Raw genomic sequence first — 144,179 nt, 5'->3', positions numbered from 1 at the left:
GCATTCATTTTAACTGCAGAGTCAGGCACAAATTGGAACTTCTGCTTCAAATTACTTCTCTTCTTTGATTCAGGAGGGCACCATGGTTTGTACAAAGCTCTCTGGAGGCCGCAGCCTCTTCCAGAGATTCTTTGGCAGTTGGGAGCACATGTTATAGGCATTTTACACTCTGTTTTTCTCATCTTTGGGGGTGGGTGATAGCCGTATTTTACCTATTTTTTGACAGCCAACAGCTGAACATCTCTATGGTTTGCACATGTCCCCTAGTCATTCTGGACATCCCCATGGAAATCCAAACATCTAGAAATCCCCTGAGGACCCTGGGAGGCCAACCTTGAGCAGCTCTTTGGAACTGAGTGCCCTGATGACAAGGCCAGTGAGAGGTCCTTCTCGGGGCTTTTCATCACTTTGCTATTCTAGTTCTTCACTGTTCTTGTAAATTCTCTGAGCCAGTAAATAGTCTTCAAACAAAGGATGCTTTTCTGCCTGAGTGAGCTGGGATCATTGCCGATGCTTGCACCCAAAGACCTTAAGACATTCACTGGCTCATGGCAATTCTGTTGCTGTTCGTTTTGTTTGAAAATTATTACACAGACAATAAGTAAGTACCCTTTGAGTACAAGTTGTTAGGAGCTTTGCCACCTGACTGGATACATGCTCTGTCTGTGTGTGGAATGGTTGTGAGATTTGCAGCTTCCTCCTGAGATTTCTTTGTAGTCCATCTGCTGGCTCTCCTGCATGTGTCTCAACTTGTGGTCAGCCTGTTGACCTGTTGAGGAGGATCAGTTCTATGCATGTACAGCTAAGCAGTTATCTCAGTGGTTCAAAAACAATACTCCCTAGGTGGGGAGTCATTTTCCGGAACTGTATTTCCTTGAATTCTTATGTTGTCATCTGCCAGGATGCTGAGGCTTTAGTCACCTGACTCTACTGCCCATAGGACCAACTAGGGGCAGAGAGAAAGTGAGAGACAGGGAGGCTTGATTGATTGCTTCATCCTCTTGGATCCCTATCTCTCTGGACTGAAAAGGAAGGTTCATCTCTATGGCCCCACGGCCTCCATCATCACTGCCATGGTGTTTCAGGTGTGAGAAAACAGAGAGGGGAGGAAGGACACAGCATCCTCTCTGAGTTTGGCGGTTCTATTTTCTGTTTCTGGACCAAGCATAGCAGGATTTTGTTTGTTTGTTTGTATTGTTTTTCTTTTAGCTCTCTCTGGTCACCCAGTGCTTACTCCCCAGTTGTTCAAATCTTAAGTTCAGCCTGGGGAGGGAAAGCAAAGACAGGGAAAGCAAAAACAAAAAGCCAGTAAGCACTGCAGTTTGGTGATTCCTAGAATTTTGCTCATCTTCTGTTCACCCACTATCCTTTACCTTCTAGTCATCCGCAACCCACAACATTCTCTCTAAGGTCTGAGGTGGGAAACTCTGAACCTTTGCAAAGATGTGATATTGCACCCTTGTGCCAGAGAGAAACAGAAAGATCCTTAAATATTAGATAATGTTTTTTTTTACTCACTCTTTTACTTTGTTTAATGATTCTGGCACCACATGGATTCACATTTTATTGAAGTATTTGTAAACTGGCTGGCTCAAAGACAATTGTGCCCAGAACTATTCCTTCTACTCCTCTTTTTGAACTTCATCTAAAGCTGTAGTTTGTGGCTTCTATCTTAATGCTACTTATGTCAAAGAAGAAAGAGGTTTTTCATTTTTTTTTTTTTTTAGTTTTAAAAGTTAAGATAAAATTACATCACTTACTCCCCTTTCCCTCCAATTCCTCCCTTGCTACCTCTCAAAATCATGGCCCCTTTTCCCTTGTTATTGGTATATACACAAATGTCTAAGTAAATAAATACTGCCAGCACATTCCATTTAGTATTAATTGTATGCATATGATTTCAGGGCTAACCACTGATATTGGATAACCAATGAGGGAAGTCATCCCTGAGGAAGTCTGTTTCTCCTGCTCTCAGCAGTCCTGGGCACACTGTAGTTCTTTGTCTACCAATGGTAATATATTACTTATGATTTATTGAAGCTTGCCTAAGGATTCAGAAAGCAAAGTCAGCCACAAGCCATAGAAGCCAGGCATATACCTTTAATCCCAGGACTCAGGATTAAGAGGTAGATGGATCTCTGTTAGTTCAAGGCCAAACTGAGTACACAAAATTGATTTAGTGCTAAGAGCAACAGCTCACACAAAGATGATCTCCGCACTTGGCATCACATGCCTTTAATCACAGCACTGGAGACGGATAAAAGATAGGAGCAGGGTCTTCAGTAGTCAGTGTCATACATTGAGTCTCTAGCCACCTTGAGGAGAACATAGCAGTCTGAATGAATCTGAAGAGCAGTGAAGTTGGGAGCAGTTTGAGGATCGCTCCTTTGGTCTGAGCTGAGATAGAGGTAAGAATTAATGGCTGGTTGCTTTGCTTTTCTGACCTTCAAGCAAGTTTTAATAAATTATAAATAACATATCATCACAGGGCCTTATGAGATTCCCCCCTCCTGGGTTAGCCTGTGTACTAGTGGTGAGATTCTTCAGGTCTTAGAACAAAGAGATTTGAAGAGGCCCAAGACTGTCATTTGCAGATAAAAGTTGAGCTGAGAGAAGTTCATGGACAGGAAGTGCCAATCAACAGATATGTTTTTTGTTTCTTCCAAGTGCTCAGAAATGAGAAAAGAATCAGTCAGTGGCAAGCTCCTGAACGTTTGTTGTGTTTGGGACTTGAGTCAGTGAAAAGGGAACTGGAGCTAGGTTCCAGAGGGCCAGTTGTTCTAGATCATGGCCAGCAGATTATAGCTCATGAGTCAATCTACCTACTATCTGAAACTAAATATATGTAGCAGTAATGTAATAAATATGTAGTTAAATAACATCTTAGTGAAACAGAGGCACACTCCTTTCTTTACCTATTGCATATGGCTGTTTTCCTGCTATAGCAGCATAGTTTACTAGCCAAAACTGACTCAAGAAATGTAAAATGACTTCTATGAGTCTTTATAGAAAACTTCTCTGCAGAAAATTCAAAACAATCATCAACAACAAAGACCACCCTGGAATTAATAACCAATACAGCTAATGTCAAAGGATGAAAGAGTGACAAACGAAAGACTGCCGTATTTCTATATTACAACAATAAACAAGTGGAATTAGAAATTAAAACAAAATACCATTTGTATTGGTACCCTGTGATATAAAATACTTAAGTGCAAATTTTGAAAAACACCCAAGATCTGTATGGGAAAACTGTAATTCTCTGTAATCAGAGAATTAAATAAACAAAGAGATAATCCACAAAGAGAATCTCATGGCTAGGAAGAAAACATCATACTCCAAATTTGACTTACTGAGTCAGTACAGTCTCGGTCAAAACCCAAGTCGTTTGTGGATATCAATCACTGGTTATAAAGTTTATGTGGAGAAGGAGAAGATGTAGGAGCAGCCAGTAGAGTCCTGAAGCAGAAGGACAATGCAGTATTGGAGTAGAGTTGACATTACCCAACCACCAGACACATGACAACAACAGTAATCAAGACTATGGAGCAATATATACAGTAGATACAGTTCAGAAACAGGCCCATGAAACAAAGACAATAGGTTATTTGTTTGTTTTTATGCAGGAGCAAGGCAATAAAATAACTGAATATCCAAATGTGAAAAACTTAACCTAGACATAGACACTGTACTCCACAAAACAACTACAAATAGACCACAAACCTCAATGTAAAATGCAAAATGATAAAACTCCTAAGAGGCACCGTGATAGAACAGCTAGTGATCTTCTGTTTGCTGATGAAACTCTTTCCTTGATGAAACATCAAAGTTGAGGTTCAGGAAAGAAAGAAAAAACCAGTGAGCCAAACTTCATGGACTTTCAAAACATTCTGCTCTGGGAAAAACACTGTAGAGAAGATGAATGACAGACTGGGAGAAAATGCTTGCAGAAGATAGACTGGAGAAAAGACTAATTCAAAACATAGGAAGAGTTCTCTTACTTCTCGTTTAGAGAACATAGTTTTGATTCCCAGCACCCATATGTGGATCCACACCTTGTAACTCCAGGTCCAGGGGATCGACACTCTCTTCTGGCTTCTGCAGGCACCAGGTGTCCATGTAGTACATATGCAAACCTGTAGTGATGGGAGATGTCATTCTGTAAATATTTCTCATACTGGTTAATGAATAAAGCACTGTTGGCCAATAGGAAAGCAAGATAGGCGGGACTAGGAGACAAGGAGGATTCGAGGAAGTAGTAAGGAGGAGTCAACATGGAGAGTCTGGAAAGAACAGAACCACCATTCCTCCGCTCTCGGTAAGACCACATGGAAATACATAGAAATGGGTTAATACTTATGACAGAGCTAGCCGATAAGAAACTAGTACCTGGCCAACAGCATTATATCAAATACAGAGTCTCTGTGCATTATTTGGGGCTGGCGCAGCGGCGGGACTAGACTGGCGCCGGGAGGAAAACCTTACTCCTTACATGTACGCAAACACTCATATACCTAAAATAAAACTAATTCTTAAAAAAAAAAAAAACTCTTGAAAATCAACAATAAAATAAGTTATTTGTTATTAAAGAAATGGAATTATAAATAGCACTGAGAATCACTACACACATATGAGGATGGCAAGAATCCAGAACACTGATGATACCAGAGGCTGTGGGGACCCGCACAATTGAAATCTTATTCATTGATAATGGAAATATAGGATAGAATAACTGCATTGAAAGATAGTTTGGTGGCTTTTTCAAAATTAAATATAAAAATACTCTTAGCCTATAAAAGGGAAGTCTAAAGGAGGTGTGTTAGGGTTTCTATTGCTGTGAAGAGACACTGCGACCGTGGTAATTCTCATAAAGGAACACATTTAATTCAGGTGGCCTACAGTTTCAGAGGTTTAGTCCACTAACATCATAGAGGGACATGATGGCATGAAGACAGACAATGCTGGCTACATCTTGATCCAAAGGTAACAGGAAATTAATTGAGACACTGGGTGTTGTAGTGAGTCTCTCTCCCATCAGCCAGCTCCCAAATCATGACATGGAGACGTCTTTTAATTATGAAAGCTCAGCTGATACGTTTGACTTATTTCTAACTAGTTCTTATAGCTTAAATTAACCCCATTTATATTAATTTATGTTCTTTTATGTGGCTTGGTTACCTTTACTCTGTAGTGCCCATGCTGCTTCCTCCACACTTCTTTTTCCCAGCGTCCTCTGTGCCTGGAAACCCTGCCTAACTATTGACCATTCAGCTTTTTGTTAAACCAATCACAGTGGGATATCTTTACCCAGTGTAATCAAGTATCTCACAACATTTCCCTCTTTTGTCTAAATAAAAAGGAAAAGGTTTTAACTCTGATAAGAGTTAATTCTGATAAGAACAATTATCAGGTAAGAATTACATTTACAATGTACAGTCTATTTGTATTTGGCAAATTCAAAGAAAATACTCCATTATTTATCCTATCTTGGTGAGTTCAAAGTTTTGTACCTAATTTACCTTCTATCATAACTAAGGGAAAGTATAACTATCTAGTCTTCAATTCCACCAAAGACCTCAGAAGGATATAATATTACCTCAGTAAATAGGCAGCACAGTGCAAGCCACTTTCAAAACTAAGAAATAACAGAGACATCTGATTGCCTGGACAGTCTCCCCCAAGGTTCTTCTGCAATGTTAGGGCATCCATCTTTGGCCTTCAGGCCTAGAATAGCTGACAGGAACTTTGAAACACTGTCCTACCTTATTTTGTCAAAGTTCGGTAGTCACTTTCCTGTGTGTCCTTCAGAATATCTGGCAGAATTTTCTATGAAGTAGGAATGTTGAAGGACTGTTCTATCTTATCTTGGCAAAGTTTAACAGTCTTTTTCCTTTGTGTTCTGCTTTTTCACTTTGGACAACAACCTCTCAACAGTCAAGACAAGAACAGTTTCTTGTCCAAATGGCTAGTTTTTTGCCACATTGCAAACAAACCCCATATAGAATTTCTTCACTGCCCATTACCCTTTCTGAAGTAAATTTGTGCTACCAGGAGCAAACATGTCTCACTGTCATAAAAAGCCTCAGGTTATTAAACATCTCAAATGCCCCATTTTGTAGGTCTTTCAAGTGTTTGAAGATTATCTACCTATCTAAATATATCTGTTTAACCTTAAAAACATATCTAACAAGACTGCAAGTTTGATTATTGTAGATGACTACTAACATGAATTTTTTTATTATCCTAAATAACTTTCAAGGTCTAAAACTTTATATTACATTTTAAAATGAACTACATAGGTGCAATACTTAGAAGCATATGTACAGTATGTTCTAACAAAAATAACCTTAAATTTGTAACAATATACAAAAATCCATACCAAATGTAAAATATTTAGAACTACTAGTTGCTTTTTTAGTTTAAAATAGATTCAATAATCTACCCTTTTATACTATCATTTCTATAACCTCCCTTTTTCTTTTCAGAACAAGATCCCTGAATCTAATCTCCTTTGTTTGGCTTTTTTCCCCTGGCCTTTACCAATAACAACTTGTACCCAATTCCCCCTAAATGATGACAAATATACATAACCAAACAAATGACTAAAAACCACCTACCCCACCTCTTAGAAATGTGGATGTTGTGTTCTCTAGACTGTTGCCTTTGTCTGGAGTCTTTGATGTCTTTGGGAGACCTTGAGAAGATTAGGATAATGTTCAAGTCCTGGCTAGAATAGTCTGTGAGGCTGGACCATCTCAACCAGCAACCTTGAAGCTGTTCTAGATGCAGAACTCTGAGGAAACTGAAGCAGAGGCACTCTGAGAGCCTGTATCACCTAGGTCATCTGTTTTCATTGATGCTTGGTCCCTTGCTCTGAAAAACACAGACTTTCAAAGGTAATATACATGTCTGCATTAACACAAGTATGGCTTGCACACAAGCCAGCCAAAGATGATTTTTCATTTTAAGTTTGAGTAAAATATACATCACCTGTCTTGCAGTTTTGATTTTTGTTTTGTTGTGAATCCACAACCTTTTGTTTCCCCTGGAAACGAAAGCATAACCTTGTTCTCAAAGCAATACATTTTTTTTATTCCATTTTAAAGTTAAGTTTCTAGGCTGGCTTATTTCTGAAGTCCCTTTCACAATCCTATATCTGCCAGCATCTGTCACCTGCTTATCAACAATTAAAAAATTCAAAGACAACACAGTAACATACAGGATACAGACTCCATGAGTATTGTCCATATATATGTGATTTATTCCTTTTATTATTTTACTTTTTAAAAAGACTATTATTATTAAGCTTTTTAAAAATAATTGTCCATATCCTTTTTTCCCCATAAACCTACACACATTGTTAAACACACTGTAACCTGTTTAGAGGTTTGTTTTTTTTTTTTTTTTTTTTTTTTTTTTTTTTTTTTGTTTTTTCATCTGAACATGCTTTACTGTGTATCTATAATCTTTCCTATTAGCATGAGCAAAATCTTAAACTGCCACACACACAGCTTATGGCCAGGAGAGACTTCAGGACTCAGAAGCCATGCTTGTCTTGTTTTGTGTGTTTGAAAACTTTTAAAAAGCTTTCTCAGGTCTAATGTGGAAATACATGCCCCCACATTGGATGCCATGTATAGTGAATCTTTCTCTGTCCTGCCAGCCAGCTCCCAAATCATGACATGGAGACATATTATTATGAAAGCTCAGCTGAAAGCTTAGTCTTGTTTTTAACTAGTTCTTATAGCTTGAATTAACCTGTATCTTTTAATCTACATTCTTTTACATGGCTTGGTTTCCTTTACTCTGTACTGCCCATGTTGTTTCCTCTGAGTCCTAGTGTCTTACCCTTTTTCTTCCCAGCACCCTCTGTGCCTGGAAATCCTGCCTAGCTATTGGCCATTCCACTTTTTATTAAACCAATCACAGTGCATATATTTACACAGTGTCATCAACTATCTCGAAACAGGGTGTGGCTTGAATATATATGAGACCTCAAAGCCTGCCTCTACAGTGACACACATCCTCCAACAAGGCCATAACTACTCCAACCCTAATATTGCAAAGCCACACCATATTGCAACTCCCTATGAGCTTTTGGGGACAATTGTGTGGTGATATTTTGTTTGTGATCTAACAAATAAAGCTTGCCTGAAGATCAGAGTATGGAACTAGCCACATTAATTAGCCATAGAGGTGGCACACACCTTTAATCTCAGCTTCCGGGAAGCAGAGACAGGGGTATCTCTATGAGTTCAAGGCTACCCTGGGCTACACAAGATTGATCAAGTCTAAAGAAAAAGCACACTCAAATAGTTGTGGCTCACACCTTTACTCCAAGTACTTGAGAGTCACATGCCCCTAACCTCAGCACTAAGAAGATGGAGATAGGAAGGGATATGGCTGGGCGGAGAGAGGGATATAAGGCAGGGAAGCCAGGCTGAGAATTCATAGAGATGGATGCAATCTGAGGCTTCAGTCTGAGGATGCAGTCTGAGGATTCGTAGGGACAGGATCACCCCTTTGGTCTGAGGTAAGAACTATAGTGGCTGGCCCTTCTGCTTCTCTGATCCTTCAACTGTAACCACATGATAGCTGACTCTGAATTTTTATTATTAAGACCAATTAGAATTTGTGCTTCACAATTACATTCAAACTACCACAGGAGGCTATAAGGGTCCAAACAAACATCTAAATATCACTGTTTGTGTTAGCTGCATTCCTTCTTGTACAAATATGGAAGAATCTCAAGTAGATGAAGTGGATGAGTTAACTGTGGTGCATCCATACAATGGAATATTAACCAGAGATTGAAATAGATATCTGGGATCATGAAAAGATATAAAAGAGGTTTGCAGGTGTACTACTGAAAGTCAGCTGGAGGAGTCCACACTCTGTATGATCCTGACTACATGACATTCTGGGAAAATAGGGAACTATAAAAAGGCAGTAAATAGATCAAATGCCCAAGAGAAGGGAGAGGAAGGAAGGGAGGGAGGGACAAAGAGAGAGGGGAGAGGACATTTTTAAAGTTTAAATGAGTATTTTAAGTTGGCAGCAAACTTGGGAAAAGGAGATGCTGTATACATTCCTTAATCTCACACATGCATATATACTTCAAGTGGAAGAGAAAATCCCCTGAATGGCAGGCACTGTTGTGGTTAGTATGTGTTGTTTCATACTTATCCAAACACATGGAAGGCACAGCCCCAGGAACAAGCCTCCAGGTAGACTCAGTTTTGGGTGATGATCAGTGAGAGTTCATACACACATGTGTATTTGAGTATGGGTTTCTCATGTAAGTCTGTGTGTCAGTTGAGTTCACAGCTCAGCTAAAGAGCATAGAAGGCTGGGGAAATCATTTTTCATTCCTGTTTTAGATATTCCTCATTTTTTTCATCTTTGGGGATGTCAATTTTGTGAAAAGAAGGTTTTAGATAGCTTGTCAGGTTCTTCCTGACGTGCTCTGACTCTACCACTAATGTCACAGTCCAACTCATCTATGCCCTGACAGCAACCAACTTGCTAACTGCAACCATTAGCTATGGAAAATTGCAAACACATATAAATGTTAACAGAAGAGCTGAACAAACCCTTGGGGATTTCACACCTAAATTTAACACATATGAACTCAAGGCTAGTCTTGTTTCATCTGTACTATCCCAATTCCCAAGTGCTATTACCTATTGCCACCTGACTCAGATCTCATCATCATGCCACCACAAATACTGTATGTATCTCCCCAAGAGATGATGGCTCGTGTGTGTGTGTGTGTGTGTGTGTGTGTGTGTGTGTGTTTTGTTGTTGTTGTTGTTATGGCTCCTGTGTATGTGTGTGTGTTGTTGTTGCTGCTGCTGCTTCATGCGCGCCTACATGTTCATGTTCATATGTGTGCACCTCTGTACATGTTTATGTGGAGGCTAAAGGAGGTGGATGTCTTACTCAATTGCTACACACCTTATGAGTTTCATTGTCTCATTGAACTAGAGCCCAGTATTCTACAGACAGTCATTCTCTGCACTTTGACTGTTGTAAGTCTCTATAATAACCACTGTCCATTGCACAAAAGAAGCTTCTCTCATGAGGACTGAGAGTTCTACTAATCATCCATGCATTTAAAAGGCAATTTGAACTATAGCAGTTTAGCAAAATAGTAGTAGCAGATTCACTCCTATGGCCTATGAGATCCAGTCAAGGATCTCACAATATAAAGCATGAATTTACTCCTGTAGAGTGGGCCTTAAATCCAATCAGAAAGTGGTTGGCTACTCATATAGCATTCATGCCACAATTGAACCTATAGGCATATATATTTTTGGTGTTTATTGTTTATTTGTATAAGTATTTTTGAAGAGAACTCTGCTATTCATTTTTACTGCATATTTTTATTGAACTGTTATTTTCTGTTGCATTTAAGGTTATTTATTATACATTTTGGATTCATATATCAGATATGATTTGGGAATATTTTACCTATTCTGTGGATTATTTCACTTCCATGATGTGTGTTAATATTTTATTTTTTTCCATTTTTAATTTTGTGTGTTAATATTTTAATGTATAGATATTTAAATATTGGGGCTGGAGAGATGGATCAGTGCTTAAGAGCACTGGTTGCTCTTCTGGAGGTCCCAGGTTCAATTCCCAGCACCCACATGGAAGCTCACAACTGTCAATAATCCATCTTAAAGTGATTTAACACCCTCATCCAGACATCAATGCAAGGAAAAAAATCAACATACTTAAAATAAAATTTAAAAAAAAAGAAAAAAAGACTTAAATATTGATGAACTATAATTCATACTTTATTTAAATTATTTTAAAATTTAGTGTGTGTGTGTGCATGCTCACACACATGTGTACTTATGTGAAGATTAGAAGGCAACCTTGTAGAGTTGGTTCTCTCCTTCTACCTTTATGTGGGTTTGGGGATTCAACTCATGTCTGTAGCAAGCACTCTACCAGCTGGGCATCTTTCTAGCTCTGTATTTTCCTTTCAGTTTTTTTTTTTTTTTGCATCATATTTAAAAAGTTATTGCTTAGCCTATGGTCATGAAACCAACATTTTAATGTTGAAATTTTCCCTTGGGGGTCTCACAGATACCTGTTTATGATTTTTGTTTTAAATTTGGTTAAAGAATCTAAATTAGGTCCTCAGATGGTATCTGGTGGTAAGTTTCCTTATGTGAGACTCCTCTTACTGACTCCATAAATACCAATTTTACTGGTTAACGTCCAAGATAGCATCCAGCATGTTTTTCTTCTCCTGGGTTTTCCAGTAGGCAGATCCTTAAGGCTAGATAAGATTCCACTTCCATATTTTGTAAGATTGTTTCCTGGGTCACAGAGCTGTGTACTTCCTGCTATGTCTTATCAGGAGGTCTACACTGGCTGGGTATCTCTTCTGGTGTGATGTCAAGACTGATCCCTGAGTTCAGACGGTGTTAGCTCAACCCATCCATTATATCTGTGTTTAAGTAATGGTTTAGGCAAGTTATTAATTACTATTGCTACATTTTTATTACATTAGAGATTGTAAAATATAGACAGCCACATTGTTTTTACATTAGGGGTTGTAAAATGTAGACAACCAATTTGATCACCATTATTTAACCTTCCCAGTGGATTGTAGGACAAAATCATGGAGGAGATGTTGCCTCTGCATTATGTTTACCCCTCCTACGTGCTCTCATTTTAAGCTCATTACAGTTTTTCTTTCTTTCTCTTTTTTAATTTAAGCTGAAGCTCAGATCAATGGGTTCATCTATGTGGAATTGGCTTCCTGTTGACTCCAATCTGGGCCATTCTCCCCCCCCCCCCAGGAAATAGCACTGTTCTGACATTATTTACACTGAAGGTCTGGGCTTTTACATCTCAATTTTCTTTCCTGCTTCAGATTTCTTGCTTTCCTTCATTTTCATGTTTTCTTTTACTCTCTCCCAATAAACATGTCTTTCATAAAGACTGTTCTAAAGTCAGAATGAAATACAATAAGTTTTTCAATAGCATGTACAAACTTAATCTTGAGAGTGGGCACATGAATGGGAAACCCCACAGGATTTTCTGAACCTTAAAATGAATCCTTGAAGACTTTTTTTAAAAGATGGGATCTCATTATGTAGCTCTCGCTTCGGATGACCTGGAACTCATTATGTTGATCAGGTTGGCTGGAATTCACAGAGATCTGCCAGCCTCTGCCTCCTGAGTGCTGGAATTAAAAATGTGTATCACCAAAACTGGCTCCTGGAGACTTTGAAAGGCCATATTTTTCCTTGAAAAAAGAATTAATTTCAGGTATTTTCTGACCTTGAAAAACACTGTGTCCAGTCTACATCTGTGTGACTGTTCTTGGGTGGGAGGTCCACTGCTTAGATATTCCTTCACAAAAGCCTCTTTTATGCCCTAGCCTCATCGGGCTGAGTGACAGACATTGTTGCTGTAGTTTCTTGTTCAGCCAAGTCCTGCCGCCCTTCAGCCCCAAATAAATACACTGATGCTATATTAATTATAAAATTGTTGGCCAGTGGCTAGGGCTTCTTATTGGCTAGCTCTGTCTTAATTATTAACCCATAACTACTAATCTTTCTACATGGCCTTACCTTATTGGAGAATGTCTGGTGTGTCTTGTCTGCCTGAGTTCTACACAGTATCCTTGAGGCACCTCTCTGCTTACCTTTCCCAGAATTAATTATCTTCATCTCCTAGCCCAGCCTATCTTCCTGCCTCTACTGGCTATTGGCCAAGAGTAGTGGGATATTCACTTTGTCTCCTGTGGCACTGACCACACCCATTGGGGGGGGGATCCAGGGGCAGAAGTGACTGGGGAACTAAGTCAGAGGAGGCATGGGAGAGCTCTCTTGCAAGCCACATGGGGACAGGAGGATTTCCGGAGGAATTCTTGGAAGCAGGAACCTGTTGGTGTTCACCTGTCTATGTTGTGAGTTATTTCTCCCCGAATAAACATCTGTTTGGCCTAATTGTTTATCCTGATCCTTATTAAACCGCAATAGCCAAGCAGTATTTTATTCATCAACCAATAAGAAAAACATATACAGAAGGCCATCCCCCATCAAGACATAAGTTTGTTTGCTTTTTTATGAGAAGTTAGAGTTCATTAAGGAAAGATTTTAACGTGAACTTAAGCAGATGCATTACAAGAGAGACAGGAGATGCTCAGAGGAAGGAGAATACACACTGAAGACACAGCTGCAGGCTTCACAACAGGGTCAGTCACTTTTGTGACATTTAACTTATGTATATCTTAATGGGACAACATATAATCTTCCAACCCATGGCTATGCCATCCATCTTCATGTCATGTATAGACATGATAGAACTGAGACTTCTTTAACCCTCAATAGCTTATTAGTTACTGATCACTGTTAGCTAAAAAGCATGAAGGAGTGTAGTGGTTACTTTTCTGTGGCTGTGACAAAATACCATGACCAAGGTGATGACCAGAGAGATAAGAGTCCATCCTGGCAGGGAGACGCGACAGTGAGCAGCAGGCATGGGAGCTGCAACAGAAAGCCAAGAACTCACACCAAGGGAGCAAAGTTAGCAAACTAGAATGTGGGGTGAGACTATGAGATCTCACAGCCTACCCCGCAACCCCAGTGATGTACCTCCTCCAATTAGGCTGTACCTCCTAAACATCACCACCAACTGGGGACCAAGTATTCAGATATGAGAGCCTCTGGCGGACACTTCTCCTTCAAACCACAAGTAGTTTCAGCAGTGTAAACGGTCGTGTTCTGAAGTGCTAGCATTTGTCAAAGGAGAGCAATCCAGGATCACGTAGGCCTGAGACCCAGACATCTTTTTTATTATGAGACTGTTATCTCTCTTCATCTGAATTCCAACCAAGGTGGGAGCACAAAGAAGAGCATGCCCCACTTTTTATTTTATTCTTTTAATATTTATTTACTTACTTTAAAAAATTATTTTGAGATAAGATTTTCCTGTGTACCCTGGTTGTTCTGGAACTCTCTCTGTAGACCAGGCTGGCCTTGAACTCAGAGATTCAATAGCCTGCCTCTGCTTCCTGAGTGCTGGGATTAAAGTCATGCACCCCCATGCCCACCTCTTTCTAAAAAGTGTACTTAGAAGTTTCATATACTACTTTCTCTTTGTTTTGTCAGAATTAGTCTTATATCCTACTCGGTTGTAAAGGAGAATGAGAAATCGCTTTTGTTCATGCAACCAAAAGGTCGATTTAAAAAAATTATGAGTTTTGTTACTATGGAAGGAGAAAAATGTGGTTATCAGGAGACAAGATAGTAATACAATTAATAATAATATCCGCTACAAATAAACATCAGAGCAGCAAACAAGAAACAATGGGAATTCAGTTCTCAAGTTGAAAACAGGTACTTGGGTTGAGGATGTCCCTCGGGATCGTCCTTGCCTAGCATGTACAAAGCACTGGGCTCAGTTTCCATCGTGACAAAGCCAAGAAAACACAAAGCAGATTTTGTTGGTATATTAACTTATTAAAATTATTTCACATAGGATTGACCATTCATTCTTCCCAGCATTTCATCAAGCTACCATGCCTTGTGCATTCTACCAAAAAGATGCTCTTTCTAGGGCTCTTTTGGTGAAATTCGAAAACCCACACTTGGTGAACACTAAATTATTGTGGCTACTGTGTCTCTATTTCAGTGAGTTCCATTTTTAGGTGGAAAAACGGTTCTGAAATAGTTTCATGTGTATTATATTTTTAAGGGTGGAGTAAATGAGTCCTCATTGAATCCATTTGTTGCTTGGGTTTGATGGCTTTGGTTTTCGAATTGGTCATGTGGGAGAGGAATGGCTTGAAATCATTTATTTACTTTCTGCTTTATATAAAGCACACTATGTTCCCAAGCTCTGATTTTGTAGAAGAAATCCCCACTTCCAAACAGCATATTGTCCAAAGTGGTCACCCCAGCTCTCCCCTCCGGGTAACTGTGGCTGACTCACTGAGCACTGGCAAGACTCCACCTTCCACAAACATTTTGAATTCTGGAGACATTAGGACAAGCTTCCTGTTTGGTCAGCCTGTGGCTAAGAATCAACTGAAAAATGTGGTTTACCTCTCTCTGGCTATGGTATGCATCATGGAACTCACTGTGGGAGAGTCTAGGTGCTCCCTGTGTGGGTGATAGGCAAGAACTCAGGAATCCCTTGGGTCATCCTGAGCCTTCCCAATGGTGTAGAACCAAATGTTATTTCCCAGCATTCCCTTGGTCAGCCTCAAGTCCAGTTCCATCCAAAACACACAGACAAGATGATCATGATGAATTTACATGGTTTTCCTCTAGGATTTAGTTTCTGATAAAAACAAAACAAAACAAAATAGACAAACAAAAAAACAACAAAAAGACTTTCTTTGGAAATTGGAGGAATGACTCAGTGGTGGTTAGAACATGCTTATGTTGGCCTTCCAGAGGACATGAGTTTGGTTTCAGCAACCCTACTGAACAACTCACAACTGTCTATAACATCAGCTTCACAGGATTGATCCCTCTTCTGGCCAGTTTGGGCACCTGCACTCATACGTACACACCACACACACATACACACAATTAAGAATAAAATCTTAAAGCAAAAACAAAAATATGTCTTCCTATATTTGCCTTCATGTATTCCTTCACATAGTCTTACTACTTTCTTTCTTCATCTTTTTTGTTATCATTTTTTATTTGAACCTCCCTCAAACACACACACACACACACACACACCTCAACTGCTTTGAATAGTGGCTTTCATTTTGGCTGTGCTCTGTTCTGGAGTGACTAGATGCTCTGGCAGCCATATGCATATCTTTCAATTTTGATAAGAGCCACATTTGCCACATTCATAAGTTCCTGGATGAAGGTTAAAACCTACGTCTGGGGATCCAAGGTTTGGTTCTTACCCATGCAAAACCTTTCCAGACAAAACTAAATTAAAATTTCTAAGTATGATACTAATTTTCCTTTTTAATGTTTTTTTCCATTTTTATTATACGTGTATGACTGTTTTACTGTCTGTATATCTGTGCACCATGTGCGTGAATTACCTTCGTAGGCCAGAAGAGGACATCCAATCCCCCGACACTAGAGTTAGGAAGGTTGTGAACCATCATGTGGGTGTTAGGAACCAAACCTAGGTCCTCTGGATGAGCAACCAGTGCTATTAATCCTGAGCCATGTCTCCAGCCTAGATACTAATTTTTGAAGTAACTTAATTCTATCTGATTTTCACCCACTTGAGCCTGACCTATTCCTGTTATTTATTTTCTAAAACCATAAAATATAGTAGCATGCAATTAATCATATTTCTTGTTTTTAAAATCTTAATTATTTTTTTAGTTTAAAGTGTACATTATCTATATTCCATTGCTAGGCAAGAATCACAAACTGCCTTCTACAGACCACTTTTTATTATACACTCTGAAATTATACCCATCATACAGTAACTCCCAACTCTCCTGCTCATATCTTGGCAACCATCCTTCAGTCTTTACCAAGCTGATGTCTTAGATTGTCAAGTTTGGAAGCAAATGCCTTTACCTATTGAGCCATCACCTGCTTTTTTTTTTTAATCAATGCATAAATATTTTTCTTTGCTAAGAAACAATTTATCCAAGATTTGAGATTAATTTTGAAAGCCTTAAAAACACAGTAATTTAATGATAGCTCCAAGTTGGAAAACAAAAACAAAACTGTGGCCATTAAAAGTATCCAGATACATCAGAGGGGACTAGAGCATGCAAATAAATAATGCATGAAAGAGTGGGACTAAGTTCTCTTTCCCGTCTTGAAAACATGCTATGTGCTCACCCCCAAACGCTGGTATTCCAGTCCCTGAAGAGGCTGTGGGTGACTGACACTGGCAGAGCTCAGGTGCTCTCTCCAGAGATCTTTCCCCAGGAGCAAGGCAGACATGATTGGGAGCCTGTTCATCATGGCTGGACACTCTGTGGACCTCTCTGGAATGAATCACTAAGTTGGACTTCATGAATGCTACCCTGAGAAAAGTGGGCAAAGCTCTCTTTGAATTAAAACGCAAACCAGATAGATCTGGAATACATCTCATGTCCCTTAGGGGGCTGTGGAGGGCTGTCTGTGGAGGAGGCAGGATCTGCGGTGTGGTGGGCTTGATTCCCACAGCTGGGAGCTGACTTTTCTGGGAAATGAGAGAACTTATTTGTTCAGGCTTCAAACCCATCACTTTTCACAAGCTTGTAGGTTAGGCTCCACGTAGCCTGTTTTCAGGTTCTAGGTTTGATTCGTATGAACAAATATAACTTCCAGCCTCGGAAGCTGGAGGAAGGGTGGCGAAGGACATACAGAGGCCTAGATTTTTGTTATGTTTTGTTTTTTAATCACATCAGGCGTCTTCCATGTTAAACGACTCTTCCAAAACTGAGTTTGATGGGTTAAGTGTAAATGATCTTAAAACATGTGGATTAAATTTTCCAAGAAGCACACACATGGATTTAAACATCAGAAGGAAGGCTGCGGTAATGTTAGTTTTGGGCTTTCCCAGACTCCACATGCTCTTCTGTTCCTAGAGCATGCTGGGATTCCAGAATCAGACTCTTATTTATTTATCCATCAATCTGTCTGTCTGTCTGTCTGTCTGTCTGTCTGTCTGTCTATCCGAAAAGGTGATTCAGGGAATGATTGGCTGAACAGTTCCCTGAGAAATGTGACTTCCCCAGGGGGTGAGTTAGGCAGATCACACTTAAAAACCCCATTTTAGCTGTAATTATTCAGGCTGTGCCTCTGTAACACCAGTTTAGCAGGGGTCTCACTGTTCTCACATTGTAATGAGCACCAACAGTTCTACTCACATCATCACTCCTCACCCAAAGGGCTGCAAGGGTAGAAGGAGCGACCCACCCTCTCTACTTTGCTTATACAAAACATAGAAGGGGGTACTGTACAGGAATGAGCAGAGGTACTACAGTCAGACGTGGGTCCAAATCTCACTACTCTCTCTTACTGATTTTTCTCCTATAGATTTTATTCTTTCTCTCCCCCTCCCCACCCCTTTTTTTAGTGTGAGTGTGCTGTGTGTGTGAATAGGCATGTGTGCTTAGATGCCTGTGGGTACATGCATGTGTTCCTGTGTGGGGAGGTTTGAAGTTGTGGTCTGGAATCTTCCGATGTAGCCCTTCTACCTTTTTCTTTGAGGATGAGTCTCACCAATCACTTATCTCTCTAGCCAGCTTGCTCTAAGGATCCCCAATTGTCTCCACCTTCCAAAGATGGAATTACAGGCAGTTCCCACCTACAGTAGCCTTTGCACACCTTCTGGGGATCCAGACTCTGGGCCCCTTGCTTGAGCATCAAGTGCTGTAATTGCTGAGCCATCTCTGCTGCCCTTATTAAAAACAAACAAACAAACAAACAAACAAACAAACCCTCATTATATCATGAGAAAAATGAGTGTGAAATACGTTGAATACTCCAAAGAGAGCTGGGTACCCAGGAGTTGTTTATGAATTGGAGTTGATAATGGTAAGTAGATTCTCATTTCAATTTCTTTCCTTCCTTCCTTCTTTCTCTCTTTCTTTGTGGGCTACTCCCGGCTTCTGGAAGTTTTCATAATAATAGCAATCTACTCACTCTGTTTTTACTACCCAGAGTGGTGAAATGTAAGGGTACATAAAGATTACCCTGAATAATTTTTAAAAAGCAAGTCCTTGAGCCCATGCCCTACACTTCCAATTTTCTGAGTCTTAGGGTGATGTTGATGGGATCTACAGGTCAAAAATATAAGTGTTCCTGGTGATGCTTATGGGATCTACAGGTCAGATGAGTATTCTTCATGATGCTGATGCAGGCTGAAGTCTGTGCTTCTTTCTAGTTGCTTCTTTTTGTTATCCTTGTGGAGGTCAAGTCGCGGTATGTTCTTTCTGTGTCACTGAATAACATCCCTAGCCCAGAGACCCAAATGCCACAAAGAATGGTCCTTTAGACCTGGCCCTCTGCAAACACAAGAAATTGCCAGTCCTGTGAAACATGGCCACATGGTTGTAGATAATAATGCCTTAAATCCATGGTGTTCTACTGACATACCACCACTTGGTTATATATTGGGATTGTGTTATCCAAAAATATATAAGGAACACCCTTGTATGCTGCTAACTTTGAAAGTGCTGCCTCTGCTGGGAGGGTGCTGGATACAGTCAGAGTTAGGGAATTCCCAAGCCTTCATGATACATCAGCAAATGATCTCAGTTCTACTTCTCTTTGTTAAACACACTGGAATGGGGTCAATTACTTTGACACTTGGAAGTGGTCATCCAGGACTGTGATTATCAAAATGTGATTAGGGTCAACAATAAGGAGGGGACTTGTTACTAGGGCAGATTCTCAGCCCTGCCCCTCCTCTGACCCACTGGATTAGGGAATCTGAGGGTGAAGCAAGGGCAACGGCATCTGTGCTTATGAATGTCACAGGTGACTCTGAGGCATGTTCTAGTGTGATAAGATCTAACTTAGAAGAATGAAATCATGCTTGCCATCAACTATCTAATGAACAACATGTGTGAACACATATGTAAGGTTTAGAACCGAGTTTAAATATATTTTCTATAGTAGACACACAGAGACATGCTAGTCCACACTAAAAGACATTTTGTAAGTTCAGCAGAGGCTCTCTCTGGTTCTAGGATTACTGAGAAGAAAATGGGAAATTGGGTGATGATAAGATTTTACCTTTCACATCACTTTTGTGAACTATCTGGCATATCTTCTTTTAAATATTTGCATATCATGTTTTATTTGGAATTTCAGTTTATTAACAATGTATAACAAATGAGAGGCAACTAAAAAGAAAACAAAGGTAAATATTTTTCTGACGGGAGTGGTACATTCAAAGAAAATAATTCCAAAGAAGAGATAGGTTTATATAAGTATATCATTATTTTACAAATGAAAATGCTACGAATATAAGCAAATGCCTGTGGAAAAATCATAGAGTTCCTTGGCAAGATAAACAAAGGGAGATTGGCAATAGATAGGAAAATGAAGACTGCACTATAGGTAAGTTTAAAACACAAGAGGAAATGTAAATAAAAAAGACTGTGAGAATCCATCTTACACATATCAGAATGGCTAAGATCAAGAACATAAGTGACAGCTCATACTGGTGAGGATGTGGAGCAAGGGGAACACTCTTCCTTAGCCAGTGAGAGTGCACACATGTACCACCACTATGGAAATCAATATTGCAATTCCTTAGAAAATTGAGAACCACTCTACCTCAATGCTCAGATATACCACTTCTTGGCATGTACCTAAAGGATGCTCTATCCTTCCAAAAAGATATTTGCTCAACTATGTTCATAGTGGCTTTATTCATAATAGCTGAGAACCAGAAACAACCTAGACGTCCTTTAACCAAAGAATGGATAAAGAAAATGTGGCACATTCATGCAATGGAGTATTACTCAGCAGTTAAAACAATGCAGGTAAATGGATGGAACTAGAAAAAAAAAATCACCCTGAGTGACACAACCCAGATCCAGAAAAACAAACAAGGCATGCACTCTGTAAGCAAATGTGAGTGCCTGGTTTTGGTACCAAAATGTAAGCACGTGTGAGTGTTATAGCTCTGGAGCTGCAAAGGTGTCCTGACTTATTGGGAAGCCAGGCTACCTAGAGCCACAATAGGACAGCTCTGGAGACAAGAGCCCTAACAGGACAGCTCAGCCCTGGAGAGAAAGGTATCCTGACTTTATCCAGAAGCCAGACTTACTGAGCCTGGGGTGCTGTGGGGGATGGTCTTCCTGCAGGATGTAGCAATTCTGTTACTCTTCCAAAAAGCAGTTACAGCTGACCTCTGCTCTGTTCCTCTAAGTGAAAGTTCTAGCAGAGTTAACAGCTTCATTGGCCCTTCTTCAGCTACAGTCTGCTAAAGGGGAAGCCCCTACAGAAATGTAGCAATCTCCTCCATCTCAGGGAAAATGTTACTCTTCTGCTACAGATTTGCTCAGCCCCATAAGGGAATGTCCCAGCAAGTTCCTTCTATTTATCTCAGCCTTACTCAGTTCTGTTAAGGGACCATCTTAGCAAGTTCTTCTGTTCTACACCAGGGAATGAAGATCTTCACCCAAGAGTCTTTTGAGAAAGAGATTTATTTGGGACGGAGGAGTTCAGGAGAGTGCCTCTGCTAGGGTGGGAAGGGACAACCAACATCTGAACAGGCAGAGGGACTTACATAAAACTTCTTGGGGGCAGTTTTCCCAGGGAAAGGTTTTTCTGCTCAGGGATTGGTTAGTTTAGTGAGTTACTAGCAGAGATGGCTCTGATTTCAGGGCCAAACTGTATTTCTTTCACTGGTCCTTTTTAGCCTTTTGGCTCTAATTTTAGGGCCAGGGCATATTTCTTTCACTGGCTCTGATTCTAGGGACGAAGTGTGTTCCTTTGGCACCAGTTTCAAAGTCAGGGTGTTTTTCTTTGGTTCTGGGTTCAGGAATAAAGTGTTTCCTTCATTGGCTTAGGTTAAATCCAGAGTGTTTCTTTCAGAGCCTCTGGGTTTAGAGTCAAGGTTCTCAGGGATTGGTTGGTTTCCTGCTCAGGGGTGCTCAGGAATTGGTTGCTTTCATGTTTCAGTTGGTCAGGTGTCTGGGCCAAAGTGGGTTTCTTTGCCTGGCCTTTTTATCCTATACCCTCACTTACAAGCAGATAATAGCTATGAAGTAAAGCATGACTATGCTACAATCCACAGGCCCAGAGAAGCTAAGTAACAAGGATGGCTCAAGGGGGCATTCGTGGAGCAGATCTCTCTGGGAAGGGGAAATAGAATAAATAGACTTTCTGGGTGGACTGTAGAGGGTGGAGATGGGAATAGCAGGGACCAAGTGGAGAAGGGAGGGAGGAGTATGGGGAGAGATGGCATGAATTGGAAGGCACTTGTGGGGCCATGTGGAAACAGTGCAGTGGAAACTCCCAGGAATCTATGAGGGTGACCCTAACAAGGACTCCTAGTGATGGAGAATACTGAGCCTCAATCATCCATCTTCTATAACCAGGAAAAGTTTCCAGTGGTGGGACTGGGATACCAACCTAGCCACAAAACCTTTGATTTACAGTCTGGCCTGTCTGCAAGACGTGCTGGGCATGATGGTGCAACACTTGTAGGAATGGCTAACCAATAACTAAGTTGAGGCCAATACCATTGGGGGGGGGGGCTATGCCTGACACTTCCTGGATGACAAGGAACAGGAAGCTGGATGTCAGAGAGATTTAGGGTAGAATCAAATATAACTGCCCCCCTCCAAAGTCAGTGAAATGATTCCTAAGAATGTTCTGCTATATCCGTAGATTGGTGCCTGGTCAGTTCCAGTCATCAGGGGAGAGGCTGCCTCTGGCAGCTGATGGAAGTGGTTGCAGAGACCCACAGTCAACCACAGTCAAACATGAGAGGGAGAGGGAGGGAGGGAGGGAGGGAGGGAGGGAGGGAGGGAGAGAGAGAGAGAGAGAGAGAGAGAGAGAGAGAGAGAGAGAGAACACACCTAGGTTGGAGTCTCCGTCAAGTTCCTCCCCTCAGAGCTCAGGGGCCCCTGTGGAAGAGGGGTAGGAGGAATTGTGAGAACCAGAGTGGTCAATGGCACTGGAATAGCACAGCCCATGGAATCAACTAAGCAGGGCTCATGGGGGCTCACAGAGACTGAATGGGGACGACTGGGGAGCTGCTCTAGGACCCCTGCATCTATGTTACGGTTGTTGACTTGGTGCTTTGAGGGAACTCCTGACTGTGGCAGAGAAGATGTTTTTGACTCTTTTGCCTACGTTTGGAATCATTTTCCTCTTACTGTGATCCCTTGCCCACCTTGATGTGAGGGTTTGTGCTGGTCTTTTTGTATCTTGTTGGATCATGTTTGGTTGATGTTGCTGGGAGGCCTGCTCTTTTCTGGGAGAAGATGACAGAGGGTAGGTGGGGGGGGGGGAGAACAGATGTAGAGGGAAGCTGGACGGAGTGGAGGAGAGGAAGCTGCAGTTGGGATGTATTGTATGAGAGAAGAATAACTAAAAAAATTTAAAAAGGGGAGGATATTATCCTCTCCTCTCAACTAATTAAAAAACTTAGATGAGATGCATGAACTCCACCACAAATCAAACCCATAATTTACCTGTTTGGTTAATTATACCAAACATTTAATAAAGAGAAAGAAAAAACCCAGTCATACAAGAATGCCATAACCGTGAACTTTCTTAGTAAATGATGAATGCACAGCACTTTCCAATTTGTCTTGGGAGTCCAGCAGAGTCTCCATACTGAAGCCTGACAAGGATATTACAGAGAAGGCAATTACAGGCTAAGTCCTCTCATAAAAAGGAAAACAAAACAACAACAACAAAAAAAAAAAAAAAAAAAAAAAAAAAAAAAAAAACCCAAAACCCATGAACAAGATATTAGGAACCGGAAGATTACCAATGTCACTGAAATGCTATCTGGGTTTCAACAAGTTTTTTAGAATGTAAAATTTGCAAATGTTAAGAACAAACAAAAAAATCCACCAGCAAATGGAGAAAAAGGAAAGATTTATCCCTGGGGTAGGGGCACCAATAAATAGTATTAAACCTGGCTGAAAGTGGCTTTCTTCATGCTGATGAATGGAGCTCATGTTTTGAAATGTATCATTTAAAAACGTGTTGGTTGATCACTGGTCCTTTCAGGCCAGCATCTGGAAGAATTTTACAATCTCAAAGCCTAAGAAACTGACTGATTTGGAAAACAAAATTGGTCATCTCTTCTGTGCAGGGACAATGAGAACAAAAATGGACCTTAGCCTGGGATTCAGAAGTGAAAGGCCTGTGCCCAGAGAGACCCACAGGCTGTCTTTAACTCCCATTTTCTGGAGCTCTGTGTCCAAGTAACCAGCCAGTGTTGCCCCCATTTCTCATCTGCGCCTTTTCCCTGTGCTCAGCAGAATAGAACACTTTCGAGAAACAACTGGGCAGGAAGTGAGGGGAGGGCCGAATTTCATCCTGGGAGCGTTGATTCCCATAAGCAGAGAGCTGTGGTGGAAGCCATCAGGAAGCTTTGGCGGCACTTCGGCGTTGTCGTGCATTATGAACTCCATCTGTTAGAGCACCCACGCCAGTGGAGTGGAGTAGGGAAAGATGCCGTTTCATTTCAGCAGTTCCCAGCTAGATGAGAGCCCGCTGCCAATTAGGAGCCAGCTACAGATATCATATGTGGATCAATGCACTGCACTTGGAGAGAGGCCAAGGGCAAAAAGCATGGGGCCAAGCAAGGGCAAAGCACACAATCTGCCTGAAGTTCCCTTCAGTCTAGGATAAAACAGGTGAAACTAAGCTAATGTTAAAGAAAAAAGGAAAAATAAAACAACAACTTTGGTCTCAAGATCAGGAGTTAAGAACAAAAACAGGGTTGAAGAACCAGAGTAAACCTGTGCCAGATGGTCCACACCTTTAATCCCAGCACTTCCTGGCAAGGCATAGGCAGATGGATCTTTGTGAGTTTGAGGCCAGCACAGTCTACATAAAAGTTATGTAGTGAGGCTCTATTTCATTAAAAAAATAATAAATAAATAAAATTAAAAATCTAACAAACAAAAACAAGTAAACCACACACATACACACACCAATAAACAAACACACAAACAAACAAAAAGGAGAATACAGACATAGAAACTGTAAGAGACCATGGAATGCTTAACCCCCAAGGAGTCATCACACCACTCCTCTCAAGGCTCAAGGATCAGAATCAGAGCCAGTGGATGACAATGAATCAATGCTTTCAGGACACAACAGAACTGTTGCATATATGAACAAACAACAGCTGGGACAGTATGCACAAGACCTGTGCAACTTCAAGCCAGTTGGAATCCCAGCATGGACTAGAGAGGTGGTCATGAAGTCTTAACCAACTAGTTGAGGAGCGATTGGTAATCTATAGGAGCCGGGAAGAGGAGACTTAGTTTAAGACCTTGGTAGATCTAAAATGCTCCAGGAGATGGCCACCTGGCCAAGTGTATATAGGCATCACTAGTTGGGTTTGATGAATGGGAAAACAAAACCAAAACAAAAATAAAACAATTAAAAAGGAAACCAAGTCTTGTGGGTATGGAATGAGGTAGATCTGGTAGATGTTTGGAGAAGGGGGGTGGTGAACATGATCAAAATACAATGTGTGAAATTCTCAATGAATTAACAAACAAAAAAGAACTAGAATTAAGATTGGTGTGAATCTAAGATGTAAGAAAGAATAAACTCTAAAACTTGGGTACAAAGAAGCAAAGAACCAAATTCGTTTGCATCTGAGATGAAGAAACAAGAGTATGGAATGAAAGAATCATGGGGAGCTAGGCCTGGTGGGGCCGTCTTGTCATTCCAGCCACTCATGGGTAGAGGCAGGGAGACCACAAGTTCAAAGCCAGCCTAGTTTTTTTTTTTGGTGAAACCCTACCCCAAAATAAACATTTTAAAAGTAAAAAGATGAGCTGGGAAATAGTTCAGTGATAGAACATGTGCCTGCCAAGGGAGAACCTCAGCTCAGTCACTAATGTGGAAAAACCAAAACACCAAAACAAAATCATGGAGAAACGACAGAAAACTGACACAAGAAAGTTCTAAAGCAATCATTGACTTGTTATTTACTTACAAAACATTATTAGGTGCCTATTTATATCAAGCAGAGTGAACATGATAAAAACTGAAGTATGGATACAGATCACAAACTTGGGATCATCTAAAGAGAGGGCCAGCAAGATAGCTCATAAGGGAAATCTACACACTACCAAGCCTGAGAACCCAAGTTCGATCCCCTCCCCTGACAAACCCGTATAGTGGAAAGAGAACATGGACTCTGGCAATTAAAACAATTAAAGAAATAAAGACCATTTGTTTATTTTTAAAAAGGAAATAGTGTCCAAAAGCATCCGTAAAGTGGTTTTGTTTGTTTGTTTGTTTGTTTTGTTTTGTTTTTGTGAGACAGGTTCTCTGTGTAACAACAGCACTGGCTGCCCTGGAACTTGCTCTGTAGACCAGGTTGGCCTCTAACTCACAGAGATCTGCTTGTCTCTGTCTCCTGAAGTGTTGGGGTTAGAGGCATGCACTGCCACTGCCAGGCTTAAGTGGTTTTTATTTATAAATATATTGGTATGCAGACAAAACATATCTAAAAGCACAGATGTAACTCATCCTCTATTTTAAAAACGTCTTTCTTTTTTTTTTTGAGATTATAATTATATCATTTTTCCTTTCTCTTTCCTCCCTCTAAACCTTCCTATATACCCCTCCTTGCTCTCTTTCAAGTTTATGGCCTCTCTTTTCATTAAATTTTACATATAACCTGCTCAGTCCAAATAAAGCTACTTATATGTGCATGACTTCAGGGCTGGCCACTTGGTGTTGGATAACCAATTTGGAGGCTCTTCCTTGGAAAAGAGGATTTCTCCTGCTCTCAGCATTCCTTGGTTGTTTGTAGTTCTTTGTCTAGGGTTGAGGCACTGTGAGATTTTTTTCCCCCCTTCCACATTAGCATGACTATTGTTGCTACCTTTGTTAAGGTCTTATTTAGGTAGCCATGATGTTGAGACTTCATACGCGTGGCTTCTCTGACATCTCTAGGAGATCCATGTGCACAGCAAACTTCCTGTTGCTCTGGATCTACAGTCTCCCCACACTTGTGCAGGAGTGGTGGGGCATTTGCCTCAGGTGGGGCTGGGCACCACATGGTTTTGATCAGTTGTGGCTTTCTGTAGTGGTCTCTGTTTCAAGAAGACATTTCTTTGATGTGGAGTGAGGCCTATACTTATCTGTGTCTATAAAGATAAATGTTTAGAATGTCGTTAGGAATTATAATGGCTTAGTAAAGTGACAGTTGTAGGTTCTCTTCCAAGATCTATGCATGACTCATTAGCCTAAGGTAGTTGCTGTGTTCCAGTACAAGGCATGGTTCCCTCTTGTTGAGTAGGCCTTAAGTCCAACTAGAAAACTACTGGTTAATGCTAAGGGATGTATACTCTACTGCTCCCTTAGGGTTATCATGCCATGCTGGTCATTGATGGGGTCCATAGGTGTCACAACTGGGTAGTACAACTGGTTACTTTCCTCCCTTTGAAGTTTGCATGGCACCCTCTGATACCAGAAATCTAGTCCTCTGGGAAACCAGGAGGATGCTTTCAAGTCAGACCCAACTCATGTCCTGTGTCCAATGTGCATCCAATGTGCATAGTGTCTTCAACCAAGAACAGCAGCAATAATCTGTAACGTTTTTGGCAGAGTCGTGGACAGCCCTGACCAACACAATCTAAAGGGATCGTCTCATGCCCAGTATGGTAGATAGTCTATGGCTCTTTTGGGGAGCATTGTCAGCTCAGTTGGGAAATTTTCATTAAACTCTATATACTTTTAGGTAAATATTGTTTGCTATGACTTTTTCAGATGTCTTTACTGTTATTTTGCCTTCTTCCCTACTTCTATATTCATCTCCTTCCTCCTCCCCAGTTAAAGCCCCTCATACATTTCCCACCTTCAAATCATTTGTACCCTGCTCTTCCCCTCTCTATTGCTCCTTCCTGTCCACCATAGCTCCCTTTGATTCCTGGTTTCTGTAGTTACTGCAGGGTGTGTACTCACATCTAAAGATTTGGAGCTAGGAACCCCAGATGAGAAACAACATGTGGTGTTTGTCTTTCTGGGTCTGGTTTACCTTATTCAGTATGATCTTTTCTAGTTCCACCTATTTACCCCTCCAGACCCCAGCAAAAGATATGCAGGGGCAGGGTACACAAAGAAGTTGCGAGAGAACACTTGTTAGTGATCTATGCAGAAGAGTGTATGACCATTTTCTTCATTTGGTGTTAACTGTTGTTAAGTCATGCTAGCATTAGTTTTTTACTGTTGTTTTTCTGTTGTGGTGGCTTGAGAGCATCTTACTTAGAAATATTCCTAAACTTTCACTATTCGTTAGCTAATCTTTACTATAATGAAACAGTTGAGGAAGGGCACTTTATAAAGACAAGAGGTTCATTTAGTTCAGTTGTGGAGGATGGAAGTCCAGACAATATAATTCAGGCTCAGCTGAAGGTCTTGTCAACTGTGCCATGTCATTGTAAAAAGGTGTATGAAACTGTGTCTATGCATTGTCTCTGTCCTTCTGCCTTAGTCAGGGCTTTTATTGCTCTGATAAAATGCTATGACTAACAGCAATGTGGAGTGCAAAGAGATCATTTCACTTGCATTTGCATATTACACTCCATTGTCAATTGAGGGAAGTCAGGGCAGGACTTGGGTAGGAAACTAGAGGCAAGAACTGAGGTGGAGGGTATGGAGGAATGATGTTTACTACTTTGATGGCCATGATTTTGCTCAGCCTGCTTTCTTGTACCATCCAGAACCAGCAGCCCACTCACAATGGGCTGTGCCCTCACACTAGGTAAGAATGCATGCAGATAAATCCTGTGGAGGCATTTCCTAAATAAGAGTCCCTCTCTCTAAATGACTCCAGATTGCATCAAGTTGATAACAAAGTATCCAGGACACCTTCTTCCTATAAAGCCATTATAATTCAATCTTTGAACTCCACCCTTGTGATCCTATATAATCTCAATCATTCCTCAAAGGATCCCTCTCTAAACATAGTCAGATCAAGCTTCTACTCTCTTAATATTATTAATACATGATTTATGGATTAATTTAGATTCTGGTACCCATGTTTAATAATTTTGTAGCTTTCTTGTGCCAACTAGTTGCTGTTAATTTCACTTGTTTTGGCAGCTACTCCTTGGAGATGCACTTCCTTAGTCCACATCCAGTCCCTGAGATCCTGGGCCTGCTCGGATTGCAGGAGTGTCCTCCTTACTCATTGTCTATGCACAAAGACCTGTGGTGCTGTCTTCCTGCTGGTCTCTGTGGACTGCTTTGTGATGCTGGCCATGAGGCAGCCTTATCTGTAGCAGACCATCTGTCTGTGGTTCTCTGACTACCACTAGTCTGCCTGTCTCAAAGCTCCCCTGCTCTCTATTGCTCTCCAGGCTCCTGGGCTCATCCATCCCATTAGGTCCTGGGAGGAAGGTATTGCTTCTGAGAATGGCGTTGCCAGGGAGACTGCAGCCTAGAAATAGCAGCTACTTTTCTTAGTCTCTTTTCTAGTTCCCGCTTTCAAAATCTTTCCCCCCCCTTTTTTTTTCACAGCTTCAGGCTAAGACACAAAACAGCTGTGCTACTGTTTGAAAACTGCAGCTCCCATGTAAAATGCCCAGATCCCAGCAGAATGCCTTCTCAGCACAGCTCCCATGTCAAATGCCTGGATCACAGCAGAATGCTTTCTCAGCACTTTGTTTTAGAGAAGTAAGCAAAACCTATCTTTTCATTCTGATGTAACTTTGCATGTTTTAATTGCATAAATAATACTTTCTCATTGTTTGAAATTTGGAAAATACAAGCAAAACAGGAAAATAACTGCTGATAATCCCCAAAATGAGCATTGCTAAGAGATAATAGTTCCCTCATCTCTAAATTCTCTACTTCATACATTTTAGCAGCAAAGTTTTGCCTTCAACTAAATTAACACTCAGAAGTCTAATGTGCTTGAGTTGGATTGGAGGTAGGGGGTCAGGGCCCCCTGCTCACCTTGACTGTCATCTTCCCATGGCAGACTCTCAAACCCCTCTGTGAGCCTCATAGCATCCTCCATGATTGACCTGCAAGGCACTGGCTTCCAGACACACTGCCAAAGGCGTACTAGCTTTAAGACATCGTTGCCAGGAAGGTAGAACACACGGTATTTTGGGATTGAAGAGCCTTTTATTTCTCCATGTTCTACCTTGTTTTTTTTTTTTTTAATTATTATTTTTAAAAGCCTTGCAATTTATTTGTGTGTGTGTGGGGGGTGGTACACACAAATGTCAGGACACTCATGTGGCAGGCAGAAGGCAGCTTTCAGGAGTTGATTAGTTGATTCTCTCCTTCAACTATGTGAGGTCCACCGATCAAACTCAGGTTTTTGGGCTGGTGGTGGGGAACTCCTTTACCATTTTACCATCCCTCTGTTTCTATTTATGTATTTATTTATTTTAAGAGAGCACCATTGGCCCTAGTCCAAAACAAGTTGATTAACTTGGGACTCAAAACTTCCTGTGAAATAAAAAATAAATTAATTTAAAAATATTAAAAATAATTCCCAAGAAATATACATTCACATAAACTTTAGTGTAAAGCTCATGAAAGTTATTTTTTCTTGATAAGTTATATTTTTGTGGATCTCAGCAGTTTTCTGTTCAGCACTGTAGATGAAAACTAAAATTTAATAGTGAAATGGATTGAGTGTTAAATATTTAAGAAAAAAATAGAGGAGAAAACTATTTGAGCATATTTTTTTTTTCTCCCATTACTTTGAAGTTTGATGTTTGGCCTTGGTCTCTCTCTGTCTCTGTCTGTCTGTCTGTCTGTCTGTCTGTCTGTCTGTCTGTCTGTCTGTCTCTCTCTCTCTCTCTCTCTCACACACACACACACACAATGCTGATTGGCATTTTGCTTCCTCACACATCCAACTTCAAATAGAAATGTTTTACATTTGACATCTCAACATCACCATTATGAAGGAGTCAAATAACATAGGACACTAAATCTAGCATCAACATGGATGGAGGTGGAGCTGAATTCTTAAAAGATCATGCTTTACTTATCCCAGTATGGCGGGGGATGTCCTTCTGTATGCTTTGAATATATGTTTCTCTTATTGGTTGATGAATAAAGCTGTTCCGGCCAATGGACAGGCAGGAAGTATAGGCGGGGCTACCAGACTAGGAGAATGCTGAGAAGAGGAGAGCGAGTCACCAGGGGACAACGTGTATCTACTGGGAAGGTAGGATGCCTGGGCATTCTCCCGTTAGCCAAGACTACATGGAGATCTACAGATTAAAAGAAACGGGTTAATAATTTAGAGAGGCCACCGGCCAAACCGTTTGTAATTGATATAAGCCTCTATGTGTTTATTCGGGACTAAACGGCACCGGGAGGGACAGAAAAGTCCATATACACTAGTAGGCCATAAACATTGCTGGAGTGTTCACTTTCTTAAGTTTTTATGGTTTTGTATAATTTAAGAACACTATCAGGACCTCCTCCCTCCAATTATCCTCACTAAATACATTCTTTAGAAACGTGCTCACTGCTTGGAGAGGTGGCTCAGATAGCAAAGTGCTTGCTTCAAAGCATGAGGACCCAAGGCTGCATTCCGGCACCCACAACAGTAGCCAGACACAATGCCACACACCTGTCCTCTCAGGACTGTGAGGCAGAGACAGCAGACTCCTGGGGCTCCCTGGCCACTCAGTCTAGCCTAGTGAGTTCCCCATTCAGAGGAAGATGGAGTATTGTAAAACATGGTTGAAAAAGACAGAGGAAGACACTTAACATTGACCTATAACCCCACCTGCACATACACTGCACACAGACACATCACCACCACCAATAATAATAACTTGATCATATTTAGGTAATTCATGTACTTTTCTAATGGGAACGGAGCTGGGTAATTTATTGTTTACAAGTTCCCATCTTGTGTGTTGAGTTTTCTGTGTGTGGGGCCAATTCCGTGTGGGAGGTTCTAAGCTAAGTTCCTGCTCTATGCAGAGACAGTCCAGTCTTATGTTTTGGAATGATAGACAGGCAGCTGATCTTTATTCTCATTTCAACCCTTGGTTGTGGTGAGACGGGGCGGGGCTGTGACTCTGCCTTCTATCTCCTGTCTTATTACCCTGCCTGGGCATTTTTGTCCCCAGTGAATACACTGCATGCTTCATTGATCTCTTTTGTGATAGAATTTATGGCAGAGCTTAAATGATTAAGGTAGGAGCCTCGCCTTGCCTCGTCATGGAGGTTTGTTTTCTTAATGTATGATCATAGCAGTAATAAACAAATATTTCTGAGAAGAGGTAGAATTCCACAGATGTGAGTTTGAAATCAGCTATACAGTGAGTAATAGGCTAACCAAAGCTACACAGCAAGGCCCTGTCACAAACAAATAGACGGACGGACGGACGGACAAAAGAGTTGTAAGAGACAGAAATTAAAGTGTAAAGGGAAGCATTTATTGGGCTTCCTTGGGCAGATCGCTCTGAGTCTTAGAGCTGTGGCGCCCTCTAGTGTCTCTACGGAGCTTCTTCCTCTAGGTTTCTGGCAAGGAGATTATTCGATGGGTGGGCTTCCCCTCCTGCCAGCTGGTTACTTCTGCATTTGTCACAGCAAGCTCTGCATATCTTTGAAATCAGTGGGATTCCAGGATTTCCATTCCCTCTTACATGGCTTTAAATGGAAACAGATCACGGGGCATGAAATCACTAACATCCTTCATTTCCCGTGCTGAATGCCCGCTGTCGAGATACTGATCCTTCCCATGTTTGGGGGTTGAGTCCACACTGAGATGAGGGGCACCGAGCTATGGAAGAGGGCTTGTTCAGGGCATAAGTCACCACAGGTTTTTGTTAGCATACTTCTTGGCTGCTGCTTCTCAGCCGCAAGCTGCAAGAGATCTAAGCATCTCCACAAGCTGTAAGAGATCTAGACAGCCTCTTATCCTCTGGTAGTAACTTGCACATGCCTTGAGACCCGGGAATGCACCCCACTGAACTGCACACAAGCCCATGGAGGGCTAGACTCTCTTTTGTCTTTGCAGTTTAGGTCTCAGCATAACGTTTTACATATAGTATGTGATTAACACACACTCATTGACATATTAATGAATAGGTTCTTGTGAATAGATGACACCCCACTCAACTCTAGTTTCATATGGGAAATTTGTTATTTACCTTGGTTTAACCTTCATGTGGGATGTCCTACTGTATGGTGCGAATATGTATTGTTTTTATTGGTTAATGAATAAAGCTGTTTTTGCCAATAGACAGGCAAAATATAGGTAGGCAGGAATTCCCAACAAAGATACAGACAGAAGGAAGACAGAGTGAGGAGACCATGTAGCCTGCAGGGAGGCAAAATGCCAGGGCATCACTGGTAAGCCACAGCTACATGGTGTTACAAAGATTAGTGGAAATGGGTTAATTTGTAGGAGAGATGGCTAGCCAGTAATAAGCCTAAGCCATTGGCCAAACAACTATAAATACATATTAAGTCTCTGAGTGGTTATCTTTTAAGTGGCTGCAGGGACCTGGTGGGTGGAGAGAAACTGATCCAAGTGGGACTCGTCTATAAGGAGAAAGGCCTCCTCAACATAACATTCTGTAGTGTCAATGTATATTCAGAATGAATCCTTAGATTGATTTTAAAAAATGTTGAATAACAAAGTATTACTGTTTTCACCCTTTCTTGGGGGGAAAAAACTGAATTCTTTAGATAGAACATGCTTAGAGGGAATCATTGCTTTAATTTCTTTTTAAAAATGTATTTGTTTTTATTTTATTGTGCATGAGCTTTTTGCCTGCATACATGTATGTGCACCATGTGTTTCCCTGGCACCCAGGGAAACCAGAAGAGGAAAGTTAGATTCCCTAGAGCTAGAGTTAGAAACAGTTGTGAGCTGCCAGGTAGATGCTGGGAAATGAACCCAGTGAACCCAGGTCTTTTGCAAGAGCAGCAACTGCTGAGTCATCTCCCGAGCCCCTCTGTTCTAATGTCTGATGGTCTTCTAGGAGCAGCAGTGCTATGGAATCTTGCAAAGGTCCTAGCAGTCTGAGCTGCATGTGACATGACTCTGCTGGCTCTGAGGGGATGATATATATATATAACCTTGGGTGCATTTGGCAGGAGTACTGTAAATGAATTTTAGCAGAGACCTTACTGAACCTGAAGCTCTCTGCCAACTCAATGGCATAAAATTCTAAATTATCTAATGCAAAGCCTTACATTTTAGGATAGTCAGGTCTTTTGAGCCATTTGCCTTAATGTTGCTTTTGAAGAGCTATAAAAGTTTAAGTGAAGGGGTTTGAGTCACTGCAACTAAGCTGTACCCCGAGGCTCTCTTGCCCCTAGGAAAAATGGCTCCTGTCTTGTGGTACAAGTACGCCATGAATGTTCCTACACTATGGCACCCTCTTCTTCCTTCTCAGTGCCAGGCTTTGCTTTTTCTGGTCAAAGTGTACCATCTGCCGCTCCCAGCACCCCCATCCCCATGTCTTGCTGCGACACTGACTTGATCTTCTGCTCTTCTCTGACTTTCACCTGATTATGTGAGGCAGAGATGAGTGAGAAAGGAAATACTCACTCTCCGACCTCATATAATGGTGCATGCTTATAAACCTAGCAACTTGGGAGGCTGAGGCAAGGTGATACCTGTGAGAATTTGAGGTTAGCCTAATGATTTCATGCTAACCTGTGTGTTGTGATCCTGTGTGATTGTGGTCCTGCCTCTTTAGAAATGAATGAATGAATGAATGAAGCCATTCTCTCTCTAAATCCTGGCACTGGGCCCTCAAGAACTCCCCACACCTTCTTATGTAGTTCTTTCTTTTCTGCTTCTGGACATCTTGGTCTGTAGCTGTCTTGGAATGCTGGGAAAGAATCTGAACTAGCTAACAAAGTGAAAGGGAGTGTGCGCTCTGAGCTCCCCAAAAGTGAAAGAGTCTGGGTGTTTTTATTTTTCCCACGGAATGAGTTTCTTCACCATCACCCCAGAAAGATGCTTGATGGGTGGCCATTGTTGTTTTCCTGCTAGCTAAGCAATAGGGGTGGTGGTATGGGTCAGATGGCAGCCCTGTCAGGGCTGATTACTACCTGCCCTTTTCTATAGCGCTCATCAAGCTCTCCATGTAAGCACAACCTTAATGGACAGGTTCAAAAGCCAGAATATGTCCGTATTTGTAATGAATATGTATGTAGTTTAAGGCCTGAACTGATACTCATGTATGTATATATAGATATATATGTGATGTATTTAGCTGATACAGATGTTGTGTGTATGTCGCTGAACTGAGATATGCGTATAAAGAAGCTGTAGAAATTACTTCCTATATTTACAGGTGTGTATATGTGTATCTGTGTGCGTGTATTGCAGTTAAATAAGGATCAGGATAAACAAATAGGCCGAATAGATGTTTATTCAGGGAGAAATAACTTACAACCTAGACAGATAAACACCAGCAAGTTCTACCGGATGCTCTCCTGTCCGAGTCCCGCCAGCAAGAGAGTGTTCCCAGGCTCTTCCTCAGACCTCCTTCCACAGGTCACTTCCACCCATGGCTCCACCCCCCCAATGGGCGTGGTCAGTGCCACAGAAGGAGACAAAGTAAATATCTCACTACATGCGTGAATATGTGTCTGTGTCTATGTATGTGTGTCTGTGTCTCCGTGTGTGCTCATACATGTGGGTAGTCTGCAGAAGTGTTGCTCCAAATGCGAAGCACCTGATTACCTCTGCTATATCAGAGAAGCAAGATAGGACTGTGGAACGAAGCCAAGGAAACTCGTTCCCCACCACCTACAAGCCTCTGAATCCACTCAGCTACTTACTCGATCCTCACGGGCCATTAGGAGAATTAAATATATAATGCATAGAACAGTTGTTTTTGTCAGGGTTTCTATTGCTGTGAAGAGACACAATGACCACAGCAACTCTTATAAAGGAAAACATTTAGTTGGGGATAGCTTACAGTTTCAGTCCTGCCAAGTGGCAGGATTTGGTGGCATGCAGGCAGACATGGTGCTGGGAAAGGGGCCGGGAGTTCTATATCATTTTTTTTAAGGATTTGCTTATTTTATGTGTATGGTGCTGTATCTGCATGTACACATGCATATCAGAAGAGAGCCTCAGATCCCACTATAGAAGATTGTGAGCCACCACCATGTGGTTGCCAGGAATTGAACCCAGAACCTGTGGAAGAACTGCCAAAGCTCTTAACTGTTGGCCATCTTTCCAGCTCCTGAGTTCTTGATCTGCAGACAGCAGAAGGAGAATGAGACTGAGTGCCACATTGGGTGTGGGTTGCTTATATAATACTTCAAAGCCCACCTCCACAGTGGCACACCTCCTCCAACAAGGCCACGCCTCCTAATAATGACACTCCCTATGGGCCAAGCATTCACACAGGAGTTTACGGGGGCCATCCCTATTCAAACCACCACATTCCACTCCTGGACCCCCATAGGCTTGTAACCATATCATAATGCAGAAATGCATTCAGTTCAACTTCAAAAGTCCCCATAGTCTACCACAGTCTCAACACTAACAGTTCAAAGTTCAAAGTCTCTTCTGAGACTCATGCAGTCTATTTTAACTGTAACTCCTTGTAAAAATCAAAATAAAAAAACAGATCATACACTTCCAACATATAATGGCACAAGATATACATTACCACTCCAAAATGGAGAAACAGGAGCCTATTAAGGAAATACTGGATCAAAGCAAGGCCGAAAACAAGCTGAAGTCAAAGTGCTCTTCAGATCTCCAACTCCTTTCAGCTTTGTTGATTACAACGCATTTCTTTCTCTTGGGCTGGTTCCATTCCCTCCTAGCAGCTTTCCTCAGCAGGTATCCCAAGGCTCTGGCATCTCCAACATTTTCAAGTCTCCAAGGCAATCCCGGATTCAACTTCACCGGTTTACACACTGGCTTCTCTAAACCTCCATTCAGTAACACCCCTGACAAACACCTGGCCTTGGTGGCTTCCTTAGTTGTGGAGAGAGCTCCCATAATCCTTTTCTTTTATCCTTGACTCTAAAGCCAGAACCACATGGCCAAAGATTGTGAGGTTGGAACATGGCCACCTCCTTCAATTGCATCTTCATCAGCTTTCTGTTTTGGATGGTGCTTGACTGTCCTGGAACTCTATCTGTAGACCAGGCTGGCCTTGAATTCCGAGTTAAGCCTCAGGTCTTCACATTCATGTACACATACATATATTGTGCACCCATCCTCAGGCCTTCCACATGGCCATGTACACACACACACACACACACACACACACACACACACACACACACACACCACTAAAATAAGGCTGGGGATCCTCATTTTTAAATCTGGTTAAAAAGTTATTTAGACATTGAACTGAACTATAGCACCAGTTAACAACTTGAATTCACTAAAATAAAGCAGTGTCTCCTCCTAATTTTATACTGTATTTTTATAATCTCTTGAAGAACAAGACAATGTCTTTAGCGGTCATCTACTTGATATTTACCTTCCATGTCTGAATCTATACACACACATTCTATGTTTGCACTAAAATTCAGTGTTGAATAGTAAATGTGGCATTGTTTAGGAGGATCTTTAGCTTGGGTTGCCCAGCATCTGCCCTCCCTCTTCCCAGTTGCTGCCTTGGTACCTCTTTCTACTCCACCTACACAGAGGATGCTAAGCTGACTTGCAGATTCAGAGATGAGGTTTATACCAGCTAGCACAACATCTTCTGCCACCTTCCCCCCAAATTAGTACAAGAATGAACACAGCACCCAATTTAGACTCGTAAGAAAGAAGCAAGGGGGATGCCTGCCATTCCTTTGCAGCCACTTCCCTTCTCCTCCAAGTGCCATCAGAGTAAATCCTCTCTTGTAAAGGAGGCAAACATCAGAAATGGCTTTGTCAGGGAAGAAAGGACTGAGAGAATTGTGGAAAGGAGAGCCAGGACCTTGATGACATTGTGAAAGATCTATAGACCAACACATTCCTCAAACCTGGGATATTTCTGGACTGTGAATTGGTTCGGGCAAACACATCCCCACTTTAGCATTGGCCTTTTTGGAATGAACCTTTTGCTATGAACACAGTTTAAGACAAACACAGAGGTCAAGCCCAGGCTGAGCAAAGGCAGATGAGGCTGGAGAGATGGCTCAGCAGTAAGAGCACTGGCTGTTCTTTCATTGAGAGTTGGGTCCTACTAACTACATATGACCGCTTACAGCCACCTGTAACTCCAGCTCCAGGGGCTTCATTGTCTTTGGCCTCCACAGCACTGTATGCGCACATGCCCACCCACTCCCCACATAATTTAAAATAATAATAAATCTTAAAAAGACTCAGCTTCTAGGTCTTTTGGCTAAGATCAGGTGTAGAGGGCATTTAGTGGTTACTATGAAAGGCTATCAGTGTCCAAATTGGTTAGTGATGGCTGCCATAATTTACCCATGCTACACAAATTTCTTTTTATTCGTTATTAACTTTCAAAGTTATAATTCAAAGGAATGAGATACATTAATGCACTTTCATGCCTATGTGTCATTATACTTTGTTCTAATTTGTCTCCCTGCCACACCTCTTCTCTGTGCTACCCCAGCCCTTTGTCTGAATCTCTTTCTTTTCCCAAATAGTTCCCCTTCTGATCTAATGTCACATGTATCCCATCACCCTCATCTAATGTCACATGTATCCCATCACCCTCTTTCCCCTCACCTTAATAGGTCTTCCTTTTCTCTTATGATTACCCTTTGAGCTTCATCTTCTTGCCCCCTCCTCCATGGATAATTTTAAATCTAGGTTCTGCTTATGGCAAAAATGCAGTATTTGTGTTTCTGAGTCTGGCTTATTTCACTTAGCATAATGATTTCCAGTTGTATTCATTTCCTGCAGCCCAACCCCGAGAGAGCTCAAAAGCCTTAGCTGAGAGCCCAGTGACAGTGGAGGTGTCTCTTTGGAGGTTCCCACAATTCCTCTTCCTGTAGTCTTGTCTGTGGCAGCCTAGGTAGCTGCTACTGTGTGTTCCAATGTGTCTTCCTCCACCATATGTGAACCTTGATAAAGCATCCGGAGATATCTACAGCAAAGCAATCGGCTTTGGGCTGGGGAAGCTGGGTGTACAAAGTCTTGCAGTGGTGTGGAATTCTCCACATCTGGTTCAATTTTAAAAATGCTGCTATGGTTACTGGGGCACTGGAGACTAAATATAAAGAGGGGGAACAGAATTGCAGTTGATGGTCAGGTTTTCTAAGATTTGAAAACGCCATCTGACACTATTCACACCAGGCAAGGACAAAAAGTCCTGAAATCAAGTCTCATTAGAAGGGAGGATGTATAGACATTGGTTGTGCTGACAATGCATAGCAGCTCAACTGTCCAGTTTTGCAGCTAGCTTGCTGGATATCACATGACCTGCTGGACAGTAACAGGTCAAAGCAGATATAGAATACCCTGCAGTGGGCTGTAGTCCTTGAGACTTTCAACTATACACTAAGGTCACAATGAAACATTATCTGGAGGATCAGTTGTTAAGAAATCGTGTGGCGATCTTGGCACTTCACTAAGCCTGTCATGGACATCCATCAGGTAACATCTACACTCTTTTTGGCATCACAGCTAAGTGCTGTTTGGATCCCACTGTTTCCATTTCTGCAAAATCCAACAGTGCCACCCTCATTGAGAAGGCACATAGCACTCTGCTACATAGAAGATGGTCAATGTTGAGGTCACAAACTTGGGCTTGACTGAGATTGGAGGTTTAATCCATCAGACAGAAACCTCTGGGAATAGCTTACATCTTAGCCTTAATGTATTTCCACATGACCGGCACCCACCCCTCCATCAGAGTGATCAAAATTAAAGGAAAAACTGCACAAAACCTGTGTCATATTTATTTGGACGGTTATTGGCTATCTTACTGGCCATCATATTACTGATGCTATAGTCATCATTGGATTGTTTAATGTATCAGATTGTTTAAATGCACTGACTGTTAATGCACTGACGTAATAATTAAATATACCTTTGTAAAATTGCGTTTGTGTACCTGTTAGATTTTATTTTTCCTTTAGCCTTGATTACTGCATCTGTGGCTGTTTTAAGATGAGTTTAAAGATGTTGGCTATATTATACCACCAGTACAGTTCCTTTCACAATCCCCAAACACTACAAATTATGCATTAAGGAGTATACATTAATAAACTAAATTGCTTTCAAAACTGTTTTATTGAACAACACCGACACACAATAAATGAAACACGCATCAAACATGCAACTTCCTAAATTTTGACGTAGTTATACATGTTAAGATACCAATCATTTGCAGATGCTTCCTCTGCAGCCCTGCCATCCTCATTTCACCTGACAGCCCTGTCTCTCAGTCTCTAGGCAACAGCTGATCCCTTTCTGTCACCATGAGTTACTGTGTATTTCTTCAAATTTTATGTAAATGACTTTTTATGATGCAATGGTTTAAAAACCAACTTCTTTCACTTTTTATTGGTTTGAAATTCACCCATATTAATTTAGGTATCAGTAGATTTCTTTAATTGGTGTACTGGCTGGTTTCATGTGTCAATTTGACATAAATTAGAGTCATTAGAGAGTAAGGGGCCTCAGTTGAGGAAATGCCTCCATGAGATCCAGCTGTAAGGCATTTTCTCAATTAGTGATCAGTGCAGGAGGGCCCAGCTCATTGTGGGTGGTGCCATCCCTGGGCTGGTAGGCCTGGACTCTATAAGAAAGCAGGTTGAGTAAGCCATGGGAAGCAAGCCAGTAAGCAGCACTCCTCCATGGCCTCTGGTCAGCTCCTGCCTGTAGGTTCCTGCTCTGCTTGCATTCCTATCCTGACTTCCTTTGATGCTGAACAACAACATGGAAATGTAAGCTGAATAAACCCTTACCTCTCCAACTTGCTTTTTTGTCAAGGTGTTTTGTTGTAGCAGTAGAAACCCTAAGGCAATTGATAAGTCATACTCTGCCACCATTTGCTCATTCAATTTACATACCAATGGACATTATTGTCATGAAGTCATGTGCAGTTTGGAGCAATCACAAATACTGCTATGACCATCTGTACACAAGTCTTTGGACATGGGCTCTCCTGTCTTCTAGCCATAGAGTTGGGGTTTATAAGACAGATAAGTTTTCAGCATTCCAAGGAGCCATGAGCTGTCTTCTGAAGTGGCTCATAGTCACTGGCTTACATTTCTCCTGGTGGTGTGTGACTTCAGGCCACTGCATTTCTGATTTAAATTTGATATGGACAATCTTTTTGAAAAGCTTAGCAATTTTGAAGGTATATAATGATCTTTCATTATTTTTAATTTGCATTTGTGGAAAATAATTGAATATAGTTTTGTCTGCTTATCTTCTTCAGGGAGATTTAAATCTTTTGCCATTTTGGAGACTGGGTGTTCTTTTTAAAAAAAATCTTTGTGATTTAATGGTTCTTTCTAAAAAATTTAACTTCTTGAGCCGGGTGTTGGTGGTGCACGCCTTTAATCCCAGCACTCGGGAGGCAGAGGCAGTCGGATCTCTGTGAGTTTGAGGCCAGCCTGGTCTACAGAGTAAGTTCCAAGACAGGCTCCCAAGCAATACAGAGAAACCCTGTCTCAAAAAACCAACCAACCAAACAACAACAACAAAAAACCAAATTAACTTCTTTATTGATTCTTTGGGAGTTTCACATCAAGCAACCCAGTTCTGTTTAACTCCTGGTTCCTCCCCTTATCCTTGCAATAACCCCACACAGAAAAGAAAATAAAGCAAGCAAGCAAACAAACAAAAACAAGAACAAAACAAAACAAAAAACTTTTTGCTTCTCCTCCTTCCTTGCCTTCCCAACACCACTTTATTCATTCTGGTGGCATTGGAGACTCAGTGTGTCAATAATGTAGTACACCCTTTTGTCCTGTCAGCTTTACTGACAAATGCTCATTACAATGAGTCACTGGTTTGGTTCAGGGCCTCTGGTTTCTGGTACACCATCACTGGATCCTCACCAGAATTCCTCTGGGATCTCCCACAGCTTCTCTGAGTCATGGAGATCCTGTAGGTATTGTTCCACAGAATCAGTCCCTTCACAAGCTCCAGCAGGTCCTAGATGGGGTAGGTATTAGAGTGTGCTGTGGGCCTGGGTGGAAGCTGAGCTGGTCAATCTGGGCCATTGGGGTCACCTGCCTCAGGCAAAGCTGCAAAGTCAGCTCCCTACTCCCAGGGTCAGTTCTCCCTTGCCTGTGGTGAGGGGTGAGGCCTGCTATCCTGAGTGTTGGGGTGGGCAGCTCTCCCATGAAAGTCAGGGCTAGCTCTCTTGCTGCAGTGTCCAGTGGCAGGCAAGGCCAGATTTCCCAGGGGTCACTGACGACCGGGGGCAGCTTAGCATGGCCCTCTGATTTCATCTCTCATGATTCCTAAGGGCCCCTGAGGTGACAGGGGCCACAGACCTCAACACAGACCTCAGCTGCAGCTGGACCATGGATCCAGACATGGCCCTTGGCAGCAGCTTGGGCCCAGATGACATCCTGTCTCTGGATGAAAATACTGACCACTCAGGCGGGATGGTTCTGGCAGCTATGTGGCCCTAGGACACCACCAAGGCCTCAGTTTGCAACCCCAACCCTGGGCTTCTACAGGACTCAGACTTCAATGTAATTCCCCCTTGTGGCAGAGCCATGGACTCAGACATGGCCCTTGACAGGTCTGGATGTCACCATTGCCATAGTTGGTAGGGCAGACCACTCAGATAAGCACAGGCCCTAGCGGTAATGTGTGTGGCCCTCAGATGCTAACATGGCTCCAGACCTTGAGTGTCTGCATGGCCTTCAGTGGTAACAGGAACCTCAGACATGAGCACAAAACCTAGCTACAGTAGGGCTATGGATCCAGACATGGCCCTCAGCTGCAGATCTGCCCCAATGTCACCATGGCACTGGATAGCAGAGCAGGTCACTCAGATATGATTACATCATGGGCCTTGGACACCAACCTAGACTCAGGTGGTTGACCTGACCCTGGGCATCCTCATGACCCTTGGTGGTAACAGGAGCCACATACCTCAACCTAGACCTGGGCTGCTATAGGGCCAGACATGGTCCTCAGCAGCAGCCTGGGCCCAGGTGATAATGGCCCTGGTGGCAGCACAGGCCACCCAGATCTGTATGGTTTCTGCTATGACATGGCCCCCTAGACTCAAACAAAGCTGAAGGCTACAGCCCAGATCCTGGATCTCTGTGTGGGTCCTACTGGCAATGTGAGCCACAGACTTCAAACACAGACCCCAGCTACAGCTGGTCCACGGACCCAGACATGGCCTGAGACAGCAGCTCAGCAGAGTTGACATCCTAGCTCCAAGTGGTAGCATTGGCCACTCATATCAGGATGGCTCTGGAAACAGACGCCAACAAGGCCACAAGTTATGGCCCAGATCTGTCTTCACATGGCCTTTGACAGCAACATAGGCGATAGATATCAACACAGACCTTGACTGCAGTAGGATCACGAACCCAGACATATTCCTTGCCATTAGCCCGGGTTTCATTGTCACCATGACCCCAGACCACTGGAATCAGCATGCCCCTCAATGGAAACAGGAGCTTGGACATCAACACAGAACCTGGATGCTGTAGGATGAGGAACCCAGAAATGGCCCTTGGCCCAGCCCTGACATCACCATAGCCCCAGGTGGTAAACAGACTTCTAACACCAGCCTATTCCTCACCATCTCTGTTTCTTCCTTTCTGTCTCTTTTCATATTGCATGCACCCGTCTGCTCTCTTCCTCCACCATCCCTCTACCACATATTTGCTTATCATGATGGGGCCCATGGATATCTTCCCACTGGCCAGGGTCTTGAGGACCCTGCAGAACTGCATGGCAGGGGCATGGACGTCTTCCCTTAAAAGTTCTTTATATATTCTCAACACAGGTCTATTTTTTAATTAGATATGAATTGCAATTATTTTCTCCAAGTCTGTGGTTTGCTTTGTATTTTCTTAATTCTTTTTTTTTTTTTTTCTGCGTAGCCTTGGTTGTCCTGGAACTCGTTTTGTAAATCAGGATGGCCTTGAATTCAGAGACCCACCTCCCAAGTGCTGGGATTAAAGGCATGTGTCACCAACACTCAGTTCATTTTCTTAATTTTTTGAAAAGCAAAAATAAATCTTGGTAAAGCACAGTTCATTCATGTTTGCTTCCCTGAACTGTGCTTTTAGTGTTACATCTTGGAAATCTTTGCCTAATTTAAGATCTCAAAAACTCTCTCTATATTTTCTTTTACAAGGTTTTGATTTTTGGCTATATTTAGGTCTCTGGGTCACTTTATGTTCAGATTTGATATATGATCAAAACTACATATTTCTGGGTAGTTTAACTGGAGAGATAAATTTTAAGACAATATTGTGGCAGAGAAAATTTAGTGTCTTAATCATGTATTGTTCTTCCTAAGTACACAGGAAGAGTGCATCTCTGTTTCTTCACAAGCAGGCAAATATGATTGTCTTAATCTACACCACTGGTTCTCAACCTGTGGTTCTGACCCCTTTGGGGTTGAATGTTCTTTTCACAGGGGTTGCATATCAGATATCCTGCATATGATTCATAGCAGTAGTAAAATTAGAGTTATGAAATAGCAATGAAATAGTTTTATGGCTGAGGGGTCACAATATGAGGGACTGTATTAAAGGATCACAGCATTGGGAAGGTTGAGATCCCCCAGTCCATACAATATTCACAGAGATAGTGTGTCATCTTCTAAATTTCACCATGCAACTCTTTGCATGATCATGCACACTCACCATATATCCTTTTTAGGCTGAACTTGGCTACCATGTGTCCAAAATAGCAAAACCACAAAAGGATTTCAGATCCTGAACTAGCACACAAAAGATCATTTTAGTTGTTTACTGCTGCATAATAAACTACCCAAAACCTGAGTGATTCACATAACAATGTTTCATTATCTCTTTGATTATGAGTTGACTGGGCTCAGTAATGGTTCTTGCTTTGGACATTGCACAATTAATAGCATTTGTGGCTTAGGACTATAGTTAGTCATCTGATGGCTCAGCTGGAGATGTCCAAGATGATAGCTATGTCCTAGGATCTTATCTGGGTTCACCAAGAGTATGTAGACACTTGTTCTCTACATGTGGCCCCAGAATATCTCAGCCTGGTAGTTGTGTTTCTAGAGGCGGCATCCCATTTCTGGTAGCCTGATATGTATGTATGTATGTATGTAGCCAACTATTTAAAAACTATCTATACTTTGTAGGTTCAACATCATATCTATCATATTTTATTGATAATAGTGGTCATAGAGCCTGGACTGAAGAGGACAGTATATGTTGCTCTTAATGGGACAGTGGCAAAATTCCATTGCTGAATAGCATATGTCATGAACCTCTTAAGTGATACTGTATTTCATGTCCTGTCATCAGACCTTTTTTTTTTTAAATGTAATGATGTCAAGTGTAAAGCAAGCAATTATGATTGTTACAGGTTTCTGTTCCCTTCACTTAAAAAAAATGTTCATTTCTCTCCATAATACTTATTGTCATACCAGTTATGTTTTCTGGGATTACTATTGCTACCCAGCTAGTTTACATCATGGCTTAACACTTTTTTACATTTTGTTTCCTCTTTAATAGATACTTTGCATTGCCTCCCCTTCTCTTAGTTGTTTGTTATGTTTGAAGATTTGTTTACTGAATATGTTTATGATGATGGTGTACAGTCTTGATATACTACCATAAATTATTTATTTTACAGTGGTGAATGCTATAATTCTTTAACTCTATTTGTTAATTCTGTCCCTAACAGGTTTCTATATTTTAAATTTCACATGACATTATTGTTGCTGTTTTAAACAGTCAACAATTATCTAATTTTTCTCTTCTGAAGGGTACTTTTCACATTTGTGTGTTTCACCTGTCATTCATGTTAATTTTTGCTTCTTAGAAGATGTCTTTTTGTATTCCCCCCTTCTGATGTTCATTTGTTTTGTGGGACAGTGTTCCACTTTGTAGCTCTGACTGGCCTGGTGCTCACTATATAGCCCTACTTACCCTTGAGCTCACAGATATGCTGCCTCGGCCTCTGGAATATGGGGATTAAAGGTGTGTGGAGGCCTTGCTTTTATTTCTTAAGGATATGGGGATTAAAGGAGTGTGGTGGCCTTGCTTTTATTTCTTAAGTATGGGGATTAAAGGTGTGGTGGCCTTGCTTTTATTTCTTAAGGATATGGGGATTAAAGGCGTGTGGTGGCCTTGCTTTATTTCTTAAGGATGTTTCTGCTGAATCTGAATTTGTTGCTACTATTGGTATTTTGTTACTTATGCAGTCATAAATGATCAGCAACACAACACAAAATCTGAGCATGTATTTGAGGTGGTTCTACAGACAGATAAAAACATCAGATCCTCTATTTAGTTCAGATCATCTATTTAGTTCTATATTCATAATAAAATAATACTCTTAATTTCTTATTAACATCAGAGCACTGCTAAAGATATTGGTTCAATAGGTTTATTTATACACATGCTGTTACTTTCTACTGCAGATAATTATAGTTTCTTTTGAGAATTTTTGTTAATAAAAAAGGAGGTGTGTGTGTGTGTGTGTGTGTGTGGTGTTAATGAGTGGAAAGTTGGTTCATTGGTGGCTACTCTTTCAGAGGACCTGATCTGATGTCCTCTGCTATCCTCCAGGGCACCCGCACATGCATGGCACGCATATACACCACAGCTAAAAATTAAAAATAGAAGGTGGGGGAGTGTTCAACAGCTAAGGTTGAATCATGACCTTAAAAAGGTTGACTTTAACACGTGGATAAGACCTAACAGAACGAGATACCTTTTTATTGTGAACACATGCTCATTTTTCATTATGTTTTTTAAAATGTCTATTGTTACAAACATGGATTTACGTTGCATCGAGCTTGGATTGTTTCCAGGCCCGGGTCCCACGTGCTCTTCCACGGTCGCCATGGCTACCTGCCCCGGAACCTTGGCGTGATGACGCTGGTTTCCGGCGGGAGTTTTAGAGTGACGAACGGTATTGGGCCTAGCGACCATGAGAGGGCCGGAGCTCGGGCCCCAGACTAGCATGGAGGGGGACGTACTGGACACTCTGGAGGCCCTGGGGTGAGTGTTCTCGCGGACGGCTTCCCCGGGGAGGCACGCTGGCCCTGCGCGTGGCCGCCGCGGCCGGGCGCGCGCGTCTCCCAGGCGGGCGGGCGGTGTGTGGGGCTGTGCACAGGCCTCTGCGCGCCCGCCGCTCGGGACCTGGTGAGCCGGTGCGACCGAGCGGCTGTGGCGGGAGCAGGCCAGACTGGCGCGGGGCTGGGTCCCGCTGTCCTGCCCATCGCCTTCGCCCAGCAGCAGCCTGCTCTCCCCGGGCTTCAGGGGGCTTTCTGTGTGGATGTTTAGCCTGCGCGGGCCGCACCGCACCGCACCGCAGTCGCCTCCGGACCATTGTTGTTGTTGTCGCACGCCACTCAATCTTTGGCTTTTTCTGGGCTCAGGAGGACTCACTACAGCTTCTTAGATTGGAGACTCTCTTAGTTGAGTGCGAGCCCCAATACTGAACCTTCTCTGGCCCTTAATGCACGTTTGTGTGGTAGGCAGGGAGAAATGACAGTTTTCAGAGCGACATTAACTGTAAATAATTTACTGTTTGTTGCAGTTTATATTCTGGGCGCTAGGTGCTATGAGGGAGGACTCCAGGGGTGGCGGTGATGAGATAGTATTACCCCCTCCCATCCTGGTTTTCTTTACAGTCCTGCTCTTTTTCCATGTTTGTCTCGTGAACTTCGTCCAGCTCCCGGAAAACAAGTGCTGTATCAGCTTTCTTCATTGATGGATTCCTGTCAACATACTAGAGTGGGGTCTGTCACAGGGAACAGTGACTGATTGGGTAAATGAATGAAGAAAAAGTTTAGAGGGCCAAACGGTTGAGGATTGATAAACATCTCTCTTACCTCACATTGGTGCCATCTGCACAGTCGTTGCTCCTTACATGCACTTTATTTTTATGGTAACTGTGTTCTTAAAGAAGCCCAAAACCTTCAGGCCCCGCCCCCTTACTTTTGTTCCTTCAAACTTTTGTTCCTCCAGCAAGTGTTACTTTTTATTGCACTCTGATAATGCATACTTTGCTGTTACGAAGCGCAGTGTAACCTTGCATTTACTTGATCTTGAATACAGTGTTTGTTAAATGAAATAACGGAACCATAGATTGTTTCAGGGCTGTTTGTACTCTGTGAAGTTCTCTTACCTTGCCTGAACTGTTCAGGCTCCAGTTTGGCTCCCAAGCCTGATATTTGAAATTTTTGGATCTTGTGAAATGGGGAGACAATGGGTTTTATCCTTCTTAAGCTTATTATTTCTACAATAGCGTTTTAAGAAAATGAAATTTGCTGTGTTGTTGACATTTGTTTACATTCAATATGTGAAGTAAAACAGCTTTTACACTTTAGAATTGGTTTTCCTGGAATGGTGAAAGACAACATTTTGAAGTTTGAAAACTCCTTCTATGATGTTGAAATGTGGAAAATGTTACTGATTATATATGTTGAAATTGATCACTGTCTTCAAATCTCCATGAATACTATTTTTCCTATTGTCATGAAACCATTTAGTTTATCAGTGAAAATGCTTTAGGTTGTCCTGTAAAGTAAGAAGTTAATGGAATGACTCAAATAGAAAACTTCGAAGGCCAGTGCAGAGATGCAGCAGGCTAGGAGAACCAATATGAAATCAGTTTCCTCTTTCATGAAATGAGCATCCTCACGCAGAGGATTCCATGCTTCTTTAGTTATAGCGGTCCATGATTTTATGAACAGTCCAGCTCTAGTTGTACAATGGAACCTTCCACATAGCTGATGAAAAGGTCTGGTCTGGCATACACTACCAACTCCCCCAGTCTTCATCTTCAGAGGTATAATGTTGCAGATGTTTCAGAGCTTCATAGTCTAGGGTGTGTTTAGTTTAGACATTTATGGAGCATGGTTGTGTCTTGGACACTGTTCCAGGGAGCCAGTGATGAGCAAAACAGAATGGTGCCACAGCTCACAGCTAAGTGCAAAACATATGCCCATTTATACATATAAACATATGTAATAAGTGCTTCATAGGAAAAAGCAGGGTGATAGAATAGCAGGCTTATGGGTTAGTGATAGTTCCCTGAAGAAATGATAGTTCAGCTGAAGTAGGAAGGATGAGTAAAAATTAACTAAATGAGATGAAATGGAGAAGGAAGATGGTTTGTTCTGAATGTTAGAGTAGTATGAAGACCTTGAATCCTGCAGAATCATGCTGTGTTAGAATAAGATGAGGTAATGTGATTGGGAGAAGGAGTGTGAAGGATTGCAGAGTTTGAAGAGGACCAGAACATGCCCTACAGTACATTTACAACTGGCTATGTGGTTCCTTTCCTTCTTTATCTACTAATAGGACCTCCCAGACAATTAGATGTCTAACTTGAAAGTTCCTTTTACCGGCACTTCAGTTGAGGAATTTTATTTAATGGTTTGGGAAATACATGATGCTGCTTAGTGGTAGTGAGTGCATTATAGTGTAGATGAAAATGCATTAGTGATGCATCCTTAGTACTCAAGTTTCTTCAGTCAGATACATCATGGAATCAAAATTGGATAGGGAAATCTGAAGATAGGGGGGAGCCAGGAAATACAGAGACTACAGAGGAACCAACTGGCATGGAGGTATTAGTGAGATCAAAGAATGGTTGTTGGTGAATGATGAAAAAAGCTGGGGAGATAGGGAGGTATGGTTAGGGAGGGACATGCTTGAATTCATAATTTGGAAAGTGTAATAGTTCCAGTGGTGACGAAGTTCAGGGGAAGAGTGACTAATGTGAAGTGGAGAAAGTTGGTAATGAGGAAGTTAGGGAGTTGAAGGCTCAGGGTGTTAGATAGGACTTGCTTGTGGGCTTTGGAGAGACACAAGATAATGGTAAGAGCAGGGGTGGAGAAGAAAATTGAGCAAAACAGTGTTAGATGCACAAGAGGCTCACAGCTGGAAGAAAACCCTAGGAGAAGTTGTCCAGAGCTATGGACAGCAGTAGGTATGAGAGCAAGGAGGACAAAACTCCCAAGGAGCTGGGTGATAAAATAGTGAACACTTCAGGGCTAGGGATAGCCTGAGATGAGGTGGAGACTGTAGGGGAGCTCTTTACAGATTGGACAGCATGGGTGTGGAAAGCAGAGGTGGAATGCTAAATTGGCAGCAGAATCAGTAAGGTGGGTAAATGGCAGGAAAAAAAGGGCTCGTATTGCTTATGCTGGCTGATAGTAAATAAGTAAATAGGGAGCTGGAGAGATGGCTCAGTTTTTAAAAGCACTGGCTGTTCTTCCAGAAGACCCAAGTTTAATTTCCAGCACCCACAATGGGACTCACAACTATTTGTAACAACAGTTCCAGGAAATCTGGTGTCCTCTTTTGGCCACAGGTACCAGGCATTTTTCTAGTGCACAGTCATGCAGGCAAACACCCATACTCATAAAATAATAAATTAAAAAAAAAAGGACAAAAGAAAAAATAGGTCTGGGTGATGTCTGTTTGAGGAGGATCCACAACACTTTAATGGACTAAAGCCATGGTTCTTTTATCTATCTTAAAGCAACTACAGTTGTCAAACTAGCAACTACAGTTCTGGTGAGAGGTGGTGGGTCCTCTAGGTATCTGGAGTAACAGTAGCACTTCCCTAATTAAATAAGAATGTTAGAATGCTAGCCTCAGTCAGCAACAGAATTTCATTGAAATCAAAATGACAGACTATACCTCTTAAGTGCTTGCTTAATTTCTTATTGAGAGTGTTCTGGCAACAGTAAGAAAGTGCCAGGGCTGTGCTCCGACAGAGGGGCTGCTGGTGGATGCTGCCCAAAGACTAGGAAAACAGTTTCTGTACTGCACCCAGCATTGCTGACTTAGACTGGATCTGGACCAAACACTCAGGAGGATGCTCTAGTCAGATACATTATTTTTTATTCAACTTATTATTTTCCCACAGAATATTTTTAGATACTGATGCTCTCTATATAAAAAGAGACATTTCTGAAGATTCAGTAGGGGTTAAGAACATGGGCAGTAGAGATTAGCCAGTTGCCATGATTATGGCCATCCTGAGTGAGTTTCCACTTTGCTTTCCTGTAAAGTGAGCCCAACAGTAGTACTCACTTTGTGGGATATTATGCACACCAGGCACTGGCCTCGCACACACTGAACAATTTATAGATGTTAGTCACTGATATAATCCATTTCTAATCCACATTCATGTTTGCCAGACACACTGTTTTCTGTTTTTACCTTACCCATTGAGCTAAGATGTTGAAGATTATGGGTTTTGTTTTTGTTTTTTCCTTTTCCCTAAAGTCAGTATTTTTGGTGATTTGATCAGTTTTTATTGAAACTTAATAATTGAGATTTCAATGAAAAATGACCTATAACCATCTGCATATATCTTAGATAATGCTTTATTGTAGAAATGAATGCAAATGGAGAAATGAACGTTTACATTTAAGTCTCAGTGACAGGCTTTGTAAGGCCTGGAGGGAGAAGGGATATGTAGAGGGGCAGCCTTTAGCTGGTGCAGTATCCCAGCCGCAGCTCTGCCTTGTTCAGGCTGCACCAGCTGAATTATTGTTTGTTTTATTTAGTTACAGGTGTTGACAGAGGTTCAAGAGTTTATGTAGAGTGTTTGGAGTTCCATCTGGAGTTAAATCTGAAAGCCATCACTTATCTGTTGGCATTAGACAAATATGGATTTCACAGCATTGCTACAGAGATTAAATGATTTATAAATATGCATGTCTAGCTCTGTGCCTGACTTGCTATTTAAGTCTTATTAAGGCTTAATTTCTTTATCTGCAAAACATAGATTTGAAAATATTCTTCATGAAATACAACTCATTTTTAACTCAGCAGGTGGTAAAAATACAAATGTTTGGCAACTTTAGTAAGTTATGGAGGAATGGGTAGTATTGATACTTTGATGGTAAACTAGAGAAAATTTATGATTTATTATCAGTAACTCTTAGATTTATATACCTACTTTACATACCTGTATACTCAAGGTTGCATAACAAGTTCTCTGTAGAAAAGGGTGACAAGTACAAAAAGCATAAGAAGCCCTGCAGTGATATGTCTGCAAGTATGTCTCAAGTAAGCCTGTGTGTGTAAGTGAGGTACCAAACAGCATGTTGCAGCTATTGTTTATCTCAAAGAGAAAAGAGGGTGTTGATTTTTATGTTAAAAATAATTGCAGGATAGCCCCGATAAATAAATGTGGTTGACTATGGGGTGAAAATTCAGTAGAGGAGGTTAAGATTCAGACAGCAAACTAGGAATGTGGTGACACACACCTATAGTTCAACACTCAGGAGTCAGAGGTAGGAAGAGTTGATTATCCTGAACTCGGTAGTGAGTTCAAGGCTAGCCTGACCTACACACAGAGGCTCTGTTTAAAAACAGGCAAAAACATGGTAGGATAGATATGTATGGATGTACCTCATTATGTAAGTTAGACTTTAAAATTATGTATTCTGTATAATTATACAGCAAAATCATAAAAGTGAAATGAAAACAAAAAGCAATTCTGAAAACTAAAAGGCAAATAAAACTGTGTTTATCAAACTATTGACTGGGTGAATGGTATGGGAATGAACTTATATTGTATTTTGAAATAAAGCTACCTCCCTCATAGAGAAATGTCTAACTGAATTGCCAGGAAAATAAGGAACTATTTACAAATCCTGGGGATGAGTCACTGGCCATGTGAATAAGCTATTAACCAGTGAGAGAGGTCAATTTATATCTCAGAGTGAAAGCTGAGTAGCTTCTGCTACATTGAGTTGCTAAAATCTGTGCTTAAGAAAATTTTAGTTGCAGAAAGAAAAATTATTGGGAATTGATATCTAATACAGTTGAGGTGATATGTAAGGCATTTTGAAAATTTAGTGTCTTGGCTAATACAACTTGTGGAAGTATATAAATGATAAAACTAGGAAATAAATAATATAGGTTAAGATTTCATAAGTCTTCTTTAGCTTTACTTCCTAAACTAGGAATTTGCATTATGCTTTTTTCACTGTAGTTTTGCTATTGGGACAACACAAGACTATTAAGACCATTTGGTATGTTATTTATAATATTTTAAATTGCTAGAAAAATGTAAAAAGGCCAAATACTAGTTACAAAGAGTAAGAATAATTAGTAAATTGTACAGCTATTCCACTCTGCCCTGAAAGCAGCTACAATCACAAATCAATGTAGTTAATGTCTATATTCTGATAAAATAATTTATACAAACAGGCAGCAGGGCTTGGCAGAGAAGACTAGAGGCCTTCCCTCTAGAGAAAGTAAGAAATTTAAAATAGAATTTAGAAGTAAACAAGAAAAATTAAGAGTTCTTTTACCCTTCCCTTTCCTCCCTTCTGCTCCTCCATATTCCACAACCTCAAATTGATGGCCTCTTTTTATTTATTATTGTTACACATATCTCTTTCAATTTATACACTAATATATAAATACATCTGGCTGAGTCCATTTTTGTTGTTATATAGTTTCAGGGCTGGCCACTTTGTATTGGATAACCAATCAGGATGTTCATCTCTGGGAGAGGCCAGTTCTCTCAGTAGTCATCTCTATTTCTCTGTCTAGCGTGGGGCCCCATGAGATTGTTTTTTTCTGCCTTCCATGAGCATGACTGCTTTTACAGTCTGTTCAGGTCTTATTTATGCAGCCATTTCTAAGAGAAGCAGTCTCACACCAGAGTTCCTTGTATCCTGGCGTTTATACTGTCTGCCCTCCTTGATGTTCCTGAGCCATAGGTACAGGAACTCGGGTGCAGGTGCATCTATTGGGCCTGGGCTCCCCACAATCATTGCTTTCGGCATTGTGTCCAGTTGTGGTTTTCTGTAATGATCTCAATTTGCTGTAGAGAGAAGCCCCAATTATCTTTGGGAATGAGGGTAAGATTTAGAATGTAGGTAAGGAATTATGCTGGTCTAACAAAGTGATATTTATTTATTCTCTTCTAAGACTGACCTGACAAGCCCCACTAGGTTTTGAGTACCAAGCATGCTTTCCTTTCTGTCAGGCAGGCCTTAAGTTCACTTAGACAGCTAGCTGTTTGTTACCACAGACATGAGTTTGTACCTTATGGATATCTTGTCATGCTGGTCACACTCGTAGTTCACAGGTGCCACAGCAGATTGCTGCCATCCTGGGAGCTGGGAGCTAGATTGCAGGAAGGAAGCTTTGGGTTAGTTTCAGCTCTGTGTCTTCAGTGTGTCTTCAGCAGTAGGGGCTTACTTTCAACCTCTGAGACTTACCAAAGGCAAAAGCAACAGCCCATATTGTTTGGGGAGTCATCTTCCCTGGGGCTATGGATCTGAGCAGAGAGTTCTCAATAGAAGAAATAAAAATGGTGAGGACATACTCCCCAAATGTTTGTCATCCTTAGCAGTTAGGGAAATGCAAGTTAAAACAACTTTGCGACTTCATCTCACCCTTGTTGGAATGGCTAATATCAAAACATCTTTTCTTCATTTTAAAACTGTTGTTTCTTCCTTTCTAGGTATAAGGGTCCATTGTTAGAGGAACAGGCACTCTCCAAGGCAGCAGAGGGTGGACTGTCTTCGCCTGAGTTTTCGGAGCTCTGCGTTTGGTTAGGCTCTCAAATAAAGTCCTTATGCAACCTGGAAGAAAGCATCACTTCTGCCGGTATTGCTGCCCTGCTCTGTCTGCCTTTCCGCTTACTAAGAAAGCAACTTGTAGCTTTATCAATAGTGCGACCACTGTATAAGGAAAAATCATTACTGTGATGATGTTATTAAATTTTATAGTAATCCAAAGTTGATTCTTAAATTTTCCTCAAAACTGTAAGCCATCACTGCCTATCTGGAAAAGGTAGTGTGAATTGACTATTTTAAAAACTTAAGCTTTCTCTATGACTTATTTTGAATTAAGTTTTAAAAAAAATGTGTACTTCTCAATTTAGATATTATTCTCAAGTCTTTATCTTAGGACATGGATTCACATGGCAATATTGTGATTATAAACTTCTCAGTACCATATACTACTCTTTTACTTCATTGTTATCTGGTAACTGGGGTCTTCCTGCGATTGGTAGAATTTCAGTCTGATATCTTTTTCAATTAATTGCTTTCCTTGTCATACATGACAATTTATTTGAAAAAAAAATCTCCATTTAAAGCATGATGCAGCTGCCTCATAACTATATTAAAGATAGCAGTGAAAGTAAATTCCATGATTGCGTTCATTATCTGAACACAGAGAAGCAGTAGACTTGGACAGTTGCTCTGGAACTAATAACTGTTGCTCTTACAATGCTTTTGAATATTCTGGTTGCTGATACTCAAAATGTCTGATTTCATGGAGACTCCATTTGGAGAGACTTAATTGTAGGAATATTTCCAATCCTATGATCATGTCCTTCATGTTCTAAAACCTAGATGTCACTTTCTGTGTGCAGACTTGTGTGCTTGCTTTCACCCAAGCCTTACAGTTACCTATCTGTTATGAGTAGGTTTTTCTCTGCCAGTCTAGTCCCACTGCCAGGCCTGCCCCAAATAACAGAGACATTGTATTAGATATAATTCTGTTGGCCTGTTACTAGTGTTACTTATCGGCTAGCTCTGTCTTAAATATTAACCCATTTCTGTTAATCTAAGTATTTCCATGTGGTCTTATATTACCAGAGAGAGAGTCCGGCATTCTTCTCTCTCAGTCCACCATCTTGAATCTCCTCCCTACTATTTCCTCAAATCCTCCTCGTCTCCTATTTCCACCTATCTTGTTTTCCTATTGGCCAACAGTGCTTTATTCATTAACCAATACGTGAAACATATTTACAGAATGACATCTCCCATCATCTCCTCTTTTCTGTTTAAAATGAAAAGAAGGGTTTTAACCTTAGCATAGCAAAATATATCATACCACAGTTATCAAATAAGAATCACAGTTAACAATATTTAGTTCATTAACAGTAAGATTTAAAGAAAATATTCTGTCATCTATCTTTGTGTTTAAGTCTATGTAATTTATCTTTAATCCTAACTAAGGAAAACTATAACCATAACTATTTGTATTCAACTCCCTCAAAGACCACAGAAGGATAATATATAAACTCTAGAAATGACAGACAACTTGCCTGGTCAGTCACCTGAAGTTCTTCTGTAATGTTCCATCTTCAGCCTATAGGTCATAATGTGTCTGGCAGACTCCTCAGCAAAGCAGGAAACTTTAAACTGTCCACATGTATTGGCAGTTTGTCAGTCAACTTTCTCTGTGTTCTGTAGAAAGTCTGGCAGACTCTTTCATGAAGCAGGAATCCTGTAGCAATATCCATCTTGAATCAGCAGTCACTTTCCTGTGAGTCCTGCATGTCCAGTTTATATAGCATAAAGTCAAACAGTCTATACAAGAGCACTAATGTGTCCAAATGGCTAGTCTTGCCATATTGGAAATAAACTCCATAATGAGTTTCTTCAATGTCTATCTTCCTTTCTGATGCAGGTGGTGATGCCAGGAACAGTTGTCAAGAAAAACCCTAAACCATTTTAAATCCCATATTCTGTAGGTCTTTTAAAGGTTTGAAGAATGCGTATTCATCTTAAATATATCTCTGTATATTTTATTTAGAAACCTAACTAACTTAACTCTAAGTTTTGACTATCATAGGTAACTATCTATAATCTGTACTAAATTATACATTATATTTCTAAATGAGCTATATAAACACAGTACCTAAACAAGAGGAGAAATATACATATCACAAAATTGACCTTAAATTTGTATTGATAAATGAAAATCCGTTCCAAAACAAAGTATTCATATCTATACCATAATCCCCTTTTTACCTTTAAAAAGAGATTGGTTGTGATCATTAACCATTTATAACCAACTCCATTTAAATGAAAACAAACATTTATAAACAATATTTGGGAGTTTGGGTGTTGCTCTTTCCAAACTGCTTCCTGCTGGTAGGTGGCGCTGTCATGGGGATCCTAAGAAGATGCAGAAATCCTGTGTGCAAGGCTGCCTTGTCCCAGCTGTTTTGAATGTTGGATCACCTGGGACTCTGTTTCAGGGGGTCTGACTTGATCAAACCACATTAGTCTGGAAGGAATCTTCAGCTTTTCATTTTCTGTGGAAACAAAAATAGAAATCCTTTTCCCCAGTAACCTGTCCTTAGATTTAAATTTTGGAGTCAAAGCATTTTTAAAATATATAAATTGAATTAATCCAGCAGCATTTCTTTTAACAGTTGTTATTATTTCCTCAGCAGTCAAAAGATACAAAGACAATATAATACCATACAGTATCCAGATTCTCTCTGTGCTTTCCATCTTTACGTGGCTTTTTTATTACTCTATTTCTTCTACTTCTATTTTTTCATTTTTGAGACAGGGTTTCTCTGTGTAACTTTTATCTGTCCTGGAATTAATTCTGTATACTAGGTTTACTTTGAAATCACAGAGATCTGCTTGCCTCTGTCTCCAGAGTGCTGGAGTTAAAGGTGTGTGCACCACACCCAGTTACTCTCTGTCTTTTTATTATTCTTTTTTAAACCATTTTCTCCTGTTTCCTTTTCTCATTCAAGCCTACGTATATTTTAAAACAAACTTTATAAAACCTTCAGCGGTTTTTCTTAATGTGAATTCTGTCTTTACTGTAAATCTTTATCTTTTTCTGGCCATGAGTCTTTTATCTGGTAAACAACAACATTGCTAAAATGAAAGTTACAGCTCTATTAGCCGCGGTCTGTCCAAGAGGGAGGGAGTACCTTTACTGCCAGAACTGAGAGCTGTGCTCACTGCCTTGGTCTACACTGCCATCCAGCAGCATGTTGCCAGCTTGGAGATGTGGTCACTGCCATTGCCAGCTCTCATACACACCAGTATGTTGTTAGCAGAGCTCTTTAAAAGCCTTGTAGTTTTTTTGCTGCTTATGCTGAGTCAGGAAACCTCCCTTAAAGGAGCCATACAAGTCTCTGCTTGTCTCTAGTAAAACAGAGTCCAACTGAGAAAAATGTTGTTACTAAGAAGCCTTGCTTGTCTCTGTTCTTTTGTTTCTAAAACCCTTTCTTAAGCCTTTCTTAAGTTTTAAGTTTGAAGTTCTTATTAGCCACATTGAAGGCGCCATTTTGTTAAGAGTAGGTTTTCCTGCTGTCTGGTCCCATAGCAGTGCCAGCCTCAAATAACACACAGAGATGCTGTGTTATATATAAAGCTGTAGGCCAGTTACTAATTTCTTATCAGCTAGATCTGTCTTAAATATTAACCCATTTCTATTAATCTAAGTACTTCCACGTGGTCTTATCTTACTGGAGAGAGGGGCTGGCGTTCTTCTCTCTGTCCTCCATCTCGAATCTCCTCCCTACTACTTCCTCTCTCCTCCTAGTCTCCTAGTACCACCTATCTTGCTTTCCTATTGGCCAATAGTGCTTTATTCATTAACCAATAAGAAACACATTTACAGAATGCCATCTCCCATCACCTATCTAAAGATGAAAGTGAAAGTGAGAGTCTGGACCTGAGTGTGAAATGGAAATCAACTGTGATAAGTTTTACAGTGGTGGATTATGTGGTAAGTGCTCAATTAATGGACATGACTTCTTTTAAAGGGAGAGATGACCTAGAGAGCTTCCAGCTTGAGATAAGTGGATTTTTAAAAGAGATGGCCTGTCCATACTCGGTACTTGTATCGGGAGAAATTAAAGACCGCCTCACAAAAAAGGATGACTGCTTGAAACTTCTGTGTAAGTTGTCTTCCCTTGAACATTTAAATGCATGTGTCCAACGTATTTTTGTTATTTTCAGATAAGAATTTTACTTTTTTGATTATTGAGACTTTAGATATTTTACATACTGAAAAAGCTTTTGTATTTGACTAAAAGTATTGCATGTCTTTTGTTCTTACATAAACAGCTTAAACTCTACTTGCATACATTAACACTCACAGTATAGTCAGGAAATCCCCGTATTTGTGCTGTTTTAGCAAATTTTCCTTTGCTTGATTCATCCTTGACCATTTATGATGAAATGGCTAACTTTGTCATCTTTGAAGTCTTACTTAATTGTTTTAAATTCTTTGGAAAATTAGGCTGTTGTGCAGATTATTGTTTCTTCTCTGCAGTGATGGGCCCTGGTTGACTGTTTTGAAACATTTATTGTTCACCTTCTCTTAGACCAGGAACTGCCCTAGGGACAAGGAATACATCACAGAAAATCAGATAAAATATAATTTGTGCCTTCAGGGTTCTTGATTGAGGTTTTTTTTTTTTTTTTTTTTTTTTTTTTTTTTTTTTATAGCAAAGAAGTTTGGAGTATATGTCAGTCTGTATTTCTACAGCTGCTCTAAGGATGCCTGCCCCTAGAGTGTTTTTTTTTTTTTTTTTGAACTTTGTGTTGTTTTTAGAATTCAGTGAACAGTGGCTATTTCTCACTCAAGTTTGAATTGTTCTATAGCTGCTTTTCTCATTGGTTCTTTTTAAGTTAGTCTTGATTTTGATATTGTTAATACTTGTTTATATAAATTAGTTCAGCAAGTGTTTTTCAAGAAATTCTTATGCATGTATTAATGTTATATTTCTGATTTTTTTTGTTACAGTATTTTTAAGTACAGAACTTCAAGCTTTACAGATATTGCAGAAGAAGAAACATAAAAATTCTCAGTTAGATAAAAACAGTGAAATTTGCCAGGAAGTTCAAGCTGTGTGTGATGCCCTTGGGGTCCCCAAGTCAAACACTTCTGACATTCCACTCCTATTGAGCCAAGTGGAATCAAAGGTATTATATATATATATATATTATCAAAAATTCATCTAAATGCTAACATGTTAATGCTGTATTCTAATTGTGATATGGATTATCAGTTTCAACAGAAACTTGTCTTACTAGAGGTTTATATTGGTGGTAGAGCCCTGATCTACTATAATGAAGGTCCTGGGTACCTTCCCCAGCACCAAAATAAAATACTCCACCCAAGGTTTTATATGTAAGCTAAATTTTTGATTTATGTTTAATATACATATAATTTAATTTGTAGTTAAAATTCAAGCATCATATCTTGATGAATGAGTTCTAAGGCTTTGCCAGAGTTTTCCATGATGAAAATCACTTTTCAAACTCGAGGATCGCTTTCTTTGCTAGGGTTGTAATGCAATACACTGAAAGAAGTGATTATTTTACAAGGTGAAAGACACTTGCCTCCCCACACCCCATGGAATATTTTGACTCTGCTTTCTTTGGCAGTGAGCAAGCATACTTTCTTGATTGCTTAGTGTGTATTGTGTAGCAAATGAATAAATAAATACACTGATAGGGTAGTTAAAAGCAACTATAATCTTGTACCTCCTGCATTTTACCTTATCATGCCGTCTGGACTGTTTACCTAAAATAGCTGGCTGAGCCATTCAGTTCCTATCAGAAGTAAAAATTTCTGTATTTTATTTTTTCTGCAAATGATGTACCTACAGGATACTTCATTATGATTGAGAAAGACATTTTTTACTTTCTAACTGTTCAGTAATGTAACAGCAAATACATGTCATACTGTTGAGCATATTTACATATTGTGATATCAGGTGTTTTTATTGCTTGCAACCTCCATGGGAGGAAACTGAGGTACTGCTTTGCAATGTATTAGACCTGATGTTTGAGTGCAACAAATCTTTCTCTGTCCTGCCAGCCAGCTCCAAAATGACAACACAGAGTCTTATTCTCAATTATGAAAGCTTGACTATAGCTTAGGCTTGTCTTTAATTAGTTCTTATAACTTAAATTAACCCATTTCTATTAATGTTCTGTCACATACTGCCTATCCTGCTTCCTCCATGTCTCCTGGCGTCTCTCATGCACCTCTATTCTTTGCCTACTTCATCACTGTCTGGAAGTCCTGCCTATACTTTCTGCCTAGCTATTGGTGTTCAGCTCTTTATTAAACCCATCACAGCAATATATCTTATAAATATCTCACATTTTGTCTATAACAAGTTTTTTAAGTCTCAATTGCATTTTAGAAATCTAAGAAATCACAGATGTATGCACATTTAGTGTCCTCTTGAGTGAGAGGTGACAGCTGACCCATACAGGTAGTTAAGGTGTTTGGGAAGTTTACAGAAACATGTAATATGAATAAATAAAAGATCCAGAGACCGATATTGGGGTTCAGACTTCAAGCTGAATATCAGAAAAGCAAAGCAGCTGGCCACTAACTCTCACCTCTAACTCTCACCAATCTGCATATCAAAATCTACCCATATTAAATGTACAAAGTAATGAATTTTAGTCTGTTTTCTATGTTGTGTAGCCATTATTATAATTATCGACTAACTTTAGAACATTCTTAACACCAGAATTCTTGTTCCTGTTTACAGTCATTTCTTATTATCATCCCAGTTTTCAAGGTGATTTTGAATTTTTTAAAATTTGTTTTATATTCATTACTTTGTTATCCCTGCATGCATGGATGTGTGCCACAAGCATGCCTGTTGGATCCTGTGGAATTGGGGTTACGGATAGTTGTGAGCCACCATATGGTTTCCGGTAATGGAGTCCAGGTCCATTTGAAAGAGCAATGAGTGCTCTTAATCATTGAACCATCTCTTCAGCCTGACTTTGAATTCTTAAAGAAACATTACTGCTTCTGAGTATTTGCTGTGGTTGTTGTATAAGACACCAAACCACTCTTTAGTTAGGAGGGCAAGCCCAACTTAGAATATTACTCTACAGTCAATTTTTTCAGGCTAAATTACTGTTATTAGAATGACCTGTGATGGTACTAAAATGTAATTGTCTAATAACTTGTTTTAAAAAATAACAATGATACCCTAAACCAGTGGTCTTATAAAAGTAATGTTTATGTCAGGACTGCAATAAGAAGAATTTATCTCATGTTTTCTTGTGGAGCAGTGAAATCAGAAGAAGTATAAGTTACAGTATTTATTTGAGAAAAATTGATGTACTTGCTAAATGTCATGGTTTCTCTCTTGAGAGTTTACCAAAAAGTAAAGAGGTCCATCTTGAGAGGAAATTCCATCATGATTATACACACACCATTTTCACTTCACCCCTGTACCCTCCTACTCTGGCAAGAATGCTCTGTGGTTTGAATGAACAGAACTGGTACTTCTTGTGCACCAGGGATTTGGGACTGCCATGACCCTCTTTCCTGCTGGGTGAAGATTTGTTTTAGTTGTTTTACTTTAGCACAATGTTCAAAACAGCACATCAAATAGGAATAAGATGGTTTAAAATTATGTATGTATATTTTTTTGTAATCTTTCATGTTTACTTTTAGGTGAAGGATATTCTCTCTAAAGTCCAGAAAAACCATGTGGGAAAACCACTGCTAAAGGTTGACTTAAGTTCAGAACAGGCAGTAAGTGTTCCTTTTACTAATTCTATAACTAAATTAAGGCATTCCTGTACTGGTTCATTTTTAATGTTTGTTACCATTGTGAAGAGGCCTAGCTCACAGCTTTAGACTCGGGTTAAACGCAAAATGCCAGCTCTGGCGAGAGCCACCTTTAGCTCTGTCACTTTCTGGTCAGTAGGAAGGCTGGTGTGTGTGCCTGAAGAAGATACCAGATGAAAAGTCATGAGGCTGGCATCCCACAGTCCTCTTCAGGGTCATCCTACAGTGGACCTGAAACTTCTCCCGGGGCCCCCTTTTGTGCAGACTCAACACCTTTTCCTATTCCCTCTCAACCCCTGTCACCTTGCAGACCTCCAACACAGGAACTTTCAAGGGGACAGCAACATCCAGTCCATTGCACTGGTGTTTTGGAGAATTAGAACAGTTATTCTAGAGTAATCTATCATAATACTTTAATCAAGTTGTTAATTTGAAATATCTATCTAGCCAAGAATATTTATAGCAGCCAATATATTAGAGCTGTGATTTGAAAAGGGTAGTTTATGAGGTCATCAAGATGGACAGTTATTGTCATATTATTTCCTTAATGTACACTGTTTAGCAAATTGATGTTTTACTTAAATAAATATATCTAATGAAAGATAAGCTTCTTTAATAGCTCTGACCACTATAAATGTTTTTTTATTATTAAATGTTATTTAAATATTTTTCCATAGTCTCATAAAATAACCATTAAATATAGTAGTATTATTTAAAATATGGTAATATTCAAATTTCTCCTAATCTTGTGGTTTCATCCCCAAATTCTCTAGGAAAAACTAGAAAGAATTAATGATGCTCTTTCCTGTGAATATGAATGTCGCCGGCGGATGTTAATGAAACGATTGGATGTGACTGTGCAGTCATTTGGGTGGTCTGACAGAGCGAAGGTAAGACTGCTTTCCCAGTGGTGTCCTATAGGTGGTAGTATGGGACAACTCCTGTCCTCTCTTGCTGTTAGTACCTAGGCCACTTTGATACATTAATTCTGTTCAGAGCCACAAACATGTTCAGCTTACCACTGCTTGCAACTGCTCTTGCAGTGATTATAATCTCCTACAGGTTCATATTTGCTGCTGAGTTCTTCCCTGACTTTCTGCTTTGGATTTAATTTGCACCATTAGTTTTATTTGTTTATTTTAAGGCGAATTTTTAAAAAATACACCGTTCTGCCTGCATGTATGTCTGCATGCCAGAGAGGGCACCTGATCTTATTATAGATGTTTGGGAGCCACCATGTGGGTTCTGTGAATTGAACTCAGGACCTTTGGAAGAGCAGCCAGTGCTCTTAACCTCTGAGCCATCCATCTCTCTAGCCCATGATTTGGTTTATGTTAGTGTAAAATGAGTATTTCTGTGAACTCACTGAAGTAGAGATAATGAGTAACTAATGAAGAAAACAGTGTAGGAACAAGTTTAGGTAGTGCTGATGCTGGAATGGGTTTCTTAGACTGGGTGATTGTGGCATATCTTCTAAGTGAAGAGAGCGTTGGGATGAAGCCATTCTCAACTAGCTTTTAGATAGCTTAGTGCCTATAATCTTTACCTAGTGTCAGTCTGGGGTTCTTTCTGTCCTCCTTCATCATAAAAACTTTCCAGACAGTAAATAGGAGCACTCATAAGACCTTTCCTTTTTCAAGGACTGTTATCTTGGGCTCTGTGATGGCCAGTATGTGACAGTCATTGATTCCCATTGTTTGTCTAGCAGCTTTTAGTCTATACCCTTCAGCGGGTGAATCTGGTGCCTGTTATTTGACCACAAGTGGATTTGCAATTGTTATTATTATTTGCAGCAATTGAGTAGTTCTTCCTGTGTTCATTTGGTTCCTATGATAAGATTGATTTTGGAAAAGGTTTTATCTGCTACTGAAAAAAATCTGTATTCCTTATCTGTTAGGTGAAATATTCTATACATATCTGTTATGTCTAGTTGATTCATAGTGAATTTTAGATCTGAATTTCTTTACTTTCTTTCAGTTTAGAAGGTCTGTCTAAATATGAGAGGGGAGTATTGAAGCCACAACCCCCATTATTGTGTCAGGACTCATGTGGCCTTTTATGCCTTTTAGTGTATGAAATTAGGGTCTCCAATATATTCAGTGCATAAATGTTTAAAATTATTGTATCTTCTTGATAAATCTTCTAATTAGTCTTAGTTTGTGTTATGGAATATTTATACTGTAAAGATGTATCTCTGCCTAAGGCACATTTTGATTGGTTTAATAAAGAGTTAAATGACCAATAACTAGGCAGGAGAGAATAGGCAGAACTTCCCAAGGTGTGGGGGATGCCATTGAGACTCTGAAGAAGTTAGACACAGGGTACAAAGCACAGGTAACGGAGCCACATGGTAGAATGTAGATTAGTAGAGACAGGTTAATTTAAGTTATAAAAGCTAGTTGGAGAAAAGCCTAAGCTAAGCTTGATCTTTCATAATTAATAATACGTTTTGGTGTCATTATTTACTGACTGGTGGTCCTGAAAAGAAAGTACTACTACAGGTTTGAAGTTTACTTTATCTGATATAAGGGTAACTATGCCTGCTTGTTTACAGTTTCCATTTGCTTGGTCATTTGTTTTCCATTTTTCATATCTTTGCTAGCTAAGTGTTAGTTGGGGATAATATATAGATGGTTCATGTTTTTTAATCCACTCTGTTAATCTGTATCTTTTTAGTGGTGAATTGAGGCTATTTATATTTTGGTTATTATAGATAGGGGCTTACTATTTCTTATAAATATTCTTAGTGATGTTCTGTTTTGCTGAATTATTGGTATTTCTTTTCCTTTTCCTGTGTTAGTTTTGAGGGTTTGCTGAGTTACTGTGTTGGATATGGTTGCTTCTTTCCCTGCTCTAGTTCATTTATCTGAACTTCCCATGTATTCATGCTAAAGAGATAGGAAGCTTGATTGCCTGCCTTCCTCCCTCCCTTCTTCCTTCCTATAAAGAACTCTATTAAGTGTTTTCTACACTGCTGGTGTTTGTTGTGAATTGCCTTGATTTGTATGAAATATTCTTATTTTTTCCACTAGTTTTGGAAGATAACTTTGCTGGGAATAGCATTCCTGGTTCGCAGTTGTTTACTTCCAGAGCTTGAAATATTTCATCCCAAGCTCTTCTGGCTTTTATGGTTGCTGATGAAAAATCTGGAGTAATTCTGGTATTTCTGCCTTTGTATGTGAGTTCATGTTTTCCTGTGCGTTGGGGGTTATTTCTCTACCTTGTATTTGACATTCTGACTGTGACATGTTGTGAGGAGTTTCATCTCTGGTCATATCTGGAGTTCTGTATACCTTTTGTATATGAATACTATTTCTCTAAGTTTGGGAAGTTTTCTGCTATATCTTCAATAAATAGTCTATCTGTTCCATTTCATTTTAACTCTGAACTACCCAGACTTTTTGGAAATTTCATTCATGTTCCTTAATATTTCCTTCCTTATATGTCTGTTTATGTTTTTGTCTCAGCTTTGTCCTCTAACCCTGACCATGTGCTACTGTGTGCTCTTGTCGATTAATGATACTTTCAAATGTGGCTTTTATTTGATTAACTGTCTCCAAGTATTTGTTTCTTTTTCAATGTTTCAATCTCCTTGATGAATTTTCCTTTCATAATTTGGACATCTGCTTCTAATTTTATTGACTGGCATTTATTTTAGAGACTGTCTTGTTGAGGTCTTGGATAGATTTCCTTAATTTGTGCATTTGTTTCTTTGAACCTTTACATGACCATTAATTCTTTGAAAAGTCTTTGAATTATTTCTTAGATGCTCAGCTATCTATCTATGTAGCTTTGGATTGCCTCATAGGTGTGTGGTTGGATGGGGATGGGTCACAGATGGTGGCTGTGTGTCTTTGTGTTTCTGTGTTGTATTTTGTTCATCTGTTGGAGTGGGCTTGCCCTTAAGTTTTGACTTCCTGTTCCTCCAGTTCATTTAAATGTGTTATTTTCTTCCTAGAGCAGTGGTTTTCAACCCTCCTAATGTTGTAATCCTTTAATATAGGTCTTCATGTTGTGGTGAGCCTCCCCCCACCATAAGATTATTTTTGTTGCTATTTTATAACTGTAATTTTGCTACTTTTATGAATCAGTAAATATCTGATATGCAGGATATCTGATATGTGATTATTTAACCCCCAAAAGGTTGAGAACTGCTGTCCTAGAAGGATGTCTTTGTGAGTTCAGCTTTGGGGACTGGTGAAACTTGGTGTTGATTGTCAAATGGAAGCTCTGACATGATTTCCATCTTGGCTGACACCACAGGACCAAGGAGCTGCACACTAAGCCAGGAGATAACCATATGGAGTCAAAACTTTGTTCTGCCCTTGGAGTCTATGAGCCCACTAGGGGCAGGATAGCAAATGCACTGAAACCTGTCTACTGTCTGGGGGGGGGGGGCGTTGGGGCTGTGGCTTGAGACAGGGCTGGGGTAAGCTCTGGAACCACAGAAGTATTGGTTTACAGTCCTGTGGTGATCACTGCAGAAGTTAAAACCACACAATTGTACTAACATTAGAGACCCCTGGAACCAAAGCTCAGACACTGCATGGGTCTCTGAGGCTGCTGGAGATGGGGACATGGTCCCGTGGTGCTCCTGGGTCCCTTTAGAGTATCTTTCTCAGGTACTTTTTGGACCCAGTGGAGCAGAAGGCCTGTACCTATGGTATTTTCTGGTCCCATGGGTGCTAGAGACCTGGACACAGAGTGCTTTCTGGATCCTTGGGAGCTGGGTCTGGGTACAAGGTGCTCTCACTCAGTGTCTTTTGAAGATTGTATTAAATTTACCTTATGATGCCACAATTCACTTTACTCTATTTTTATACCTTTCCCTATATTATTTAACATCAGCAATTTTTATATATAGTTTTTATAACTTTCATAATTTATTGTAAATTTCAATGTATTATGGTGGATTCCTAAAATGGTATTTGCTATGTGAAAGGTTGCTAGTTTTAATACTTGAAGGTTTTGTATACAGGTATGTAGTGAGGTATTCACCCTGCCCGCATCTGTTGCACTGACCACACCCATTGGGGCACAGGTGCGAACTTGACCTGTGGGAGGCTAGGCTCACTCTCTTGCTTCCTGGTCCAGTTGTGGAGAATGTCCGGGTGGCATGCTTGGAGCAGGAACCTGTGGTGGTTATCTGTTTCAGGTGTAAGTGATTCTCCCCGGATAAACATCAGTCAACCTATACTTTGTCCCAGTGAATCTTATTTCCCATGCAATATGGGTAAATACTGTCTCACTTTATCTTCATACTGGAAGTATCCTAACTTTGTTAACTTGGTAGATAAAAAGATTAATTTACTAATTTGTGTCTCTTTAACTGCTGAGCCATCTCTCCAGCCCTAATTTTTTCTTCTTATCAGGAAAATTAAACTTTTTTCATAGGCCTATTAGTCATTTGAATTCCTGTTTTCCCTTTGTGTCTGAATGCTGTTTCCTGTGTCTTCCTAGTTTCCTTTTGCTTGAGCTCTTTTGTTAAAGTTTATGTATCACTTTAAGAATATTTCCCCAGTTTTCTCATGATTCTAATTTAAACCCTTTGATGTATAATATATGAAAACTTTAATGTGCACAATGCAATAGGTTTTAAAATTTAAGGTAAAACTAAACAACTCTGCTCTCTGGGATGTCTTTTGGTGAATATGTGACTCACTGCTGATGTCATCACTGATGTTTTGCCAAGTATCCACCAGCTCATGCCACACCATGGGAAATCATCTTTTCTTTTCACTCATTAATTTGTAATGCTTCTCTGATTATTTTTACTTTCTCTTATTTATGAGACTCTAAATATCCATTTTCTGTCTTGCTTCACCAATCTTTGTTTCTTCCACATTTCAATTTATCAGACAGGTAAGGCAGTGGATGTCCTGTGTGTTGTGTTCAGGGTGCAATTCCTGCATTAGCATGTGCTACAGCTGGGATTTCTCACTGTGCTGTAGGGACTTAAGTTCCCTCCCTCCCTGGATCCATCCATCTCTCTTATTTCTGTAACTTAAAGCTGCAGATGGGAAAAATAAAATGAACAATCCTGGAAGGGTGTTTTGAGGATTAAATAAATTCCAAGTTGAAAGCATTATAGCACATTATAATAAATGTAAATGTTAGCTTTAAAAAATGATACATTCAGCTGGGCAAGGTAGTCATGCCTTTACTTCTGGCACTTGGGAGGCAGGTGGATCTCCATGAATTCAAGGTCAGCCTGGTCTACAAAGCAAGTTCTAGGACATCCAGGGCTACACAGAGAAACCCTGTCTTGAAAACAAAACAAACAAAAAGATAAATTCATATTACATTGTAGTATATGGTAGGACTCTTGTTTAAAAATGCTTTAAGTCATTCTTTCATATTTAGGTTCTGGATTAACATTAGATTTTTATTTGCTTATTTTCTTGTCTTTCTTAAAACCATTCCAGTTACTGTAAATGTGTAAGTTAAACTGAAGGAAACTGACAACAGCCAGCATCCCCATCCAGACATTTGATAGTCCTCACCATTTCTTCAAGTTTGACTTTTGTTTCTGCAAGAAACAAAGTTATTGCCTGTTTTGTATTGTGTTAACATAATAGTATTATTTTGTTCTATTAATTTGTATTATTTCTATTTATTTGACTACACTTGTTGCATTGGGTATTGGGGTGCTTCCTCTCCTCTGTTTCCTTATTTGTATATTATGAATTGTCTTCTTTCTAAAGATTACAAACACTACTGCTTTTCATTCAGATTTACTTCTGCTAATTTTCCCTCTCACCATCATTTAGGCAAAAACAGATAATATAGCAAGAATTTACCAGCCCAAGCGGTATGCTTTGTCACCCAGGACAACAGTCACATTGGCACACTTGCTGGCTGCCCGTGAAGATCTATCCAAGATCATCAGGACAAGCAGTGGCATCAGCCGCGAGAAGACAGCATGTGCCATTAATAAGGTCAGGTTTTCTTTCAGCTTGGTGGAGAATGATTAACAACTTCCTGGTTTATTATTTTTATAGATTTTAATCCATTTTTTTCATTTATGCCCTGATGGGTGAGAAAAGAGTGGCAGAGGGACTTACATCTATCTACATTTAATTATCGTTTGTGTACATCTTTCGGTTTTTGTAGTCATGAGGTTAATCAAAGCTTTCTGAGCTAGAGGAATTGAGAAGTGCTCTTTACCCATTTGATTAGTAAGAATCTGTAGTAAAGAATCTCTTTAGCATCTGTTTCATCTCTTATGACAGTGGTCATCACAAAGTTCAAAATGTCTGTGATTTTGACTGTGTATGGCAAAGCACTCCAGAAAAATCCAGAATGTCACCATCAGCTTGAGCAGAAAGGTTTCTGTATCTAGTAGAGCATCCATAAGCAATTTTATGACTAAGAACACAATTATCGATGGCAGTGATGCAGGTAGTTGATTTGAGGTAGGATTGTTGGCCAGAGGCACTTGGTGGCCCCTCTTGCATGCTAGGTAAGTGCCCTACCAAACTCTCATTGCTGTCCCTCTTCATTGCTATCCCTCAGGATGGGTATTTAATGTCAGTCTTTTCTGAGTTTTTGCTTTGTAGTTTGATTATTTGAGGGAGAACTTATGAGCTGCTTTGGGGCAGCATCTCTGAAATGCTTGCTTTTAATGGATATTTAATAAAGAACTAATTCATATTTTAAAAAATAGATTAAAATGATATATATTATTTACTTATTTATTTAGAATAGCCACATAATGATCTTAGGATGAGGTCTGCGTTAAAACACAGAGTTTGTTTTATGTATACCTTATACACATAGTCTGAGGGTCATTTTGTGCCATATTTTTTGCGTGCCTTTCCTTCTACTGTGCAAACTCGGATGTCATTTTAGAAATTTTCACTGTGCCATCATGTGTGCTCAAAAATTTTGAATTGTGAAGCATTCACATCTTGGATTTAGAGTTAGGTTGTCTGTGCTGTAACATTATAGTAAGTGTACTACTGATCTTAAGTTTCCCCAAAGAAAGGAGATGTTCAGGAGAATCCTTCTCTCTGTGTCACTTGTTATGTGACAGATCTGGGAGACTACCCAGATTTGGAGTCTAAACAGATCAAAGTATGGATACCACCAACTTCCAGCCAGTGAGTTTTTTGGGGGTTACTCACAGGAATATGGATGAGGGGTTACTTATAGGAGCAGAAATAACTCAGAAAGCTATGTGACCAAATCTACCCAGCATGGTGACAGCTCACAAAAGCTGGAAACCTGGAGCACATTGCACAGTCTGAAGGCAGCTCAACAGGTGTCTCAGTGTGAGTCTCCTTCGAGCACCTTGGCTGGACTTCATTTCCTCCTGCAGGGCTACCAGTCTCTCCTCATGGCAGCCAGGCTTGTCTCAGAGTGGTCTTTGCAGCTCTGTGCCTGAAAGGGATGCTCAGTACTCTATTCGGTTTAGATACTTGGGGGAAGGAGGGACCTAGTGAATCTGGTCAGTTTTAGGGATTTCTTGCAGCTATTTTGAGTTGTTTATTTCCTGTGTTAATGGGCTTCCTGCAGGATGGACTGTTTCCCTCTGGGAGGAAATTGCTGTGAAGCATGACTTTGGATTGTTGTTAAATTCAAAGGAGGCTGCATGTTATATAGTCTTTATACACTGATGGACTAAATATATCTGAGGAGTGCAGACTTACTGGATAACCCATTGCCAAATCAACCCTTGTGGGAAGTCAGAGATGTATTAATAAGTGAATATGAAGTTGACTAATGTAGGTTATATAGTTTGCATCTTTAAAACAATTTGCTAAAATAGTTCTTAATGTGACAGGTGCTATGCTTGTCATAAATTTTGCTAAACAAATTGAAATGAGAGAAAATTAACAAGACTTTAGCTGTAAGGAAAACTGCTTTAGTTTGTTTTAAAATAATACTGTACTCTGAGGAATTTGTCAAATATCACACTTGTATTTTCAGTCTTAATTCATACTGCATTCAACCCTTTTATGTTCAAAGATTTGGCTTCTTTGTTTAGAAATAATAACTTTAATATCATCTGAAACCTTTATGTAAATTTTAACTTTGAAAAACAGAAACTTAATGAAAACTCTTTTTACACAGGTGCTTATGGGCAGGGTGCCTGACAGGGGAGGACGGCCAAACGAGATTGAACCACCACCCCCTGAAATGCCCCCTTGGCAGAAGAGACAAGAAGGCGGAGGGAGGGGTGGTTGGGGTGGTGGTGGTGGAGGTGGTGGTGGTAGAGGAGGTGGTGGGGGTGGGCGAGGTGGATGGGGTGGTGGAGGAGGGTGGGGAGGGGGCGGTGGAGGAGGGGGAGGAGGGTGGGGAGGAGGGGGTGGAGGAGGGGGTGGTAGAGGAGGCTTCCAAGGCAGGGGAGATTATGGTGGGAGAGGAGATTACGGTGGGAGAGGGGGCTATGGCGGGAGAGGGGGCTATGGCGGGAGAGGTTATGGAGACCCGTATGGAGGGGGAGGAGGAGGTGGGTATAGAAGATACTAAGGGCTGTACAGGTTAGAGCACTGCTTCTTACTAGATACAACATAGAGATAGTGTTCCGAGGAGCATACTTGAACATCACTCTGAGGTAGATCATGGTAGTGTCTCTGAGGATGGCTCTCTTGAATACAGAAGGCCATTTTATACCACCAGGTCACCCTGCAACATGATGTTTCCATATTCTGTGTACTCAAGCATGCTGTGTCTTTTTAAAAGAAAGAAACACCCAAAAACTATTTTTAAAAATGTAAATATTTATTACCAGTAACTTGGAAAATGGAATGTATTTTATTGTCATGATTGAATTTAGACTGTAAATTGGTATTTTGTTCAGGGTTGAAACACAAAATGACCCCCACCTGAAACAGAAAGGAATCTAGACTCATGTTTTGTTTGTATTCCTGTGGACATGTCCTATATTGTTAATTCTATTTTACAAAACAGAGAAAAATGTCTAATATTTGTGCTTAGTAGACAGTTGTCATTTTTTTTAATAGGATGAAATTCCTGCAGTTAGGTTTTTATTAAATTTCTGTTAACAAAAGCCAAAGTCTTCTTTATTTCAGCATGTACACATGGTTTATTTTCCAGTTGGATATGACACGTGTGTGAATGACTGAATGCTAAGTTAATGACTGTAAGATCCATTGGTGGTGGGTAACTATAATGAATTAATGTTTCCTGGACACGGGGCAGTTACATATATGAATGCATAGCAGTTGTGACTGCATTCACAAACTTATCTATTATGAGCAGTTATTTTTTTCCCTGCAGGCCTGGACCCACAGCTGCGTCAGCCCCAAATAACACACAGACACGCTGTATTAGATATAATTCTGTTGGCCAGTTACTAGTTTCTTATCGGCTAGCTCTGTCTTAATTATTAACCCATTTCTATTAACCTAAGTATTTCCACATGGTCTTATCTTACTGGAGAGAGAGGCTAGTGTTCTGCTCTCTCCATCCTCCATCTTGGATCTCCTCCCTACTACTTCCTCTTTCCTCCTTGTCTCCTTGTCCCGCCTATCTTGCTTTCCTAGTGGCCAACAGTGCTTTATTCATTAACCAATACGAGAAACATATTTACAGAATGACATCTCCTATCACTTATCTATGCAAGATCAAGCCAGACAAAATCCCAGCATGGAGTGGAGGTGGTCCTGAAGTCCCACCCTGTAGCTGAGGAGGTTGGCAGTTTTCTTGAAGGATGTGGGACATTCAAGGTTGCTCATGCTCTAGTAGATGTCCTAAGCATGCCTCAGTTAAAGAAAATAGAAACAAACACATGAAGTTGAGAAGGGACACGATGTGGTATGTGTGGGGGATAGGAGAGGAATTTAGGGGTATAGGGAGTGTATTTAATAAAAACATACTATATGCATGTGTGAAATTCTCCAACAATAAAAGAAAGAAATTGAGACCAAAATTACTTTAAAGGAAGAAAGATACATACTGATTTTACTTGATGCTGTGAAAAATAACCTGTTCCTACTAAGTATCCTTGCTTTAGTTGTAAAAGGCAGGCTATATCACATGCCATCATCTCTAGCTTCTGTATATCAGAGGTTGTGTTAAGTATCCTTTGGGAAACACCAACTTAGGGATTGCTGTAGGTGATTTGCTAATGTGAACAGTCAAAGGCCTGGCAACCAGGACTTACGAATTTCCATCCTTGGGGACAGTTCACCTACATTCCAGTCAACAGGGTCAGTTCTACTGTGCTACCCAGGTGAGGACCAGGTTCTGCTCTCCCAAGTGCTGCAGCTGGTGGGGTCTGGGTCAGGTTCCCTGTTTGCTACAGGTGGCAAGGGATAGGGGTGGGCATCTCTCTCACCCATGCCACCTTAAAGGTAGATGAGGGGCAGGGCTGTAACATTACAGCCCAAATGGGAAAGTATTCTGGCAATCAAGAGCCACAGTAAGTGAAGCAGCTTACAGCCCTGCTGCGGGGAAAGGCTTCCCCAGTGTAACAGCTCTGTTCTGGCAGGGGAGGGCTTCCCCAATGATGTTATAGTTCTGTTCCAGGAGTTTCCACTTTGCTTGGGAAAGTTAACTAGGTGAAAGTGTTACAGTCCTTCCTGCTCTGCTCTGGCTCCTGGGATAAGTTGACAAGTTGTTACTTCTCTGAAGGAAGGTCTCACCCAAACCTCATTCAAGAGATTTATTGGGAGAGAAGAATCCAGGAGAGGGGCTGCCTCTGCCAGGGTGGAAGAAGACAGCAGCAAACTGAACAGAGTTTATATAGGACTTCTTAGGAGCAGAGCTTTTCCAGGGAGATTTCCAGAGTGGGGATTGATCAGATTTCAGTTCTTGAGCTCAGATTAGCTAGATCTCAGGGTCAGGGGTATGTTTCTTTCACTGGCCAAAACTGTTTTAGCCTTTTGGTTCTAATTTTAGGGCCAGGGTGTATTTCTTTCCCTGGCCCTGATTCTAGGGACAAAGTGTATTCCTTTGGCTCTGGTTTCAGGATCAGGGTGCATTTCTTTGGCTCTGCAGGTTGCAGGGCCAAAGTGTATTTCTTTGGCTGTCACTTTCTCCCTACAAGGGCCACATGTCCCATGCATACATTCTCAAGGCCAGCTCACCTGTACCCCTGTTAAGAGGGGCAGCTCTATTGTACTGCTGGGGCGGGGTACAGGCCCTGCTTTCCTAATTGCAGTAAATGAAGGGTTGGGTCAGGTCTCCTTCTTGTCACAGCATTCAAGGGAGGAGGGCACCTTCCCCTCACCACGTGGCAGATGAGGGGCCCCTGGCCAGCTCTCCCACTTTCACGCCCTCAGTGCAGTCTTGCCCTGCCCTCAGCAGCAGAGTAAACACTGTTGTGCTGCCCAGGCGGAGTGCTGCGCCTGCCTGATGAGAAGCAGGACCAGTTCTCCCTAGCCTTGCATCCCATGAGGCGCAGGGTCAACTCTGCAGCCCTGTCCTCTTAGCCTTTGGTGGTAACAGGAGCTACAGATAATCAACACAGGCAAGAACCACCCTTCTCTTTCTCCCACACCCCAAAATCACCAAGAGACCTGATCTGATGCAAAAACAAAGGGTCTTTTATTGTTTAACAACTTACTGGGTTCTTTCATACCTCTGACACAGCGGGTGCGGCGAGAAGGACCCAGAGGGACTGAGAGGCAGGGAACCTGTAAAACATCACTAAAACAAAACAAAAACAAACAAATCCTTACATATGAGTAAAGTATTGTGAAATAGTTTGTTGAAAATTTTTCACATTTCTTCATTTTCATGAACATAAGTTGCTGACAGGGATGACTTACAGCTCATTTTTATTTATATATTTATCTTTTTTGAGAAAGGCTCTTGCTATGTAACCTATGCTGTTCTTAAACTTGACTCTCAAACTTTGCATCCTCCTGCTTCAGCCTCCTGAATGCTGGGATTATAGGCCTATATCAACACATCTGTTTTTTACTTTTAACCCTAAAGATTTATTTGAATATGCCAGGTTAGTTCATTTCTATTGCGCTCCTTTTGTAAGTGCTATTGGGGTTGTCCCTGCAGCCACTGGCAGTCTTGACTCACTTGGGTACTTCTGAAATCACAGTGGAATGGAGCCAGCTCTGTATACCCAGCCTACAGGGAGAAGCTCTGTTTTCTGCAGCCCAGTAGCTTAGGTGCAGTTACTATGATAGTCTTTGCTCAAAACTTGTTTGCAGACGGTTTGCTTGCTATTCAGTGCCTATGCTGGCAGTAGGCTGATTTGGGGCGTTTATTGTGGAAGGCTATCACGTGAGAATGTTACGAATGGATTGAGTACATGGAGGCTGATAATGAATGGCATTTCACTGCTCTCTGAAACCTACTACCTTTTTGGATACTTTCTCTTTGTTTCTTGGCTTTTTCGTGTTTTTTTTTTTTTTTTCTATTTACACTTTCTGCCCCCCTTTTTTGCCATGTCTTTGTCCAGCTTGTGGCACCTGTGAGTATCTGTGGACATGATCTTACTAGAATTTTCTGAATTAAATTAGTAACTGAGCTTTCCTCTGGGCTGAGAACATCAGTGCTGTTGGACCACACGGACTGATGTCAAGGCTGTTTCCTTGTACTCTGTAGATTTAGGAAAATTTGTCTTATTAGATAGAAAATACATAACATCTAATTTAAACAATTTACCAGTACTTGTGGCAAACACAAACAGTGAGCATAACAGCAAAAGGATTTGTAGCCAGAAAATGTCCTGAGCAATGTTTGTCTCTTTACCATGTGAAGAAGACAGAGCTTGAGGACTGGGAATTCATGTGGATAAGAATTTTCATCTTTCCTTCAGGGTCAGCTTATTGGCATGATGTCATTATTTCCTATGAAATACTATGAGTTATTTTTTTTTTTCAAGAAAACTTAACAGAATGGAGTAGATTTACTTTGAATTACATTTGAATTCAAATGAAATGCATGAAGAAACACAAGACCTTGAAGTTAGGGATCCAAATGTATTTTATCATATAAATAGTAGACACAGAAAACTTACAATAGGTATCAAAAATTTTACAGTCTGTACATTTTTTTTCTTGCAGCTTTTACATTATACATGTTTAGACAGAATTTCACACTTGGTCAGTAAGTAGGTGAGTCAGTCAACAGAGAAGATGAGAAGTGGTTTCCCTATTATTGACAGGATCTGTCCTTGATTTGGCAGATGCAGATCTGCCTGAACATTTCAAGCAGGATAGTAAACAAAACTCTATGTGATAAGCTGAACTTTGTTCCCAGTTGTATCAGTAGACCCCACCTGCTCCTACAGGAACAGAACCAATGCAGATGCTGAACATCTTTTGCCCTAGCTGGAGTGTAAGAATCTAATGCAATTACTACTTCCTGCTGTCTTTTTTTTGTGGGTTCTGCAGTGTATAAGATCATCTAGCCATGATAAATGACCAAAGCCCTCTGAATTCCTATGTTACAGGTTATTTACATAAAAACTCCTTGTGAGATCTTTAGTGAGGATGAGGAATAAGAAGACAGTGCTTAAAAATTGGGCTATGCACTTGTACTGGTGCATAGCAGAGGAAATTACCCATAGTGAATAATATAAATTTTGAGGTCTGTCATTACTCATAATCGTTCCATAATTGGTAGCTATGCTTTGAGAATTTCTGAGTTTGAATGTAGAACAAGGATAAAATTGTGTGTAACATGGTCGATGATAATCTAGTGGAACTTCAACCACCAGCCATTTCTTTGTCACTAAAACTCCATCACGAGGAACATAAATGAGCAATGGTCTTTCATCAAACAAATTTTAGTGATCTGAGTACTCTAGGGGAAGCACCACATGCTGTTTGCACTTGTCTGGAGACTGGGTGCTGCTGGCTATAGGTTTGGAACTCATTTTGTTAGATGGTATTCTTGGAAGTTGTTCACCCTGTGTTTGGATCACAGGTTAACATGGGTACCAGACCTTCCAATCATGGAAGCAAAGTCTCCTCCAAAAGGACACAATCAGATGAAATGTTTTTGAAAGCTAAAAAAAAAAAAAAAAAAAAAAAAAAAAAGCCGACAAGAGAGTTTGTGAATAGCTTCCCAGGCAACAAGTCAAACCCATTGATTTTTAACCTTCATGATAGAATAATCAGAGACCGTTACTCATGGTATTGCAAAACAATACAATTTATATTGTTAGCAGTTTGTCTTATAACGAACAGGACTATATTTGTGATTTTGTGTAAATGACTAAAAGGTATTTGATTCACATCTGCATTCTCTAAATGAAAAGTCCAAGCTACCTGCATGCCTGATACTGTATATACATATTCTGTACATATATACATGCTGTCAGCTGTTCAAGCCATCATTTCTGTTAGCTTATTTCTAGATAGTAAAAGTGAAGACAGTTTAAGCACAAATTCAGTTCAAAAGAAAACCTTAGGATAATTTTTAAAAGAGTGAGAGAAAGTCAAATATGAAGAATTAAACACTGTCCACAGAACATTTCTATTAAAATATCATGGATTCTTAATTGTACCCACTAGAGAATATCTGGACAAACATGTTTATGTTGTTGTCTTAGCTAATTAGCTGTGTATGACATGGTAATTGCTGTTTGTGGATAGTACGATTTAGTTTGTTTTTCATGATGACTAAGACCTAGAGTTATGAGTTGACCTGCAATTGGATAATGTCAGGTGCAATTAAAAAGCCCTGGATTTATAACCAGGCTACATCTCTAGTTCACTTCTAGTTAGATATGCTGATGTGGCAACAAGCAAGTGAGGGTGGACTGGGAAGGAGGCTCTTGATCGGACCTGAGGTAGTGAAGTGGGGATCAGTTTCACAAATAATGCAGGCATGTCAAAGTCACCACTTTTGGGTATTGTTTCCATTATGAACAGACTTTGGGTAGAACAAAGTAAATCTCTTAGTTCGCAGAAACCCTGGGGAAGGCAGCAATTGACTCTCCAGGGACGTTTTATCTATAACTCAGTAAAGCAGACTGCCTGAGACACTATCAGGAAACCATGGTCTTATTTTAGCACTTGTTTGTTATTGGTTCCGGTAAAGAAAGAAAAGGCTTTTAATATGAATGCTCAAAGCTTTACATACTTGAACTTTTCTTCCCATTGAGTCAACTGACTAAAAACCAATGACTCACATTAAGAATATTCTAAAACAAAACAACAACAAAAACAATGATGCTGGCAATAATGGCTGGCTTTCCTCTTTTCAAGGCTGTTAATCCAAAGTTGCCCAAACCTCTGCAGTCTGTTTTTGAAGTGAGATCCTAGTATACTCCTCCACGGAGTCTGTACCTTGGATATCTGGATTAGGAACAATCACCCCGATCTGTCTGTGCTAAGACATGATTGCTTTTCGCAAGCTGAAGGGACTCTATTTTCTTCTGTGCGTACTTCAGTTGGATTTTCAGTGCATCGTTATCTGCTTTTAGGGTATTTATTTCCTAGAGGGAAACGAGAATAAGACATATTAATAGAGAGGCAGTGAGTGGGAAGTCACTTACAGTAAGTATCAAGAGTATTAGATTTGATTGGCACCTTCTATTCACTGTGGTTAAGAATTATAAACTATTTTCAAAGTAGTTATTTAGTATAAAATACCACATTAACTATCATGGACGTGTGCAAATAGCAATTACTCCTTGTTATCATATCACAGATGTGAATGGATAGCAGAGTAATCCACTCCTTCAAGTGGGTGGAGGAGGACACAACCTTTCACTAGCAGGCATCGTTAACTTGGCAGAAAGTGGTCTGGTCTGCTGTGAACTATGAAAGCAGTGCTTCAAAACTTTGTGAAATGAGATGTTACAGTCAATTTAACCTAGGTTCACCACCCCCCATTACTGATAACTAATGTGCCTTTTTCAGGGGGGAAGACTTTTGTCTCATCCTCAAACTGGGATTTTGTGTTCTATTGGCAGTAATTTAACTCTGCAGCCACTGGTTCATCTCCAGGCTTCTGGTTTTGAGAAAAGTGTCTGCATGTCACACTGACTTACATGGGCATCAGAAAATATAGGTGCAGTGTCTGGTTAAATGGGACCCGCTCTGGGTTCTCAGACTGAATCACCCAGAATGCTCTCTACCAGCTTATGTGGGATTGAGCGCTTGCAGTGAACCCAACAGTGCTGTGGGATAATAGAATGATGTCTAATAGTAGGGTAGCTTAACCCTCATGCACACCCTGGAAATCAGTGTTGGCTTTATAGGAGCAGACAGTGCTCACTCATAGTTCTGGAGCTCAGGCACATCTGACCCAAATGTCTTAGTTTCCTTTTTGATTTGGTTCCATGCTGATTCAGTTATGGCATGAACTAAAATAACACTCATTGTTTTAATATTTATTAAAATACTCAGCTGTAATCATCTTTCCTTATTACATGCCATTTTAAATATTGGTTTAACTGGACTCCTTCCTTGTGGTAAGGACTGTTGGACTAAAGACCAATCATTGCAGGTCCCTAATGTTAAAGCCAGACACATTGTTCCTGTAAAATGCTCATGGAGAATTCTAGTCTGCAAGTCTCTGTGATTCAGGTAAAATAAAAGAGAAACAGCTAATAAAATATCAGGGTTTATGGCCCTGACAACTGGGCAGGGATTATTCTGTCACCTGTTTCTCGTAGCATTTTTCACAACTATATTTGTTACCTTTAATAGGCATGTCAGATTTGAAACCTCAGCATGGACTCAGCCTTGCACTTTACAGAGGACCAACCAGGTTCCAGTGTTTACCAACTGACATAAAAAAAAAAAAAAAAAAAAAAAAAATGTCTGGGATTAGATCACCACACTTAGGAGGCAAAAGGCAGGCATATCTCTGAGTTTGAGGCCGCCTAGTCTACAGAGTGAGTTCCAGGACAACCAGGTGGCCATACAGAGAAACCCTATTTTGAAAAGCCAAAACTAAATCAAACAGCAATAAATAAAAACAAAGCAAAATGTCTTAGTGTCTCAGACCAAAGTGCCCTACTTATATCATGCTTCCTTTTCAAGATTTCTTTTATTCGTCTGAAAGGTAACATTTGGCAGTTTCTCATCTGAGATAACTCAAAGGTGGCTTCCTTTGGGTTGTTTGCTTAGCTTGTTTGCTAAGATGCATTTTAAAGGTGCTTTGAATAAAAGACATGTTTTCTCCCAGCAAATCTGTTGCTCTTTTGTCCTGCTGATAGCCCCATTCTTCATTCTGTCACCAAATTGTCTAGCACATAGCTCTGTGACTCTCCTGGGGCCCTGGCAGGGAAGAAACCACTGGTAACAATGTTGAGCATCCTGGAACCTTGCAGGCGGGTGGCTTCACTGTGTAGTATGCCAATAAGCATATTAAGCTAGGTCATGGTGGGTTATGTACTGACAGGCCTCCAAAAATGCTATAAATCTTGATGTGTGAGGCAAAGGGGCAGGAAAACATTCCTTAATAAAATTAAACAACGTTAAAGCTAATGTCGTTCTTCCTTGACACTAAAATGGCTTAGATTAACCTACATTTGGCAACTTTTTTTTCCCCTTGTCTTGTCTGCTTACTTAACCTGCTAGTAATCGGGTTGAATCTTCACCCTTGTGCTTTTCCCTATTGCATTACTTCAGCAGGACAGATAAAGAGGGAGGGGCAGTGAGGCACCTGTTCCAGTTCTTGGTAGGTCCGGAGCCGGAGGTGAAGCTCCTGTTTGGGTTTTATAAGCGATTCCTTGTTCTCCCACTTGACGAAGGCCCGCTTTCGGAGCAGTACTGGGCTGGGGCATGGGGACGTGGGACTGGGAAGCACAAAAAGAGTATCCTGTGGTGGCTTCCTTTGGGAAGACAGCACAAAGTGACCAGCAGGCACCTCGCCGCCCACCCAAGGGAACGACTCTGTCTGGGTGGTCTTGTGGGCAACAGTCCTCTTCAGCCTAACTGAAATCTTCTGTGAGGACACGCCCAGGAGCATGATGGTCCGATCCTTGCTCTCCTCGCTGTGATCCACAGCCTCCCCATTTTGGAATATAAAAGATCCTTCCTCGGGTGCTGTGGAGAGATACATTTGTTAGCACTCTTAGACAGTGATGAATTCAAGATCCTCAACATTTGTTTTGGAGGAGACCTTTGTTTTACATATCAATCCCAGATCCCATACCCTCCTGTCCTCCAACCAACCCCCATCCCATCCCCTTTCTGCTTCCCAGGGAGGGTGAGGCCTTCCATGGGGGATCTTCAAAGTTTGTCATATCATTTGGAGCAGGGTCCAGGCCCTCCCCCATGTGTCTAGGCTGAGAGATTATCCCTCTATGTGGAATGGGCTCTCAAAGTCCATTCGGGCACTAGGGATAAATACTGATCCACTACCAGAGACCCCATAGACTGCCCAGTCCTCCTAACTGACCCATATTCAGAGAGTCTGGGTTGGTCCTATGCTGGTTTTCCAGCTATCAGACTGGGGTCCATGAGCCCTCTTGTTCAGATCAGCATTATCTATAGGTTTCTCCAACCTGGGGATGAGACATTTCTTATGTAAGGAGTTTCCACTTCTAAGAGGCTTGTTTTTGGACATGCAGTGTCAGGCATGAGTAGAGCATACACTAGGGATTTGCATCAGGATTCATCCACATCAAGGAAAGAACATCTTTTTCACCTTTTTAAAAAATATTTTTAAAAAATGTGTATGATGTTCTGCCTATTGTTTGTATGTATGTATGTATGTATGTATGTATGTATGTATGTATGTATGTATACCACATTCATGGAGTGCCCTTGGAGGTCAGAAGAATGTTTGGGATCCCCTAATCCTGTGAGATACCATGTGGGTACTGGAGACTGATTCCGGGTTTTTGCAAAAGCAATATGTGCTCTTAACCTCTGAACCATCCCTCCAGCTCCCAAAGCATCCTTTTCTGTTTGCACAAAAGTTACCTGGACAGTAAGTTAGAATCCCTGCCTTGATGTCGAACATCTAAAGACAGCAGGATAAACATATATAGACAGAATGTCCTGTATATGCTTTCTCTGGACTCCAGGGAAAGAGCTGTACCCAGAGTTTGAGCCAGGTACCTGAGTGCTACTCAAGCAGACAGACGGTAAGGACTCTGTGGGACTCACTTGTGTGATCGGTACAGATTAATGATGAGGTGGCAGGATTAGCTTTGTGGAAGTGTATTCTAAAATCAATCACCCTTACTTGATTCTGCAGGGGTAAGGACAAACCAGCCATCTGGTTTCTTTAGCCAATATCCCTGCCGGAGACACAGCCTGAAAATACTAACTAGAAAGAGTAATTTCCTGAGAAAGTAGAGATTAGTAAATGCATTTGACATGGGTGGGGAGATAAACTGGAGGTCATCCAAGTTTATCTTTTGCAAAGATTTAGCACTAATTTGCAAAGTAATTAGGGTGCCAAGTAATAATACATCATTTATTAATAAAGACATTTTAGATTCTGTTTATTTCATTAAATGGAGATGAAAAATATCTTATATTTCAGAGCTTAGGGAATGAAGTGATTTCATATATGAGAAAGGTTTTTGTAATTTTTTTGGAGATACATTTGTATTTAAATCATACATTTTTCTTCTTGCTGAACTTAAAAAGGGATTCTTTTGTATCTGTGTGCAGAGGCATGTTTCTGCCTGTCTGTTTCAGACCTGGAAGCTAGAGGAAGCCTTAGGGCATCCTCTATTAACGTCCATCCAGTCTCCATATTCTTTACCCTCTCTCTTTCATGTGACAACATCCATCCCATACAATGCAGGACCTTCAGCAAATTTGACTCAAACATAATGAGTTACTCTACAGAACCAAGGCTGGTACACAGGGCCATTTCCTGCTGACCAGTTCAATGAAATGTCTTCCGAATCCCAGAGATAGGAAAAAGCAGGTGTTCTGACCTGCAGAGCTGACTAAAGTCAGAAGACAGGTCGTTTCTCCAAATGCTTTCTGAGTACTGCATCCCTGAGGTTCAGAAGATGATGGGGATTCTTTCCCATAGCTGGCCACTGGACAGAATCCAAGTAAGTTTTCTAGGTTGGTAAAATCCTATGACAGTTGTGCAATTCCCCACCAGCCATGCTCAACAGCACCGCACTGGCAAATTTCCCAGGGCATTCTTGATTTCATGCTATACAGAGAGACTCCCTTTCCTGTGGCTAGAGCTGGGGCATCAGGAGTCAAGGTGCCTCTTATACCACACCCACCTCAGATCTCTAAGTCTTATGTTTCCCCTACTCTGCTGCAATTTTCCCATTCAGTCTAAAAATGTGTTTGCCTACCTCTTAAACAGTTGTAAGTGTGTGTGTGTGTGTGTGTGTGTGTATGTGTGTGTGTGTGTTCACCATGGCCTGTGGGGAAATGAATGCAGGTCCTCTGAAGAGCAGCCAGTGCTCCCAACCACTGAACCATCTATCTCTCCAGCCCCCTCTCCTTCCATATTTATGTGGGCCCCAGGGGTTGAACTGGGGTCACCAGGCTTGCATAGCCAAGCACCTTAGCTTCCAGAGCTATCTCACCAGTTGAGAAGCAAATGAGAGTTAGGTACCTCTGTTCAGCCATCTTGAACTCCCCCTTTCCCTTTCCTGCCTTTGACACAGTTACACTTTAAATCAATGAAACTTCCCAAGTTAGGCTCCCTCTGTCATTGAGACAGACTCCTAGACATCCAGGAATCCGGAGAATGATCTTGAGGGCTCTACTCTCTGTTGTAAGAGCTCTTTGCTTCAGAGCATGGACAGTGCGTACTCTCTCATCTGGCACTTACCACACACCTGCCTGGCTTCCTGTTTTTTTCTACTTCACTTCTGCCACAACACCACCCATCCCAACAGCACTGCCTGCAGCCTGCCTGCCTTTTGGCCTTTTGCTCCACAGCCATCTTCTCTGGCATAGTCCTCATCTTCATCATGATGTGCCCTGCCTTTCCTTTGAAACTCAGCTGGAATCCCACCTCCTCCATGAAGGCTTTCCCAGCAGCCCAGCACAGTGACCCCTCTAATCTGGTCGTTTATGTCACCACAGCCTACTTGACCTTCACTGGTTTCCAACTTGTTCCATGTTGGTGTTTGGTCATTTCTCCCCACTGGACACTCTCTGCTTTTTTGCCCTCCAGACCCGGGAAGTCTCTGTTCTGCTTCCTTCGTGTTATTTCCTAATCACACTTTACTTGCATTTTGCCATGTGCAGAGCTAGCTGTGGCAATTCTGGCTTAGCCCCTGGTTGTCCTTGAATGATGTGGTTAATCTCCAGAGTTTCTCCTCTTTTTTTTCTGTATTTACTTTTCTGATTTTAGAATTTTAGTCATTTTTCTACACCTGATCTCTCAAGGTTCTCAGTCTAGGGCAGGGTGTTAATTTAATGGGCCAAGCTCCTCTTCTCGAAGAAAACCAGGGATGATGCACATAGTCATTGAGCCAATAGGGGAGCCTACTCCCTGTTGCCAGTCCTGAGTGCCAGTCACATTGTTTTTCTCATTTGTTAGCAATGAGTCTGTTCAGGTCACTTTTCATTCAGGGTGGTCTCTGTTAAACTGCAAACATCAAATTCTCAGCTGTGTCTGCCTCTTTCTGGAAACAGAGTCAAGAAGATCTAAGGTTTCAGCCTCTGCTGACATTGTTTCAGCTTCTGCTATTAGTATGTTCTTAGGACATTTCTGAGCTATGGAGATGTTAGACTTTGCTTCTGAACACAGCCATCCCTTTTACGCAGTGTGTTATGTTCATACTTTGTGTGTTATGCATTTATACATTCACTCTCTACTTCTCCCCCTCCCCATCCTTGGTTTGTGTCTAAGGATAGAGGAAGAAAATTAATATGAGGTGCTGTCATGGCAAGAAGTCGATATCTGCACTTGGATAGGCATCCAGTAGCATCTGATGACTTTTTCTTCCTTCTTTCCTTCCTTCCTTCCTTCCTTCCTTCCTTCCTCCCTTCCTTACTTCCTTTTTCTTTTTTGTCTAACTTCCACTCTGTTACAGCAGAGAGTTAAAAATCCATGATGAGTCAGCCCTGGCATAGCACTTGAGGTCAAGGCTAACTGGAAATAAGCATCATGGGGTGATATTTCTTACCCGCCCGCCAAACTTGACCCTTTCCTGTACATACCCACGACAAACATCCCCAGTGCCTGCTTACCATGGAGCAGATCTTTGGTTCCCAGTGGGCAAAGGTTGGACATTGGCACCACAGAGCTAATATTCTCTGTGGATACTGCTGGGCTCTTGATTCGCTTCTTGCATTCAAACACCACCAGATCTTTGCACTGTTTATGGCAGTTCATTCCACAGTCTGCAGACAAGACACCCTGTTCAGAAGTGGCTTCACACATTTTTCTAGCATCTCTCTCACAACCAAACTCACACACTGCTCTCTTGTCAAACTTGCTGGTCTAGCCTCTGGTGTTCCTAAGGGATCTAGGAAAAATCACCTCCTGATTCTTAACCCCCTGGTAAGCCCCAGAGCTGCATCAATGAATCTCAGAACTAAGCAGCATCTTCTCATCATGTAGAGAGGAGATGCCAACCTGGAAAATTAGGTTTTGAGGTATCTGCTGAAAAAAAGAAAAGCTGACTGCTCCTGTAGTAACCTTCCCCAAGGTGATTCCCTTTCCTTGAGCATGTGCCCTTCCATGCTTCTACAAGGAGCATAGCCATCTGCAACTGAGGCAAAGAGAAGTCTTACAGGCATCCCTTTCTTGGCTGGCAACAATCCTTCTGAGGGTGCTCTTTGGAAACCAGTTTAGACACAAGGCTGTGAACACAGCCAAGAAAGTTTGAACTGAATGGACAACTACTATGCACAAAAAATGTTACCAAGCAGAGCTCTTCAGACAAGGGAAGTGACCTCATTCCCCAAAGCCGAGGCTTACCTTTACAGCGATAACCTTGCTTGATCACTCCCCAGAGCTACAAGGCAAAGAACACAATATGGCATAAGTCATTCATTTGACCGGTATGAGGAGGTATCTGGGCATTCATACTCTATTTTTGTTCTTCTGTCTATCAATGGGTAGACCCTGGTAGCTCTCTCATGTCCTAGTCTTCTGACAAGAAGCCACTGGTCAGAGACAACTGCTACCTATGCAAGAGCACTTTGCAGGCCTGATGTGGATGAACCCTGAACAACAGGCTCCCTAGGACTGAGTATACAGTCCTGGGTCAGAAACCTGGCTTTGGAGGAAACTATTAGTTGGTTTGGGACAGAGGACAAACAGCACTCAGGTAATCTCTGAGATGAGATCTTTTAAAAATCAGTTTAATTTTGGACAATTTGCCTCGTGCACACAATGCATTCTAGTCACACTCATCCCTCTGCCCATCCTCCTTTATCCTTTTCCCGTTTCCACCAACCCCCACTCTTCCAGTAAGTCTCCCTCCCATATCTTTTTAGTTCTTGTTCTGTGACATACTGAATTTAACCAGGGCTGCCCCGGGGGGGGGGGTGTGGAACAACCCGCTGGAATATGGGTAACTTAATTTCTTTTGAAAAAGGAAGAAAGGCATCTCCTATTTCTTATTTTCTAACATTAGAAGCAGCATGTAACACTTTTTAAAAGGTGTAACCAAATCCCACATTTCCATACCATTTATCCCAGAATAATGAACCAGGGAAGAAAAAAAAGCAGGAAGAAATTAGGTACAGGCTAAACCCATACAACAGAGGACTATGTTTTCTGGGTGTTAAGCTTTGAGTCCCGAGCTGGAGTATGTAAGGACTTTGAGGCTGTGCCTGTATTACTCATTTAAGCTGTCCTGTGCACACACCCTAACACATACACACCAAGTTCCACTCCACACTAAGATTAACTTACAAAGCCAGCACAGTTGTCACAGAAAGTGGGCTTCAGGTAGGTGGTCTCTTGAAAGTTGTGAGGAAAGCCCAGGCCGAGCTTGGAGTAGATGGAGCTGGCCCGCATGAAGTAGGCCGTGATCTCGTCCCTGCTGATAAGGCCTTCCCTGCAGCAAATGGTAGGCAAGGAGGTGAGTAGGGAACGGCGGCTTCTAGCATGTGAAACTAACCTTTCCTTCGTCCTTCCTGTTGTTGCTCCCTTGAGTTCTCCTCATCCTAAGGACACGGGCAGCACTGAGTGACAACGTGAGGCAGTCTGACTGCTCCTCACACCAAAAGGATCGGTGTGTTCGAGACTTGAAAGGGAAGTGGTGTGAAATGTGTGTATAGGGAAGCAAAGACTCATGCTACAATGTCTGACCGGAGATAGGAAAGACACCTGTAGAGCCTACTGGCCATGCATTTGATTTTCTGTAGAGAGGTAGGATAAAGTTTTTAGAACCACGAGAAAAATGCAGGAAGTGTTGATAGAACTATGAGTTGTTCCCAGTATTTGTAACACTAAAGCAGGAAGGAAAGCCAAGTGTTTTCTCCTAAGCCGGTGGCATTGGGAGTCTGAATGTGAGCTATTTAAAAAGTCCATGGATTTCATGGTCTGCTGCAGTCCACACTAAAGGACTGAGGCAAGTTCTTCAGTGACCGCTTACACAGTCCCACACACCATCCTCACCTGTCTTTGTCCATCACACAGAAGGAGAATGGGAAGCTCGCAGCAATCTTTTCAAACTCCTCCTGAGAGATGTACCCATCCTGGTCAAGATCATAGTTCTTGAAGACGGACTGAAAAAAAAGAGTTTCTTCCATTCACTGACAGGAACCAATTATCTCTCCTTGTAGCTAATGACAAGTGGGTGTATACATAAAAGCTTGGCAAGGGCCTAAGTAAGAGCAGCCCTGAGACATACCCCCTAAACCGTGGTACTGGCACGCAGGGCACATCCCAGGCCTCTGCTGTCCCAGGTGCTCTAACCCTGTGAGCATCGACTGTGCCATGCACTGGCTGCTGCACACAGCTCCCCCACTGCCTAGAGGACGGGCATTCTCCCTCCACTCCTCTGCCCATCCTCACTCTGCCCACCCTATAGGCTTCCGTTCCCTTGTCTGGGAAGATCACAGCCTAACCCAATTGGAAGTGCTCTCTTCCTTGAGTCCTGTGCTCCTCTTTGTTCTGCATGTGTGACTGGAGTATAAAGACAGCATGCAGATACATCTCCTTAGCAGTTAGCCAGGCCCAGCAGTGCCAAGTTTCCCATTCTCCTTGTTAGCGTTATATGCTGACATTTACCGCGTATTAACCAATGGGTTTTAAACATATGTTCCCCTGCAAGGGCCTTTAAGCAAGGCAAACCCACCCCACTGGAGACCAGTGTGTTGACATTATTTCCTCTGAAACACTCTACGGCCACAGTGTGTGGAGTGAGGCAGCTTTGTGTTCTCTATCGTCCTGGCCCCTTCTCCTTCCCACATCCTGAAATCAAAGCAGGCTATGCCATGGTTTTATCTGCTGAAATGGGTGCTTACATCCACCATCCTCTGGACATGTTTGCTGATGGTCTTCGGGTCAGGTTTCGGAGATACACCAGAGGCCCAGTCCACTACAACCGGAGGCTTCGAAGGGGTTAGTGGCTAAAATGCAATAGGGAAATCCTTGTGACTAATGCAGGTAACAGGGCTGCTTCCTTTCCTAATTCCTGACTGTGTGCCGTGGCAGGAGAAGAAAGCACACATAGTTGGGATCTGTCTGAGTTAGCTTGGCTAACAGAGTCTAAAGTGCTCCTCCAGGACCCCAGCTGCAGACAACTTCACTTTCCAGGAGCCCTGACCTCCAGGTCCCTCTCCATTCAATCTCTTGTCAGACCTAAGAACAAAGGCTAACATGAACATGAAGCATGTCAATTGCCTCTGTGTTCCAGTCACATTTTTAGTAGAGAAATTGAGGAAAAGCTAATCAAGGCAGCAAGATGCACAAGGAAAAAATGCAGTGTGCACACGCTGAGAGAGGATCCATTGCTTATCATTTGAAACTTGGCTGCAATTAAAATTCCCTTGAATACAAAGATGCTGACCCTTCTTCTGAAATGCCTCTACCGCCCTGCACACAGACGCTCCTGACCATTCTATAGAGACAATGTGACTTAGCAACCCCAAACAAAAAAGCTGATTTCTTGTGTGTAGGCGACTTTCTTCCCTGAGTCCTTCTTGTTTGAGGGTTGGGAAGCTTCCTAGGAAATGGAAATAATTCTGCTTACTTGCCAGTAAGAGAGGTAGGATCAGATAATCTGTAATGGTCCTACTGTGTGCAAAGCCAGGGCATGGTACTGTTTGACTGCCCTCTAGGCCATCAAAAGGTCTGGCACCTTCCTGACCCAGAATGTCACAGACCAATGAAGATTTTTTTTTTCTTTCTATCATGGCAGAAAGCTTCATAAGTTTTGCTTTTTAGTGTACACATTGTTGTCATCACCCTATCTTAGAAAAGAGACATGGGAACACTTTGGCAGGAGGGAGACAGCACTGTGTCTCCTGATATTGCCTCCTCTCATTTGAAAGCTCCCCACAGGTTCTGTCCCAACCCCATTAGGCACACAGTCATTTCCTGTTCACACAGTGGTCCCTGAGTCTTAACAACAAACTGTTTATAGATAAGAGCTATGTGTAGCACAGATGTTGAGAAGTTTTTTCTATGTGCTCTGCCCAAAGCTGAGCACACAGCACAAACTAAGCACGTAGTAGGCAACTGGAGGCCAGCGTCTTGGGAAGGAATCTGAGGAACTTTTTGAGCTATGTCAAAACATCAGGATAAGAAACTCACCGGGGCTCTGTGGTTCCTTGGTTCTCGGGCATAGGAAAGCTCATAGATTTCATCTTCTGTGTAGTATAGGTCCAGGGATAACTGCAGGGGTTGAAGCAGAACACAGTTAATTGCTAGGACACTCTACCTTTCCCAGAACTGAAGTTTTTTCTTGGTTACTTTTTTCCAGCGGTTCATCTTCTTGGTTTTTAGCAGGGATTTTGTTTGTTTTTAGATTTATTAATTTTATTTTATGTCTGAGTGCTCTGTTTGCATGTGAGTATATACGGCATGACATGCTTTATGCCTGTAGAGGTCAGAAGAAGGCACTGGATTCCCTAGAGCTGCAGTTATGGATGGTTTCTAGTCACCATGTGAATGCAGGGAATTGAACTCTGGTCCTTTGTAAGAGCAGTAAGTATCCTTAACACTGAACTATTTTTTCCAGAACCAGCAGTTTGTTTTTAAAACACTAAGCAGGGGACAGTAAAGTATCTTAGCAGGTAAAATTGCTTGCTGTGGGAGCCTGGAGACCTGAGCTCACTCAATTCCTGAAACCCACCTAAAGCTGGTCTTAATAATAAAAGCCTGGAGTCAGATGTAGGAGAAAATGCTGAGAGATCAGAGAGAAGGAGCAAGCCACAGCCACCTTTACCTCACTAGCTTCCCAGTGGAAAAGGGACCCACCTATTTGCCTTTCTCCGCCCAGCCATCTCACTTCCTGTCTGTCTGTACACACCTCTAGACCTCTGTGGTTAGCTAGTGGCAAGCTCCATCCTCTGATCTTCAGACAGGCTTTATTTGTACAAACAAGATATCACCATAGGTTAGAACCTCAAAACTGCACCCAAGCTGTGGGTGAAAGCCTGTGGCTCCATCAACCTGCTCTGTGAGGCAGGAAGGGACCATGGGCACCCTTCCTTCCACTATGTACAGAGAACCAAGTTTCAACTTGTGCAATTTTAGGACAGGAGGTTTGAATCACCCTGAGACCGGCCTCTTAGGGTTCACAGAGGAAGGGAGCAGACTTGGGGAGTATAGGCCCACATTCTTGTCACTGACACATGGAAGCATCACAAATTTGGAAGGAAGTGTTACTGATCTCACCTCACACCCACAACAGACTCTGATCGCCACTCCTCACATCTACCCTTGGCTGGGATGCGTCCAGGCACAGAGATCTAAGCTGCAACTAGCAGCTGTTTTGTTTTGGCTGGTTTTTACCCGCCTTACTGTATTTTATGGGAGTACCCCGTGTTCACCTGTGACCCAGGCCTGCATCAGCTTTGCTACTAGCTCCATCTTGAGGGCTTAGAAACAGCTTTTGCAGGAGTTGCAGCACACCCCTAGAACCCCTAGAAGTTTGCAAGGCATACTGCTTAAAAGAAAGCCTCCTGGGTCCCCTTCCCCAACCCGAGTCTAGGTTGAGGCCTCTGTTACTTAATGATGTCAGTTCCTCTGGGGAGGTGAACTTTGTGCCTCTGTATCTCATCCCTGAAGAGGAGATGGCAGCTCTGCTCTGTAGCTAGTACATGGGAAGGCAAGTGGAATGGTCCTGGTATACAGTTAGCACTTAGTACTTTTTCTCCTGTGGGAACCTCACCGTCAGCAGATGCACCAAGTCCTTATTGGCATCCAAAGGTGGGGCCACCTCTTGCAACTGGACCAATTCATTGATATGATTGTAAAGGGCCAGGAGCTTCTGGACGTTCACCTTCCCATCCTCCAGATAGTCAGGCATGGCTTCATACAGGGAAATGAGGTCCTTGAGGTGCACTCCCAGTATGGGGATTTTGAAGTGGGTGCACTCCCCATAGGCCCGCCTGTAGTTGTCATAGTTTCTGCAGGAGGACAGCAGTTCAGTCATCTCACCCAGAACCTACAACGCAGAACAGACTGGTCACAGATACCTGTGGGGCCTAGCATGCTGCCCCCAGCGGCCACCTTGCTTGCCTCTCACACCCGCCATGATTTTACCCCACCCTGATTTGTTGGATAGCAGATGAAGATGCATCTCATTTATACCTATTACAATTCATATTAAAACTCCAGCTATGTGTATAGTCAAAGTATGTGTCTTTTGATGTCACTACGTAGTTTAATTTGAAAAGGTTTTATCATTTTATATTAAAGTGATTTATTTGTAGAACTGATATAAGCACTTGACACAACAATTAAAGGTACAGGAGGATACAGTAAATAAATGCTCTCGTAACCCCAAACCATAAGTTGCCTTCCTTGGTGTCCTTGGAAACTTCCAGAAGCATTGTGTATAATAATGTCTGGCCTGGGAGGCCAGCAGGCGCTGCCTTTGCTGCTGGCCTGGGAAGCAATGTGTTTTACTTGGGGAGCTGCAGTAGTGTAGTGCAGGTTGCTATTCTGTGGCTCAAGATTCTCAACATGGACCTTCGCCTAAAGGGGCAGCCAGAGACATTCTTTTCAAACACACTGGGTTGATGTCAGTCTCAGAACCCCACTCCCCAAGTGTGATGATGCCAGCTTTTCAGAAGCAAAGATGTGGAGCGACTTTGCCCACCATGTTTTCACATGTAATAACCATATTAGATTCTATGGCAAATTCTTTTTAATAAAATTGTATCTAACAAGAACCATCTTATACAGTGAGGAAGCAGAGGCTTGGACTGCCCACTCAGTCACTCTGAGATAGCGCGAGACACCCCCCCCCCTTTGTCAAATACAGCTGGAGAGTGAGCTACGTGAACTCACAAGGTAAGATGAACAGCGGGATGTAGGCTATATTAATTTTTGTTAGTGTTTCCATGGTTTCTGATATATAAGTGACCTTTTCAGTGTGGTCTCAACAGAACTGTTAGGGAATGAAAAGGTGACTAAAAATGTTTCTGTGTACCCAGCCACAGAGAAGGTGTCTCTCACAGGTTCAGCATGGTGATGGAAGGGATAATTAAAAGGGAATCCTTGAAAGGAGGATGAATACATGGGATAAATGGGAAGGGATATCGAGACTCAGGAATCTTTCACTAGAAAGACCCCCCCCCAACCTCAGGTTTAGGATGTTTATGGTTTATGGCTAGTAAAGTCCCCTGACATGAGATGACAGGGCTCAAAGAGTCATCATTAGCCCACCAGTGCCATGCATGGTTCATTGCATCATTGTGGGCCATACTTACACTAGCAACCCTCTGCCACAGAGTTTAAAGAATATCCTGTGACTTCTAACTAAGAATGTAGGACAGTACACTTGACACTTAAGGAAAACCATCCTGAGTAAAGCGTGTCATAGAACTAGCAAATGGCTGGGGGTGTAGCTCGGTGGCCCAGTGGCCCCCGCTCTTCTCAATGATACTGTAGCTAAAGAGTGTGTTTCCAACTCTGGAAATTCAAGTGTCTGCAAAGTTTGCACATGTTCTGGTGAGCTAGTGCACTAGGCTGTCACCATCTAGTGCATTTGACGCACACTACAAGCGACTGAACTTCTGTTTGTTTGGGGAAAACATTTTGAAGTAAGGCGACTGGGCAATGGAGTTGATGGCAAGGATAGTAACTGAACATTTGATGCCTTGTAGACACAAGGGAGAGACACACATTATTTTAAATGGCCTGGCAGAGGCGGGCACAGTGACACTGAGGCCAGGCAGAATCTCTCACACACTCTCCTGTCTGGGACTCACCCATCCTGATTTCCTGAGCGTTTACCTCCCTGGCCCCTAGCCTGCTTGACAAGGGATATGTAATCGTAAGGGCCCCACTGACCTTATTGATCTCATGTGGTACGTGTGAACTTGTCTCCTTGAGCCTGGAGATGGAGCTGTGACACAGTCCCCCTATCACAGCCATTAGCGTGTTGAAGTTCTGTAGCTGGTGGAGCTTCTGTGACATGGGGCAGGAGATAGCAAAATCACAGTACATGTTGTTACATGGGGTACTTAGAAAGCTGACATCTTTATGCTGTGCACTTCCCATATAATTGTTAGACTAACAGCCAGGAGCTGTGGTGTTTCCCTTCTCATTGACCTCCTGACTAGATCTGAGATCAGCAGGGCGGTCACATGCCCCTCTTTTGTGGTGCCTGATCTGTGCACTACCATCTGAACTGTTGGTTTCCAAGAATCATTGAGTTATAAATCATTGCTTAACAAAGATTTCTGGGCCAAGCCCCACATGTTCTAGCTCCTTAGACTTGGGGTAGGCTTAGATAGTAGGCCTCATTGGTCTTTAATGACTATCAGAGCAGGTGAGCCATTTCCAAACTTGGAGAAACACTGGCGTAGACCATCCCCAGTCAGACAATATAATAATCCTAATCTTACTGCTTTTATCCTATTGCCAGGAAAAGATGTTATTCCACTGTCTGAAGCTTATGCCAGTAAAGGATAATAGCTCGGGAAGAGAAGTTTAGAACCTCTGTACCCCCCAAACACTGAATATGCCATTCATGGAGCCTTGACCCAAGGACCTAAGATACCTCCGGATGGTGTGATTCTGCCTACCTGCTTGCCATACAACTAGTTACGAGAAAATAATGTGTAATGTGTCTCCTGAAAAAAAAAAAAAAAAACAACATCCAAGAGCTGAGTCCTAATCTTGAGATGGCCTACATGGCCTTCCACGTTGCTCTTGGGTGAGAAAACATAAGAGTTGCATATCTAGACCAGGAGAAAACAGAAGGGGCACAAACCCCATTGTGGATCAGGGGGGCCATAACTCTGACAGACCAGGCTCAGGGTGAAAGGGCTCAGTCATTCACCTCACGGCCTAGGATTGTCTCAGCCCAGCCACTCACCTGAGCCACGTGGATGAACTTGATGAAGACCTCTGCCCGGAGCTGTGGGGTGGGACGGCTGAGAACCATCAGTTGTACCCACTGGGAGATGCCATTGCACAGGGCAATGGACCGCTCCATGGTGGGGTTCTCCTTCACGCAGCTATTTACAAGGTAATTTTGATAATCAGAGAACTGGAGGGAAAAAAGACAACCATGAGGTATTCTTGGAGTTCTGAGGGGCACATCAACTCTGCTCAGTGGTGGCTAGGAACCAGTATGGGTAAACAAGCCTAGGACTATCTCCCCGACATCTTTGCTACCAGGACAAAAAGAATGATGGGTGGGAGATCACATCTCAGGGCCTCTTTATATGAACTCCATTAGGCACACAAGGATGGGTACACATCAATGAATCCAAATAGCAAACTCAAGTAGATGGTGTTCTCTCTCTTATGAATAAAGTATAGCATAGCAGAAAATGTCTCTTAGTTCCCACTGTGAGTCTCCAGTTCAAGAATGCAATTCTCCTTCTAGAACCATTCTCTTTCCATCTGTTGCCTAAAAATAACTGTGAACATAAAACCCCCCTACTTAGGACATGAGCTAGCTGTAAATATCAAGATAACACATGGTATGGAAGCACTTCTGTCTTCACAGTTCTACACAAATATGAAGTAGTGCTAATAGGAAAATTGTGCTAACACTAGCCTAAAACTACCTTGAGCAGGGCCAAGTGAGAAGGATACCCTGAAACACAGCCGAATACACATACAGTGACCATGTTTTCCCAACCTGTCAGTAGCATTAGCTATGGATACCAATGGAATTGCATGTGTGAAGCTGAAATATCTTGGGCGGTCTGGTCTAAGTGATGATTATAGCTGACATGTCTCTGCTACAAGAATCTCTCAGCTTCAATAGTAAAGAAGAACCTAGTCTCCAGGAATGCTCCTATGGGAGGATCTAGCGCTATGTTGAACTCTGCACTTTGAAAGCGAGTGTGGACAGGTGAAATAGTTAGGAGAATGTGAGCAAAGAAAGCACCTGGACCAGTCTAAGTGCCAGTGTGTGCCTTGCCATTCTACTTTTTCAGTGCTTCAGAGATGCTGGGAATTCCAACCAGAGGAAGACAGGCTTGATGCCTACTCTCAGCTGAGCGCTGGTATCAAGCAGACATCACGAAGGCCTGGGACAGCTCTGCCAGTGTCACCAGCACAGCTCTGATTCCCAAAGTGATCATGGCTTCTTTTCAGAGGCTTTCAGCTCTGTCTAGGCCTGGGACAGGGGAGGCAGGTTAAAAGAAAACCCTTGGATGGAGCCCCACAATGGGGTCTCGGTGCTCTGTCTGAAGGGTGCCCAGGAGGAAACTGGGTAGTTAGCACTGGGAGTGCTTGCAGCCAGCTCCGAGGGGAAGCTCCCGGGTCTCTGGTTGGGTGGTGGCAGTCAGGGTATCAATGTAATGGGGGAAGCTATGACATAATCTCTGCAATCTGATTTGTTCGTCTCCATCCACACACACCTGGGCTCAATAAGTTGTTGTGACTGGGAGACATGAGCTCCAACTCTAATACTCTGTGAGGCCTTGCTCAAGTCAATCCTTTCTCTCCCTCCTGCAGGTGGGAGGGGGCCCAAGTGGAAAAGTGTGTCATGTTTCAGGAAAGCACCTTTGGCCAGTGACAGTGTGTTGCACTTAACGTGGTGGCAAGTGCTCTTGGGTAGGGGACAAATTCTCTTGTGTGGAAGAGGGTTCTCAGGTGTCCTGTAGAGTTAGTTGTGAGGACGGTAGTGAGGACAGGATGTGCCACCATTGCACCCTGTTGTTGATGGTTAAGTTGAATCCCTCTCCCTACATCTCTTTGCCTTTGCTCTGCTTGGCTATAACAACAGCGTGAGTTAGGTCAGCAGTTTGCTTCCAGATTAATGGTAATGCTGGCCATGTTGGCACCATTTCAGAATTTAAGTATGTTTTAGAAAGACTGGCCATATTTGTTTTGTTTTTAGGACTTCCCAGAGCTATTCAAAGCCTACCTTGGAATTCTAACTCTTGGGGAACTTACTCCCACTTATTATTATTTTTTTTTTTTTGAAGAATTATAAAACAATTCTCTAATGCTTCTCAGGGGTGGAGGGCATGCAGGATATCATGTGTGCCCACAGTGCCACATCTGGTTAGGCTGAGTGAATGCTAGAGTGGGCACAGAGGGTGTGACACCGGGAAGCAGAGCATGGGCAGCCAAAGGAATTCTGATGGCACTGCATTTCCAGATCCCATGATGCCTGCTAGGGAAGTCTCCAGGCACCATAGCAGGGAGAGGGTCATGCTGGGTCGGGAGGGCACCTGGCTGCTGTTGTTCTCTGCTTATGATCATAAATTCCCAGAGTAGGTTTCCTCTTGCCCCCTGGCTACGTACAGAAATCCTTCTGAAGGACTTGAACTCAAGGTAGGTGAGGTGCTCAGACAGTTCCTCAGGTTCCAGATGGTCAAACAGCAGGGAGACTTTCCGCTTCTTGCTGGTATTTGATTTTATCCTTTGAGTCAGTTTCCTGGACCAGTCTCGAGAATTACTTTGGTGGGTAAATGAGAAAGAGAAAAGACAAGAAAAATCACAACTGCTTTTCATGAGTAAGCACACCAGTGTTACCCACAAGAATTCCCAAGGCACGGTTAGCTAGCTTCAGCTGGCACAAATGATGCATTTACTGAGTTTTCCCAAGTCAATTTTTTTCTATAATAACAATTCAAAAAAGTGAGCCTTCTGGATTCAGTGAGAGGGACAGGAGGGCAGTGGGAAGGGGCAGTTTTAGCCATTGGTCTTGACTCTTCCTCTGACCTTAATATGTCTACTCTGTCGATGCCTCTGTGTGTTCCTTCATTCCTGTTAGGGTTATAGAACTGCTGGTGGAAATCATAAGAGGAGGCCAGCAGAGATCAGAGAAAAATAGGGAGAAAACACTATGGCAGCAAGGCTCATTGGTAGGAACATGTGCTCGCCCTGGGCAGAAACAAGTCATTTTCCTCCAATGTTCCCAGTTATGACTATATAAACTAGCTGGCCCTAGAACGAGCCAGCGATTCCTCAGTCCTCACAGTCCAGCCAGAGGCTCTCAGTCTCAGATTCGCTTGAAGCCGAAGAAACAGCTGGTGTTAGAAGTCAGAAGGGTGGAAGCTTGGGTTTCTAAACTGGCATTTCTAAGAGCCTTGGCTGTGGACATTTGGACTTCTGGATCTGAAGTTTGGGAAAGTCTGTAAGCCTCTTCCCCTTGTATCCAAGGCTTTCAAATGCAAAGGAAACCATTAACTTGCAATTCCTTGACTATATCGAGTCAGGCAATATCCTCAATTAACATTTGGTGAAAAATCCTGGGAGAGGAATCCAACTAGAAAATATCAGGACAGAAGCTAAGGTTTTCAAGTGGCCTGGGATATAGGTTTTTTTAAATCTTAAAATGAAAAGGTTGTTACTTTGAAAAAAAATATATCTTTTATCTATGAAGTTGTATAATTCCAAGCAGAGAAGTAGAGCAGACCCCAGAAATATACAGTTTGATTAGGGATTATGGGGTGTGGTTTTGAAATAAGTGTGTGTGTATGTGTGTTCGTGTGTGCGCGCGCGTGCGCGCGCGCTCACACGTGCATGAATATTATATGAAGGACTTGGAGTACAGCTACTACTCTGCCACTAGTGCATGTCTCAGCTGTGTTAAATACATGGCAGTGATAATAAGATGAGGGATAGAGACCAGACACAGACCCCAGGCCAGACACAGACCCCAGACCAGCAGACCCCAGATCAAACACAGACCCCAAGCCAAACACAGACCCCAGGCCAGACACAGACTCCAGGTCAATCAGTTACAGTCCCCAGGTTAGAAACAGACCCCAGACCAGTCACTCAGGCACAGACCCCAGACCAGTTAGTCACAGACCCCTGGCAAGCACAGGATGGATGAATTGATCTCTCCAATATGCTGCAGTTCTAGAACTCTGTATTTTGGGAATTTGTATTATTGCAAAACAATTAACCACACATAAAAACCCCAGCATATACAATGTGTGACCTCCTTCCCCAAATTAAGAAGGACTAATTTTCCAGAGTGAGCCAACCATGTGAATAAGGAACTCAAAGTGTGACATGAAGCATCCCTGAGTTCCTCCTCAGCTCTGGGAGTTTAATGATCGTTCACAGACATCTACATATGTTCTAAGTCTCTGCTTGTGACATTTTGCAATAGTGCCTGGTCCATGTAAGTGCAGGGGTGCCTGTTGCATCAACTACGAATGAGGCCCTAGTCCAGACAAGGGGCTCTCTGTTTCTGGCAGACTGCATACCTTCTGCTCTTTGCTCATGTCCCCGGCAGCTTCCTCATTAGGGCCTCTCTGCTTTCCTAGTAAATGTCAAGTTATGTTTGGTGGGGTTCTCTGAACCTGCCTGTCTGAGCTTCTTGGAGGTGGAGGGAATTAGAGGCCCAGTACCACAGCTCAGGTTACTGGAGGGAGCTTGTTTCAAAGGACCCACTAGGACCTCAACACTCACATTTGCGTAGTGTCAATCAGGCGGCAGTGGGACTCTTCACCATTGCTTTTCACCAGGTCCTGAAACTCTTCCATGGCACTGGTCAAGCTGGCATCCATTTTGAACATGATCCAGAATTCTGTTATCCAATACCTACGAGGAGGGTTTTAGGAAGAACACTGAGTCCACAGCTTCACAGTTAGGCAGAGTCCCAAAGGGATTTGAGGACACAAGAAGTACTCAGAACAAAACAGAGGGCAATTTGTCTATAGTAAAAGATCTGGGGGTAGAGAGTTCCTGGGAGGGAAGAAAGCCATCTAGTAGGCTTCAGTGTGTCACACAGAAATGCTTTGATGGGACAAGGAGCATCCTATCGATGAATCCAGACGGGTCAATACATGACCACGTAGACAAGCAAATATTAAAAAATGGGGTATGTAAAGTGTGTTTTATTACATCTTACTATAACTTTGAAAAATAATGTTTATCAAAAACTTGTAAAAACTAGTTTTTTTTGTTTTTGTTTTTTTACAACAGAAAGCTAAGCAAAAGGTACACAAAATAAAAGCATTCTATACACACACATTGTTTTTTGTTTGTTTGTTTGTTTTGTTTTGTTTCTTTTGTTTTGCTTTGTTCTTTGAGACAGGTTTTTTCTGTATAGGTCTGGATGTCCTGGAACTCGCTCTGTAGACCAAGTTGGTCTCAAACTTAAGAGATCTGTCTGCTTGCTTCTGCTTCTCAAGTCCTGGAATTAAAGGCGTGCAAAAGCAAAGGGATGGAGAGATAGAGGAACATAAGCAGAATGACATTTATGTTTGAAAATGCCATAATGAAACTATCAATTGTATGTTAACTTAAAAAATTAGTAAAACTTACTAAAAAAAAGAACAAAACAAAGCAAACATTTCATGAAGGACATATACAAAATAGTTATGACTGTTTATTACATTGTTTTCAAAAATTTCAAATGTTCAATGAGCCATATTACCACAATAATTAAGAATAAAAATAAACACAAAAAACACAGGCCCTTGATTGTATTTGTATGTTTCTTTTGAATCATTTGATACAAACTGCCATAAGACTAAAAGGAAAAAGGGTAAGAATCTTAAGCACACGTCCAAAAGAGGAAATCCACTGTATTTAGTTGAGTTTCCAATATTAAGCCCTTTTGCCATTTTGGTCTGTCCAGAGGCAGCATCAGTGTCCAGAGGCAGCCTACAGAGTCAGGGGGAGAGTCAGAGGCTACAGAGTCAGAGGCAGGCTTCAGACTCAGAGGCAGGCTTCAGAGTCAGAGGATACAGAGTCAGAGGCAGGCTACAGAAGGCTGGGAGGGAGAGGCTGGAAGACCAGAAAGAGTAGAAGTCCAGAGAGCAGCTTTTCATCTCATCTTACCACTCCACATAGTCTCTAAATCACACAGACATTACCTGACAAAATAGCAGATTTTCAAGCAAATTCCTGGAGAATTCTTCTCCAAGGCATCCTTATATGTAGGGCCATGGTTAAGGGAAATATTACAGAAACCATGAAACTTCAATCTTTCGAAGTATCTAATAAATCAACCCCTGAAAGGTGCGCAAATCACTGTTGCCTGTGCCCAAGAGACTAGGAGCCCAACTGAATGAATAAGTTAGAAAGAGATCCCCTTCATCTTTTAAAACATTTCCAGTAATGATTTATGCAGTGACTTAGGGAAATACATATCCATATATATTCAAATGTGTTGATAAATAAGAACAATAACATGAACATTTTCTTCTACATACATACACATATACATACACACACACACACATATATATATGTACACATGCACACATACATATATACATATATATATGTATACATACATACACATACACACGCACATATACACACACACCAGGCATCATGATAAACCTTGTGCATTGATTGTCATGGCAAGGCAGACAAAATCATGGAATAATCCAAAAACATAACTAAGGAGTGCTTTAACTGTCTTTATAATTCTGAATATTTTGAAAGAACAAAAAATAATCCCTGCATTTACATATCATTTGAGATATAAAGAAAGGGTAATTTGAATATTTAAGAATCTGATGAGAACTTTAGTATAATGGAAAATGTGGTCCTATCATCTTTCTTCTGTTGACAGACAGAAAAGAGCAAGCTACATGGCTGTCTACCCCACAAGGCCATGGCCTGTTTTTCATTTAACAACTGAGACAAGACAATTGCAATATGGGGGTCAATGAATCATAGCTAGGCCAATGAGATGGGTCTAGTTACAGCCACTCAAAATCCCATAATTGGGGTGGAAGTGGTCTTCCCTCAGTAGGTGTGAAGATATTCCCCTTTGGAAAAATAAGTTAAATACAGAAAAGGCAGGTTTCATTAGAACCCTAGTGCTGTGTTTCCTGTGAAAGCCTGTGATTTTGAATGATTTTCAATGTCTTGGACCTATAGACTTGAAAGTTCAGTGTGGGATATTTGAGTAAGTGCAGTAGACATGTGTTTTAATCAGAAATCTCACTGCTTATATGCTCAGTTTTAGAACACATAAGATAATGTTATCCCATTAGAGGGATAAATCACAGCTAAAGAAAAAAAAAACCCTAAAATCTCAAAGATGAACAAACTAAATTTGAAAACACAAAGAATTATGCTAAAATTTGTAATTTTAATAAATATAGAAGTAATTTGAAAAATTAAATATGAATATTTTAGTTTCTTATTAAATCTGTTTTTGAAATTAGAGCATGCACACACACACACACACACACACACACACCACAACCTTCTTCCACACAAAGCCTCACACATCAACAACACAAGCAAAAGTCCAGGTTACCAGTGGCAAATGGATGAAGGGAAAGGTTGAGAAGCCAAGAACATAGAACAGCCACACACTTCTATGTTACAATAAGAAAATGTATAACATCAAAATAAATAACATTTAAGGGCACATTCTTGATAAATACTTTTAGGGCTCTATGTTTTTATCATTTTTTTCAACTCATTGAAGTGTTTGTTCTTCCTTAGTAAAAGAGAAGGACACACACACACACACTCACACACACACACTTATCTTTTGAAAGAGCTAAGTGGAAATGTTGAATCAAAGGTGTTGGTGTGTTTTACAGTGTAGCCTCCTCCTTAGTCTCCTGACGTTTGTGCACTGGGGCTGCATTCCATGCAACCTCAGCAGCACCTGGACTATGAGGCTTCCAAGCATCCTTCAGACAGAGGAAGCTCCCCCCAGTCCTCAGCTGTTTGTTACACCATGGCAAAGGCAGTCTGCTCAAAGCTTCTGCTTCTGTCTTAGGCAATGGTACTACTGCCTGCGACTAAAAATATAGGAGCCAATGCAGGGTTAAGAAGAAACTGGTACACTATGTGTGGTTAAAGAGACAACCAACCAACCAAACAAAAACAAACATGGGAGGCAAACTAACAAATATATTTGAATATCTTAAAGTGTTAGCAGGACAAACTGGTCCAGACCTTCAAGAAAATGGTTTATGATAGAAAAACGTAAACTCAAAAGTCATCCTGGATCTGTAGAATGGTGGAGGAATCATTGTGTGAAACTACCCACAAAAGCTTGCTGAGTGAGAAGACAGCAGATGGACCCTGTTTGCAAGTGTGCTTGGGGAGAGGTCACATGAGCGCCTGGGAAGGACATGGGAAGGGACACTTCAGGAGTCCTGGGGGAAAGGCATCAGAGGCATAGGCTGTCAAGTGCTGCTACGAGGTATGAGCAAGGATGGAGCAAAGCCCACTGGGCCTGGCAGCTGAGAGGCCACAGTGGCAAGAGAGGGAAGTCTGCGTATTTCAGTGGGAGCCGCAGTTGTGTTGAGGAGCGAGTGGGAGTAGAGATTGGGGCTTGTGAAGGCAGACTATTTAGGAAGGTTTCACATCCAATTTCTAATCCTAACAGTGGAATAAAGGGGAAATAGGGCTGAGTTTATTTTTGGATGTGGGGCATTTGAATGTACCACTGAAAGGCTGTGTGAGAGCACAGGGAAGTGGGAGTGGAGTGTGTGGGAGGTGGCAGGGGACGCAGTGTAGGGGTTGCTGCAGGAGCAGCACCCATTAGTGCCCCAAAGGAGGCCACTCAAGCACATTTTGTCCTGAGGCCAGCGCACTTTTAGGGAGCAGTGTTTAATTGCTGGCATTGTTCACAATTATTGGTGTATGGAGTCAGAAAAAGCAAAGTGACTGGGTTTGAAATTCACTTCGGGGGAGGCACCTACTTACTCAGTATGTCTCATTAGCTGGCCATCTCCCTACGCTCTACCCTTGTCACGCCCCTGGGAAACTGGTCTCTGAGATGGAAGATACGGCTTCGTGGAGGAGGTTTAGAGAAGGGAGTCTGCCCTGGCTATTCCATCTCTCCTTTTCTTTCACAGGTTGTAGTGTAGCTTTTGTTTGTTTTGTTTTGTTTTTTGGAAAAGGATTTGCAGTTATATGTCCTGACATCCTCAGAGACCAAGGCCTCAGGGGCTGACTGGTCTCGTGTTCCCTACAGCACTTTTCTCTTGGGGACTACAGCTCACAGCATCACCAGCATTCTGAAGGAAAAACTGGGCACTTTCCACACCCTGCCACAGGAGGCCCATGTCTATCAAGGTCTAACTGGCCCACAGACAGCACTACAGCCTAGAGTAAGAAGGCAGTGTAGATCGTATAGCTGAACTGTTCTTCAGAGCCCAGGAGGGCAGAATTCATGTGAAGTCCATCAAGGAACACATCACCCATTAACCCAGACCTAGAAAGACAAATATAATATGTACTCACTCATAAGTGGATATTAGATATAGAGCAAAGGACAAGAAGATTCTAGGTTACAACCTCAGAGAACCTAGGTAACAAAGAGGACCCTAAGAGAGACATCCACCTAGGAAGGGAGAAAAATGGCAAGATCTCCTAAGTAAATTGGGAGTGTGGGATGCAGGGGGAGGGTAGGTGGGAGAGGGGGAGGAGGCACAGGGAGTGGGGGAAAATATATAGCTCAATTAAAAAATGGCAAAAGGAGAAGAAGAAGAAGAAGAAGAAGAAGAAGAAGAAGAAGAAGAAGAAGAAGAAGAAGAAGAAGAAGAAGAAGAAAAGAAATGCACGACTCAAGACTCAACAACTTCCCTGATCAGTCTGGGTAGGATGAGTATCTGTGATTAATGTATAAGGGTATTTTTTTTTCTAGCAAAAAATACTAATGTTGCCTTTGTATGTTGTATGTATTTGTATGTTGATTTCTTTGACCATCTACCACTCAGAGAAATTGGCATAAATAATATTGTCCTACCTAAAAGAAGCTACCCACACAGGTGCACAATACAGTTTCATATACACACAAGGTGCACATACACCACACACAAACTATACCCTTAAAAGGACAGGTGAAGCCATTTACTCCTTGGGTTTATGGCAAACCAATCAAAATAAAAGCACACATGAGGCTGCAGCCTCAGATGATGCCCAAGGATATAAGCTCATGAGTTTTTGTAGCAGCTCGGCTGATGAGATGATGATTCGGTGCATGGTCAGCACGACTTGTAACAGCTGGTTACTTCGACACAGGTTCCCATCTGCATCTGAAAATGCAAAGAGTGGCATGTTAGAGCCTCAGAGAGAGATGGAGAAATGGTGGGGCCCCCGAACACCGTCAATACTCCAGGGGACAGCCTAAAGCTGTTCAAACACAGATATCTTTTGGCTGTCTGGTGCTTAATGTCCTCTCTCCCAGATTTGCCATCCTCCTGTAACCCTCTCGTATCATCAAGTGCTCATTAATCAAGCTGCCCCAAAGATGGCAGACTGAAAGCAGAGGCAGTTGTATGTTTTATGGAACCCAAAGTTTATACAATTTGGGGATGAAAGGGACTTAGCCAGGGTCAGAGTAGGAAGTCACAGGGTTAATGGGCAGTTAAAAGAAATATCTTTCAGGATTTTTACAAAGGCACATGGCTAGTAAGGTGTGTTCTTAGAGCTATCTCCTGGCCTTGGAAGGAGCTATGCAAATAAGGAGCCTGAAGCACAAGCTGCCCCAATTCTAAGGCCTGTGGTGAAATAAAAAAGGGATGGTTGGAGTAAATATTGCAGGCAAGTAATGGCAGTGGATTTTGAGGGTGGATTTTGCAATGATTTGCAAAAGGCACCATTTATATTTTCCAAATCCCACTGGGTGGCAAACAGAAGCTGTGTTCTATATAGTAGCATTGGGTGTAAAGATGCCCCTCAGAGTGGTTTCCAGCATTGATTTGGTTTCTATGGTATGAAATACCAAGGGTCGTGCTCCTTGTCTCCACCATATCTACTCTCTGACCTTCACCATGAATCTCATTTGTTGGGATAATCTTTTTGTATACTGTGTGAATGTATCTCACCTGCCTAAGGCACCTTCTTATTGGTTTAATAAAGAGCTGAATGGCCAATAGCTAGGCAGGAGAGGATAGGCGGGACTTCCAGGCTGAGACAGGAACTCTGGAATACAATTGGAGGTGCAGGAGATTCACTAGCCAGATATTGAGGAAGCCAGACATATGGTAATGAGGAGAGGTAACGAGCCATGTGGCAGACGTAGATAATTATAAATGGGTTAATTTGAGTTTTAAGAGCTACTTGGGGACAAGCCTGAGCTAAAGCCAAGCTTTCATGATTAATAAAAAGTTTCCATATTATTATTAGAGAGACGGTGGTGGTCCAAAGAAGGACCTGATATACACATTAGTCAGGATCACTTGCCAGCTAGATTCTAGTTGAGCTTGGTCTTTTGAAACAATCAGGGAAAGATCAGAGTAGAAAGAAGACAGGTTGTTTCTTTCTTACCTGTCTTATTTGTCCCATTTCCTACCTCCTGGATGAGTTGCTCCAGTGGGTGGTCCTTCTCTCATGGCTAAGGTGCTCATTTGGATTTTGGTCTTTTTATCTTTTGACTCACTGGACTTTAGGATGGAGACACCTGCTGAGGGTTGGGCAGTTCTGGTGCAACATCTCTCAATTCCACTCTCGTCTCCATAAGTAGTCCTATCTATCTATCTGAACTATCAGCCATCTATATAATGCCTTCTAAAATACATTGTAAAATGAGTGACCAATTTCATTCTTTTTCAAGTTTGGGGAGTTGTAAATGAAGGACATAGTCTCAAAAGTTCTGAATCCTCAAATGGTGACTAAAGTCACATGCCATTGAGTATTTATAGGCTTGAGTATTTACAGTCCCTTTCCAGCCCCCACTGCCCATCCCTTTTACTGTAGAAGATCCTGTTGGAGCCCACACCTCCACTCTGGTTCTGTCTCCTTTTTTCATTGACTGCTAAGCCTGTCTACCCTGGTGAGACTGCAACATCAACATTTTTCCCTGTTGATTTATGCCCACTGACATTTCATTGTGCTCTTACGTCTCATGTCTTAAACCAAAAGTAAGTCGATCCTGGATCTCTGCATCTCTGTCTCCCTCTTCCTCAAGATCTCAGGATTACCCCCCTTCTCCCCCCCCCCCCGTCACTTTTCAGTCATTCTGTGTCCATTTCTGTCTCCACTAGTCTGTTGGATAGTTGGCTCTATATGATCTCTTAGTCTAGGTTGGCCTTGTACTAGAGATCCTCTTGCTTCAGTCTCCCAACTGCTGGGATCCTAAGTGTGAGCCACCATGACTAGCCTAAGTATCTAATTTTCAAGGTTACCGATCAGCTCCACACTTCCAGTCACTCCCTTGTCCTCATCTTACTTTATGATCCGGTTAATCGTCACTTCAACCACAGCCAAGCTGACGAGTCTCCCTCCTCCTGGAAGGCTTTCTTCTCTTGGCTCCAATGCCCCACACTCTGTCACGTCTCTCTCGGGCTCCTCTTCTGTCTCCTCTCCCTCTGCTAAGCTCTTAAATGTCAGCTTGTGCTACAGTTTAGTCCTCCCACTTCTTTCTGCTAACGTTTTTTTTTTTAATTTAAAAGTTCTTAAATTTGAAATTAAAAAAGTGAACTCTTTCCCTAGATGAATTAATCCAGGTTCTGACTAAAACACCATCTCTATGCTGATACCTGCCAATTTCTATTTTCAGGATTTACCACAAACTCAGTATGTCCATCAGCTTAGTTTCCTTAGAGGCCTAAGTCTAAATGAACTCATCCATACAGAACTCTTGACTTCTCTGGTTCATTTCTCCTCCATTCTTCCTCATCTTCAGAAATGCAACACCAACCCCCCAGTGAGTTACCCCAGCTAAAAAACGAGGATTCACATACAGTCCTGCACTTTTCTTGCATGTGATCCATCAGTGAGCCTTGGTTATATTTCCAAAATACACAGGCGGTGACCTGCCCGCCTCTCTCCAGCTTTGATATCTTTCCAGAGTAACCACCATGATGCAACAATCTAACTGGCCCACCTCTTTCCACTCTTATCTTCCCACAATCTCTTCTCCACACAGCTCCTGAAGCCTGGAAAATCAGGTCATATTCTTACATTCCAATGAGTTGCATTACCTTTATTGCAGCTAGCAGAGCTCCACATGCTCTCACCTCTTTGAATATGGTCCTTCATTTTGAAATGTTTTTGCCCTTCTCTACACCCATTTCCACTTCAGACACTCTGAGGCTGTTGCTAGATCATGCATGGCCTTGCATTTGCTATGGCTCTCAATGTTATTTTTCTTCCAGTGAATCTTTCTTAACACATAAGCCTCATCCCATGTGAGGTTTTCCTCTGACTATCCAATATAGCCATTAATCGGCTTGAATTTCTTCATTGCACATATGATCTGGTTGTCCGTTAATCTTTAAAAATGTTTAGCTTCCTAAATATTCAATAGAATACAAACATTCTAGGACCTTGTGCAGTTCCCTTCACAATCTATTTTCAGGGTCCAGATTAATACTGACACATGGTGGGTACTCAACATGGGTTGAATAATATCATGAACTGGGTCAAATAGGAATCCCCTGATTTTCTGTGTCTCTTTGGTAATTCATTTTGCTTTTGTCATTCGCTGTTTCACTCACTTGGTGTAGTACGCATACTTATTTTCTTCTTAGCCAATATTTTTAAACTTTAAACTGGCAGGTTGCTAAAACATTTTAATAAAACATTCATTTAAGTTGATCATAGTTTTGTAATTTCACCCATTAATTCTTTTAAACTTATATTCTGATAGATAGATAGTATTAGACTTGCTTTCTGTATGTATGTTTTATGGCCCACATAATTTCTGTATAATTGTTGTTTGGCACAGAAATGCCATATAACAAATTACCTTGAAAACATTTGCTTTTGCTCAAGGGCCTATGCTTTGGTTATGTGCTGGCTGATCCCTTTGTTAGGGGCCCAATTCAACAAGTCTCCTAGCTTCCTTGGACCAGTAAGCTGATGTGAGGGTATTCTCATGAGGACAGGATACTGAAAGCTACATGGGAATATCTAATAGCCTCTTAAACCTATGTTTGGAAATGGCCTGCTGTCATTTCTGTCTCATTCTGTGGTTAAATCAGGTCATGATTTTGAATGTAAAGTTGAAGGGCAGGAACTTCAAGTCACATGGGACTCATTAGACATACAGGGGGAAAAATGAGGACAACAATGCTACAGGGAGTAACTTTTCAATGCAACATTTGACAATATGATTTTAAAACATGCTTTTCTGTGTAGAAGAAGTAGCATTCGTATTCCTCAATATCGTGGTGAAAGGCAGGAGACTGAATTATATTTATGGGGTACACACACTCTCACCTTCACATGGATTTATTGAGGATGTACTGCCCCTCAGACACGCTATCCCAGTATCTTCTTATAGCTGACAAACACCTTCCCATTCCTGGAAGTATCCTCACTGAGATCAAACAAGGTCTTTGGAAGGATTCACATGTCTAAAAGGGCTCACCATGAAGAGGACTAGGGAGATGCTGAAACTGTTCAAATATTTTATAATTACTTGTTGGAATAAGTTTAGATTTGTTCTGTGGGGTCATAAAAGGCAGCACCCAAATTGATGGACAGACATTGTAGGAAACAGAGACAGAAAAGTATATCTGAAATGCTCGTCCAGTACCAAAAGCATTCACATCATAGAGGACTTAGAGTATGGACACCATACTGAGTGAGCATGCTGCATAGTGATTCCCATTTACTGAAGCCTTCTGCAGACCAAGGCTGCGCTAAGCATGGTAACATGATTTCTAATTCTCAGAACAACAATGTTCACACAGTTCATTATTTTCAGGAGAGGAAATTCAAGGGTAGAAAGGTTGGGTAATATGTTTTAGGTCAAAAAGATAATGGAGCCCAGTCTGCTTAATTCCAGAACCCATGTACTTCCCTCCACACCTGACTGTGTGTGCTATGTGACCATCTGTCAGGCTAAGGGACTCATGTATTTAAAGGGACACTGACTCAAGTGAGTTTTAAGAACACTGTGTCTGGCCCCTCTGGCTCCAGGTTCTAGAAATCCTGCTAGAAAGCCTAGTTGGAGCCAGTTCACATATGGAAGAACGACCTTTGTAATCTGGTGATTTCTAGAAGTCTCATATGTCATGCTTGCTCCATCTGAACTTGAATGTTGTCTTTAAGATGCCAGGGAGTCCTGCCTAAGATTCACAAGCATTTTCACACTCCACACCTCCGCCTCACCCCAACACCTCTTTTTCTACAGTCTGAGAGACACACCCACATGATAGTTTGTGAAACCCACATACTTTCTGTGGGGGTGAGTGCTGGCAAATGGCAAGTCCAGGAGGGGATGACTCACTCACAAAGAAAGGCAGAGATGAAGTGAGGGAGGAGCAGAGAGGAGCACTCTTCTCTACACCTAGACAGAGTTTCTCATCTTCTCTCTTCCTGGTTTTACTTTTTCAATGGGATTGCCTTAGCGCAGTCTCACACCCTCACCCCTACCATTTCTTCCCCGTGTGACCTTCGAAGACTAGATGACCTCACTGAGGGACTGTTCCCTTCCTTCCCTCATCCCACAGAACAAACACACTTCTTCAAGATGCTGGCCAAGGGGGAATCTAGCTACCTTCTAGGGTGCTAGATTTTATTTGGATATAATTGCTGTAAGCTGATTTAAATATTTCAATGAATAATTCTACTTTGTTTTCATCTTTAGGCTTTTAAAAATGCAGGGTGTCATATGAAAAATTCTAATAAGCAAAATGTGCAATGCATAATAAAACGTGCATAATTTTCACTACCATCTGCTGCTGCTTCTTCTTAAAAGGGTTGAAACCTCAGTGGAGTGCAAAATGTCACTCTTTTAGTCTCTGCAACTTGACTCATAGAATGACGGACATACTTCTTGGGGAACACACTGATGAAACCATTCTAACCTGTGGATCATTTGCTTGACAGAGTGAACAAAAAGCCATGTGGGTTCTGGAGTCATCTGTCCATGAGCTGACAATCCACTTTCCACCACTAGTCCCAGTCTAGGCAAAAGCTATACTTTACAGAAACACCGACTCTTGATAGTTTTCTATCTCCATTTTCTATCTAATGTACCTTTTCCTTGTAAAAGCACTGCAGGCCAGTGGGTGGCTGTCTGGCATCTGCTTGTACCAATAAAGACACATTCTATACACAGATTACTTTATTCTGTTTCAATTTTAAAGAGTTGGCAGGATGTCTAAAGGTGCCGATCCTGGTAGAGTGTTTATTTAACATGTACAAGGGCCCGAGTTCGGTGACTAGTACTGCAAAAACACATTTTTGACATTATTAACCAATATTGTTATGAAACTATCCTGTGAGAAGAAATGTCCTAGGTACAAGCAGATGTCTGAAGAGCAGAGGAAAGGCTGCCATCAAAGAGTTCTAAAGCTAGCAGAGGAAGGAGCCACAGTCAGTGGACCTAAGAGTTTTAGGTACCAAATATCAGGAAGAGAAATCACAGAGGCCATGCTGAATGATGGGAGGGTGAGAAGAAGGAAGAGACAGCCCGCATCTATGTGGTGGTTCAGGGAGGACCTCGTGAGGTCTCTGGAAAGGTGACCTGTTTCCAGCTGTGTCTGTGCCATTTCCCACGCACTCTTCCTCCATTTTATTTTTGGCTTAGATTTAAATAAGCTTCTAGCTTCAGATGGATGAACTGCTTCCTTGTGGCCCAAATCCTGTGTGGAAATCCAGCAAAGGCTGCATTCCAGTTCTCCACCTTGCTGACAAGGGGAAGGGGCAGCTTTCCAGTGAGACTTGTCTGAGGGACAAGTTGAAGATGCCACACCGCAAAGCTGACACGAAGCACAAAGGCACATGACCGACACCGGAGAGGAACTCTAATACACAGCCTTTCTGTCCCCTTTGTTTGGGTTTCCATGGAAATATCTTGATGTGTGAAAGATTTTGAGGGTACCACTGGCAGAATGTCAGAAATTGGTATATTGAGCATGAATAAGCATGGGGGTGGAGGTGGCTTGCATAACAGGAAGTAGCATGTGCTCCATCCAGGGATCTGGAAAGCTAGGATCAGAAATGCATGGGCAAGGCTGAACCTGTCAAAGGAGATCAGTATCCCAGAAATGAAGGCAGACTGGATCCAGGCGGAACCCAACAGGCACACTCAGAACTCTGGGGCAAGTAATTCAGGGAAGTAAAACCTACTTGACAATAACATTCTCTAAACTCTGCAAAGTAAACCCAAAACTCACTGGGTTTTGTGTGTTGGGTTCAGAGATTTTTTAATGCGGACAGTGGCAACTGAGACAGCAAGCCTATGTGCAGGAGGAATGAGCTTACATATACCTTCAACTTTCACAGCTCTTACTGCCTCAGCAGCTTAAAACGTATACTACATGTCCCCTTAATTTAAAAAAAAAAAAAAAAACTGTTCTCAGCCCTTCAAGACTTGAGAGGAAGAGAACAGTGTGGAGAAACCAAGTGCTGGTGATTGGGGTTCAGGACAAGCTTGCCAATCAGCATGGCTGTTTTGAATAGCTCTTCCGGGGATGACAGGTTCCTGGTCTGTGGTGTTTCTGTATTTCTGCGATGTAAATATTCTCATTATGGTCTGTCTCAAGGAAACAGCATCAAGCCATAGCTGGGAAGTGGAGTTTGGAAGAGGTGCTGATAGCTCCAAGAATAGGCAATCATGGAACCTCAGCAGACTTGTGAGGTTTAAGAGCTGAATCGTACTCACTAGGGTCCTACTCCAGTCTCTTCTCTGGGATAATCATGGACTTGATATTATGGATAAGGAATGGAGGCAACATGCCTTAGTCATGGTCATGGGGTTGGTGAATTGAATGCCTGTTAGGAGGGGCCTTTGGTCCCCAGCACTGGGCTCTTTCCTTGGCACCTGCTTCTCCTTGGGGTAGTAAAACCTTAGGAGAAGGCACCCATGCTACAAGGATATTCCCACTAGTGACTCTCCCCTCCCAACAACTGCTATACACAGAGACCCATCCTTCTTTGTAGAACTACAGAATACGCTCTAAAGATTTCCCCAGCAACCCTAACCCTGAGACCTACCTACCACTGTTTATGAGCATACGAGGCAGTCACTACTGGTACCATTTTCCTGGGTCATCTAGAATGCAGCAGCCTATGAGCCAATGGTCACTGGGTAAAAATGGTGGCTCTCCAAAGTTGCAAACCAGGCACCAACACACTTCTCTCTCTCTCTCTCTCTCTCTCTCTCTCTCTCTCTCTCTCTCTCTCTCTCTCTCTCTGAGCATACATTCCTTCTGAGGTACAAAGCTCAACATAAAGAATAACATGTATATGTGTGTGTGTGTGTGTGTGTGTGTGTGTGTGTGTGTGTGTGATTGCAATCTATAAATGTCTAACCAAGTGCATAGATTGCCTAAAGTGAGAAAGGGCTTTTTAGCTGCATTGTCTCTGGTGCACAAAACAGCTGGTTTTCCTAGGAGGCTGCTTGCCTGAGTCTGGAACTGCCACATCTGTGGAACCAAGGACTTGAGCAGTCATGAAGGAAGTTGTCCTTAGCAATTCTGCAAATTGAACACAGTTCTGAGAGTGAGTAGGCAGAGTGCAAGGAACTAAGGTGTGGGCCAGGGTGGAAGTGAGAAAGGAGGGAAGACCCAGGGAGCTGACTCTAGTGCAACCCAATGACTCCAGACTCTCAGAGCCAACGTTGGAAGACTGTGTCAGCTTCTACTCCCAGCGTCTATCCAACAGTAGAATTACCTGGCCGATTAGAATACTGCAGGAAGCTGCTTTTGACACAGTCTTGTTGGCACACAGCCTCAGGGATCTATTTCACTGAGTTCCATAGGAAAGCACCTAGGCTGGGGAAATGGAGCAATAGATCAGGTCTTAGAGGGCCCAGGAGAACTGCTTGAAAGTGGCTGGTGGAAGGCTGGGCACAAGTCAAGGGACCTGATGAGGAAGACAGTACAACAAACAAACTGGGCAGGAAATGTGGGGCAGTACTCTCACCTTGCTTGTAGCAACTTATTCCTCTCACTTCTGTCTTCTCTATTAAATTCTGCCATTTTCAACACAAAGCAGATTCCATAGTGTGTGTGTGTGTGTGTGTGTGTGTGTGTGTGTGTGTGTGTGGCGTGTGTGAGCTTGCTTTTTTGTTTTATCTTATTTATTGCTTGTTTTGCTTTTAGCTTTTTTTTTTTTTTTTTTTTTTTTGATAGAGAATATAAACTCTGAAAGTGGGTAATGGGGTAGGGAAGATCTGGAAGGAGTAGGGGGAAGGGAAATAATATGACCAAAATACATTGTATGAAAGGAAAAAAAAATTAAGTTGTAAAATAATCATGTAACTGCGGCTTTTCCGAAATCAAACTCTGGGCTTGGAGAGGAGGGCAGCAGGTCAAGCAGGTACTAAAAAGGGGAACTTCCTACATACCAACACAGTGAAAAGCTCATCTGTGAATTACTGGCTCGCCATGACCTCAACCTCCTACAGAAGCCTAGATAATGATGACCTTTGTGTGGTGCAGGACAGCCTTATGGCAATCAGGCATGCTGACTTAACTAGAGAGGTACCAAATGCCATTTTACCTCTCCAAATAGTTCTAGAGAAAAGACCAGCATAATACCATATGAGGCAAAAATCACTGAACACTGTCTACCATAGTAAGAAACTCTTCTGAAGGCCCAGCTCCCTTTATAAACCATCAGTGATAGATTACATTTCATGGAGTATTTATACATGGACTTCATATTTACACGTGGACTTCATAGCAGTTAGTTTCTTGCCTCCCAAGAGTCTTCCTAGAGCTAGGTTTTACCTGCACCTTCCCCTCCGCCCTTCAGAACTTAAGAGGTGCTAGGAAGAAGGCTTCGTGAGGATGTGGGCAGCTGAACTGAATGGGGGAACTGCATGGGTGGGTGGGAATCTCTTCCACAGAAAGCAAGACATTGGCCACTATTCAGTCAACCAAGAATCCAGTGAGACTATAGCACAGCATTCTGAGTAATGAACCAAAGTCATGTGACTGCATTGTGGAAACTGCAGAAATACAAAACTGAACGTCACTGGGCACTGTTGGAAGAACTTCAGCTCTAGCCTTTCTCTCTTTTTGCTTCCTGACTGTTGCTGCTGTTGTCGACATGCTTGGATTTCTCCCTGTGCTCCCGTGCTGTACCAACAACACTGCCTTTCCATATTAGCCCTGTGAAGACCTGTAAGTTGTTTTAGTGCTGTCCGGCAAAGGGACTGAAGTTAGGGAACCTTGTCACCCGCTCAAGTTTATATGGTTTGTAAGTGGTAGACACAGGGTTCTGCCCTAGACTGTTTAGTCCTGAGAGGGTAATGACCATTTCTGAGCCCCAGCTTGCTCATTTTCAGAGCCTGACAGTGTCCCTCTTACCCCCTTCATCAGAGACACAAACAGGAGAGAAGGCAGACATTTTGGGGGCACCCAAATGTCTGGACTGAGTTCAAACCATTATGATGTCTCTTTGATCTGTGAATCTCAAGCACAGACACGGCCTGACAGTTGTCACATGGGCACATGAAACCCTCACTGAGCTGTTGAAGCAGTATCTTAGTCCCTGCTAAGACCAACAGCCACCTTCTTTGGTGCTGTCTCCTCTGAGTTTCACAAAGCCTCTGGGTGGCTGGTATTATTTTCGCCGTTTATAGGTGAAGAATGGTGGTGATGAGATGTGACCTGCCCGAAATGATGACTACTGAGGGGAAACATGGGGATTTAAATTCACGGTCAGACTTGTGAAAAGAAAGAACCTCCTTTGGCCCAACACATGAGAGTTTCTGAAGCTGGCCCATAAAAAAAAAGCATATCAACACAATGGATGATGGCTACAGTGGCCAGATATGGGCTGTGCATATCCCAGAGATTCTCAACTACAGCACACACAGTGCATGTTTCCATGAAGGAACACACTCAAGAGTGATACAAATAACACACCAGTGGTCCCACTGCTACAAGGTGACTGCACAATAGTCCTAAGTAACAATTGTTATTCTAATTCTAGGAGTTTTAACTTATTGGTTATTTATTGTAATTCTGTATTGCCTTTTAGATGAGACTTCCTCAAGGGTAAGGGAAAGGGTTATGTTTTCTCTCCAGTCAATTCTCAAGGATCTCTAGTACCCTACACAACATGGAGACCATTCCTTTCACTGAAATCCAGAGGTACAGGAACAGACATTGACTGCAAATGACCAATAAACACAAAAAAGCAATCAGTGCTTAACAGGAAAGAGTTAATGCCTTCCGGAGAAGGAAGTCGCTAATGATTTGTATTCCCACAGTTTAGAGATGGAAGGAGATATGGAAGGAAATGAAATGGTGAGGCCCAAACACAATTCTCAAACAAGAACACATTGGAAAAGGAGACAGAAAACTGTCAAGACAAGGGAACTATGATGAAACCTCAGTTTCTTTTAACTGGTGTCAATCCACTCACAGATCTAGGCAGAGCAACCCAGTGTCACATAGAGAGTCAGAGCATCTGGCATGTCCAGAAATCATTAAGGATCCAGGACTCTAAAGTCAAAATAGAACAGCAAATGGTATCCTCAGGTGAGCCAATTTACAGTAATATACAAAAAAGTCTTCCTTGGCTTCAATTTTTTGATGAGATTACTCAAAACACATCTACTGAAAGTATTTAGTCTTTAGCCTAAAAAGGCAAAAGGCTCAGCTTGAAGAAGATAACATTAAGAGATGAGGGTGCTCGGCCAGGCATTGGTGGTGCATGGCTTTAATCCCAACACTCTGGAGACAAAAGCAGGTGGATCTCTGTGAGTTTGAGGCCAGCCTGGTCTACAGAGAGAGTTCCAGGACAGCCTCCAAAGCTACACAGAGAAACCCTGTTAAAAAAAAAAGAAAGAAAGAAAGAAAGAAAGAAAGAAAACACACACACACACAGAGAGAGAGAGAGAGAGAGAGAGAGAGAGAGAGAGAGAGAGAGAGAGAGGAGGGTGCTCTAATTCTAATGGTTGATTCTAAGAGCTCTCAAGCTTGTGATGTCCTGATCAACAGCTCCTTGGTTTGCTCTTGGAAGGTGGCTTGGGGTGAAGTGGAGCAGCAGTCAGGATGACACTAAAGGTCAAGGAGGTAACCCCACACTGGGTCCTGGAGCCCCACATCTGTAAACCACTTTCTGCTCTACAAGGACCGTCACAAGCATAGTACCTCATTTGACCAGAAAAGGCTTGTGGCAGGGGTGGGGGTGGGGTGGGGGGGATAGGGTAGGGTGGGGCGGCATATTCATCTAGAAAAAGCACAGAAGTAGGGCTGATACTCGGGCTGTCCCAAGGGCATTTGTTCAGGTTGATAGAGACCTGGGCTGTCCCAGTTACTATGTGATTTGAATATCACCTCTGCTTAAACAACAACCCACAAATAGTAATGGCCCACCACCAAGTAACAGATGAAGTTTCATGCTTGGAACTAGTCAAAAGCTCTTTGTTCAAACAGGCTGTGATGGGTGATGTGGGGCTGTGGGGATGATGGAGATCCTGCTGTCTCAGAAAGTGAGCATCAGGAGCTACCAGTAGTAATAGTGCAGGAGATGCTGAAAGTCCTTCAGGGAACTACAAATAAGACACTAAGGCAGGTCAGAGGAAAGGGGAAGCCAGACTTGACAAGAAGCAATGGCTATGACCTTCAGAAAGGCAGTGACATTGGAGTGTGGCCTTGAAGGAGGGGTAAGGTTTTGACCGAGTAAGATGAAGGTAAGTGTGTTGGGTAATAAATGATTTCTACATTTGGAGATGACAGAGATAAAGATATGTTTGGGAAAGGAAACCCAAGCTGGTTGAACTGGGAAGTTTTTATATGGAGGGAGTGATAGATGGGTAGGAAAGGAAACCAGGGTCATAGTGTTGGGAACCTCACATACTAGACTGAGAAGCATCCCTTGCTTTGATTGTTGTCTTGAAGGCTGAAAAATCACATGGTCCTCAAGTGAAGCAAATAGCAACCTCTGACCTAGAATTCTCTTCATACTGAGGGTTTGAGGCTGTGGCTTGATGGTAAAGTATTTGCCTAGCATGTGCCAGGCCTTGGGTTGGATCCTCAATATTGTAAAACAAAATAAAACAAAACAAACAAAAACCCCCAAAGGCTGTGCACTTTACAACCCAAGCCCTAAGGTTTTTATTTATGTATTGTCTGTTTATTTATGGCATGAATGTGTCATATGCATGTGCAGATGTGGGTGTGTGAGCACCTGCATGTGGAGGCCAGAGCCTGATGCCCTCAGGCGTCCTCAATCACTCTCCACCTTGTTTGCTGGGACAAGGTCTTTCACAGAACCTGGAGCTCAGTGATTCCAGTAGGCTAGCTGACCAGTGAACCTTAGGGTCCTCCTAGTTCCACCTCTCGATTCTTGAGATCACGGGCTTGCACTGCCACAGCTGGCTTTTTAAAAGTATGTCCCTGAGCTTTCGTCACTAGCTCTTCACCAACTGAAACATCTCTCAAGCCGGAGAGGAGTCATTTGTAAAGAATCCAGACATCATTTCAGTGTCTGCATGTAGACCTTTCCTGGACTCACAGCTCCCAAGACAACAGTCACCAAGGGAGGCTGAAGAGCATGTAAGCATCCCTAAATGCATGTACTATGGGGACAAGGAAAACAAAGGATGACTTTTGGTGAATTTAGCTAATTTTGTTGTTTAGAAGGCTCAGTCATTTGAAGTTGTGACCCTTGGTCCCTTGGTGTTCATACCTTTCCCTGCCTTGAAGCGTGTCCTTTACAAAATGAGCAAGCATAATAGGTGACTATTAAAGGCTACAGAAAAGGAAACAACATCCATCAGCAGGAGCTGGGTCATTTATTTGCTACTGGAAGAAATTCATACCCCCAAAGATGTACGAAGGCAGCAAGGGAGGACCTTAAAGTTGCCAAGGTTTTGGTTTTATCTGCCTAGCAAAGTGGAGTAAATGTGGTTATTTCATTTTCAGTTGCTTGGTAAGCACCACCTGGCACCTCTACACCTGATCTACACAAAACAACATCAAGTCCCAATAGATGACACTACAATGGTATCCTCATTTGGTACATTTTCCCCTTCTTCTTCCACCCTCCAGCACTAAAATACCTACTTACCTTTATAAAGTGAAGGAAAATCGTGCCTATGGTTAATGCTCCAGAAAAACACATAGTAACCACAATGAAAATGACTTAAAACAATGAAGAAAACATTCATAATAGGTAACAATTGGGACTTTAGTGGGTGAAATGTACTTTCCTAGTGATAAAGTATTGACTTTATTGATATTGATAAAATATTCTGTAGGCTACTACTCAATCACCATGTCAAGATACCCCAGTTTGCTTCCTTGTTTTGCGTCAATTTGACATGAGCCTAGAGTCATCAGAGAGGAAGGAGCCTCAACTGAGAAGATGCCTCCATAAGATCAGGTTGTAAGCAAGCCTGTAGTATACTTTCTTAATTGATGGGATAGGTATAGCCCATTGTGGGTGGAGCCAACCCTGGCCTGGTAGTCTTGGGTTCTATAAATAAGCAGGCTGAGCTATCTGTGGAGAGCAAGCCAGTAACTAGCACTCTTCCATGACCTCTCCATCAGCTCCTGCCTCCAGGTTTCTGCCCTTGTTGATTTTGTTGATAAAACTATTTCATGGAACTATGAATGAAATAAGCTCTTTCCTCCTCCAATTATCTTTGGTCATGGTGTTTCATTATAGCAATGGTAACCCAACTAAGATACCCAGGAATAAATCAGAGATTTTGTAATGTTGAAAGTCCTACAGTGGGGATGTGAATATCAGTTAAGTTTGGTCAGGCCTATCTGAACCATTTAGTTCATGCCTTAACCCTTGGGTGGGTCTACAAACTATTAAGTGGCCCCACGAAGATCCTCCAAATTTTAGAAATCAGTGGATTACATCAAAGGGTAAGTGCTTAAGCAGGTGATTTTTTTTTTTAAAGTAATATTACAGACACTGTGGTGGGGGCCTGGCCAATTCTAATTGGAAAAACATAATAAGAAATACATCAGAAATCAATTTGGTGTGAGTCAGAGAGTCCTGGTGGAAAGTAACTCACCTGCCTGTGCAGGCGTGTGATGAATAGAGTGTATCTAGCATGTGTGTTCAAAGTCCTGGGTTTGAGCCCCAAAACCTACCAGACAAAACTCCAAAAGTAATTAATCTGGGCTTCAGGGAGACTTTCATTTTATGTTAACATGATCAAATGTTCCTGTGAGAGGTTTGTATTGCTAAGAACCCACTCCCACTGTAGAGCTTGTGTATTAATCTCTTCGACAATTCCTATTGAGTAGAACTTTTTTAATTTCTATGATGTCCAATTTGTTAAATATATTATTTAGAGTTACTTTATAGCCTGTCTAGAAATTTCCTCCTCCAATCTTGCATGAATACTCACCTTTATTTTCTCCCATGAGCCTTATTGCAATCAGACGTGTTGGATCAGCTCAAGTTACTTTTCATGTATGGCATAATTTATGTACCTATGCCTGAACGTGCATGTGTGTGTATATATGTGTGAACATGTGTGAATGTGTGTGGAGCATGCAACTGTATGTGTATGCATACATGCAAACATGAGTACCTGCGTGCATGTGTTTGTATATGTGTGTGTGTGTGTGTGAGAGAGAGAGAGAGAGAGAGACAGAGAGAGAGAGAGAGAGAGAGATCGATCTGTTCCATCAGCATTTGTGGAAAGGATGCCCATTATTATAGACTTCTTTGGTGTCTTTGTGGAAGAGCAATTGACCACATATCCCTGAATCTGCTATTCTGTCTCTCTGACATATTTAGTTTTTTTTTTTTTTTTTTCTTGTGCCTGTTCACTTTATGCTTTACAATAAGTCACGAGAACAGGTAGTAGTATAATGTTTCTCAACCTTATCCCCAGCTATCCTATATCTTTTCATGTCCCTGTGAGCCCTGGTTATATCACTTGAAATATGAGTTGATTTTTGAAATCAGGGCCTGCCTCTGACTTAACTGATCTCTCCTTTCTCATCATTCAGTGTAGAGTTAAACCTATCCAGTGAATTTTTCCTTTTTATACTTTTTACTTTTCAGTTATAGAATTTTCATTTGGCTCCTTCTGTTTCTCTCTGTTGAAATTCCCCATCTGTTCAACTTACTTTGAATTCTCCAACATGTTTTTAAAAGCTGTTTAAAATTCTCTGCTAACGCCAACACTGTGTCATCCCTGAGTTCACTTGTATTGACCCTTTACTCTATGGTTACCCATCTCATTTTCATGCTTTATTTACCTCTTTTTTTTAATTAAAAAAAAAAACACCATGGTCTTTCTCCCTCCCTCCCCATTCTTTGTGTATGTCTATCTCCCTCTGTAATCTAGGTTAACCTAGAACTTTCTATATATTCTAGGCTGCCTCAAACTTATGGCAATCCTTCTGCCTCAGCCTCTCCAATTCTGGGATTATAATTATGAGTCACCACATCTGGCTCTATGTTACATATTATGTCATATTTTTTAATTATGTCCCTAACAGTGTGGTCACAATACTGAGAATCTGGGTTTCTTTAAGGTGGAATTCAATTTATTGGAGCCTAGGACTGATCTTATCAAGGCTTGGACTTAGGTTTTGTGAAAAAAGAATGAATATCCCAATCCAACTCTCCTCTTTCTTTTTTATTTTCTTTTTCTTTTTTTTTTTTTTAAACAGGATTTCTCAGTTGTCCTGAAACTAGCTCTGTAGACCAGGCTGGTCTTGAACTCACAGAGATCTGCCTGGCTCTGCTTCCAGAGAGTTGGGATTAAAGGCATGTGCCACCAACTCCCTGCCCAATCTAACTCTTTACATTTCACTTATGTGCCCAAAGTTCTGTCTCTCTATTCTCAGGTTAGAATTACAGTATTCTGGGACCATTAGGTCTCCTTGACTCACAAATCTACACTAACTATTCAGTGCCTTGGAATGATAGTCACAACTGCTTAGTGTCTGGTCAAGGTTAAGGAAAATCTACTTCTACTTCACTCCATATAGCCCTGCTATCCCTGGAAGCCCTGAACATGTCATGTCCCTCTTTCACTGGGCTCCAGACATTGCTCCACAGTTTGTTAAGTGGTTACAGATAGCAAGTCAAGGTTACTTGAGAATTTATCTCCTGTATTTTATTAAAGTCTTAATCTCCATTTTGGACTGTTTTCTAATACATGAAAACAGTTGTTTTAATCCAATACTCAGTATTCTGGTTGAGATCAGAAATGGATTCTGGTCTTGATGTTTATACTTTTGTAAATGGGAAGTCACAATTCTTGGTCCATTTACTTTTTATGTTATAACAGAAGCTCTTCCACACCTACATAGCATCACATTACACACACACACACACACACACACACACACACACACACACACACACACACACACACGATAGTACCAGATGTCTTGTTGCAGTAATATATCCACCTTCCCTTGGGAAACAAAATGCTGCCTTCCTAACTGACTCTGCCCCAGTGACCACAAGTGACTGGTTCAAGCAGTAGCCACCAGATCAAATCTGAACCAGTCAAAATTCTCTGGCATTTGTTAAATTGAACATAGGATGAAAAACCATGAAATCTCTGAGGGTATGAGACACATGATGGCGCCATGTTCCCCATCTATAGAGAGAATGAGTATTTAGTAAGAATAGAGGCTGACAAGCAAAGTGTATGTGGGAAGAGATGCTAATCTTCCAGGATGCCCCAGGTCCTGCTTTTTGGAGGCTCCCATGGCCTGTGGGTGTCCCTGGACTTCAGATGTTTGGAACATCCTCTCACCTCCAGTAGCTTCCATAGAAAAGTCATAATATTTTCATAATGGCTTGAATTGAGAAACTTTTACAGCACATTAATATAGCTCAACTTCACATCAAATTTAAAAGACAAAATGATCTGCTGGGCCTATTCATACCAGGCTTACTCAGGTTTACTATGACAGTACCCACTACCATGTTATAGTTCAGCACTGACAAAAACTCCCTTAACATAGGAAGTTTTCTACTGACGAACTTTCAGGTCCTTTAACTTTCTGAGAAGAAGCTTAGTGACCTGCTGTGCATCTCAGTTGTGAAAGTCCAACGGTTGCATCCAGAGTTATGACTGTTCACAGGCATGGCTCTCTTATCTGTGCTAAGCACGGCTGTTCACCAGCTCTGAGTCCATCTGGGTTTGCATACAACCTGACCCGCCCACTAACACATACTGGGCACCAACCTTTTGACTTTGTAACTGAGTTTGCAACTGTGCACCCACCAACACTCAGGCTGGGCCATCACTGTGTGCATTTTCTGAAGGTGGCTTCCACCTGACGTTTTTCTCTGGTACTTTCCCACATTCAAGGGTGTGTCAGACTGGATGGATGTTCTGGAAATTTAACATCTCCTAGAAGCAACCAATAAGCACTGACTGGGGGATATGGTGCATAACACATTTCTCTTAGTTTCGGGATGGTACTGCATATTCCACCTTGGCTTCCAGAGAAGGCACTCATGTGACCATGTAATGTGCTGAGCATCCTTCTCTGCCTACACCAGCTTTTCCTAGGCCCACCTTCCAAAGCTCTCAGGATCTGTTCTGGGACAGCTCAGACCAAGGCAAACTTGTTTTCATCCAACCTAAAACAACCTTTAAAACTTTCCATCACTCTTAACCATTTTGCAGATGAGAACAAGTATAGTAAAACAGTTTGTAGGGGGCAATGTTTGGTAAATAGCAGAGTCAGGATTAGCGTTGCAAACAGAACCATGTGGCCTCCCATGGCCTCCTGCTGTGATCTGTTTTCTGCTTTACTGGGAGCATGCTGTGCCAAGGCCATGGCATTTCCATCACCCAGGCTGGGTGGGGAGGGGAAGTTCTGTATTTTCTCACTTACTCAAAAAAAAAAAAAAAAAAAAAAAAAAAAAAAAACCCAGAAAGTAGAGGCTGTCCTGGGAAAAGTCAATATTAAAGCTTCTGGTTTCTTTTCTTTTTGAACACCCAGGAACTCACCATCTGAGTGTGGACAGGAAAGCAGGCTGATTTGACAAGGAATGCCCAGTACAGGACATTGATAAGTCATTTTCATGGTGTTTTCCCCCTCTTCATGTTAACATTAATGTTCACTAATTGTGCAATATAATAGGTTTCCTTTTCAAGTTGCCATGCCATAATGTATACAACATGTACATAACACACCATGGTCATAGTCATCCTTAGATTTCCTTTTCTTGTCCCCGTCCTTCCTTCCACCTTTTCTCTTCCCCCTTTTTGAGACAGGAGCTCACTCTGGAGCCCTGCCTGAACTAACTGTGTAGATAAAGTAGATCAGGCCGGCCTGGACTCACTGTGTAGATCAGGCTGGCCTACACTCAGACATCTGCTTGTTTCTATTTTCCAGGTGCTGAGATTAAAGGTGGGCACCACTACACACCACTCCCCTTTTGCTTTTCATGCTAAATGCAGATTAATGATAAATAGAAGTTGCAAAGGATGGGTATGGAGGTGAATAGTATAGTGTGTGTGTGTAAATATACTAACCCCATTAATATATAATAATTAATGTGAGTAAAAAAATCTAAAAACAGATTAAAAGTACATGAACAAAATAATTGTGATTCTTTAATATCAAACTAAGTATCCAAATTTCAATATAGGTAATTATAAAAATATATCAAATTATATAACGTGAGCCTAGCTACATACATACACAGATATACATCACACTGATCTCTTTTAATCTGGAGTCTCTTTCTCCATGTTTTTGCCTGTGACACCATCAAGGCACACTTCCTCAGTTAGCTGAATCTATGTCCATCTCAGGCTGACACCGGTGGTTGATGACAAGGTCATGGGATTCTAAGCCACCAGGCACAGAGACAGTGGTAGTCTACAGAAAGTGAGGGGGTGCCTTTGTAGAGACAGTACTCATCCTTGGCAGGAACCAAAGACAGCTGGGGAGCCAGGAGTGTGGTTTCTGTGGCCGACTTCTGCAAAGCACTGCATTAGATGCTGAAGGCTTCATTGTATAGCCCGAGTTCCCAGGACTGGAAAGAAACAGCAAGGCAGGCTTGGATGAAGCAAAGTTGGAATCCAAGGTGAGAAAGGAGGGAAGGACATATGGAAAAGTCCCCAAGATCATGAATGAAGCCAGGGGATGTAGGATTAGGCCACTGCTCAGCGGATTTAAGGGTGCTTTGTAGGGGGTGACGTCATGCTAACAAATTACATGCACACCCGATAACCAGAGGGACATGGCCTCCTGGGTGCTTTAGTTCCTCTTTAAAATGGGGCTGCTGAACATTTTATGCCAACAAGTCCTAGGCCACGGTTAGACAGAACACTGAGAGGAATTCTCACTTTCTGCCCTGAGGCTATCCCATTTGTTACTCTTCACAGGATTTCATCGGCAATGGCCGCTCGGCTCCCATGATCCCATGCTCTCCTTCAGCATGAACTAGCAGTCTCTGCTGCATCTTCCTCCTGCCGTCCCTATGTTCTTTTGTCCGTTTCAAGCAATCATTGGTGTGCCCCCAATTCAGGCTCCATCCTGGCAGCCATTTCTGCCAAAAATAAAGCCCTCTAGCAAGATCCTCCGTGATCTCCCCAAGGCCCCTGACCTGTTCCGGAATAAAACCAAAGTAAACAACACAGCTTCCATGGCTGTTGTCCACCACCAGGTCCTCACTGTAGAAGACAGACCAAGCACACTGCAGCCTTGTCTAGGCTTTGCCATAAATCCCACCAGAAGCTCCCTAACACTCCTTAAGGAAGTCATAATGAAGGCAAGAGATTGTATTCTTTGTTTCTGACAATAAACCTTTAACTCACATTCCTCACACATAACAAAAAAGAGAGCTCACATCTCCCATATTCAGTTAGTAGAACTAATTTCCCCCACCATTGATCCTATCTACAATCAGCTCTGAGTTATTTAACTAGCATTTTAGCATTGAAAAAAATAAGTACTCTTCTTTTCTGGAAATGTCTTTAATTCCTCATCAGCATCATGTTAGTTGCCAAGCAACCTTCAACTTTATGGCCCATATTTGATGGAATTATGCCAGAATTTTTAAATATTAACTTTAGGATAGAATAGCAACTTTGCATGCTAGCATGTCTCTTAGTAAATAGTAATGCCCATCACAGGATCATAATTGGTTAAAATGTGAATTTTGAACACACAGACATATGCTATGGAACGTGCAATAGGGTCACAGTATCTGTGAATGTTCATAGGAGTCAATTTGGAAGGCCAAGACATAACCGAGAATGTTCATAGGCTAATATTATTTGTGGGGGTGGGATATGTGACTGTAGTTTTTCTATTTGTTATCCTGTATTCCTAAAGTTTTCCAGAGTGAAGCAAATGGTTTTTTTTAAATTATTAAAAATTTCCAAAAGTATGACTTCTGAGTTTTAGCTAAATATTTGTAGGTATAAGAACATAAAAATGTGAATTAAATAAATATATGAATATTAGCCTAAACACTGTACTGTTCATAATAACTCCTCAACAGCCAGTTATTAGTGAAATAATACTTTGAATATTTAAAAAGACTAGGTATGTGTGTGTGTTAGTGGTTTTTATACCTCACCACAAAAAGGCCTATTTAAGAACAACATAGTCTCAGTCTATAGTAATAATTTATAAACATGGGATTTAAATGTGGTTGAGCTTTTTGAGTTTTCTAAGGGTATTGGTTCAGTAAACAGTTAAAAGCACTTTATAAAAAGCATTTCATCCTTCAGTTTTGAAGGCTTTCCTTCAAGGTCACATTCAATATCACATTTGAGATCACATATTTCTTCTTTCAGACATTATGTGGTTCCAGAACTGATCTTAATTTTCTCTGACAGCACCAGGGGAACCAGGGCTCTGAGTGACAAAATGACCTGTGCACGGTATTTTAGTTTGCAGCCCAAACCTGACTGGCTTTAAGTCAGAAATAGAGCCCAAGGCTTCCTCTCCTCCACCAACAACTTGCAAACTTTACTGATCACCCCAAGAGTATATGATACATATTATACACTGAATACATTAAAATGATTTTGACTAAAATGACAAGAAGGTATTCCCCCAAGTGGCTGGGATATAGATTTTTAAGTTTAGAATTAATAAAGGATTAACAATCTAAGATGAATACGTAAAAACACACAATTTATACATATTGTAATAGTAAAATTAAAGGAGAGATGACAATAAGGAAAAGGCCATCAGCAAAAGCTGTCCGAAGAGCCAACAGGCTCAAACCTCTAGCAATGAGAACACTGAGTAGCAGGTAACAAACGGGCAAGGGAAAGGAAGGGACCTTTCATGACAGGAACACAACTACACACAAACCCATTCAAAACAAACAACAGCACTCAGCAAAGCTTGTGTCACACCAGTGACATCATCAGTATACAGCGGGGATGAAGGTAAATGACCAACTGGAGTAGAACCCAGAACAAATAGAGGTGACATAAAACTTGTGAAGGTCAGCAGTACAGGGAAGTGAGAAAATAAGGAATGGTTTAATCCTGGAGAATGGTGAGTTAAGAAAATAAAAAATACTACACAGAACTAGTCTGTTCAGTTCCAAATGGAAATCTTTTGGATTTAGTCTTTGCTCCATAATTATTTCTTTAAGAAAACCCCAGCTTTGCTGATTGATTTCTTCACCTTTTTAGTATACCTTGTCTAGACCAAATTGTTTGTTTCTTAAGGCATGAAAGAGACAAAAACCATGTTAGCTTTATTCCTAACTGTGATAAAGAACGGGATTGTTAGTTAGGTTTAGGGTCCCTTCCCCCTGATGAACACCCCTCTGTTAGTACCCTTGGTCTGGTAGTGTAGACAGGGGCATGCTGTCAGAGTTTAGTCATGGGCTCCTTGGGCTGGGTTTGAGAAGGATGCAAGGGTAGGAGCGTTGTCCTTCCCAAGGTGTGAATACAGCAGCAAAGCCAAGCTAAGCTCCTAGGCTTGCCTTGCTGCAGATGGAGCTGTGGAGATGCTACTTTGCACTGAAAACCTCCATAGCACCGAAAACCTCCATAGCATTTTCACCATGCAGGTGTTATGGTTACACTCTCAAAGGCACATGGAGTAGTAAATATGATCACCTACGAAAAGTCATCATTTTGGAATCCTTGCCTTTTATGAATTTATTCATCACACAGATACATAACTTAATCTTTAATGGTGTCTATATTTAACAACTGGCTTGCCAGACTGGAGAAAATGGAGCAATTTTGACCTTGGGAGCTGGATAATCACGTAGTATCTATCTATACCACTGTTAGCAGATAAGACTACTGTCTCCCCCTCTACACCCTCTTTCATATCCATACAAAAGAAAACAAGCTTTGGTCCATCTCATTGTCTACATCTTCAGTGAGTTATCCTCATCCCCACCCATTCCTCTGATTCTCATGCTCATGAATGGCTCTGTGGTTTTTAAGATCCAATAGGCATGAAAAGGTGCTCCTTTTCAACAATTTCAAGACTGTGGTAGCCTTGGAGTTCTATCCTTGAAGTTAGTCCTGCCTACACAGTCTTACTCTTTCTTTGGCTTTTCCTTCCATGTTCCCCAGGGTCAGAAGCCAGGCTTGGTTGTATCCTAGACTCTAGCACCAGGCCTCTGCAAATGCTACAAGCACAAGTCAGCAGCTGAAAGGCCAGGGAGTGAGTTTGCCCCTGAGGCTCCTGGCCGTCTCCAGGGCTCTCCGGGGTCCAGTCAGTGTCAATAGAACACACTGCTTTTGGATTCATATTATTCCACAATGAAAGCCTTAGGGAAAAAAATCTGTTGACAAACTGGTTTGTTTAGCTGGTTGTTCATGGAAAAGCATGTCTCTAGTTCCTTCCATCATAGCTACTCCCTGAAGGCCACTGAATCCTGGAGGCTTCATGGAGATGAGGGTGGAGACCTAATTGCAGCCCAGGAAATGGGTCTGAGCATCACAAAAGCTGCAAATGTAGGCCTGAAAAAACTGTTTCTGAGAGCAAGGAATAAAGCTGTGGGCACCACAGACATCTCCTTTCTGTTTATTTCCCCCAGTGTAAGATGGACAGGCTGTACATTATTTAGAAAGTTTGCAGCAGTTGAGAGGAGAGAGAGGTGCAGGGAAACCGCACAGTAGTGGTACTGGAATTTCCAACCCTCTCCCAGGTGCAGCATATCTCTAATTAAGCCTGGCTGGATTGCTTTCTTGCTCCCACGAGGCTGGCTTCCCTGAGAGCTTTACCAGTCTGTAATTGAAAAACCTATGTTCCATTGCTTCTCCGAGATGTTTGTCTTTCATGTTTTCTTAGAAAGCCTGAGGACATGTCCTGGGATGTACTGGAAGGAGCGTGTGGTCTACAAGGCAGGTGCTCACTATCAGTCCATAGTGAGTGTTGGGTAGACAAAACCCTTTGGGCTTGCATGTCAGGAACCTGAATCTGACACAGTCCCCTCATGATGAGATTCTGATAGAGCAGAGAAGACATAAGCCACAGAGAGCAGATCAGAGCTTTGCTCTCAGCAGCTGGCCAAGTACTGAGCTGGACCACATCCCAGGTACCCTTTCCTGCTTCTGAGTTTTCTCATATACATTTTAATGCTCATTGTTGCCTTTCCCTAATGCATACCTTAAAACTTGAAAATTTTACTTTAATATTGATGTTTAAGTTTTCCACAAGGAATAATAACAATTCCTAACAGCAATTTTTGAATTCTCCGGAAAGAAGATGGGGCCCCACATCGTCATTTCCACTTGACTCAACCTGATGCATCTGGACTACAAACATCACCCTAAAACCGGTTTGAGACCGTTTTATTTGAGACAACTCATGACTAGCTAGCTATAATGGTGCACCTTCTTATTGCATTCTGGCCAGAGTTTCAAATAGAACTACAGTCATTTTCTGCCACACAGTAACTAGCTACATATGTCACACCCAGTTCTGTTGAGAAATTTGGTTGCTAAAAATTTTCTTCCCATGGATCCCATGGAGCAATCATCATCCCATTTCAGCAGGAAGTAATCTTAAAATAACGATGCCCCCTTTCCCTACTCTTGGAATTTGGGGATAATATTCATCTTCTTTGGGTTGGTTTTAGTTACTTAGGGTTGAGTGTGGAAGGTGATGCTTAGACTCGGGTTTATCTTTTAGACAGGAGTACAGTATGGTTGGGAAAGGTATGGTTTAGATGGGATATAGGTAGATTAGCCTATCTTCTTGTGAATTATTTAGTAAGAGTGAGATAATAGTATTCTACAGCTTACATTGTTATATATTCTTATTTGTGGTAAGCTATGTAAAAGTTTATATTCCCTTCCCAGATGAATTGTATATTATATTTTGTCATATTGTGTGAAATCTTTCCACTTATGATGTTTTATGCACATTATTCTTACCATATTCTATGTATGTATACTTCCACTTATGTTCAAGACATTTTGTATATTGATACAATTTATGCACATTAGTCTTGCCATATTCTATATATGTATACTTTTTCTTGTATTCAAGACATTTTGTATATTGATACAATTGGGGATATTTATCATGCTACCCTTTATAGTTCTACCTCTTGTCTAGACATTTCTACTCTACCTCTATTTTAGGGATTTACATGTATATATATGTACATAGTTATATTGTTTAGGTATTTATCCCTGCTTTACTCAAGGAAGTTTTAATCAGTTTTTTTTTATTTTAGCTAAGTTCCTGAGTATTATAGATTATCTTCACCCATGTTTCCTTTACCTATGATATTAGTCAGATATTGATGTTTAATCTTCAGTAACTTCATAGACATGCAGAACATGACATTTAAATGTTTTAATATTAGTACTCTGTTGACATGAAACACTATTGCTCCTGTGAACTTTCCTGAAAATATGTTGGACACTGTTGTTGCTCCTTCTGGAGTTCATCCTCGCTTTGGCTAATGGCCTCTTGGGAAAAGAACTGCCCCCACCTTGACCATTGATTTGGATATGTGCTTGCAGGAGACAAATATAGAAGACTATGGAACCTTGCCAAATCAGGGTAAGACAGCCTTTCTACCTCCCTGCTGTTGTTATGGTCTGTGAAGTTCTCTTGGCCTTAGCCAAAGCTTGGTGTACCAACGTTGCTGTGAGACCTTGGGTGACTGTCCAGGTAGCCTGCTCTTTCTGTCTTTGATGCACCTTTTGGAAGTTGCCCATCTGCAACTTCCTGTCTACCCTCGTATCGTTATTTTCCTTCTCAGGTCTTGATGAGGTTGAAGATTAAACTATCACAGCTATTATTCTCTCTTCCTAGTTAGATATATTAGGTACTAGATTTACATTTTCCAGCTTAGGACAACTCTATTGTAAACTCTGTTATGCCTTCACCCTAGGTCATTTTGTTCTTGATTTTCCTTTTCTTAGAGCACACTTGTTATTCACTGTTTTGTATATAGTTTTGTATCAAGCCTAAATCTTTTCTTTAGACTAAAAGGGGAATTGTAGTAGGATATTCACTTTGTCTTCTTCTGTGGCACTGACCACACCCATTGGGGGGGTGGAGCCAGGGGTGGAAGTGACCTGTGGAAGGAGGTCTGAGTAGGAGCCAGGAACACTCTCTTGCTGTCAGGACGCAGAGAGGATAGCATCCGGTGGAACTTGCTGGTGTTCATCTGTCTAGGTTGTATGTTATTTCTCCCTGAATAAACATCTATTTGGCCTATCTGTTTATCCTGATCCTTATTAAACCGCAATACTGGACCACATCCCATGTATCCTTTCCTGCTCCTGAATTCTGGTGCCCTATCAGTTAAGAGAGCAAACTAAATCTACAGGGCTGCAGGGAAGCCCAGTGGGGTCAATTCAGGTAAAGGCTCACTCCCCATTGAGCCCATGGTACTAAGTGCTCAGCAACTGTGCATCCTCTGTCTTCTAGGCAGCTGTAAGATTCATTTCTCTGGGCCCATCTCCTGAAGAAAAGTACCCAGAATTTCCGAGAAACTGTGGCTCTTAGGCATCACTATTTTGAAGACTGATTTTGCCTCAGCACACAGTTGAGGGTGATGATAATTTAACCCTTTCCTTCCTCAGGTCCCAGAGTCACTGAAACTCATACTCATGAGAGAGCAGATATCCCAGAGGCATTGGGTGACACCTGCCCAGGGGAGACATAGTAAAAAGCTCTTTAGCATAAGTGGCATGCTGACCAACGAATGCCAATTCTTTCCAAAGGGCTAGGGACAGCCATGCTGGACACTTCTGACAATCCCAGTTGTTTAAGACAGGGAGCTCTCCTGACTGTTTTTTTTTTTTTTTTTTTTTTTTTTTTTTTTTCTATAAGAAACCTTGCTGATCTGAGGAGTTCTCCTGGGGAGGTGTCAGGGACAGCTGTAGCCATCACATAGGGCCTGCTGTCAGCAGTAGCAAAGGATTCCTATACGTGACTTTGTATACACAGCTTGGCTCTTGCAGTTGTCAGTTCTAAGTACCCATCTGAGTGGTGGTTTGGTGCCTGTCTGTCTCCTCTACACCTTGCTTTGGAAGCCGGAGTTGAAGCTACAGAGAGTTGAGAAATATCCAAACTTCCTTTTGCTGTGGAGGGGACTGTGGTTCTAACAAGCACCTGTTTGCCTTCACTGAACTCCAAAGACTGGTATAGTGTTTTACCCATTATGCATTAAGGTCTGTAAAGTGCTTAGTAACCAACTAGCCCATATCACAGAAACTATATTCACTAGTAGTAGGCTCTTTCTAGATTGGGAAGCATTAGTATAATGCACACACATGGTAATATACGAACACAAATTTGGCTGGAGAATTAATACCAGTCAGATACCTGATGGTATACAGATGGAGTCTGTGACCATTTCTTGCGCTGAATGGAATTTGGTTTCTAACTGGGGAGAGCAGGCCTGCCGACTGGCAAGTATAGGCTGCAGACCTACTCTACGTAGCACAAAGTCTTTCCTGAGAATATGAGAACTTGTCTGGGGAGAGAGCTGCACCTGCCCCAGCTCAGGGTACACATGACTGCTGGAGGCAGAGGCAGAGGAAAAGGGGCAGCATGTTTCCTATTTAGATTGTGGGTACACGACGTGTTGTTTCAGTTCTAGGGTGCCCCACTTTTTTCTTGCTCATCCAATGGAGATAATAATACCCGACCTATTTCAGGTTTGTTTTGACTATAAAAGAAAAATCAATACATATGGAACACTAAGAAAAAATAGCACCCCATAAATATGTTACTCAGATGAACTGTCCTTGCCCTGACAGCCCACCCTGGACACGGGGGAGCAGCTTGCCAGGGTGCCTGCTCGGGCTCATGTGCAACTATTTTCTGATGCTATCAGAAGTTGTTTTGCACAGAATAGGAGACATGAAAGAACTGTGTAAATTGGGGTATTTGATTTTACCCCCCATTTGGGCCCAACGCTGGTAGCCCTCTTGCAAAGTGAAAAAGAAAGGAAAAGTTTAAGTGACCTCATAGGCCTCTAAGCTCTGTCCCCACTGGTGTGATTCCTTCCTGGTTGAGATGCTCTACCTCATTATGCTCAGGGTGGGAATGGGTTAACTAGCAGACAACACGTGGGGTCTGTCTGTAGCTTGCCCTCTGATTAAAACAGAAGGTGGGTGCAGGGTTAAGGCAAAGGAACTGGAGGGTTGGTGTTTCTAGTCACAGACACTGGGAAGGTTGCTGGGGGCCTTCCACAGTACCTTCATTTGCATGTGTATCCCTAAATCCATTGTGATCCATCCAGCCTTCCTCTGAGGACAGTTCCAGGAGGGGGTTGACACTTGATGCTGAATAATGCTCAAGAGACAGCTTTCAGTACACACCTCTCAATACCCAGGAGGTTCTACACAACATTTAGATCATCCCTTAGGTACACCTGAGAAATGAATGCAAACCCAGTTTCCAGAGAAATCCATCCACCGTTTCTCCCTTCAGGTCGGTCATCTAGTCATCTTCCCTCGATAGCACTATCAGTCAGACTTCCTGTGACCATGGACACATGGTCTGTTCATTCTGTCCAGTAGCAACAGTCACCACCTGAGGCTGAGGCCATCAGGCACTTGAAGACTGGCTACTGAGGCATCAGAACTAAATTTTACACTTGATTTCATTTTAACACACACACACACACACACACACACACACATATATGGGGGGGGGGATTCTGCCCTGGACAGTTATACACAGCCAGAGTAAAACACATCCTAGGTGTCTGCATGAAGGTGAGGGAAAGTAAAGAAAGGCATGAGTAGTTGTCTAGATCTTTAAGCCAGGTTTTCAGAGGTTAGCGTTAAGCTCCTCCTTGAAACAGATAAGTCAACTCACAACCAAGAAAAGGTAGACTCATAAAGGTATTCTCTCTGACTTTCTCCAACATACACTGGATTTTGCTGTGTACTGTCTTTTATGTAAATTCTGTGACAGGAAATTCTGCAACCTATAAAACAGAAACTCTGGGATTTTGTCCACAGCATTCCCATGTGCCAGGTGCTGTGAGTGGGGGCTGGTCCTTCCCAGTAAGTGTCCTTGTTCAGCTTCTACATAGTAAAATGAACTCGTTCCTGAACACCTTCATTTATTATCGTGTGTGTGTGTGTGTGTGTGTGTGTGTGTGTGTGTGTGTGTGTGTTCCTGAATACACAGGTGCTGTAAGTGCTAATGAAACAGGTACTTGATCACTGTCATTTTTCTCAGGTGGCATACAGTGCAGGGTCAGGTGTAATTAGGGACTTAATAAATATTTCTTGGTAACGACCCAAAGGACTTTAGCCTCAGTGGGGCTCACACAGCTGTGCATTCTAAGGTTCTAGTTTCCACCCTAACATATCCAGAAAACAATGCCCGACTGCCTTTGTAGGATTGGTTAGGGGGAGTAGATTATGATTGGTTATTTTCAGAAAGAACTCTGGATTTGGCCATGTATTTTTGAGGTTGAAGCCACAATTATTTGAAAGCTAAGAAAACAGTCTCAAGCTCATCAGGTGGTTGCATGATTGGCAGAAAAAAAAAATAAAGATCCCACGATAAATGCATCTCTGGTCCCAGGGTTCTCAGGAATGAAATAGAAAATAAGGGTCCTTGTTCTTACACTATGCTCTGGGAGGGTCTAGGAAATACAACCAGCAGCCAAGGAGAAGGACATCTGTAGCCTATCTAATACCAATAGCCGCTACCCTGTTCCCACTGGTCTCCACCAGCTTCTAGCTGTCTCCTTGAATGTATACATTTTCAAAGAGATTGTGAAGCACAAAGTTATTCAATCTGGGGCTGAAGATGTAGCTTAGTGGTAGTATTTGTCTCAAATCAGTCTTGCAGGTAAGGATAAACCAAGGAACAGAACGAGTGACTTCCTTGTTCAGGGATAGACAGGTTGCACTCAAGCCCCTCTGTGCTAAGTGAGCTCTACCACTGAGTCACACACCCGATCCTCTCAGTTTTTCTAAGGGTAAGAAGTCTAGAGCAAACGGTACTTTAAAAGTAGTGATTCTCAAAGTGGGGTTCTGGGAGCAGCTGCTTCAGTCTCACCTGGGACCTTGTTAGAAATGCAAATCGTTGGACCCCACCCTAGCCAGACCTACTCAAGCAGAAACTCTGGGGCTGGTACCCAGCCATCTGCATTACTAAAAAAAAAAAAAAAAAAAAAAAAAAAAAAAAGAAAGAAAGAAAGAAAAAGAAGAAACCCTCCACATGACTGTGTGCAAGAATGTTGAAGAAGCACTGTTCTAAACCAAAATTGAGGCAGCTGCATAAAATGACTCTCCCCAAAGTGCCAGGTCTTTCCCAAGTCTATAAATAAGGTTCGAACACGCCCTGAACACTAACAGTCCCCACTTCTGAGAGCTGAGCACACCCCCTTCTACTCTCCAGGAGGCTGGGGAGGGCAGATCCTTCAGAGCTGAGCCCCACAAACTCATCTGCTTCCCAGCAGGAGATGCAGGAACATAGAAAAGGGGACATAGGGCAAAGGATGCTAAAAATCTTTGGATTAATAGATTTCACTGAAATCCATCAATTTTAATTCTGCACTTTTTGAAGCAAACCCAATATTTAGGACTTTCAAATCATCATTTCACAAGCAATCATCAAAAGAAAATGCTTAATTAAAAATAGATCTTTTCAGGCCACTGCTTGCTGGCAGCACAGCTCTGCATGTGTTGACAGAGGGCAGCACCTGGAACATGCATTGCCGGCCCCTGTGCCCACATGCTTATTGCTAGCTCCTTGCCGCCGCCCCCTCTCCGGACTTTGCAATACATGAATTCCTGGCTTTTAATTACAAACACAAGCACAATTCCAGATTGTAAGGGGGAATTATTGACCTGACCTGAATGTTTTCAAATTCTACTTGACAGTTTGAGACAGACTTATTTTTTCTACCCCAGGAAGGAGGACAGAACATTATCATAGCATTAGAGGCCCGATGTTCTCCCCCAGCACAACACAAGACAAACCCCCATGCAAAGAAAATGGCAAGTCCCCTCAGTAACTTTTCTCACTTGAGATTGCTCATCACGACCTATTCCACCCACATAGTCATGTGCCATAGCAGTGCAGACTGTCTCCAACATTTCAAAAGCTCAACAGCTATTTTTAAAGCCAAAATACAATCTAGGTTGCTCTTGTATAAGACACTTTTTAAGGAGAAGAAAGAAATAACACAGCAATTTCTATGTATGTGGGCAGTTAACCAACTCACCAAAAGATTGAATGCAGCTGTCAATAAGATCATCCAGGCTGGCTCCTTTGGCCAAATGTCCCAGGGACACCATCATTCGGAACTGGGTGATCTGGGCCAAGCTGGGTTGGGCAGGGAGAGGGCTGTTGACTGATTTGGCCTCTAGTCTTGCTTTAGGGCCAGCTCTGGAGCCATTGGAAGGTTTCCTGGGGGGTCCGGGAGAAGAGAGATTTCCAGTTAGGATAGACAGAGTAGCTGTGGGTCTCCCTGGCAGCTCTAGGCTCTGAAGACAGAGGGAAGAGGAGATAGGGCAATGAGTCCCTGAAGCTGGGCTGGTAGAAGGCATATCCCTCCCACTTGGCAGAAGCACTGAACGGACTGGTTGGCTGTTAAAGAGACATCTCCCCAGCAAATGACAAGGTGAGATTCCAGGGCAGTAACAGCTTTCTCCCCACTGGTGGAAGGACTACTCTATGCTGCCGTCTCTCTTCCAGAAGGAGAGAGGCAGAGGGAAAATGGTACGGAACGTTTGCAGTCTAGCTGCTAGACTACTGACTTTGGGGTCTCAAGGACTGCTTCAGTTGGCCTCATTTTCAGCTAGTTTCATTCATTTGAGCAAAGCCCAAGATGCCGAAAAGCAGAGGGCCTTGGAAACACCTTTAAGAGCCTGGCAGGAGAACCCAAAGACTCAAGGGTGGGGAGGAAGTGAGGGTTACAGTGGTGGCATTTAAATTTTTCAGCCATCTCTGCCTTTCTTATTAATAAATAGTTTTAATAAATAGTTGCATTTTGATAAGACAAGAAATCATTATGAATCATTCATATCAGTAAACATTCTATCAAGTCCTCACTTGGGTCCTTAAGAAGAGAAAAGGGGGAGGGGTTGGCTCAGTGTTGAACTGCCTGCTCTAGAGCTGAATGTAAAATGGCTATTTGCGCCTGGAAATGGCTTAGGAGTCTGGTGGATCCTCATCTACCACACTTAGCTTTATTGGGCATGACCTGATTGATACGAGTCACTCTGCAAAGTGTCTTACAAAGTGTGTTTTATTTCTCTCTACTAAAAACACACAGAGACCCACATCTATACTCTTTGACATTTCAATAATGAAAGGTGTTGTTGCTGATTACTTTTTGGCATGTACTTAGCTTTCCTTTTCCTGTTACACCTTTGGCTAACATATAGTTTACTGTCAAAGAAAAAAACATGAAAAACACTCTTGAACCACAACACACATTATAAGCATAAAGAGTAACTGCATAAGTTCTAGGTCAATGTCCAAAGAGTACAGTGCCTAGGGCAAGAAGCACAATATTCTCCAAGGAAGGAAAAGCACTTTCCAGGGACTGTATGGAAGAGCTGCTCTGACAAGGTAAAAACCTCATCCAGAAGGAGCCAACCATACACTTAGTTAAAGAATAACAATAAACAATGAACAAACAAACCAACAAAACACCCTGGACACACCTGGGTTTGGAGAAATCAGCTTGTACAAAGATGGTACTCTGAACATGGGCCACACCACACAGCCAGACTCCAGGGGGATACCCTGGCCCTTTCAGTTCTGTTCTAACTTCAGAACATCAGTCAGTGGTGTACATGGGTCTCCAAATGGGGCTATCTCGGGGGACTAGTACTGGGGTCTGTCTGGCTCTATTCATCTAGTAGGCATTTTTGGAGGAGTCTGTGTGCTTATCACTACACTGGAATTGTTGGGTCGACTGTCAAGAGACTGAAAGGGTTTATTCAGTGTACACCAGTCAGCTCCTTCAGAAAGATGGCTGACAATGTAGAGGTGGCATCTCAGTTCTTATTTGTTCAGCAGGCCCCTGGAATGGTCCTCAGGACCCAAGTGCTGGCCAGGCTTTGCAAAGTCCTTTTCCTAACATCCTCAGACACAAGATAGGTATGTCTGGCCACAAGTGCAGAGCAGACCAGCTTCCTTGGCACCATACCACACTTCCTAGCTTGGTTCCTTTCCCTTCCTAGAAACAATCACATCTTGGTTCAGTGCTGGGGGATTTGGAGGGCATGAAAAAACAGGGAAGGGAAAATGTTAAAAGCCAACAGTGCCTATGGCTTGCAAATGCCCTCTGCCCAGTTTCTTGACTACTTACCCTGGAAAACTCTCAGAGCATGTTTCCCTCTTGTCTTTCTTTTAAAGAATATATTTTTAAAAAATTGTTTTGAGACAGGGTCTTACTATGCACCTTGGAGTGGCCCAGACCTCTCTGCCTTCTGGGATTGCAAGTATACCTCATCACATCTAGTTAAGAAACAACCCTACCACCTCACCAGGAAGCATCTAAAGGAACTAAAAGAAATAAACTGTTTTCGTTCATGATGCTAGGGATCAAATCCAGGGTTGTCACATGTCAGGCAAGCCTCCTCACTGAACTACACCCCCCCTCAAGAAACTGCTCCCTTCCACCTCCTCTCCCCACACCTTGGTGGAAGGGTTATACACCAGTGGTTCTCAACCCGCCAAATGCTGTGACCCTTTAATACAATTTCTCATGTTGTGATCTCCAACCATAAAATTATTTCGTTGGTACTTCATATCTGTAATATTGCTACTGTTATGAATCATAATGTAAATATATGATATGAAGGACACCTGGTATATAACTCCAGAGAGTTCAAGGCCCACAGGTTGAGAATCACTGATTTAATCGAGTGCTTTATTATAGGAAGTTTCTAGAGCATTTTAACCATCCACAGAATGAACAGCTAATTCTACAAGGGTGCATTTTAAAGGGCAGTAGACACACATTTCCAATTTAATTTGTGAATTAAGTAAAACAAACCAACAGCAAAATCTTGAAATAAACACATTAACTTGAAGATGCTTTCTTAGTCCTACAGTGGTTGGAAACTGACCCCCCCCCCGCCCCGCACACTCGGGGGGGGGGCTGCTAAGAAAGTTTGAATTGGTTTGGGTGATTGGACTCCAGATATCCTCGGGCCAAGGTAGAGTGGAGATATCCCATGGTCTGCTTAGAAGGAAAGGCAGCTTTCACTGGCCACTTCTGCTGAGTGCACCTTCCAGTCGTACCCCATGCTGCCCACAATACAGAGTTAATTTAATGGACAGATCCAAAGCAGTGTAGTGCAAAGTGAGGTGGAGGACATTCGGGATGACACACCCGGGATGGCATGGCCCGGCAGGGAATTAGAATGAGCATAGTCACATACATAGATCGGTCATGATGCGCTCGCATATGAGTCCACATGAATGGCATTGTGAAGGGAACAGCCTGTTCAGCCCGAACCAAGGCAAAGCGGTGTCCAGGCAGCTAAGGGTTTCTTGTGCTTTGGGGGCAAACGCTAAATTCCTTGACCCCCTAAAACCCTTCATAGCCACTCTTATTGCTTCATAGCCACTCTTCTTCACTGTCTGTTATCTCAGGATTCTCCCAAATATCCCTTTAGAGTGTGGGGGTGGGGACATGGGAGGAATGCAGACTCACAGACCACTGATTTGGAAACTTTTTTTTCCTCGGGGGCAGCCAAGAACTGCCACCTCCGCTTGCAGCCATTGCTGTGGGTCGCTCCAGAAAGACCCGGAGAGACCACCAGGTGGCGCTTCCCGCGCCCTGCTCCCGCAGCAGGTGCCAGGGGCTCGGAAAGTATGCGAGTGGGAGTTCCCGGGGGTGACCCGCCGAAGAGCATCCAGGGAGGTCCAAGAGCGGTGAAGGCTTGGGCCCAGACCACTCCAGACCTGGCCAGGCGACCTGTGCCCTCGCCACCCCAACAGCCACGACTCTGTCTTCCCTCCTGGCCCAAAGTGCTGGGCTCCGGGGATCTCTGTCTCACGCCCATTCTCCCCCGACGTCAGTCTAGACCCGGCTCCCGGGTCTTCGGCCGTGGTCCACCCCGGGAAGAAACTGTCCTCAGAGGGAGTCGCCTGGTCCTCCGATCCTGCGCCTTACCCACTGGGAGAGGTTTGCAGCGACACCGCTCAGCTATCACTCCTCATTAAAGATGCCGAGCTCCCCGAGGAGCCACAGCTACTCACCGCGGAGCTTCTCTCGCCTTGCCCAGGGTGCCCATGGCCGCGGCGTGCTGCTCTCCTGGAGCCGTCTCACCTGGAGAGGCGGGACCGGCTCGGCGGAGCGCGGAGCATCCCTCGGCCGCCGCCGGCCCTCGCAGCCCGGCGCCGGCCACTCTCGGAGCCAGGCGAGCAGACCCAGGCGCATCCGCAGGCACAAAGTTTGTGCGAGCGCGCTCCCTGCGCTCGCTCTCTTGCGCGCGCGCACCCTCTCGCACCAACCACCTGACACGCGCTGATGTTATCATCAGGCTGGAGGAAACGCGGGGCGCCCTCAGTACTTCTTCGAATCCTGCCCCCATTACTCGGTAGCGCCCCGATGAGGGAATGCGCCGCCCTCGCTTCTCCCTTCCCGTCGATGGTTTATCTCTCTCAGCCCAAAGGTTAGGTCCGAGGGGTGCAGAGTGAGTTGCCCTGAAATTGACCCAGCTAGATTCTTGTAGAAGAGTTGCTTCCACCCAAGGCCACGGGTCCCCTGGGGGCTCTGCCGAGACCCCTTCCGGGATGGCAGGACTGTCTTGTACATATCGGTGAGGGCACACCCGTCGGGTCCGGGCAGGGAAGGCAGAAACCCCCTAAACCTGGGCACTTAGTTCTCGTTGGCACATTTTACAAGAGAGGGCATAGATTTGTACACTAGAAGAGGTGGTGGGTGTGGAGGTGAGTTCCAGAGGTGTGATCGTTGTCGGGCAAGAGACAGCTGCTTGGAGTCTGTGGGTGTGGGATACTAGGGGAGCCAAGGGGGAGTTGCAAGGCTGCGGAGAGGAAGCTTTCTTAAAGTGCTAGTGTGCCAGCAGGCTTGGCCAAGAGAGGAGACCTACCTACTTACTACTTGTCTGGGGCATGGCGATGTTAGTAATAACAGCAGCTAATGCTGATCCAGTGCCGATCATTGGGTTTCCCACACCTGACTTTTTTTTAAGCCACCCCTCCAAATGCAAAGAGGTCACTACTTAAGATTTAAATAGCAGGTCTCATAGACAGCAAGCAGAGAAGAGAGGTGAGAGGTAGCCCAGCCTGAGATCTGCCTGGCGCCTCTAAGTCCTTGTTGGCCTGGCCTAATAACACACTCCTTATTCTTGTCACAACCCATGATCTTCCCAGCCACAGCATTCTGGACTTTAAGAACTCCCGCTCTATCTCATGTATTTTCTCACGCTTATGTGCTGTGATGTCCTAGAAAAGAATTGAGGATCATTTACAAGAATACATAACCTACAAAAATAAATATGTATGTCTGGGGGGGGGAGGGGACGTTCGGGAGGAAGGCTGACAAAATGGGGCCAGGAATGAACATTATTCTAAAAATCATGTACCAATATATGCTTACACGATAGGAAAACAGAATCCAATACACACTTCAAGTGGGCCAGTCAAGCAGTCAAGTCCAAGGGGAAGGGCTGTTCTCTAAGCAATAGTGGAGAGGCTGCCTTAAATGCCCTTCCCCTAAAATGAGATTGATAACTACCTTAAATGCCAGCATAGAGCCTTCATCCAGTAGCAGATAGAAGCAGAAGCAGAAATTCACAGCTAAAATCTGAGCCAAACTCCTGGAATCCAGTTGTAGAGAAGGAGGAGTGATGAGTAAAGGGGTAAAGATCATGCTGGGGAAACCCACAGACACAGCTGACCAGGGCAAGCAGGAGCTCATGGACCCCAGTCTGACATCTGGGGAACCAGCATAAGACTGAACCAGATCCCTGAATGTGAGTATCACTTGGGGGGCCTGGGCAGTCTATGGGGCCTCTGGCAGTGGAACCAGTATTTATCCCTGGTGCATAAATGGGCTTTGGGAGCCCATTCCCTATGGAGGGATACTTTCTCAGCCTAGACACATGGGGGGAGGGCCTAGGCCCTGCCCCAAATGATGTAGCAGACTTTGATGATCCCCTGTGGGAGGCTTCACCCTCCCTGAGGAGTGGATGGGGGGGGAGATGAGATGGGGGATTGGTGGTGGTGGGGAGAATAGGAGGATGGGAGGGAGAGGGAACTGGGATTGGTATGTAAAATATGACTTTTTTTGAGTTTAAGTAAAAATAATTAAGGGGAAAAAGAAAAGTGTTTTAAGAATTTGCAATTCTTGTCTAAGAGTCTGGGAAGAAATTTCTCCTAAGGGCGCTCCTGAACATTATTAGGTGATGGCTGACTCAGGTTCATGTGGGATTTAAGGCAACAGTGTGCATGCAGGCTGGTGTGGTGAGTGATGTCCTGGATGAAGTGCGGGCCTCATCTTTTCTCATAAGGATGGAAGGCAGCAATGCTCATCACTATACCACCAGTGCAGCATTCTCATAAGGATGGAATACCTGTGGCAGCTCAAGAACTTACTCACCCGAGACCACCTATAGATTTCTTTTGTCTACTTCTTCCTTCCCTAAACTCCTAAAAATCATGCTGGCCCCATTTCCCTCTTCATCTTCTGGGCAAGCAAAGCACTTCTGACTGGGACCAAAAGTCTCCTGTCTTCGTGCCCCCATCTTGCCCTTTTGTGCTGCTTGCTGCTCCTGCCCTTCCTGTCTGGTATAGACAATGTCTCTCTGACAGTCATGTTGCCTGGTCTTTCTTCCAAACCACTGCAAGGTAATTTTTCCTCTTCTTACTCAGAAATTCTTAATGAAGTCCACGGACCTCTTACTCATATGAGGGACATAGTGTGTGACTCCTTTGCAATTGTATCTACATTTTTGTATGTGTTTTCCTGGGGAAAATGGCTTTACTTCCGTTGACTTTTTTATATGATTTACACTTCAGTGAGGTGTTTTCATTTTCTTCCTCGGCTTCAGCAAGACCCACAGGACTCCTTTGAGTGTCTACACTTAGCATCTAATAGAGTCACGTCTCCCTCTATTACTCCCTTTTATTGTCACTTTCTCTCTGTCTCCAAAACCACAAAATCGTGTGTTTCCCCTCACCATTGTCCCTCACCAGGACATATGTCACAGATTTGTAACTGGCCTTCCTAATTTTGAGATTTCCTTTCTCTGAATTTTTTTTAGGTCCTTTCCATGGTTATATTAGCATGTTATTTCTCAGACTCCAGACTTGAGGAATTCTCTATTAGCTAGAAAATAAGATTTGGACACCATAGCCTGTGTATGTTCATGGCAGGACCCTCCTGTCTGGTACTCACTTCTTCGGTTGAATCACTCCTGATAACTGCTCCTTGCTGTACCCTATGAAGCACTGCGTTTGCTTGTGTGTTTGCTGCTGCCTCTCATCTCTCCTTGCCTGGTAAACATACAACATGGAGTTATACCCAGATTATCTAGAATACCAGGTCACCCTAGAGGGCAGATATGCATCCAGGGCACACACCCCTCTCTTCAGACATGGCCTGATGACCAGCCATGCTTGGGGAATCTACATTGCATTGCCTAAGACTTAATCACCCTTTGAAGATGTGTAATTACTAGATGCCTCCCCAGTATCATATGCTGTTCTTGCTACTGAGAGCCTGGGAGAGAACAAGACAGGCAAGGTATGTGTGTCCATGAGCTCACATGTCTAGCACATGGACCGTAACCAAGTCAGCAAATAAATGAATATAAATATATTGTGACTTTAACACTCTCTTGTCCAGGGATTGCCAATTCAGTGCCAGAACACCTCTGTCCTCATGGAGATACGTCAAAGATACTTCGAAGTATATCTGTGGAGGCCTGCATATGGTCCCATGTCCCAGACAAGAGTTCATGGACCTGTAAGACAAGGCCAGTGTACATAGGTACTCAACTTCAGAGGAGAGTGAAGAGATGGAGAGTCTAATGAAGTCAGGTTATGTCACTCTTTGCTGATTACGGTTCTGTCCTGGAGGCAGAGATACTTAGCCTCATTATTTGTGTGATTGTGATGGTTGTTCTAGAGTTTGTTTATTTATTTGTTTGTATGTATGTATGTTTATGCATCATGTACCTGTTCTGTATCCTCAGAGGTCAGAAGAGGATGTTAGAACTAGAGTTATGAGTACTCATGAGCCACTATATGGGTGCTGGGAGGCAAACTCAGGTCCTCTGCAAGAGTAGTAAGAGCTCTTAACCACTGAGCCATTGCTCCAGCCTCTGACCCATGGGTTTTTACTTTATTTATTACCTTCTTAATTTTTTTTCATATGGTATATTTTGATCACATTCTTAATCCCCCCAACTCATTTTAGATCCTACCACACCCTAAACACCTAAATTCATGTTCTTTCTCTCTATTAAAAAAGGAAAACCAAACAATAAGACAAGAAGATAAGAAAACAAAGACACACACAAAAATCATGGATGTATTTTGGGTTGACCATCTATTCTTGAGT

At 42.1% G+C, this 144,179-nt stretch overlaps 2 protein-coding genes across 3 annotated transcripts; one reads left to right on the top strand and one right to left on the bottom strand.

Moving 5' to 3' along the window:
- The first annotated feature begins 46,574 nt into the window (after positions 1 to 46,574).
- Fam98b (family with sequence similarity 98 member B) lies at positions 46,575 to 71,862 on the top strand. Its single transcript, XM_051183718.1, has 8 exons — positions 46,575 to 46,721; positions 54,175 to 54,320; positions 58,246 to 58,380; positions 59,232 to 59,410; positions 61,923 to 62,003; positions 62,813 to 62,929; positions 68,810 to 68,977; positions 71,115 to 71,862. The coding sequence occupies exons 1-8, from the start codon at positions 46,651 to 46,653 to the stop codon at positions 71,511 to 71,513; spliced, it is 1,296 nt and encodes a 431-aa protein (XP_051039675.1). The 5' UTR covers positions 46,575 to 46,650; the 3' UTR covers positions 71,514 to 71,862.
- Positions 71,863 to 77,105: 5,243 nt separating this feature from the next.
- Rasgrp1 (RAS guanyl releasing protein 1) lies at positions 77,106 to 140,005 on the bottom strand. 2 transcript variants are annotated; one of them, XM_051183715.1, is made up of 17 exons: positions 139,850 to 140,005; positions 135,852 to 136,036; positions 104,305 to 104,410; positions 100,265 to 100,327; positions 98,853 to 98,984; positions 96,729 to 96,882; positions 94,336 to 94,509; positions 93,306 to 93,422; positions 91,177 to 91,452; positions 89,595 to 89,675; positions 88,304 to 88,408; positions 87,453 to 87,562; positions 86,745 to 86,889; positions 85,803 to 85,839; positions 85,070 to 85,222; positions 80,598 to 80,980; positions 77,106 to 78,417 (listed from the first exon to the last, which is right to left on the bottom strand). In XM_051183715.1, exons 1-17 carry the CDS (start codon positions 139,882 to 139,884, stop codon positions 78,283 to 78,285), a joined length of 2,391 nt encoding a protein of 796 aa, XP_051039672.1. In that variant the 5' UTR covers positions 139,885 to 140,005; the 3' UTR covers positions 77,106 to 78,282. The 2 variants fall into 2 exon arrangements, with proteins under 2 accessions (XP_051039672.1, XP_051039671.1); XM_051183714.1 differs by lacking the exon at positions 139,850 to 140,005 and having other exon boundaries at positions 135,852 to 136,215.
- Positions 140,006 to 144,179: the final 4,174 nt, after the last annotated feature.

This window comes from Phodopus roborovskii, unplaced genomic scaffold (genome assembly GCF_943737965.1).
Source record: "Phodopus roborovskii unplaced genomic scaffold, PHOROB, whole genome shotgun sequence".
Taxonomy (NCBI): Eukaryota; Metazoa; Chordata; class Mammalia; order Rodentia; family Cricetidae; genus Phodopus; species Phodopus roborovskii.
Note: the sequence above shows the minus strand (reverse complement) of the source record. Positions and strands in the feature narration are given on the sequence as shown.

Coding starts and splice junctions, on each gene's coding strand:
- Fam98b (XM_051183718.1), top strand. CDS start 46,651: ATGAGAGGGCCGGAGCTCGGGCCCCAGACTAGCATGGAGGGGGACGTA. Junction 54,321..58,245: donor AGAAAGCATCACTTCTGCCG/GTATTGCTGCCC, acceptor CTTCTTTTAAAG/GGAGAGATGACCTAGAGAGC. Junction 62,004..62,812: donor ACTTAAGTTCAGAACAGGCA/GTAAGTGTTCCT, acceptor CAAATTCTCTAG/GAAAAACTAGAAAGAATTAA.
- Rasgrp1 (XM_051183714.1), bottom strand. CDS start 136,176: ATGCCTTCTACCAGCCCAGCTTCAGGGACTCATTGCCCTATCTCCTCT. Junction 104,411..135,851: donor CAGCTGCATTCAATCTTTTG/GTGAGTTGGTTA, acceptor TTGCATTTTCAG/ATGCAGATGGGAACCTGTGT. Junction 87,563..88,303: donor ATGTCCAGAGGATGGTGGAT/GTAAGCACCCAT, acceptor CTTTTTTTTCAG/TCCGTCTTCAAGAACTATGA.